This window comes from Oncorhynchus masou, chromosome 31, assembly GCF_036934945.1.
Source record: "Oncorhynchus masou masou isolate Uvic2021 chromosome 31, UVic_Omas_1.1, whole genome shotgun sequence".
NCBI classification, from domain to species: Eukaryota; Metazoa; Chordata; class Actinopteri; order Salmoniformes; family Salmonidae; genus Oncorhynchus; species Oncorhynchus masou.
In genome coordinates this window covers 24,721,559-24,865,737 of record NC_088242.1, presented here as the reverse complement: position 1 = coordinate 24,865,737, position 144,179 = coordinate 24,721,559, and the positions used below count along the sequence as shown (strand labels likewise).

The following is a 144,179-nucleotide window of genomic DNA, read 5'->3' as shown; positions in this document are numbered from 1 at the left end:
AGGGGAGTGTGTTCCTGACGTGAAACAGAGGGGTGATATTTCATAGATTGGGCTTATGGGCCTCCAGGAACATTGAGTTATATGGGACAGAGAGCAAGTGCACTAGAAGACGAGGTGGTAGGAGGAATAAGCAGAAACACACACACATACACAGATGAACGGTCAGAACACACACCCACACAGAGGAACGTTTAGAACACACACACCCACACATAGAGGAACGGTCAGAACACACGTCCTCTGAACAACCTTACTTGAGTTAAATTTTTGTGTTGCAGTTATGCCTTGTCCTAGGGTAATGGTACTGAACCCCCCTACTACTACTACCCCCACCGAACCCCCATATGGTCCCCTACTGGCTACCTACCCCCTACGCTCCCCCACAGGTTCCCCTTACCCCCTTAACCCCTACTGCTCTGTACCCCTGACCCCATCCTTTCACTGTTCCTGCTGGCTTTCCATTGTACAATAGACTGAATATGCAGCAGTGTGTGTGTGTGTGTTTTGTGAGAATGTGCCCCAAATTAAAGACTTGGTTCATTCCACAATACCCACTGAGGTTTAAGAGTAAGGAGAAGCATTTTATCATAGAACATTGCACATTTATAGATCTGCCTCCACAACAGCAACAACTGTTTATGAAAACGTTAATCCTGCTGCTATCTTCCTCTGACATTTATAGGGTGGCCGGTAGCCTAATGGTTAAGAGCGTTAGGAAAGTAACTGAAAGGTCTCTGGATCAAATCCCTGAACAGACTAGGTTAAATATCTGTTGATGTGCCCTTGAGCAAGGCACTTAGCCCCAATTACTCCTGTAAGCAATTGCTCTGGATAAGAGTGTCTGCTAAATTACTAAAATGTAAACATACACCAAAATGCCATCTAAATCCTCAGCAGTGATGTGACTGTCAGTGAGTTTACTCTATATTATACATGTGAGTGGATTAGTGGCAGGCTAGCATCACATTGTTACCTCCTTCTAGAGAGTTATCCATTAATTCAGGGTTAAAGTCCATTTGCATCCAGACAAAAGGGACATGGGGAAAAGGGGAGGGGGGAGTGTGTGTATGGGGATGATGAGTGTGTTTGTGGGGGGAGGGGGTGTCACAGTGTGTGTGAGTGATATGGGGAGGGGGAAATGTGTTGTATGTGTGAGTGTGTATGGGGAGGGGGAAATGTGTTGTATGTGTGAGTGTGTATGGGGAGGGGGAAATGTGTTGTATGTGTGAGTGTGTATGGGGAGGGGGAAATGTGTTGTATGTGTGAGTGTGTATGGGGAGGGGGAAATGTGTTGTATGTGTGAGTGTGTATGGGGAGGGGGAAATGTGTTGTATGTGTGAGTGTGTACGGGGACGGTGTGTGGGCTGGTGAGGTTGGATAGTCCTCTTGCAGATGAATCTGTTGCCCTCAGGGGTGTGTTTACATAGGTGAGGACTGACTGTTCAGCAACCCTAGAGTGATTTATCTGAAATACCATCACCTACCCCCGACCCCCAGCCCCGTCCCCCGACCACCTACCCCCGACCTCCAGCTCCGTCCCCCGACCACCTACCCCCGGCCTCCAGCCCCATCCCCTGACCAGAGAGAGAGAGAATGTGTGTATAAACTCTCACCCAGGTAGGCACATTCCATATAAGTGAGCACACACAGACAGCAAATTACCCAGTGCTATAGTGGCACTGAAAGTGTTGGCCCATATAGAAACTGAACAGTGTTGAATTAACACTGTTTAGTGTAAAGCTTTATTTGCATATTCCACAGAATGCTTTGCCTTTTGAGTTTCCACCCATGAATAAAAAATGTTTGTGACAGAGACATGCTTGTTGCATACATCCATTTTCAGTCCCATGGACTTCACCATGTGACATCCTAGGTGAATATTTTTACAATACAATATGTATTTCATAAGGACTTATTTTGAGGGTTTACACAAAAAAAATACTGGGTTGTTTGGATTGGGCCACTTAGTTGGGTTGTTTTAAAAAGAGCAAGGTTGGTTTGTTGACGCTGGGTTATTGAGATATGACCCAGCAGATCAACTACAATGGGTGGGCATTTGAATAATTGTTCAGCAGTCTTATTATTTTAATGTTACCTTTATTTAACGAGGCAAATCAGTTAAGAACAAATTCTTATTTACAATGATGGACTAAACCAAACCTTGACGACATCCTATTGGACTCCCAATTACAGCTGGATGTGATACAGCCTGGATTTGCACCAGCCTTTTGGTCCTAGACTTGGTACTCCGGTACCGCTTGCAGTGTGGTAGCAGAGAGAACAGTCTATGACTTGGGTAACTGAAGTCTTCAACATTTATTTTTTTATAGAAACACAACTGATGGTCAAATGAACCCATGTTTGGGTAATCTGAACAACATAACATGTTGGGTGATTAACACAACCTGTTACATTACGCAGGCCAGGGTGGGGATATCGAACTTTGTGAATTTTTTATCACCCGCATCCAGCATTCAGAACGACTACCAGGGTTTGAAAGACTGAAATATGAGACTACCTAAAGAATCTAAACTGGAATAACCATTTCAGTAACGGGTGCAATAAATCCAAGTAACATGTTGGATTATACTGAAAAAATATATAAACGCATTGTATTGTGTGATAAAACTGAACATTTGACCTTTTATTGTCCCCAGCACAAGGTGCATCTGTGTAATGATACTGCCGTTTCATCAGCTTCTTGATATGCCAAACCTGTCAGGTTGATGGGTTATATTGGCAAAGGAGAAATGCTCACTAACAGGGATGTAAACAAATGTGTGCACCAAATTTGAGTGAAATAAGCTTTTTGTGCGTATGGAAAATTTCAGCTCATGAAACATGGGACCAATACATTACATGTTGCATTTATATTTTTGTTCAGTGTAGTTTCGAAATATTTGAGAAGCATAACATGCATTAATAAATCAATGTACATGCTAAAACATAGATATTGAAACAAACAATTCTTAAAATTAACATGCAATAGAGCATGCTGGGAAATAAGATAATAATGGCCATTGTTTTGGTTCAACTCTGGTTATTAACAACAACATTGGGGTTAGTTTACACCCATGAGTGTTAATTCAACACTTACATTTACATTTACATTTAAGTCATTTAGCAGACGCTCTTATCCAGAGCGACTTACAGAGTTTAATGTTATGTTTAGAGTGTAGGCCCTCAAAATAAGGTCTTATGAAATATGTATTGTATTGTGTTTAATAATAATTTACATTTGTACATTCGCTCAATATCTCAGTAGGTGATGTCCTAAGGACTGAAAATGTCAAATGAATTTTCACAAAAAAAAAGAGTCATGGGTGGTAACTCTACAATTCACTTGAAAAGGCAAGGCACTCTGGGAAATAAGGCTTTACACCAAGCAGTGTGTTAATTTAACACTTTCCAGTGTCTACATGAGTCCACACTTTCAGAGTTAATTTAACACTCAGTGTTGATTTAACACTGGAGAATTTGCTGTGCAGACACAGACGAGACACACAGATGTCAACTAATCACCTCCACACTGAGTGTACAAAACATTAAGAACACCTTCCTAATATTGAGTTGCAACCCCTTTTGCCCTCAGAACAGTCTCAATTTGTCGGGCATGGACTACAAAGTGTTAAAAAAGCTTTCCACATGGATGCTGGCCCATGTTGACTCCAATGCTTCCCACAGTTGTGTCAAGTTGGTTGGATGTCCTTTGGGTGGTGGACCATTCTTGATACACACGGGAAACTGTTGAGCGTGAAAAACCCAGCAGCGTAACAGTTCTTGACACACTCAAACCGATGCGCCTGGCACCTACTACCATATCCCGTTCAAGGACACTTCCATCTTTTGTCTTGCCCATTCACCCCCTGAATGGCACACACACAATTCATGTCTCAATTGTCTCAAGGCTTAAAAAATATTATTTAACCTGCCTCCTCCCCTCTATTTACACTGATTGAAGTGGATTTAACAGGTGACATAAATAAGGGATCATAGCTTTCACCTGGATTCACCTGGTGCGTGTATGTCATGGGAAGAGCAGGTGTTCCTAATGTCTTGTACACCCAGCGTATATCCACTACTTCAAGAGAGCAAGACTTAGCTGGTGATACAATTATAGCTCCAGTCATGTTGTAAAGCATTGCACAATAAATGTCAAAGATTCTGTTCACGTCCACAACAACTCTGTCTAACTGAAAGCTGCAGCAGAACACAGAACAGCCGCTAATGCTCTGACAGCACGGGAGTGTGAAGAGGGGGGAGCTATACTTTGACCGAGGATAAATGTTGTAAATTCTGTGACTCCATACATTTGTATGGGTATGTATTAGCTATGGTAATGTATGGTTTTTGACTGATCCACTTCACCCAATAATAGCTAGAGGGATTGTCTGACCTAAAGGCAGATGCTGAATCATGAGGAAAACATCTGAATTCATAATGGTTCATGGATTTTCAATTAGATGTAATATTTATACTATAATCTATAGATGGATAATAACAACAACACAGTAGAATTTCCCCCATCAAACCAGCTGCCAATCCAACTCTTCATCTCCTCTCCTCGCGTGAATATGCAGATCCCACTTTAACCCACGTGCCCTCATGCGGGATTTCGAGGCAACGATTACAGAACGCTACACAGCTCAGCGCACCGGGGCTCCCTCCAACTACCCCCCCCCCCCACCCCACCCCGCTCGGCTGAGAGAAGAGAAGGGGAGGGGGGGATCGCTTCTTCGCGTCTCTCCCCTGGCAGCCCAGCTGCCGTGCAGTCTGCAAGAACACTTGAACAGAGGTAATGGCGTTGTTTGGATATGGATAGGGCTACACGGCAATGAGAGAGGTAAAGCGCACGACTGGACCAGGACTGGATGGACCAGGGCAACGCGGGAGGATATTTATCTGAAGAGGGCATCTAGGTCTTCGATATGGGAGAATTTTGGGCAAAGGAAAGTCGTCTTGCGGAAAAACTGTTCGCTTTTCAGAGAGGGGGGATGGGGACATTGGACACGGCACCATCTATACCCAAAATCAATCCCTTTTCACTTAGAAAAACGCAAGAATGCCAAAACAATTAGTCTGGAAAGGTGTGTTTTCGTAAGGAACATGCTCGACTACCGGCAAATACCAGGGATTGGTTTCATATTCGAATTCTACAACAACATAGGAACGCAGCCTATGCGCGCGACACAACGCCGTTTGGAACGCCCCCCCATGACAAGGAGGTGTCAGCTCCAGGGCGCGAGATTCAAATTTTTGCATAATGTGGTATATTTTGTATTCTTGAGCTAAACTGCATCCGTGCTCACTTCTCATGTTACATGCAATCTGCCAGCTCTTGAATGAGTTTAAATCCTGGAAAATCGAACAATTGCGTTTTCATCCACTTTACGTTAACATATATAGAGGAGTTCCAAATCAATTGCAACGCTTTATGGAAAATATTTTGTAAAATAGTAATCGGAGCTGCAAAGGATTTATTTTTAACAAGAAAAGGTGGGCAATGTACTAAATGTGTTTCCCCTCTATTATATTATTCATTCATAGTTGTGATGCAGATTGCAGAGCTAATTTATTTTGTATTCGATCATTTGGATAGTCTTTGCGGAACATAAAATGCATAAAATTATCTGCAACAATTTAATGTAGCATTATGAAAAAGCTAATATAACTTCTATAGTTAGTTTGAAAATGTAGGCTATAGTAGGCTATTACTATAAAATGGACAATTTGAGAAAGATTATTATCCAGCATTTGTAAATTGTGTGCATGTTAGTAATAACATTATTTACCATACACATAACAAAGTATGTTGTTTAGGACGCGTTTCTATTCAATTTGAAATAATTAGATTTATTTCACTATGTACATTTAATTATCATTTGTTTTAAATATCAAACGTAGTAGAAAACTAACCAGATATACGAATAATATATATATCTACAGAATTGTTGTGAAAGTGCCCTTTCACTCCTGTAGGAGCCATTGGTGCATTGAAGGCATCAAATCCACAGCAATAAAACCTTAAAATCGATCAAACGGGCGGGGTGAGCGCGCCTCTTTCGCCATGTTGAAATCCTTTGTGTAGCCTATATAGATAAAGACTGTTGTTAACCATAATTTTTTTTACATTTATTTTTTACTTCAATACAATCAACTATATCTGGTTAAACATTAAGCATGGTGTGACCCTGAATTATTTTTGAGGATAATAGGTTTAGAAGATTTGATTTCAAAATCAACTCATTTGACTTGATTTTACAATGTGTTTATAGATAAGACTACTTCAATTCCACTTTAAACTCCTTTCTGATCATTTATTTTCAATGTGTGAGTGTGATACAGTATAATTAAAAACCATGACTAAGTTTGCCAATTTTGTGTGCACATTAGTATGTTAATTGATTAATATCTAGTCGTTGACACTGCATTATTTGATAATGCCACAATTTATTTTGCATTACAATTAAGCCTGTATATGATCTAAGAATAATCCATTTTAGTAATATTATTTCTTCATTTTTAAATGTGTTTAAAAATAAGTTATTGTTGTCAAGGCCACTGGAAAAATTCATCCTAAAATAGAGTCTGCAAAATAAAAGTTAGCTACAAAAGGTTAGTGTTGAATGATAGTTTGTTTTTAAATAAAATCCTAAATGACCATGTTAGTGTTTATCAACATGACTTAATGTGAACACATTTAGCAAAAACAAAGAAACCTTAATGAGTTAGAGTTTAAAGAGACGTCTCAAAATGTATACAACTCCTTATTATACAAGTATTATAATTATAATGATTATAATAATAATAAGGCTATAACAAAAAAAAACGTTATTTTGGAACGTCTTGCTTCACTATCTTCTCCCATATCGTGTTCCCACATACAGGCCTTTAACACAGTTTGACTGCTTGGTTTAATCTTGGCCTAAACATAATTCCACCATGCACACTACCATTCACATAGAATAAAAGACGTGTTTATTTATTGTCGATTATGAACGACATATAGGGCCTACACACACAAGTCTGCATTATGTGGTGTGCTTTTGATTAACAACAAGTGGGCATTGAGACAAATTAGAAATAACTCTAGCTCTTTTTTTGTCAGAACGTTTGAACGTAACGTTTTTGAGGAATGGAATGGAGCCTATGGAGGCTCAAGCAGGGACCTGTGCACGGCTGTAGTGAAGTTAATTCGAAGTGACTGCGGCGGGAGGGAGAGCTTTTGACTATGAACATGATGACGGCGATAATAGCAATAATAATAACACCGCCAGTCTGAACACAGGGCCTAACCTTAAATATATTAGGAAGAGAATATCAACATTTTCACGACATTGATCTCTTTTGAATTAACGTTGTCCCGTGTGGCTCAGTTGGTGGAGCATGGTACTTGCAACGCCAGGGATGTGGGTTCGATTCCCACAGGGGACCAGCACGAAAATGTATGCACTTACTACTGTAATTCGCCCTGGATAACAGCGTCTGCTAAATTACGTAAATGAATAAAACAAATCACTTGAAGAAGAGATAACTACAAGGCAATGTCTTCAGAATTTCAATATAGGCTATAGGACAAACCCTGAGTATCTTAAAACATATATTGTTGTTAGATGGTTATTGGATGACTCTTTAGGAGCATAAATGCACAGAAGAAAACTGGGGGCAGCATACGGGTGTTTCGATGTCGCATGTTTTACTTTTGGATGGGGGAACTTTCCGTAGTGTTTAGCTAGCCAAACAAACAATTCAGTCCCCTTAGATAAGATTGTCAGTAACAATGGCTTATTTGTTGAAAAAAAAAAAAAAATCCAGTAGGCCCACATTCAGTGTAATATTAATAATAAATACAAATAAAAATAAATATTTATATAAAACGTAGGCCTACAGTAAATATAGTATATCACACATTTAGATATGGCTGCAAGAACACCTCCCAGTTTGGAGAAATGTAGCCTACAATGTCCTTATTTGTATTTCGAGTATTCAAATACTTCCAAAATGTTACACTGAACATATGTTGTTGTGCGTAAAGATAAAACATTATCTCGAATTCGTTGTAGAATTTAAAAAATACATACATCTAATATGTGAGTGGAAGGGGCAATTATAGCGTTGAGACCTGCAGAATCATGTAATGAGGTAGGGCTACTGATCAACAACTTGGACATGGGCAGGAAGCTATAGCCTATAAGCCCCTGCATTTAACTTGCAATCATTTACTACAAAGGCAAATAGAATATGTTTCTAAACAACTGCATTTGTTTCACGAGAAGCACCGGTGTGAAGAAAACACTTCAAATCAGAAAGCAAAGGACTATTCAGACTACGTAGATGTAGGCTGTCCTTTGATGGCTTGCGTTCCAAACCCCCATTTTGTACTCTGGCCCTTTACGCACGATGTTTTGTAAGCGGAACGCGTCTTAAATATTAAAGAAACCCACCAGCCTCCTGAAACATTATTTGTTCATCAGGGGATAGGCCAAGAGAGCCTTATTTTACACAGCTTGGGGATTTCTCCACAAATAGGCCTATGAGCTGCTTATATGGGCGTTATACCAGCTGGCTACCATCTCGCCTCATACAACTGCACCATGTTTTGTATCACGCACAAACTTTTGACTAGAGGTTATGTGATTTTAAACAATAGTGGAGATGTGGTCCATAGTAGAGGATAGCAGCAGCCACGTCGAAGTAGTCAACCGATTTGAGTTCAGATCATTAAGTTGCCTTATTTGCATAGATAAATCATTAGGCTACTGTCTCTGATAGTCTACAATACTTCCAGTAGGCCTACTTAGCCTTGGGGACTTGGCTGCATCAGAATTGATTTCTTATTTTTCTCGACGTAGATGATAGGCCTGTACAGTTTTCTTAGGCAAGACAGGCCAGAACTACCCGTGGTCAAAGATACAAGATGCCTTCCTTCGCTACCAGTTGATTGTTTGGTGGCCAGCAAGGCAGAGTAGCTGCCTGCCTGCAGCGGGGGAAGGGGCCTCCATCGCGACGGGGGCTTCTCTCGCCTCCCCGCTGAGTTGGGACGAGCAGAGAGCGAATCCTCACCCTAGGCATACTGCGCCCAGCTAAGAAATACAATACAACGTCAATTAAATGCAGTCTCCGCTGCGATTTACTGCAATGAATTATAAATTGGTAGTCTTTCTCACATACTAGGATCTTTCAAATTGCAATAATAGGCAAAATCGTTATGTAAAATATGCATACATTTTACCACATTTAGTCTCGCTGGTAAACCATCTCTCGCTTTTGTTGCAAATTCCAGTCTAAATAACCAGGTTTGTTTCAAGGCGTCAGTGTTTAAGGTCAAATTGTTTTATTGCTAGATTGCTAGTTATCCTTTTTTACCAGACGTTGGAAAATAAAAATGTACACATTTGCGAATAACAAAATAATTTCGTTGCTGTCGACCGTGAAATGAGAACAGGGAAAATATGGTTTAGCGGTAAACAGTGTAAACAATAATTACAAGCAGAAGGGGGAGGACGTGGCCTGACAGACAGACGACACGCAGGGCTTCAATCCCAGGTCTGCAGGCCCATAGGGCTGAAAGAGAAGCAAGCGGGGTCTACCTTCTAGACCTCAGGTATTTTAGAAGTAGACCTACATACGATATAAACTCGTACTTATTTAATGAAATAACTTCGATAATGGAACAGAATGACATGGTTTCATCATTCTGTTTTCAATCTAGTAAACTATGGATTTCACAAGCTGTTGTTGCAAGTAGGCTTCCATGGATCCAACCATGCACATTCAATAGCCGTTTCTTCTATGTGCGTATACATACTAGACAACTATAAGGCTTTTTATTTGCAGATGTACCATGATATGTTCACGTACAAGCCTTACCCAATTACCTCGTCGGTGTAGAAAAACGTGATAAAACAACAACATCGATTCAATGTTTCCCTCCTTCAGCCTTTCATTTCGCAGACACATTCATGTTAACAGGGCGAGACGAGGCGTGTTGGGAACTGTGAAGAAATATTATCAAGGTACATTTATTGAGCTAGAATATAGGACAATTGCGCACGTGCTTCAGAAGCATATCTCCTTCGTGGATCTTGGCACGTGAAGTCCATGCCTGGTCAAGTGATTTTACCTTCTATTTTAAAAGTAGGACTGTTTTATGATTCAATTTCAATGGGTCAAATGTCTGTTTTAATCGTGTATTTGGAGATAAAAATGTCGATATATAGTTCAAGATTTTTTTAAGTGAGTTTAGATTAAACAATCTAAACTCACAGCAATAGCCTGCCACCTTTTCTATAATTTACACTCCTTAAATTAACAATGTTGATGTTGGTATGTACAAATTGATTCCCCTGTCAGTGTCAATGCCTTTCATGTTTGTTTTTTTGTATGATTTTTTAATCTGTAATATATGAATAAATATGAAATATTAATTCTTGATTTTATGATGTTTTCAATTCACATAATACAATTCATCAAATCTTTTACTAAAATATGATGGGGACAGAAAGTAATTTAATGATAGTCTGGACATTTATATAGTAGCTAAATCATTTCAGGATTTCCTATGTAAACTGTAAATGGGATTGAATTTATTTAGGCTATGACAAATGTTTTGTAAGACTTGTACCTATGGACATGCCTCTTCTTCCCGATCTCTTCCTTTGCATTCCCTCTTTCTTTCTCTCAATCTCCTCCTCAGCGGCATGGGCCATGGATGAGAGGCGTTTTATACCGCTCCTCTCCTCCACCCTCCATCCTGTATTAAATCCCACTACAAATGTTTTGACAGCAATAAAAATCATTTTTAAAAGATCAGCACACGCAAATCCTCTGTTGCTGAACCTTTAGCTCCCTGTCTCTATCCTGCTCTCCCGTCTCTCTCTCCCCTCCTCCCTCCCTCTCTCTTTCTCCGGGGTGTAGGAGAGTCGGGTGTGGGGTTGTAGGGAGAAGAACAGTGGTGCTTATTTAATTAGTTGTAGACCTCCCAGAGTTTCAGTATTTACAATAAATGATCCAATGATCAACTATTCTATGCTGATCTATTATAATGTATGGTTTGCATTGAAATGTGCCAAAGTCTCATGTCATTTTATGTTGTTGTGTTACAATGTAATGTACAATGTTATCATAATATCCAATAATAAAGAGATGAACTCACATTTTTTGCACTGACACATACACACACAAACAGACAGAAGCAGACACAAACATGTTCTATCCTAGTGGGGACCTACAATTTTCCCTAACCTTAACCCTAAACCTAACCCAAAACCTAATTTTATCCCTAATCCCTAAACTTAAAAAAGTCTATGTCCTCATGGGGTTGTGGGAAAAGTCCACACAAGCGAGACATTTCCTTGTCTTACTATCCTTGTGGGGACTTTTGCAGATTTCAGGTCCGCAGGAGGATAGAAGAACAAGACCACACACGCACACACACACACACACACACACACACACACACACACACACACACACACACACACACACACACACACACACACACACACACACACACACACACACACACACACACACACACACACCACCAGGGGGCAGTGTCAGATGTTAAGGTCATGGGGGAGTCCAGTGGAATCACACACATCTACCTATCCCAGGCACCAGACCCCAGGCAGGGATAACCAGACCCCAGCCAGCAGCAATGCAAGCCAGGGCCCATGGCTGAGACTGACAGGCCAGAGGACCACTGGGGCAGACGAAGGGGGCAGGTGTTCTGCTTTCAGAGGAAGGAAGGAGACAGGGGAGGTCAGCAGGGTGAGCAGAGGAAGAGATGAGGGAGATGGCTGGGGAAGAATAAACGAGGGGAGAGAGAAGAGGTGAAGAGAACAGGGAGAGAGAGGGAGAGAAAATAAGAAAAAGATAGGAGAGAGTGAGGGAATGGTAGGGGGTCTTTCCTAACGTGTGTATCTGGTGTGGGATAGTCCATTTATTACCCTCACGTGCTGGGGGTTTACTTTGCCAATGATCGAGAGTGGAGAGACCAGAACACTACGGGAAGAATTAATGTGTGTGTGTATGTAAAGGGGGGAGGGGTATGGTCTGGGCCCCCTCGAACAGAGACACAGACATTCAAGTTCGAGTTGCGTCTTCTTTTGTACAGGGGTGCAGTCAGTGTTGCTAGCTCTCTTGGACCACATCGCTCCCTCCCTACCAAAACGACCCCCCCCCCTCCCCCTTGCCTGCCTAACGGCTAGGCGCACAACTGCATTGTCGGGGTGGAAACAGGGTGCTTGTTGCTAGCCTTCTGTCTCTGTATGCTGAGTGCTTGACCATGGGATGTTTTTTTAATACGCAGACAATGACAAGAAATACAAATTCCTCCCTCCTGTCTGTTGTCACTTTTTTAAAAAGCTCTGCCCTTCTACATTTCCCTCTTTTTTCTTCAGACTTTTCTCAGCTTTATTCAGGTCGTTTGAATCTTATGGCACAGCTGAAAACATTTCATGGCATTTGGCATTGAAAACGTTAGCACTGAAAAGTTTCGTGTTGAAATTTGGGCATTGGTTATTATCTCTTTATCCAGTATTTTTCCCTAGTTTGACATCAACCAAAATTATTGTGTAAAGGTTAAGTTTGTCATTATACTTGAACGTTTTTTTCTAATGACTAGCTTAAATAGCTGATGCAACAGTTTATGTATCATTCATGGCTTCATTATAACCTATACAGCAAGACTTCTAATTCTCTAATAGAAACAGTGCTGCCAATCTGCCTTCAATTGTTTAACAGTGTTCTTTTACGTCCAACAATGTGTGCAGTTTGCGGTCGTGGGGGGTTTAAGATGGATCTTCCCTATGAAACCGGACACTTAATAAGTCCTATTTAGTATTAATATTTGTAACTTCACAGTTAGTGTTTGTGAGGGGTTAGGAGAAAGGGATTAGGAGAAAGGGGGTGGGGGTACATCAGTGAGAGGGAACAGTTGCCAAACCAGATGTTTAAGGGGGGGGGGGCTTGTGTGTCTTTCCCCCTCCCCTTCCCTACCTGCAGATGAAATTAATGACAATAAAATACTGTCACACACGTAGTTGTTTGCGGAACCTATGTACAGCAACCTCAACCCAACCATTACTTCTCTCTCTCTTTCAAACACACACACACACACACACACACACACACACACACACACACACACACACACACACACACACACACACACACACACACACACACACACACACACACACACACACACACACACACACACACACACACACACACACACACACACACACACACACACACACACACACACACACACACACACACACACACACACACACACACACACACACACACACACACACACATCAATATGACATCATGGCAGAAGATCACACTGTTGCAGTCACAGCCCTCTCCAGGAACTGACTCTGTGTTTGCAATGACATCAGCCTGAAAGAGTGTGTGTATGTGTCTGTGTGTCAGAGAGAGTTCAGGGTGAGATCAGGTGACATAACAGATGACTTGGTTGGAATCTCAAACAATTCAGCGTTGCCATGACAAACAGAAGATTATGCAACAGGCTGGAATGGGATGAGAAACAGAAATGGAGGGAGGAGTAGGTAGATGAAGGTGCCTCTAGATACTGATCTTAGGTCAGTTTCCCCCACAGCTTCCCCCTCCCCCAATCCTAAACTTAAACATTAATTAACGTGAAAGCACAAAACTGACCTTAGAACAGGATCTATGAGCAACCTCATTCTATACTTCTGGATGTGAGACTGAAAGGATGCTTTGGAGCCCCCCCTACTGGTAAATTCACAAAACTACATGTTGATGCAGGAAGGAGGCAGCAGAGGAGTATGAATAGTGTGTGAACAATATAATGTTCTAATGGTGGCAAACAGATATTTGTAAAATATTTAATGACTATCATTGGTCTACCAGCTGATCAACATACAGATCTACTACAATTACTACCAAAACTGTTGATCAATCTGCATGGAGGTCTGTGAGTCTGCATTGGGATGTCTGGCAGCCAGCTGTAGAATAACAGGACTGTTTCTCTTCAGTTTGTGGAGGAGGGAAATGGGGGAGGTTCATATTAGTAAACTGTAACACCTGTAGGATATACAGCATATGATTGGTCATAACACAGACATGTGCACACACTCAGAAAGAGGCACGTACACCCACACGCGCAAAGAGGCACACGTGCAAGCACATGTGGCATGCACACACACATACATGGGCGCACACACACACACAAACAGACACAGGGACACACATACAGGCATGCACACACACAGGCATGCACAGGAGGCAAACATCTGTAAGGGATTTGTACAGTGAGATGACACCCAATAATAAATAATGCCAACATTTGAAACTCATTTTGGTCCCCCTCTGTGTGACCTCAAACAGGGTCAGAGGTGTGTGTGTGCGTGTGTGTCAGTGAGTGACTTCAAGAGAAATGAAGGATGATCTTTATGTGGTAGTTTACTTGTTTTTGAATGCAGGTAACTCTGAGGCCCAGGGGAGAGGGCTCCAAATACAGCATGTTACTACCAGAGGGAAGGGCAGCCAGGCATAGAGAACTAAATAGGGCTACATAACGTTACAGAGAGTTGTATAGAATAACACATAGCTACATAATATTATGTATGGGATAGACACACGCACACACGCACACACACACACACACAGACACGCACACACGCACGCACGCACGCACGCACGCACGCACACACACACACACACACACACACACACACACACACACACACACACACACACACACACACACACACACACACACACACACACACACACAGCAGGATTGGCAAAAAAAACCTGCATGGACTAACTACGTGGCCTCTGGACAGGAGGGGACACTGCTCAGCGGCTGGATAGCAGCTAAGGATTTAGGGAGAGGGTCAAATCAAATCAAATTGTATTAGTCACATGCTTCAAAAACAACCGTGAAATGCTTACAATACAGGCCCTTCCTAACAACACAGAGAGAAAAATATAGAAACAAATAATACCACACTGAATAAATACACGAGTAACAATAACTTGGCTATATACACGTGGTACCAGTACTGAGTCGATGTGCAGGGGCACGAAGTAATTGAGGTAGATATGTATATATAGGTAGGGTTAAAGTGACTAGGCAACAGGATAGATAATAAACAGTAGCAGCAATACGTGATGAGTCAAAAGAGTTTGTGCAAAGAGGGTCAATGGAGATAGTTTGGGTAGCTATTTGGTTAACTATTTAGTAGCATTATTGCTTAGCGGTAGAAGCTGTTCAGGGTCCTGTTAGATCCAGACTTGGTGCATCAGTACCGCTTGCTGTGCGGTAGCAGAGAGAACAGTCTGTGACTTGGGTGGCAGGAGTCTCTATAGGCGGTCTCATCGTTGTTGGTGACCAGGCCTACCACCATCCTGTCGTCAGCAAACCTAATGATGGTGTTGGAGTCGTGCACGGCCACGCAGTCATGGGTAAACAGAGAATACAATAGGGGACTAAGAATGCACCCCTGAGGGACCCCCGTGTTGAGGGTCAGTGTGGCGGATGTGTTGTTGATTACCCTCACCACCTGTGGGTGGCTCGTCAGGAAGTCCAGGATCCAGTTGCAGAAGGAGGTGTTCAGTTCCAGGGTCCTGAGCTTAGTGATGAGCTTGGAGGTCATTATGGCGTTGAACGCTGAGCTGTAGTCAATGAACCGCGTTCTCACAGGTTTTCCTCTTGTCCAGGTGGAAGGGCAGTGTGGAGTGCAATAGAGATTGTGTAATATGTGGATCTGTTGGGGTGGTATGCAAATTGGAGTGGGGCCAGGTGTCTGGGATGATGGTGTTTAAGTGAGCCATGACCAGCCTTTCAAAGCATTTAATGGCTACAGATGTGAGTGCTACGGGGTGAAAGTCAATTAGACAGGTTCCCTTCATGGTCTTGGACACAGGCACTATGGTGGTCTGCTTGAAACATGTAGGCATTACAGACTGGGTCAGGGAGAGGTTGAAAATGTCAGTGAAGACACCCGCCAGATGGTCAGCGCATGCTCAGAGTACGCATCCTGGTAATCCGTCTGTCCCCACGGCCTTGTGAATGTTAACCTGTTTAAAGGTTTTACTCACATCGGCTACGGAGAGCGTGATCACACAGTTGTCTGGAACAGCTGGTTCTCTCATGCATGTTCAGAGTTGCTTGCCTCGAAGCAAGCATAGAAGGTATTTAGCTTGTTTGATAGGCTGTCACTGGGCAGCTCGCAGCTGGTTTTCCCTTTGTAATCTGTGATAGTTTGCAAGCCCTGCCACATCTGACGAGCGCCAGAGCACCGGCGTAGTAGGATCTGAACTTAGTCCTGTATTGCCGTTTTTCCTGTTTTCTCCTGTTTGATATCTCGTCGGAGGTCGTAGCGGGATTTCTTATAAGTGTCCAGATTAGTGTCCTGCTCCTTGGAAGCTCTAGCCTTTAGCTCAGTGTGGATGTTGCCTGTAATCCATGGCTTTTGGTTGGGATATGTATTTATGGTCACTGTGGGGATGATGTTGTCAATGCACTTTATTCATGAAGGTGGTGACTGATGTGGTAAACTCCTCAATGTTATTGGATGAGTCCCGGAACATATTCCAGTCTGTGCTAGCGAAGCACTCCTGTAGCTTAGCATCCGCTTCATCGGACCATTTCCGTATTGAGCGCATTACTGGTACTTCCTGTTTGAATTTTTGCTTGTCATCAGGATTGAGGAGGATAGAGCTTTGGTCAGATTTGCCAAAGGGAGGGCAAGGGAGAGCCCTGTATGCGTTTCTGTGTGGAGTAAAGGTGATCTAGGTGTGTGTGTTTGTTTCCCGGGCAAAAGGGGACGGAGGAGGTACAGGTCATATATAAATGCACCCACATGTTGCAGGGGGATACACATCTCTCTCCCCTATGGGGTTTTTCCTTGTGGGTGGGTGATTGGGGGGTTGAATATCAGAGGCATGCATGTACGCATGACTCCATACTCCAACACAGAGGGATCCGACAAAGAGTCTGTGAAAGAGAAAGAGAGAGACGGACGTAGAGATAGAGACAGAGAGAGAGAGAGACACAGGGAGACAAGAGTCCCTGGCAGAGGCTGCATTCAGGAAAGTAAATAAAAGTCCCCATTATGTGGGCCTACAATAGCTAGCTGCTCCCTTGTTTCTCTTCTATTCAAAAAGAGGGGCAGAACATGTAATCACAAAGGGAACCCGTGTCTTTTCTTCTTAAACCACAGCGGTACTGCTCTCCTCTTCTCCCCCTCTCGCTCCCTTTCTCCTCTTTCTCATTTCTCTCTCTGATCTAAAATAACCCTTTAAGTTGATGTTTTTCAAATATGTAGGAAGCAGATCAATCAGGTCCACCGACAGTGAATTAAACAGCCGAATTTTGATGAGAGAAGAAGAAAGGAAGGAGACTAGAACTAAGTATGGGAGAAGAGGGGAGGGGGTGATGCGTGTGGGTCATCTGGACTGTAAAGTGTTTAGTGTGGTCAGGGTTGTAGGCGACAAATATTTATGGAGTGCGGAGTACACAGACAAAACACAAATAGGATCTGGGCAGGAACCAGGAACACACATTCAGTGTTAAGTGTACACATCACAAGTTATGATTCAGCCCTTAATGATTTAGACCCCATTGCACAATTTCTAATACATTACACATTCCCTTATAATGAAGATCCACAGTCTCCATCATGATCTGTTTACATTGCTGTACATAATGTTCACTGCTGCTTCACATTTTTGTCATGAAGTAGGACAAGCAGCCATGTTATGAGGTCAGGGTTCGCCTGGGATAATGAATGGCTGCGTCTGTGTTCTATTTACTGGTATTAAAGAGATATTTCCTGTTTATGAGAACCTTAATGTTTTTTTCTTCCCAGAAGCAACTGCTTCTCAGCCACCAGCTGCTGTGGGGCCATCCACATGCATTGTTGAGTGACAGAGGAAAGGGGGAAGAGGAAGGAGAGAGCGAGAGTTTGGAGAATGAGAGAGCAAGAAGGAAGACATATAGAGGAGAGAGAGAGAGAAAGAAAGAAAGTATGAGGGGTTGCGGGATGATGCAGAATAGTGAGACAGAGGAGGGAGAAAAAGGAGAGAAAGGAGGATAGGTGTGTGAGTTAAACTAACCAATGGATCCAGTTAATCGACCGGTAACTCATAGTTGATGAATATCGTCTATACAGTCAATGGGCTTTACTTGAAACCAGCGGAGGTGAGGGTTCAACAACAGGACCAAGATGGCATCGACTTCTCTTAGTTCAGTAAGAGTTGAGATCCACTTCAACCCAGTAAAGGCAGTAAAGTCTAATCACAAAGTGTTGGTAGACCCAGTTATGAAAGAGAGAAATGGAAGGATGGAGTGAAGGATGGAAGAAGGGATGAAGGGAGGGAGTAGAGGTGGTGTCAATTAAGGAGAAATATGGCAGGGTTCATTTCCGCCAATGATTTCAGTTTTACCCCGGCCAGTCAGTGTGAAAGTGAAAAGCCTGTGTAAATGATCATCCCTAGATTCCTGATTTTCTACATTTCGAACTCCACCAAAGAGACTTATATCTCCATTTAAATGTGAAGGAATTTCCTCCCTACACTGAACTACACTCATCACCACACGCACACACTGACACACACGGGCTGTAGATCATAGGTGTGGGCAGGAGTGTCAGCACTCAAACACACACTGTACCTTATAGCCTGGTTTAATAGAGGAGACCCAGCATGAATCCACACAGACGCTCTGTTCCATTCACTCACACAGGTAACAGTCTCCGCCATTCACACTGCATGCTGTCCCCGGAGGGTAATATACCTTCTGTGCGTGTGTGTGTGTGTGTATATACATCGTTCTGTGTGTGTGACTGTGTGTATGTATCTGTACGTGTGTGCATCCCTATATGTGTGTCCCCATAAGTGTGTATCTGTGTGTGTCTGTGTGTGTGTGTGTGTGTGTGTGTGTGTGTGTGTGTGTGTGTGTGTGTGTGTGTGTGTGTGTGTGTGTGTGTGTGTGTGTGTGTATCCGTGTGTGTGTGTGTGTGTGTTTGAGCTGATGTAGACAGTGTAGAGGGGCCATCAGTGCAGCGTTTCCCCTCTCCTCTTTATGAGTCTGGCCTTTTAAAAACACACTGGATTTATGGTCAGTTTAGGCGGTATTTCATAGAAAGAGGGTGTGTGTGTGTGTGTGTGTCCAGGCCTAAAATAGGTGACGGTTAGAAACAGGCACCATTCGTATAGGAGAAGAGTGTTAAAGGGAGGATTGAGCTGTCCTCCTTACCAAAAATGTTACACTGACACTTTTACTGTCCCAAGCTCCCGCTCCACACACTGGAAATAGATGTTATTTAGACAGGACCATAACGGAACTTCATTAAGACATTATAAGAGTGTCTGTATATATTTGACATAATAACTGCATCATAATGCATTAAACCTGCCAACATTAAGAAAAGGATTAAGGATTCCACGGTAACGGAATTATGCTTTCAGTCAGTTTTGTCCCACTTTAAAATACATGCCAAACAAAAACCATTGACTTCAAAGTTTAACAAACCATATAACTCTATGCACAAGGACTATTTTTAACAATTTCAATTGAAAAATTACAAAAACTCATTTAGTGGAAGAACTGTGCAATGCTAACTTTTTTTACAGTAAAATTATCTTATTCTACTGTACTGTACACTACCTTTCTTTACTGTACTGTACGGCTGTATTGGACTGTACTTTACCGTGCTCTACTCACTGTACTGGTACTGTATTGTACTCTACTGTGCTCTACTCACTGTACTGCTCCTGTATTGTACTTTACCATGCTCTACTCACTGTACTGGTACTGTATTGTACTCTACTGTGCTCTACTCACTGTACTGGTACTGTATTGTACTTTACTGTGCTCTACTCACTGTACTGGTACTGTATTGTACTCTACTGTGCTCTACTCACTGTACTGGTACTGTATTGTACTCTACTGTGCTCTACTCACTGTACTGGTACTGTATTGTACTCTACTGTGCTCTACTCACTGTACTGGTACTGTATTGTACTTTACTGTGCTCTACTCACTGTACTGGTACTGTATTGTACTCTACTGTGCTCTACTCACTGTACTGGTACTGTATTGTACTCTACTGTGCTCTACTCACTGTACTGGTACTGTATTGTACTTTACTGTGCTCTACTCACTGTACTGGTACTGTATTGTACTCTACTGTGCTCTACTCACTGTACTGGTACTGTATTGTACTCTACTGTGCTCTACTCACTGTACTGGTACTGTATTGTACTCTACTGTGCTCTACTCACTGTACTGGTACTGTATTGTACTTTACTGTGCTCTACTCACTGTACTGGTACTGTATTGTACTCTACTGTGCTCTACTCACTGTACTGGTACTGTATTGTACTCTACTGTGCTCTACTCACTGTACTGGTACTGTATTGTACTCTACTGTGCTCTACTCACTGTACTGGTACTGTATTGTACTCTACTGTGCTCTACTCACTGTACTGGTACTGTATTGTACTCTACTGTGCTTTACTCACTGTACTGGTACTGTATTGTACTCTACTGTGCTTTACTCACTGTACTGGTACTGTATTGTACTCTACTGTGCTTTACTCACTGTACTGATACTGTATTGTACTCTACTGTGCTTTACTCACTGTACTGGTACTGTATTGTACTCTACTGTGCTTTACTCACTGTACTGGTACTGTATTGTACTCTACTGTGCTCTACTCACTGTACTGGTACTGTATTGTACTTTACCATGCTCTACTCACTGTACTGGTACTGTATTGTACTCTACTGTGCTCTACTCACTGTACTGGTACTGTATTGTACTCTACTGTGCTCTACTCACTGTACTGGTACTGTATTGTACTCTACTGTGCTCTACTCACTGTACTGGTACTGTATTGTACTTTACTGTGCTCTACTCACTGTACTGGTACTGTATTGTACTCTACTGTGCTTTACTCACTGTACTGGTACTGTATTGTTCTCTACTGTGCTCTACTCACTGTACTGATACTGTATTGTACTCTACTGTGCTCTACTCACTGTATTGGTACTGTATTGTACTCTACTGTGCTCTACTCACTATACTATCCAAACATATGAAACATACATCTATGATTGATGTGATTTGACCAAATCTAAACCTATCAAATTAAATGAAAGTCTGTGGGCGTTAACATCAAGGCCAGGGTGGACTGACCGAATGTCAACTACTTTCCAATGTCCATGACGTCCGGTGTCGATAGGTGCTCAGTTGGTTCTGGTTACAGTACATGGGAAAAGAGGGAGCCCATCGGTAGGTGTCAGTAAGAGCTGGGAGAGGTTACATTAACTGGAGAGTGAGAGGCAGAGAGGGAGAGAGAGTAGGAGGGGTTGTCCAGACTCACACTTGGTTTGACCACCAGAAAACAGAAAGACAAAGAAAACAGTTATGAGCTTAACATAACAGTATGTCAGTAGATGGGAGGACAATGGCAGGTGGCCAAACTGTGATTTGTGAATATTATGATTTCCCATTGTAGCCAATTCAGTTGCAGTAACTCCATTATTGATTTTGGGGTAATTCTGTTAATTTCGTAACGGAGTTACTCTTCTGAATAAGTTAACAATTCTTAACCAAAATAAATATAAAAAATAATCACTATAACTAATTGGTATGTCTACCATTACTTGTTACTTCTGTGAACTTTCATTACCCTCCCTCATCTTGAGGGAGAAAAAAATCGAAAATATCTTCAAGATATGTGGGGTTTGGTAACGGAATTACAAGGCAATATTTCTTAAACTTACAGAAGGTAAAACATTTCTCCAAAACTAAATATAAGTGTTGATATTACACTGAACAAAAATATAAAAGTAACATGTAAAGTGTTGGTCCCATGTTTCATTTAGCTAAAATAAAAGTTTCCAGAAATGTACAATACGCTTATTTCTCTCAAATCTTGTGCACAAATGTGTAACATCTCTGTTAGTGAGGATTTCTCCTTTACCAAGATAATCCATCCACCTGACAGGTGGGGCATATCAAGAAGCTGATTCAACAGCACAATCATTACACAGGTGCACCTTGTGGGGACAATAAAAGGCCACACTAAAATGTGCAGTTTTGTCACACAACAATGCCACAGATGTCTCAAGTTTTAAGGGAGCGTGCAATTGGCATGCTGACTGCAGGAACGTCCACCAGAGCTGTTGCCAGATATTTTAATGTTCATTATGCCGGGCCTCATGTTGCAAGGATATGTACACTTTTCCTGGATGCTGCAAATGTCCCAGTTCTTCCATGGCCTGCATACTCACCAGACATGTCACCAATTGAGAATGTTTGCGATGCTCTGGATCGACGTGTATGACAGTGTGTTCCAGTTTCTGCCAATATCCAGCAACTTCGCACAGCCATTGAAGAGGAGTGGGACAACATTCCAAAGGCCACAATCAACAGCCTGGTCAACTCTACGTGAAGGAGATATGTCGCGCTGCATGAAGCAAATGGTGGTCACACCAGACACTGGCTGGTTTTCATATCCATATCCACACCCATACCTTTTTTTAAAGGAATCTGTGAACGACAGACGCCTATCTGTATTCCCAGTCGTGTGAAATCTATAGATTTGGGCCTAAGGAATTAATTTCTATTGACTAATTTCCTTATATGATCTGTGGCTCTGTAAAATCTTTGAAATTGATGCATGTCACGTTTATATATTTGTTCAGTATAGTTGGCAGGGGTCTTCACGTCAACATTATTGTATTTTGATGTATTTCTGATAACTTTTAAGACTTTTTCTGCTATATGTTTTCCATGCCAACATCTGTTTATCCAAAAATCAAAGCACTTACAGTACTACCTAATTATTAAGCTGAAAAATGGTTGAGAATGTATTCTATGCCTTAATTGAAAAAAAGATGGACTCTTATTTGACACCCAATTTCATATGCTCCTATTAACTTCACATGTTGGTGCTCATGGATCCTTTTAGATGGAAATGCCCATAACTAGCTTTCTCATGACCCAAATACTTAGAACATAACCCTCCATTTTTCAAAGACAGAATCAACTAAAATGAACTGAAGTTGCATTTTAAAGCTTCATTCCGAATCTACATGGCCTCCCCATTTAACAACAACAACACCAGACCTAACCATCCAGCCCAGAAGACATCTTTTGTCCATTCCTTCATTCTATCTGTAGTCTAGTAGCCTATTAGCAGAGTGGTCATTAGAGCTTCTAGCCCCCAGTGTATTACTGATGGTCAAATGACAGGGGGTTAATAGAATGTTGAGGGGCCAGAGGCACAAAGGTAGGCAATGTTCAGTTGGATAGGCAGGGCCATGCAGTCTCTCTCTCTGTATAGGAGGCTGGTTGAAAACCCCATTCATGGCCAGGGCTAATGCTGCGTTGTAATTAACTGTGATTACTGGAGCAGAGGGCTCTCTCTCCCTCTCCCTCGCTCCCTCCCTCCCTCCCTCCACTGGTTTCCTGGGCAGACCTAGGACCTCAAGCCCCGGTGCTCATGGGAAATCGTGTGCATGCCTGGCCCCAGAAAGGCCTCCATTCAGCGGTCTGCATGCTTGACCTCTTAGGGGTCAGCACTCTGCTTTGTGTCCCGCGACCCCACCGCGACCTAGGGTCACCTACAGAGGTCAGTAGGTCAAATCCAGATGCCTGTGTCTAATTTCACCCCGACTGGATTATCCTCCCGAATCTGCCCTGAAATGTGTCCCCAGAAAAATGCCCCTAACTACAACTGCTGGCCATGTACCTGGTCCTGCCCCCGCCAGTCTTAGCAAGGTAACTGCCTTCCATACCTTCATGTACCCATCTCCTGCCGGCCTCATTGCATGCAAGCACACACACACACACTCCCTCAGACCCCAGCCGTATCCCAACCGAGGCCTTGGGCCTACCTTGAGGGATTAGGTGTGGACAGCCAGGACCCTCCAGCCAATCAACCAGTCTGTCACATTGATTTTAAGGGGTCACTGGAGCACAATGGCCAGGCTTTTCGTGTCTTAACCTCCCCATACCTCCGTGACGCACATACACTTGCGCATGCACCCACACACACACTCTTTCTCCTTCCCTCTCCCACCACCGAAAGCTCTATCGGATCCCTGCCTTTCAAATCCCCCTTCAACAGAGCTCTTACTGGGGTAAAGTGCTCGGGTCATCCCCCTCCTCTGGTCCCACACCTGCCTGGTCAGATGACACAATAACCACTCGGGCTCAGGGAAGTTACCCTAACCACAGATCTAGCCTATAGGATCGTCTTCCTTTCGCCCAGTCATAACTGTAACATTTGGAAGGAATACACAAAACTGAAGCAAAGAATCTGAAGCAAAAGAGCATCTATTCTTCTTTAAAGTTTTATGTCATACTACACCTATTGGCCTACTGTATGGGTTCTTCTTCTTTGATATTACTGTGGTCTGCAAACAAATGCTATAGGTTCATGCCTCCGTCTACTGTTTTGGCTGTATATCAGCAAAAAATAATTAACATAAAAGTAAACTAAACTAAACTCAATGTAGTCCTTTATTCAGATTCAACTGCCAACACCCATCTGGTGCCTGAGAAGGAAGAGCATCTTCAAATCAAATCCCTTTGTCACATGCACCGAATACAACACCTTACAGTGAAATGCTTACTTACAAGCCCTTAACCAACAATGCAGTTTTAAAAAATTGACTTGGCGCTATATCTTTGGACAGTAATCTTTGCAATGTTTTGGCAGTGAAGTCCTGGAAACCTCAAAACCTCTCAGCCGCAGATACTATTAAGGCCAGTTTGTTGGACTTTTTGTTTGTGTGTGCAGTACAATTAATCACATGCATAATAAACACCATAAAATAAGATTGTCTATTCTCTGCCTGAAGGTTTTTCATATGGTCGCGGCTGCGCCAACACAGTTCATTGGTTGGATCGAGGGACGCTAATTTTCCGAAATGCTGTAACACGCCTGGCCGCTAGAGAACGCCCAAGCGTATCATGAACAGTCTTGTCACGATTCAACGACAAAAAGAGATAGGAATCCCAACTGCAATGAATAAGACAGTATAACACCCCACCCAGCAGACTATAGTCATGCTCCGTCACGCAATCCTTTCTCAAAAGTCAGGAGTCGAGAAACTTCACTATTTTCCACGAAAGTACGTAATGTCACGATTCCAAAGCTATACGATATTACAGGGAATAAGATAGTTATCTTACATCTCGGAAAAGATGTGTAATGTTGTACTCCTTGTTCCCGAATTTCATGCTAATGTTGGGTTTCTAAGCAAGCGCCAAATTGACTCCCAATTGCCTCTTTGAAGGAGAACTCGCCTTGTCCCAAAATAGCCCAGAATGCATCGTGCGACGTATGGACAATTTACACATTGGGCGTTAATACGATTTCAAAGAACTTTCCCATGCACTCAAAAGTATCTCTGGGTATAATATGAGCCAGATGCATTGGTAATAAACTGCACAGCTCTAACAAAGAAAAAATCAGAGAAAATATGCATCGTTGTGAGTGCGGGACTCCGCGAATGTACAGCAGAGGCATTACAAGGAATCCTGTCGATGAATGTTCCTTCCACACAGGCACCTGGAGTGGGGTTGGGGATTTATTTTGTTTGTATTGTATATGACGTTGGTATTTTCCCGCAATGGATATTTATTATTCATCGTTCAGAATCCATACAGTAGGTGGCGGCAATACACCAATAGGTGTAGTCTGTCATTAAACCTTAAAGACGAAGAAGAGTAAGAGCCAGATTCATACTTCCTGTGTACACGTTCAGGAAATAGTGATTTCCGTAGCTTTTGTAGTTGTTTACCTCATGGTAAATATGAAAATAAAACTTTATAGCGTTATGTGATGGATATAAATTGATAACAGTCTATTTTAACCAAGTGGACGAGTCATCGATGACAACATAAGCTTCAACATCAAGGGAATCGAAAACTGTTAAGGTTAGGGTATGTGTTGAACAAAGTTTTTGCAACAACAAAAGCTCGATTTCCTTTCAGCTGTCAATTTTTAATTTTGAACGTACATGCACGATGCAGATAAATGTATTTTATTTCGTGAAATGAAATATAACTACATGTATTTTAGCTGAATGATCTAGTTTGCCTGTTCGGAATGTTTTGGTTTCTCTAGCTATCCTACTAGCGCCACGTCACATAGCTCTTGAAAAGGATACGCTTTGGAAAAAGTAAAGCAGAATCGGACGGATTCAACTACTGTCATCATCGTTACTTGGACCAAATAACGGCCGCAACTTTACAGTGGTCATTTCTCTACGTAGTATTGAACGTTTTTTTGTGTGGTGAAGAAAACCTACACATTCAAAATGACGGCGGCGGCTTCAAACTGGGGTTTGATCATGAACGTGGTCAACAGCATCGTTGGAGTGAGCGTTCTGACCATGCCGTTCTGTTTCAAACAGGTACGTTTTCCGCTATCTTACACCGGTCACACGATTATTCCATTGCAGATGTAGTTTATCTTATCGTGTGTAGCGACTTTGAACTCACGATAAGCTACTAGTGTGACGGCAGGTAATGAGTGAACATTTGTTCCGTGTTTACCTTTCCACGCGCCTTAACAGGTGCATTGTACAGGCTGTGCACCTCATGCTTTATGCTGATCTTGACATCTTTGTACCGAATTGCAGTTTTAGGCCCCCATCATGCCCCCCTGTCAAACTGAAATGTGTATGACAGAGTTGCCATATTTGCAGTTTTGAAATTAACCCTCTCTGTCTCTGCTTCTCTCGCCCTAGTGTGGGATAGTGCTGGGGACTTTGTTGCTGTTCTTCTGTTCGTGGATGACCCACCAGTCGTGTATGTTTCTGGTCCACACGGCTAACAGCACCAAACGCAGGACCTATGCTGGCCTAGCTTTCCATGCCTACGGCAAACCAGGCAAAACACTGGTGGAGACCAGGTATGTGTCCTTTCCTTTGAGAGCCAATACTGTTTTGATGTATGTTTTGTGTCTTTAGAGCCTTGATCAAATGCTAATATCTGAATTTCTCTCCCTCTTCCTCCCACTTCCTCTTGGTCTCTCCCGCTCTTCCTCTACAGTATGATAGGTCTGATGTTGGGGACCTGTATTGCCTTCTATGTCGTCATCGCTGACCTGGGCTCTAATTTCTTCGCCCAATTGTTGGGCCTACCGGTAGGAGTCAAGAGTTTTGAATTACAGAAGCAATCAGAGAATACAATAGGGCTGCATGATTTGGACAAAATACCCAAGTGCACATGTTTTGGGCCAGATATTGCGATTATGAATTGCTATTTTTAAAAGCTTGGTAATTCCATCAGCCATGGTTAATACAATTGTCTGGGTAGAGGACAGCACTTCTAAAATGAGATCATATGAATTAATACATACCGTGCTAACTGAATAAAAAACAAATTAAATAAATATGTTATACATATGATAGCAGATAGGATTATTTCACCTACATATTAACCAATGGAATATAAAGCTTATGATTGTGTAATTATGTATAAGTAGGCCCAATCATTGTTATAATTTAAATGAAGTCAAATTGCTTTAAAAACATCTTAACACGTAGCCTACTTATTGCAAGGTGCAGCCTGTGACCAAAACATTGGAGTCTGGTCCAGTTACTCAACGCGATGGCCTTTACCACGTTTGGTCCAGTCAACAACGCGATGGCCTTTACCACGTTTGGTCCAGTCAACAACGCGATGGCCTTTACCACGTTTGGTCCAGTCAACAACGCGATGGCCTTTACCGCGTTTGGTCCAGTCAACAACACGATGGCCTTTACCACGTTTGGTCCAGTCAACAACGCGATGGCCTTTACCGCGTTTGGTCCAGTCAACAACACGATGGCCTTTACCACGTTTGGTCCAGTCAACAACGCGATGGCCTTTACCGCGTTTGGTCCAGTCAACAACGCGATGGCCTTTACCGCGTTTGGTCCAGTCAACAACGCGATGGCCTTTACCGCGTTTGGTCCAGTCAACAACGCGATGGCCTTTACCGCGTTTGGTCCAGTCAACAACGCGATGGCCTTTACCGCGTTTGGTCCAGTCAACAACGCGATGGCCTTTACCGCGTTTGGTCCAGTCAACAACGCGATGGCCTTTACCGCGTTTGGTCCAGTCAACAACGCGATGGCCTTTACCGCGTTTGGTCCAGTCAACAACGCGATGGCCTTTACCGCGTTTGGTCCAGTCAACAACGCGATGGCCTTTACCGCGTTTGGTCCAGTCAACAACGCGATGGCCTTTACCGCGTTTGGTCCAGTCAACAACGCGATGGCCTTTACCGCGTTTGGTCCAGTCAACAACGCGATGGCCTTTACCGCGTTTGGTCCAGTCAACAAGGCGATGGCCTTTACCGCGTTTGGTCCAGTCAACAACGCGATGGCCTTTACCGCGTTTGGTCCAGTCAACAACGCGATGGCCTTTACCGCGTTTGGTCCAGTCAACAACGCGATGGCCTTTACCGCGTTTGGTCCAGTCAACAACGCGATGGCCTTTACCGCGTTTGGTCCAGTCAACAACGCGATGGCCTTTACCGCGTTTGGTCCAGTCAACAACGCGATGGCCTTTACCGCGTTTGGTCCAGTCAACAACGCGATGGCCTTTACCGCGTTTGGTCCAGTCAACAACGCGATGGCCTTTACCGCGTTTGGTCCAGTCAACAACGCGATGGCCTTTACCGTTTGGTCCAGTCAACAACGCGATGGCCTTTACCGCGTTTGGTCCAGTCAACAACGCGATGGCCTTTACCGCGTTTGGTCCAGTCAACAACGCGATGGCCTTTACCGCGTTTGGTCCAGTCAACAACGCGATGGCCTTTACCGCGTTTGGTCCAGTCAACAACGCGATGGCCTTTACCGCGTTTGGTCCAGTCAACAACGCGATGGCCTTTACCGCGTTTGGTCCAGTCAACAACGCGATGGCCTTTACCGCGTTTGGTCCAGTCAACAACGCGATGGCCTTTACCGCGTTTGGTCCAGTCAACAAGGCGATGGCCTTTACCGCGTTTGGTCCAGTCAACAAGGCGATGGCCTTTACCGCGTTTGGTCCAGTCAACAAGGCGATGGCCTTTACCGCGTTTGGTCCAGTCAACAACGCGATGGCCTTTACCGCGTTTGGTCCAGTTTAACAACGCGATGGCCTTTACCGCGTTTGGTCCAGTTTAACAACGCGATGGCCTTTACCGCGTTTGGTCCAGTTTAACAACGCGATGGCCTTTACCGCGTTTGGTCCAGTTTAACAACGCGATGGCCTTTACCGCGTTTGGTCCAGTCAACAACGCGATGGCCTTTACCGCGTTTGGTCCAGTCAACAACCCGATGGCCTTTACCGCGTTTGGTCCAGTCAACAACGCGATGGCCTTTACCGCGTTTGGTCCAGTCAACAACGCGATGGCCTTTACCGCGTTTGGTCCAGTCAACAACGCGATGGCCTTTACCGCGTTTGGTCCAGTCAACAACGCGATGGCCTTTACCGCGTTTGGTCCAGTTTAACAACGCGATGGCCTTTACCGCGTTTGGTCCAGTCAACAACGCGATGGCCTATGATGTTTGCAAGCACCGACCTTTCAGTTGAAACTACTCAAGTGTAGTTTCAAAGGAATGTAGGGCTCGGTGGTAAACAACATGTGTGAACTCTGTTTCAACTTCTCCATTTTGTTATATAGTGTTGGCATGGCGACTTGGGAGAAATGCAGTCTTTTATCTCCTGTCCAGCTTCTTATTTTTTTTTTTTTTTTTTTATCTTCTTGAAGCTGTCTACAGTTACATGCACACTATGATTATTGTGAATAATCAGATTTAAACATTTACATTATTTGCAAGAATACTGATTTCCCTAATGATTCTGTTTACATGGATACATCTGAAGTCAGGGTAGCCTATTTGATTCTGAGTTTGGACATATAAAGTTTCTATTTAAAAAACATTTCTAAGATTAATGCATTCAGTTTACTGAACTCACTTCATTCTTGGTTTTAATGTTCATGTGTCACATGCACAAAAGAAGAAGGAAGCTTGTGCTTTTAATTGGTGTACACTTACTTTGATTATGATTTAGGCAGATTAAGATAAGCAGAGTAAGGTGTTTACGTGTCTAATGCCATACTCGGCCTAGTGCCATAATCCGTTTAATATAGAATTACTAGTGTGCATGTAAACGTAAGTGTAGACATGAGTCATCTCTTTGGCTATATGATAGATGGGTGACAGCCTCTGTGATTTCTGTGTGTCTGCGGGTTGTGTTTTCATAGGGTGTTACACTTGAAAACGCATTAGCAATCAATGCCTGCTTAATGTACAGTGCATTCGGAAAGTATTCAGATCCCTTGACTTTTTCCACATGTTGTTACATTAGTCTTATTCTAAAATTGATTCAATATTGTTTTCCTCATCATTTTTTGCACAATACCCCATAATGACAGTGAAAACAGGTTTTTTGACATTATTGCTTATATATATATTTAAAACATATAGCTTATTAACATAAGTATTCAGACCCTTTGCTATGAGACTCAAAATTGAGATCAGGTGCATCCTTTTTCCATTGATCAACCTTGAGATGTTTCTACAACATGATTGGAGTAAATTCTGTTTATTGGATATGATTTGGAAAGGCACACACCTGTCTATATAGCCATGAGGTCGAAGGAATTGTGGGGAGAGCTCTGAGACACTGTTGTGTCGAGGCACAGATCTGGGGGAAGTGTACATTTCTGCAGCATTGAAGGTCCCCAAGAACACAGTGGCCTCCAACATTCTTAAATGGAAGAACTTTGTAACCACCGAGACTCTTCCTAGAACTGGCCGCCCGGCCAAACTGAGCAATCGGGGTAGAAGGGCCTTGGTTAGGGAGGTGACCAAGAACCCGATGGTCTCTGATAGAGCTCCAGTTTCTCTGTGGAGATGGGAGAACCTTCCAGAAGGACAACCATCTCTGCAGCACTCCACCAATCAGGCCTTTATGGTAGAGTGGCCAGACAGTAGCCACTCCTCAGTAAAAGGCACATGACAGCCCACTTGGAGTTTGCCAAAAGGCACCTAAAGGACTCTCAGAACATGAGTAACAAGATTCTCTGGTCTGATGAAACCTAGATTGAACTCTTTGGCCTGAATGCTAAGCATCATGTTTGGAGGAAAACTGGCACCATCCCTACAGTGAAGCATGGTGGTGGCAGCATCATGCTGTCAATGTTTTTCAGCGGCAGGGACTGGAAGACTAGTCAGGATCAAGAGAAAGATGAACGGAGTAAAGTACGGAGAGATCCTTGATGAAAACCTGCTCCAGAGCACTCAGGACCTCAGACTGGGGTGAAGGTTCACACAGCCAAGCCAATGCAGGAGTGGCCTTTCGGACAAGTATCTGAATGTCCTTGAGTGGCCCAGCCAGAACCCAGACTTGAACCCGATCGAACATCTCTGGAGAGACATGAACATAGCTGTGTAGCAACACTCCCCATCCAACCTGTCAGCTTGAGAGGATCTGCAGAGAAGAATGGGAGAAACTTCTTTAAATACAGTTGTGCCAAGTTTGTAGCGTTATACCCAAGAAGATTGGAGGCTGCAATCGCTGCCAAAGATGCTTCAACAAAGTACTGTGTAAAGGGTCTGAATACTTGTGTAAATATGATATTTAAATGTTGTATTTTTTTTAATACGTTTGGTAACATTTCTAAAAACCTGTTTTTGCTTTGTCTATATGGGGTATTGTGTGTAGATTGATGAGGGGAGGGGGGGGAACAATTTGATCCATTTTAGAATAAGGCTGTAATGTAACAAAATGTGGAAAAAGTCAAGGGGTCTGAATACTTTCAGAATGCACTGTAGGTGGCTGGCTATGGCTCAATCTTCATAAAATAGGGGATGGTTCTTCTTCAAATGATTGAATAAATGTGTCGCGTTGCCTCTTGTCTCCACAACTCAAATGGTACTTTTTGCACAACACTTGGTTTCCTTGTACTGTTGCTGATTTGTTCGAACCGATTGATTGCGTGGTATGATTGGTTAGAGATTGTGTCCTTTCTCGCCCTCCGCAGGTGTCATTTGGTTTCCGTGTGCTGCTGCTGATCACGGTGTCTCTGTTCATCGTGCTGCCTCTCAGTCTGCAGAGGAACCTGATGTCATCCATCCAGTCCTTCTCTGCCATGGCCCTCATGTTTTACACGTTCTTCATGTTCACGGTGAGATCAAAACCACACGGGTAGGGGAAGGGGTACAGGGCTGCCTGCAGCAGGTGTAAGAGGGCCATACTCAGATGGGTAAAATGTTAAGAGTTTTGCTAATATACATTTTACTCGATAGGTTTTTACAAAGAATTATGGCTCCTCTATCATGATGATATGTGTTTCTAATTCCTGTTTCACACTGATAGAATAATGACTGTTGACATTGTGACTCCCTTGCCTTTTCTTTGACACTATTGCGAAACTGTATTGATGTTGATGTTATTGTCAATGGCTCTGTGAATTTCTGTAGTATTTGCACTGCTTACACAGTTAGCCTTTAGTACTGCTACTGTAGTATAGTGTAGCCTCTTTGGCTATCCTGTGCTCTGCCCCAACCTCCTGTAGTAAAACCATGACATCTCTACTGAACACAACTGTGAGTTGGAGTACTGTTGTGTCTGGGATTAGAACCAGTCCTGGCCCTGACCTCCACCCACCTTGTTCCAGACCACTAACCCTCTAACTGATGTATCTCCCTTCCTCTCCTACTTCTTTCTCTATCACTGCCGTTCCTGACCCCCCCTTCCTTTCTGACACCTCCTTTACGATTCTCTCTACCTTCCTCTCCCTTGTGACTGTTTCTCTCCTCTCCTGTGTTGCTGCTGACTGCTGTCTGGCTGGCTGCTGTAGATAGTCATGTCTTCTCTGCGTTACGGCCTGATCTCAGGCTCCTGGTTCGAGCGCGTACACCTGTGGCGGGTCAGGGGCGTCATACAGTGCCTGCCCATTATCGCCACCACCTTCTGCTGTCACCCGTAAGTAACCATGGAAACAATCCTTGAACTCCGACCTGGGGGAAGGTATCAACTCCGACGCTAAGGGGACAAAATTCAATCCCCAACCCACCTACCACCTCCTAAAAGTAATAGCATCCTCCCTCTCAATCTCCAATCCAATCCTCGCATTTCCATTTCCTCTCCCCTCTTCAAATTCATTTTTGTTTGTCTTTAGGTTGTTTGTGTGTCTATGGTTTGGAGGAAAGGGGGTGCACAATTATTGATTGTTCAACCCCTGTCCCCCCAAACTGCCATCCTCTGATGTGGAGGATGCTCATGGAGCTCTCTTTCTCTGGTCCTCTGGAGCTGGATATGGGAATCAACTACAGACAGTAAATGCCGTACCGATCAAAACATCTGCCCCTCTGAAATATTTATTTATTTTCTTGATCAGTCTTTAAATTCTGCATTTTAGTTGGTTGGGCTGCACGAAATGAGTAAAAATCAAGTTGCTATTTTTGCACCAAATATTGCTATTTTACTTGCGATTATTGATCAAAACACTTGGTTAAACTGTTGGAATCATAGAAATTGAATAATGATTTTATGGTTGGAAAACAGTGGGCACTTGGAATGCAGTTCCGTTTCGCATGACAACAAATGAAAAGTAAGGGAGGAGATGGTTGTGACAGAGCAGGAACCAAAGTGTTGGTCAGTCTTTCCCATGGGAACCTAATTAGATTTAAATGGATAGGTGCATTCATACAAAACATTTAGAATCTTCTTCACCTTTTCCTCTTTGATTAAGAACAAGCTGTCTCTCATTAAGAACAAGTGGGTTAGCATTAGGAGCTAACAGATAACCTTTAGGCATATTTGCAGTTTCCTAAGGCCAACTAAGAGCAAGTTACACTTACAAATAGTATAATATAGAAAATATGTGGATTTATATTAAGAAGTAAGATGGAAAGTTGTGTTCTTGTTTGGGAAAAATCTGTTGACTGCATGCTGTTTGGTCAATGCATGCAGAGTGAATCTCGAGCTCGAGAAACTGCCTGGCTGAGTGACGGGGCGGAGAGAACTCTGTCAACTTAAGCAATAAATCCAAAGTAAAAATACGGGCCTTACAGATGGCTGTTTCAAAATAATGCAGCCTCTTGTCAGATGGATATTGCGCATGTCAATATCACAATTTAGATTACCATTCGATTAAATGTGCAGCCCTACAAGTTGGGCATTGGGCATGTGTAAATGTCTAACAGGTTTGAGAGGATGATTTCTGATATCGTCACAGCCTTATTTGGGCAGGAGGAGACTTTTTTTATCAACATGGCATATTCTGTCTCGTTTTTTAAATGTTGTGTTCAAATTCATTTTCTCCGGTTCCTCCCTTCTTCATTCTTTCACTCATGATCAGTCAGGCCTTCAGAATGGGCTTTTCTCCTCCTCTTCAATCCTCCTGTTCTTCTTTTGGTTCAAGCCATAACTCCCCCCTGCTCTCCCCCCTCCCTCCCTCCCTCAGATGGTGCTGTCCTCATTCAAACACGGGCTACTCAGTGGCTTTTGGCTGGGGCGGGTCAGTTTGGTGCGCTGGGACGGTGTCTTTCGCTGCCTCCCTATCTGTGGCATGGCCTTCGCCTGTCAGTCGTAAGTACCTCCCAGTCCCTTCCCGCCCCTCCTGCGCAGTCCCTGAAAGGGTGATAGGATATGGCTTGTGTTCATTAGGCACAAAAAGAAGTCCGAGACACTTTATAAAATACAAAACATAATAATAATGGAGGGGTACATACCTAAACTTGTCCAATAAGTTTTCAAAAGTTTCCTGTTTCATGCCTATTGAAAATTACCAGGATGTACAGTCTAGAGACAGATATTGAATGGGTAGAATGGACATGATAGTCATGTGGTCTTTCTTTCATGCTGCTCCTAATATTTTGTAAATGTGCTATTGTTGCATGTAGAACACTGATAAATGTACTGAATGGAGCATGACTACCTGCATTCATAAAGACAACACAAAGGCTATAGGGTTAGTCTGCAAGGTGACAGAGACAGAGTTAGGGGTGGGGGATTTTTGTTGGGGGAGTTTGCTGTTTCACTTTCACGGCTTCACACTTAACCAATCGGCTACTTCATTCCCTGTTCTATTGCCAGGTACTTCTACTTCTAGACGCAGTCGCCTGCTGTAGTTGTATCTGTCTAACAAAAGTGCATCATGTTGTTTCGGTGTGGGTTTTATAATGGGTTGCCAGGAACTGCATTCTAGTCCTGGGAAAATATGTTAATTATCACAACAGCACTGCTTGCATACCGGCTGTTGAAGCCTGGAGACGAGATGTTGATTGGAGATCTTGAGGAGTAAAGAGTAGGATCTACAATGTAACTAGCGAGAGATGGACCAAGAGAGCATTTTCTTCCTCTACATTTGACATTTGAGTCATTTAGGAGACGCTCTGACTTACAGTTTGTGCATTCATCATCATAAAATGGCTAGATCGGACAACCGAAAGGCAATAAATTGTTGTATTATTTTGGGGGGTAGGGGTGGTGCGAGGCACCCCACATGACAATGATTTTAAGATACGAATATGTTATTATAAACGAAAGGAAACTGTCCTACGAAAATGTTCTATGAAAACCATAACTGGCACACAGATCGGTAGAAATGGTAAGATAAATTGGCATTACACATGAGAAAGGTTGCCAACTCCTTGTTTAGCCTGTTACCAACAACTTCAGGAGAGTAACGGCAAAATCGGCGAAAGCCAGTAGGAGCGGGAAGAGGATGGTTGGGACAGGTTTAGTTTTATTTTCTTCTTGTTATCTTGATCTCTGACTCCCTCTTGAGTCATTTGTGTCTTATTTCATCAAACAGTGAGCTTAAAGCATCAGGCATGCTCAATGCATATATAGTTGACCATTCGCAATGCCAAGCGTCGGCTGGAGTGGTGTAAAGCTATTGGACTGTGGAGCAGTGGAAATGCGTTCTCTGGAGTGATGAATCACGCTTCACCATCTGGCAAGTCCGATGGACGAATCTGGGTTTGGCGGATGCCAGGAGAACGCTACCTGCCTTAATGCATAGTGCCATCTGTAAAGTTTGGTGGAGGAGAATTAATGTTCTGGGGCTGTTTTTCATTCTAGACGATTCAGTTTTAGCAACAGTTTGGGGAAGGCCCTTTCCTGTTTCAGCATGACAATGGCTCTGTGCACAAAGCAAGAGCCATACAGAAATGCTTTGTCAAGATCGGTGTAGAAAAACTTGACTGGCCTGCACAGATCTCTGACCTCAACCCCATCAAACACCTTTGGGATGATTTGGAATACCGACTGCGAGCTAGGCCTAATTGCCCAACATCAGTGCCTCACCGCACTAATGCTTGTGTGGCTGAGCGGAAGTAAGTCCCTGCAGCAATGTTCCAACATCTAGTGGAAAGCCTTCCCAGAAGAGTTTGGGTTGTTATAGCAGCAAAGGGGAGACCAAGTCATATTAATGCTCATGATTTTGGAATGAGATGTTCAATGAGCAGGTGTCTACATACTTTTGGTCATGCAGTGTACATGTCGATGTGCAGGGGTATGATGTAATTGAGGTAGATATGTACATATAACCTATGAATAAAGTGACTATGCAACGTGATAGGTATTAAACAGTAGCAGCAGTGTATGTGATGAGTCCAAAAAAAAGACTTGCAAAAAGGGTCCATTCAGATAGTTTGGGTAGCTCTTTGGTGAACTATTTAACTAACAGTTTACCAGTTTTATTTCTTGAGCGTAGATGCTGTTCAGGGTCCTATTGGTTCCAGACTTGGTACATCGGTTCCGCTTGCCATGCGGTAGCAGAGAGAAGAGCCTATGACAATATTTTTGGGCCTTCCTCTGACGCCACCTGGTATTGAGGTTCTTGATGGCAGGGAGCTCGGCCCCAGTGATGTACTGGGCCGTACGCAGTACCTTCTTTAGCCCCTTGCGGACCGATGCCAAGCAGTTGCCATAGCATGTGTTGATGCAGCCAGTTAAGATGCTCTCAATGGTGCAGCTGTAGAACTTTTTGAGGATCTGACAGCCCATGCCAAACCTTTTCAGCTTCTTGAGAGGAAAGAGGCATTGTCATTCCCTTTTCACGTCTTTGTTTTGGTGTGTGTTTGGACCATGATAGATCCTTAGAAAGTGGATACTGAGGAACTTGAGGCTCTCGACCCGCTCCACTACGGCCCCATCGACGTGCTCGGCCCGCCAGTGGTCAGGGATGGGGGAAGTGAGGAATGGAAGGAGGTCTCCGGAGATGGTCTAGAGAAGGGAGGGGGAATGGGGTCAAGCAGGCAGGTTGTCGGGTGGCCGGATCTCACCAGTTGCAGGATTAGAGGGGAGAAAGAGGTCAAGGTGTAGGGTAGTTCTGTGTGAGTGGGATCAGTGGAATCAATAGGCTGAGTGAATGAGGAGCGTATATCGTCAACCTTCTTTTCAAAGTGGTTGGCAAAGTCGTTCACAGAGGGGGATGGGTGGAGGATTAAGGAGGGAGGAGAAAGTGTAAGAGTTTCCTAGGGGTAGAGGTAGAAGCTTGAAATTTAGAGTGATAGAAAGTGGCTTTAGCAGTGGATACAGTGGGAGGGGACTGGGGAAGAGCGGTCAAAAGAGGCAAGGAGGGGAAAGAAAGAGGTGGAAATAAATTATTTAAGGCAGACATTGGGAGGTTGAAGTCACCCAGTATGAAGAGCTGTGAGCCATGTTCAGGAAATTAGCTTATCAAGGTGTCAAGTTCATTGAGGAACTCTAAAGGCACCTGGTGGACCATTGATGACAACAATGTTAAGCTTGAGTGGACAAGTGACAGTAACAGTATGGAATTCAACAGCATAATCCACCCACCCACCCACCCATCCATCCCTCCCTCCCTCCATCTTCACCTCCATCTGCATGTTCTGTCACTGCCTCCTCTCTTCTGTCATTGCCATGGTGCCTGGGATGAAAGGGGAAGGGTTTTGGGTGGGTGGGGGGGTTAGGGGTGTGTTTGGGGTTGGACTGGGTTGTGTGTTCAGATTTTGGGGTTGACTGGTACATAGGCTTACGGTTTGCATGTATGAAGTGTCTTAAGGGAGTTTTATGTGAGTTTTTTGGAGGTGATTGGGTAAGGTTTATTGGGCAAGTCTTTTTGGGGGGAGTGGGAGAGGCTGACTGGTGCTGAGACTGGAACAAGAATAATTATCCCACTGAGGTAACAATACTCTCGTGTGTGTGTGTGTGTGTATGCACGCACACACGGGCATGTCCTAGTGTGTGTGTGTGTGTCACACTCTAGCGGTGATGAATGTTATTTGGCAGGGCCCTCTGTTGGCCAGTGGTCAGACAGCGAGCAGAGCGCTGCTCGACTCCATGCTGCTTCAGCCAAACCGCTAATCAGACCAATGGACGGCTGCCATCTAATGTATTCACACACTGATTAAACAGCTTTCAACACATACGCTTTTTATGACCTTTTATTAAAGCTGTTTACGTTCATTTATAACATGACTTAATATCACCATTAACCAGGCCAAGACTATAGAGTTATGAAACTGTGCAGTCATAGAATAGACAAACACTAATGAAAATGTCCCTCTGTGATACTGCTGTGGAGTCAAACAAACTAGATAAGCAATATGAAGACCATGTCTGTCCCTCTACCCACACATGCTGGAGTGTTAGTTTCAGTTTGACTGTTGTACGCTGTTTTACAGACCGTATAAACCGAAATAAGAAAACATACATTGGACTATTTTACAGATGGTTGTAAACTATAAATAGAATGAAAACAACATTGGAATGAGGTATATTGAGAGAATGTACAGTACTCTACAGGTTTGAGGTCTGGTTCCAGTAAGCTGTTTTATTTGAGCTCAGCTACAAGTTGGAATAGTTCCTGAGTTTAAACAGGCGTCAAGGAAAAGCACCGTGGGACAGTGCTGTACACCCATAAAAACCAGAAAGAGGGAGAGAATGCGGTAGAGAGACATGGTAACTGTATGCTCTCTTTCTCTCTCTCTCTTTCCCACACACAGACACACGCACAAAAGTGAGTGCAAAAAAGACGGCCAAGAAAGGTTATAATGCTCTAACCCTAGTCGAACACTAGCTGTTATATAGAAGGCCTGTAGATTCCCCTTTAATGTGCTGCTGGCCTGTTCTTTTACAGCGCTGCTTGATGACAGACAGCCCGTTCTGTCGCTTCTTTGTTTCTCAGAGATAATAACCAGCACTTTACTGCACCCCTCCCTGACTGACAGCCTCACCCACTCTCATTCTCACACACACACTTGTGCATGGCATCGCACGAACACGCACATGCACACTCGGTGTTGCACACACTGTGCGGAAACCACAACTGCCTTTTTGTGAAATGAGCTGTTTTTCTCTCCCTGTGTGTATCTAATATGATACCAATGCTGGTCCTCGCTGTTCAATCTCAACATCTATAATGAGTAGAGTTCTAAACCGACAGAGAAACCTTTTTACCCTCATGACCAATTTGCCTCGACCAATATCTTATTCTTTGATTCAAATATACAAATTTGATTTTGATTATGATCTTTAAAAACCCCAAAACATTGAATTATCCCCAGTTGATTTTGACGGCTGTTGTGTCTTTAGAGAGGAGACCAGACTACAAAGTTTGTACTAAAACTTTAGCTTTTTCTAGTAGAGCACAAAGTTTGCCCTGAAATTTGACCTGTCTAGTCCTGTCTGATGTGGCAGCTGTAGTTTGTGCTGGTTGTTTGTTTACAGGCAGGTGTTGCCTACCTACGACAGTCTGGACGAGCCCTCCATCAAACGCATGAGCACCATCTTCACCACCTCCCTCAATGTCGTCACCACCTTCTACATCACGGTGAGAGGTGCACGCTGATGTCACTTCCCGTCTCGATGTCTTCACCGCATAGTACATCGTTCTATACGATGGTTTAGGTGTGTGTGTGTGTGTGTGCGTGGCTTTTGAATTTATCACTGTGATTTTCCCCTCTTCCCTCCTTCCTTCCTCTATTCCTCCTCTCCTCCTCTCTCTAGGTTGGCTTCTTTGGTTACGTCAGTTTCACGGACGACATAGCCGGTAACGTTCTGATGAACTTCCCTTCTAACCTGGTGACAGAGATGATCCGGGTGGGCTTCATGATGTCAGTGGCTGTGGGCTTCCCCATGATGATACTGCCCTGTAGACAGGCCATCAACACCATGCTGTTCGAACAACAGGTGAATCTATACACAAATGAAGGTTAACACACACAGTAAACAGTGATAAGAAATGATCGAGCTTTACTGTAGAATACTGTTATAATGAGTCTTTTTGTCCCCCAGCAGAAGGACGGGACGTTTGCTGCAGGGGGGTACATGCCTCCACTTCGTTTTAAGATGATCACCCTTGCCATCGTCTTCGGAACCATGCTGGGAGGCATCCTCATCCCCAATGGTGTGTGTTTGTATGTGCGTGTGGTGCAGGCGGGCATTCACGTGTGTGTGTGTTCACGTGTGTGTGGGCGACTGTTCGTGTGTTCTTATGTTTGTATGTCCGCAGGCCTTTATGATGCATGTGTTGTTTTATGTGTGTGTTGTAACTCAAGCTTTTTACGACGTGTTTGAATATGAGTTTATGACTCAGTGACCGTCACACTCTTAACACACTCCTTAAATCACACCTCTACTTTTATCTCCTCTGGACGAACAGACAGGAAGATAGCGCTATTATTCTCCCTTCCTCACACACAGCCACACACACACACACCCTCTGGCTCATAGACACCCACAGCACACATTTGTTCTTTAGTGGTCTCAGTTAGTTGTCTGTGTGCTGTAATAATGATCTAGATGTGAAGGTTGGGGTGAGTTTGAATGTTTTATTCATCTTGTTTGGTAAGGCTATTTGTTAGGGCTGTGTTTGGGTAGGGACACACACACACTGCTGTGTTTTGGCTGGGGTGTGTGTATCTAATCAGGCTAATAGAGAGGAAGGGGGAGGAGGGACTCCAGGGGGAACAGACACTAAATCTGAGGGACACAATATAGCCTGGGTTCCCAGGATGAGAGATGGGGCCTGGGCCCAGCGCCCAGACAGACCTGCCCAGGGGAGGGAGGGGTTGGGTCGGAAGGAGGATGGCACTGGTACTGGCTTGAAACACAGGTTCTGTAAGTGAAGCTTGTACTAGATTAGATCAGGGGGGTGTATGTTTGTGCTTCATTTGGGACAGGGCCATGGGCAAGATGGGTTGAAAGATGGTATGGAGATACTGACTTCTGATTGAACAGGAAGGCTAAGCCCTGTCCCTGTACTGCATGTATGGTGTGGAGGTGCAGGAAGAGGTGGAGACAAAGATGAGAGCGGATGAGGACTGTTAGCCTGGCTGACGCACAGACCCACGTGGTACACTGTCAGCTAGAGTATGTCGCTTTAGCCAACCAAGGGATTGTGTGTGTGTGTGTGTGTGTGTGTGTGTGTAACTAAATGTTTCTCTATGCTCTTATGTCTGTAGTGGAGACCATCCTGGGACTGACTGGAGCCACCATGGGCTCCCTCATCTGCTTCATCTGCCCCGCACTCATCTACAGAAAGATACAGAAGAATGGACTCACTGCACAGGTACCACACACACACACACACACTATCCCTACTAACCCCATCACTGACCAACATCCCTCTCTCGCTCTCTCTTTCATTCTCTCTCTCTGTCTCTCTCTCTCTGGTGGTCTTCTGTAACTCAGTTGATAGACCATGGCGCTTGCAACAACATGATTGTGTGTTTTATTCCTGGGACCCCACATATGTAAAATGTATACACACACCTTTGGATAAGCGTCTGCTAAATGGTATATTTTATTATTATATAATCTCTCTCTCTCTCCCTCTATAGCTGGTGTTATGGGTGGGGTTAGGCATCCTGCTGGTCAGCACCCTTACCACGTTGTCAATCTCAGCCAGTGACTCCACCCCCAAGCAGGCCCCTCCTCCCCCTGCATCGGTCAAGAGTGCCATCTTTGGGGTCCTTCCTGATGTTCCTGATTTACGGAACGGTACAGTCCACATATGACTATTATAGCCACAGGCCATGCTCCATCGCCGAGTCAACTTTCCATTCTAGTCTGTCCTTTGTTATTCTAATCAGTTCCAAATCTGCAATGTTCAAAACTCCAAAGTTCACGTTTTGATGTCATTGTTGGAGAGAGGTGCATAAAAGTGAGAGTATAGAGAGCAAGAGCCGAAAGGTGAAAGCAATCTTAAAACAAAGAAATATGGAACCGCAGATAAATGGGGGAATATATTGGGTTTTTGACTGACAGACAGCTAGACAGACTGACAGACGGGGGTAGAGGATAACCACTTGATAATATCGAAGAGAAGCAGCGTTTGACATTGATGGAGCCAGAATGATGCCCTTCAAACTCCAGTGGTTTCTCATCTTCCCCTTATCCCCCCACTCTCTCCCACTGTCCTTCTCCCTCTTTCCCCCTCACCTACTCACTCTCCTCTTCCCCCTTTCCTGGGCAGTTGAAATGCCTGCTAGCTCTTTCCTGTAACAGTGGTATCAGATGGAGGTGGCATGGAGGGAGGGGTTGAGAGGTACAGACAGAGGAAATGAGGGGAGTGATGAGTGAGACAGGAGGGCTGGGGTTCGGGGCTTGAGGGGTTTAGGTAAGAGGAGAAGAGGGGATCGTAAAAATTAGAAAGAGCTCCACACACAGGAGCGAGGTCAGTTCACACAGCCCCATCCTCTGCCTTCCATTTTCCTCTTTCTATCACTCTTTATCTCGCTCTCTCCCTCCCTCTGACTGATAGTCGCCCACTTCCTTCCACACCTGTTTCCTGTTTATTGCAGATTAGTGAAGCCAGTAGAACAGAAGCATGGGTCTCTCTCTCTCTGTACCCTCTCGTCACTTTCTCTCCATTCTCTCCTGATTCTCTCTTAGACTGTACTGTAGCAGGTATGTCAACATTAGTGTTGCATCTCTTTATAGTTTAGGTCTCTGCTGCCATCTAGTGGATCTCACTCACACATATTGGTGTATACAGTGCGTTCAGGAAAGTATTCAGACCCCTTGACTTTTTCCACATTTTGGTACGTTACAGCATTATCCTAAAATGGATTAAATAAAAATGTTCCTCATCAATCTACACACAATACCCCATATTTACTAAGCGAAAACAGGTTTTTAGACATTTTTGCAAATTGATTAAAAAAAATACCTTATTTACATACAGTACCAGTCAAGTTTGGACACCTACTCATTGAAGGTTTAAAAAAAAAATATATATTTTCTACATTGTAGTGAAGACATCAAAACTATGGCATAACACACATGGAATCATGTAGTAACCAAAAAAGTGTTAATCAAATCCAAATATATTTTAGATTCTTCAAAGTAGCCACCCGTTGCGTTGATGACAGCTTTGCACACTCTTGGCATTCACTCAACCAGCTTCATGAGGAATGTTTTTCCAACAGTCTTGAAGGAGTTCCCACACAAATTCAATTGATTGGTCATGATTTGGAAAGTCCCACAGTTGACAGTGCATGTCAGAGCAAAAACCAAGACATGAGGTTAAAGGAATTGTCCGCAGAGCTCCGTGACAGGATTGTGTCGAGGCACAGATCTGGGGAAGGGTACCAAAAAACATCTGTAGCATTGAAGGTCCCCAAGAACACAGTGGCCTCCATCATTCTTAAATGGAAGAAGTTTGGAACCACCAAGAATCTATCTTCCTCGAGCTGGCTACCCGGCAAAACTGAGCAATTGGGGGAGAAGGGCCTTGGTCAGGGAGGTAACCAAGAATCCGATGGTCATTCTGACAGGGCTCCAGAGTTCCTCTGTGAAGATATGAAAACCTTCCAGAAGGACAACCATCTCTGCAGCACTCCACTAATCAGACCTGTATGGTAGAGTGGCCAGACGGAAGCCACTCCTCAGTAAAAGGTACATGACAGCCCACCAAAAAGCACCTAAAGGACTCTTAGACCATGATAAACAAGATTCTCTGGTCAGATGAAACCAAGGTTGAACTCTTTGGCCTGAATGCCAAGTGTCACATCTGGAGGAAACCTGTCACCATCCCTACGGTGAAGCATGGTTGTGGCAGTATCATGCTGTGGGGATGTTTTTCAACAGCAGGGTTAGGAGACTAGTAAGGGAAAGTTGAACGGAGCACAGTACAGAGAGATCCTTGATGAAAACCTGCTCCAGAGCGCTCAGGGACCTCAGAATGGGGCGAATGTTCACCTTCCAACAGGACAACGACCCTCCACACACAGCCAAAACAATGCAGGCGTGGCTTCGGGACAAGTCTCTGAATGTCCTTGAGTGGCCCAGCCAGAGCCCGGACTTGAACCCAATCTAACATCTCTAGAGAGACGTGACAATAGCTATGCATCGACTTTCCCCATCCAACCTGACAGAGCTTGAGAGGTTCTGACATATTCAATCAATCCTTATCCCAGTCTGCTGTTCCCACGTGATTCAAGAGGGCCACCATTGTTCCTGTTCCCAAGAAAGCTATGGTAACTGAGCTAAACGACTACCGCCCCGTAGCACTCACTTCTGTCATCATGAAGTGCTTTGAGAGACGAGTCAAGGACCATATCACCTCCACCCTACCTGACACCCTAGACCCACTCCAATATGCTTACCGCCCCAATAGGTCCACAGACGACGCAATCTCAACCACACTGCACAAACCCATCTGGACAAGAGGAATAACTATGTGAGAATGCTGTTCATCGACTACAGCTCAGCATTTAACACCATAGAACCCTCCAAACTCGTCATCAAGCTCGAGACCCTGGGTCTTGACCCCGCCCTGTGCAACTGGGTACTGGACGGGCCGCCCCTAGGTGGTGAGGGTAGGTAACAACATCTCCCCCCGCTGATCCTCAACACTGGGGCCCCACGGGTGCGTTCTGAGCCCTCTCCTGTACTCCCTGTTCACCCACGATTGCATGGCCATGCACGCCTCCAACTCAATCATCAAGTTTGCAGACGACACTACAGTGGTAGGCTTGATTACCAACAACAACGAGACGGCCTACAGGGAGGAGGGGAGGGCCCTTGGAGTGTGGTGTCAAGAAAATAACCTCTCACTCAACGTCAACAAAACAGAGGAGATGATCGTGGACTTCAGGAAACAGCAGAGGGAGCACCCCCCTATCCACATCGACGGGACAGTAGTGGAGAGGATAGAAAGTTAAGTTCCTCGGCGTACACATCACGGACAAACTGAAATGGTCCACCCACACAGACAGTGTGTGGAAGAAGGCGCAACCTCAGGGTGCTGAAGAAATTTGGCTTGTCACCAAAAGCACTCACAAACTTTTACAGATGCACAATCGAGAGCATCCTGTCGAGCTGTATCACCGCCTGGTACGACAACTGCTCCGCCCACAACCGGAAGGCTCTCCAGAGGGTAGTGAGGTCTGCACAACGCATCACTGGGGGCAAACTACCTGCCCTCCAGGACCCCTACACCACCCGATGTCACAGGAAGGCCATAAAGATCATCAAGGACAACAACCACCCGAGCCACTGCCTGTTCACCCCGCTATCATCCAGAAGGCGAGGTCAGTACAGGTGCATCAAAGCAGGGGCCGAGAGACTGGAAAAACAGCTTCTATCTCAAGGCCATCAGACTGTGAAACAGCCATCACTAACATAGAGAGGCTGCTGCCATACATGTAAAAAATGTATCACTAGCCACTTTAAACAAGCCACTTATTATAATCTCATATGTATATACTGTACTCAATACCATCTACTGCATCTTGCCTATGCCGTTCTGTACCATCACTCATTCATATATCTTTATGTACATATTCTTCATCCCTTTACACTTGTGTATAAGGTAGCTTTGGTGAAATTTTTAGGTTAGATTACTCGTTGGTTATTACTGCATTGTCGGAACTAGAAGCACAAGCATTTCGCTACACTCGCATTAACATCTGCTAACCATGTGTATGTGACAAATAAAATATGATTTGATCTGCAGAGAAGAATGGGAGAAACTCCCCAAATACAGGTGTCCCAAACTTGTAGCATTATACCCAAGAAGACTTGAGGCTGTAATTGCTGCCAAATGTGTTTATGCTTTGTCTTTTATGGGATATTGTGAGTAGATTGATGAGTGGGAAAAACGATTTTATCCATTTTAGAATCAAATTTATAAAATAACGTAACAATAACGTAACAAAATGTGGAAAAAGTCAAGGGGTCTGAATACTTTCCGAATGCACTGCATTCTCTCTCTTGTCTCTATCTCTCATTTCTCTCCCTCCCAGCAGTAGAGAAGCCAGTGGCAGTGAAACAGCCTGAGGTGAAGCCTGTGTTGGCGGAGAGGCCTAATGCCCCAGCTGCAGTAGAGCCAGACCGTCCAGTGGAGAGACAGCAGGAACAGGCTGAGCCCCCCCAGATCAAAGGACCTGAACAAGCAGTAGCAGACATGAAAAAGAAGGAGGAGGTACAGCTGGACCGCCCCGACGCAGGTATGGGAACTAGGGAGAACGTTTCAGAACCTAGGAGAACCTGTTTGAACCAAGCAAAATCCACTAGACTGCAACATACAAGAAAACCAGTAATCTATAAGTGCTAGGTTTAAAAAATAAAAAAAAGTCAGGAATACTATTTACAGCAACACCTGAAAACCCATGTGTTATACCTGTGTGTGTGTGTGTGTCCCTTCTCCCTCCCTTCAGGTGTGGCAGTACCTGATGGGGAGGCCCATCGGCACGAGCCGCCCATCCCTCACGATGAGGTCCAGATAGAGAAGAGGAAGAACGACGCCGAGCTGGAGGAGGAGAAGAACCAACCTGCAGCGGGAGGAGAAGAGGGGCAGTCTGAGGGAGGAGAGAAGAAGGAAGTGGTGGTGAAAAAGGAGGAAGTGGAAGAGGCCGAGGCTCAGTTCAATGAGGTGCTGGAGAAGCCTGACCCGGGGGTGGGGAAGAAACAAGAAGTCCTGCCCCTAAAGGAAGTGGAGAAACTTGACCCAGTGAAAGAGGTGCTTGCTGTGAAGGATATGGTGGCTGAGCAGGCGCTGGTTGAGGATTCGGCCAAAGCCCCAGATGCTGCTGGGAAACGTGCGTATGACTGTTCTTTATCCAGAACATTCAATCAACTCAGATGCTCAGGGATTTGATTGGCAGTAGATGTTTGACGTCACCCGACCTTTGACACTGTGGTTTAGGTGAGCCGGCGGCCCCAGTTCCTGTAGCAGTGGTTCCTGGGGCAGCGGAGGTGGCTGCTGCTCCAGAAGCAAAGGAAGAGAGGGAGGGAGGAGCAGAGGACAAAATGGATGGTAAGTGGAAGAGTAAGGCGTAAAGAATTGAAGTACAGACCAAGGACCAGGGTTAGCAGCTCATAGACTGGCAGAATGGATGGAATTTTTTATAAATTCTTGTTATAGTGGATATACAGTGAAGTCGGAAGTTTACATACACCTTAACCAAATACATTTAAACTCAGTTTTTCACAATTCCTGACATTTAATCCTAAAAATGCCCTGTTTTAGGTCAGTGAGAATCACCACTTTATTTTAAGAATGTGAAATAATAGTAAGAGAGTGATTTATTTCAGCTTTTATTTCTTTCATCATATTTCCAGTGGGTCAGAGGTTTACATACACTCAATTAGTATTTGGTAGCATTGCCTTTCAATTGTTTAACTTGGGACAAAATTTTGGGTAACCTTCCACAAGCCCCCCACAATAGGTTGGGTGAATTTTGGCCCATTCCTCCTGACAGAGCTGGTGTAACTGAGTCAGGTTTGTAGGCCTCCTTGCTCGGCAAGGCTTTTTCAGTTCTGCCCACAAATTCTCTATGGGATTGAGGTCCGGGCTTTCTGATGGCCCCTCCAATACCTTGACTTTGTTGTCATGAAGCCATTTTACCACAACTTTGAAAGTATGCTTGGGGTCATTGTCCATTTGGAAGACCCATTTGCGACCAAGCTTTAAACTTCCTGACTGATGTCTTCATATGTTGCTTCAATATATCCACATAATTTTCCTTGCTCATGATGCCATCTATTTTGTGAAGTGCACAAGTCCCTCCTGCAGCAAAGCACCCCCACAACATGATGCTGCCACGGTTGGGATGGTGTTCTTTGGCTTGCAAGCCTCCCCCTTTTTCCTCCAAAAATAACAATGGTCATTATGGCCAAACAGTTCTATTTTTGTTTCATCAGACCAGAGGACATTTCTCCAAAAAGTACAATCTTTGTCCCCATGCGCAGTTTCAAACTGTAGTCTGGATTTTTTTATGCAGATTTTGGAGCAGTGGCTTCTTCCTTGCTGAGCGGCTTTTCAGCTTATGTCGATATAGAATGAATTTTACTGTGGATATAGATACTTTTATACCTGTTTCCTCCAGCATCTTCACAAGGTCCTTTGCTGCTGTTCTGGGATTGATTTGCACTTTTCGCACCAAAGTATGTTCATCAGAACACATCTCCTTCCTGAGCGGTATGACGGCTGTGTGGTGCCATGGTGTTTATACTTGCGTACAATTGTTTGTACAGATGAACGTGGCACCTTCAGGCGTTTGGAAATCACTCCCAAGGATGAACCAGACTTGTGGAGGTCTACCACTTTTTTTCTTAGGTCTTGGCTGATTTCTTTTGATTTCCCCATGATGTCAAGCAAAGAGGTCCTGAGTTTGAAGGTAGGCCTTGAAATACATCCACAGGTACACCTCCAATTGACTCAAATTATGCCAATTAGCCTATCAGAAGCTTCTAAAGCCATGACATTTTCTGGAATTTTCCAAGCTGTTTGAAGGCACAGTCAACTTAGTGTATGTAATCTTCTGACCCACTGGAATTGTGATACAGTGAATTATAAGTGAAATAATCTGTTGGAAAAATGACTCCTGTCATGCACAAAGTGGATGTCTTAACCGACTTGCCAAAACTAGTTTGTTAACAAAAAATGTGTGGAGTGGTTAAAAAACGAGTTGTAATGACTCCAACCTTAGTGTATGTAAACTTCCCACTTCCCAGTTGTACCATTCCAGTCTGTATTCTTTCTCTCTCTGACTTGTACCACCTCTTTGTCTGTCTGCTTTTCTCTCTATCTCTGTCTATCTATCTCTATTCTTGCTTTCCATCTCAAGTGTGTCTTTGGCAACAAGCTTTTGCCTGGTTGTTTTTGAAGTGGGATTCTCTCGTTACTTTCTCGCTCTTTGGCTTGATTCACTCAGGACACTCCGCAGCACATTTTTGGTTTCTCTCTGCTGACTCACTCTTTCTTTTCTCTCTTTCTCGCTCCTTTTCTTTTCCTCTGCCGGGCTCCTGTCACAGTGATAAAAAAGATGGTTGCAGGTATGAACTCCTCTCTCTCCTACTGTATTCACATCTAGTCATTCAATCAACTAATGAAGTCTGGAGATGAGAGCGTAGTACCCAGTTTAGTAATATTTTCTAGTTCTGCCCCCCCCAACCCACATGGCCATAGTCCCCAAGTCCTAACCCACCCCACACCCTCTCACACAGTACCCCCCCACCTTGCATAAACTGCTCACATCATGTTTGTAGCAACCACACCCTACATTAGTTTGACTGAGTTATCCCTCCTCCAGCCTCCCACCCATAAACACATCCCTATGCTGTTTGTTTGGATAAATCGAATGCTCCTTCTCCCGCCGATGTAGATACCAATACTGCTCAATATACAGGGCATTCGGAAAGTATTCAGACCCCTTGACTGTTTGCACATTTTTTGTTACAGCCTTCTAAAATGTATTCAATTGTTTATTTTTCTTCATTTATCTACACACAGTACCCCATAATAAGAAAGCAAAAACAGGTTTGTCAACATTTTTGCCAAAAAAAAAAAAAAAAACAGATCACATTTACATAAGTATTCAGACCCTTTACTCTGTACTTTGTTGACGCACCTTTGGCAGCGATTACAGTCTTGAGTCTTCTTGGGTATGATGCTACAAGCTTGGCACACTTGTATTTGGGGAATTTCTCCCATTCTTCTCTGCAGATCCTCTCAAGCTCTCAGGTTGGATGGGGAGCGTTGCTGTACATCTATTTCTATCTATTTCCTGGGCCCAGAGACTTGTCCCGAAGCCACTCCTGCGTTGTCTTGGCTGTGTGCTTAGGGTTGTTGTCCTGTTAGAAGGTGAACCTTCGCCCCAGTCTGAGGTGCTGAGCGCTCTGGAGCAGGTTTTCATCAAGGATCTCTCTGTACTTTGCTCATTTCATCTTTCCCTCAATCTTGACTAGTCTCCCAGTCCCTGCTGTTGAAAAACATCCCACAGCATGATGCTGCTACCACCATGTTTCACTGTAGGGATGGTGCCAGGTTTCCTCCAGACGTGACGCTTTGCATTCATGCCAAAGAATTCAATCTTGGTTTCATCAGACCAGAGAATATTGTTTCTCATGGTCTGAGTCTTTAGGTGCCTTCTGTCAAACTTCAAGTGGGCGCCTTCTGTCAAACTTCAAGTGGGCTGTCATGTGCCTTTTACTGAGTGGCTTCCGTCTGGCCACTCAACCATAAAGGCCTGATTAGTGGAGTGCTGCAGAGATGGTTGTCCTTCTGGAAGGTTCTCCCATCTCCCCAGAGGAACTCCAGGAGTTCTGTCAGAGTGACCATCGGGTTCTTGGTCACCTCCCTGACCAAGGCCCCCCGATTGCTCAGTTTGGCTTGGCGGCTAGCTCTAGGAAGAATTTTGGTGGTTCCAAACTTCCTCCATTTTTAAGAATGATGGAGGCCACTGTGTTCTTGGGGACCTTCAATGCTGCAGACATTTTTTTCGTCGCCTTCCCCAGATGTGTGCCTCGACACAATCCGGTCACGGAGCTCTACGGACAATTCCTTCAACATAATGGCTTGGTTTTTGCTCTGACATGCACTGTCAACTGGGACTTTCCAAATCATGTCCAATCAATTGAATTTATCACAGGTTGACTCCAATTAAATTATAGAAACATCTCAAGGATGATCAATGGAAACCGGATGCATCTGAGCTCAATTTTGAGTCTCATAGCAAAGGGTCTGAATAGTTTATTTTTAATACATTTGAAAAAAAATGTATTAAAGATATTCGCTTTGTCATTGTATGTACATTTTTTTTATTTTTTTTATTTCACCTTTATTTAACCAGGTAGGCAAGTTGAGAACAAGTTCTCATTTACAATTGCGACCTGGCCAAGATAAAGCAAAGCAGTTCGACACATACAACGACACAGTTACACATGGAGTAAAACAAACACACAGTCAATAATACAGTAGAAACAAGTCTATATACGATGTGAGCAAATGAGGTGAGATAAGGGAGGTAAAGGCAACAAAAAAAAGGCCATGGTGGCAAAGTAAATACAATATAACAAGTAAAACACTGGAATGGTAGATTTGCAGTGGAGGAATGTGCAAAGTAGAAATAAAAATAATGGGGTGCAAAGGAGCAAAATAAATAAACAAAATAAATACAGTAGGGAAAGAGGTAGTTGTTTGGGCTAAATTATACTGTAGATGGGCTATGTACAATGCAGTAATCTGCTCTGACAGCTGGTGCTTAAAGCTAGTGAGGGAGATGAGTGTTTCCAGTTTCAGAGATTTTTGTAGTTCGTTCCAGTCATTGGCAGCAGAGAACTGGAAGGAGAGGCGGCCAAAGAAAGAATTGGTTTTGGGGTGACCAGAGAGATATACCTGCTGGAGCGTGTGCTACAGGTGGGTGATGCTATGGTGACCAGCGAGCTAAGGGGGGACTTTACCTAGCAGGGTCTTGTAGATGATATGGAGCCTGTGGGTTTGGCGACGAGTATGAAGCGAGGGCCAGCCAATGAGAGCGTACAGGTCGCAATGGTGGGTAGTATATGGGGCTTTGGTGACAAAACGGATGGCACTGTGATAGACTGCATCCAATTTGTTGAGTAGGGTATTGGAAGCTATTTTGTAAATGACATTGCCGAAGTCGAGGATTGGTAGGATGGTCAGTTTTACAAGGGTATGTTTGTCAGCATGAGTGAATAATGCTTTGTTGCGAAATAGGAAGCCAATTCTAGATTTAACTTTGGATTGGATATGTTTGTTGGTCTGGAAGGGGAGTTTACAGTCTAACCAGACAGACACCTAGGTATTTGTAGTTGTCCATGTATTCTAAGTCAGAGCCGTCCAGAGTAGTGATGTTGGACAGGCGAGCAGGTGCAGTCAGCGATCGGTTGAAGAGCATGCATTTAGCTTTACTTGTATTTAAGAGCAATTGGAGGCCACGAAAGGAGAAGTTGTATGGCATTGAAGCTTGCCTGGAGGGTTGTTAACAGTGTCCAAAGAAGGGCCAGAAGTATACAGAATGGTGTCGTCTGCGTAGAAGTGGATCAGAGACTCACCAGCAGCAAGAGCGACATCATTGATGTATACAGAGAAGATAGTTGGTCCAAGAATTGAACCCTGTGGCACCCCCATATAGACTGCCAGAGGCCCGGACAACAGGCCCTCCGATTTGACACACTGAACTCTATCTGAGAAGTAGTTGGTGAACCAGGCGAGGCAATCATTTGAGAAACCAAGGCTGTCGAGTCTGCCGATGAGGATGATTGATGATTTAATACATTTTATAATATGGCTGTAACATCACAAAATATGGAAAAATGGAAGTTGTTTGAATACTTTCTGAATGCATTGTATGATTTATGAACTTCACCCCATCGCTGTGCCATTTAATTTGGTACATTCCAACCCCTCTCACTTGTAATCGACTCCCCCTGTGTGTGTTTTGGTATGTTCTAACCCTGTCTCCTCCCATGTAGAGGGTCAGTTGGACCATGCTGTTCTGCTGCAGGTTATAAAGGAGCAGCAGGAGCAGCAGAAGAGACTGTTGGACCAGCAGGAGAAACTACTGGCTGTCATACAGGAACAACACCAGGAGATGCACCCCAAAAAGACAGGTGTGTGTGTGTGTACACACACATACTCAGTGTGTGCACTCTCGTACATGCTCTAAGTTTATATTCTGATGCATGTCTAAGTGCTGAGTATGAGTAATTGAAATGTTAGGTCAGTTAAAGGGAAAGTAAATAATGATCTTTGTATCTTGTGTTACATCAGATGGAGCTCCAGAGGCTGATGCAGAGAAGGGAGTACAGGAGGAGGGGGGAGCATCCAAGCCCAAAGACCCAGATCAAGATGGCCCTGCCCTGGCCTCAGATGCCAAGGAGCCCAAAGGAGCAGGAGCTCTACAGGCCGGAGGGGCCGAGCCTCACGTCCAGCCCCAGAATGAGGTCCTCCCTGTGGAGAAGAGTGCAGAAGAGCAGGTTGTCAAAGTGGTTCTCCCCGTGATCCCCAAGGAAGTAGTCCAGGAAGTCCCTAAACAGACGATTGTGGCAGGGGCAGCGTTGGAGGCCCCTAAGGAGAGGGAGCTGGGAGCTAGAGGGGTACCGCTGCGTCAGAAGGTGGCAGAGGGGGTGAAGGTAGAACCAGACCAGCCCAAACACAGAAAGGAGCAACCACCACCTGCTAAAGCTGAGGACGGGCCAGGGAAAGGATCGGTAGAGGCAGTAGTAGACAAGGACAAGGAGAGGATGGAGAAAGAGACACTGGAGGAGGAAAGGATCAATAGAGAGGTGCAGGCGAGAGTGGAGAAGGAACGGTTAGAGAGGGAGAGGAGAGGGAAACTGGTGAGAGAGCAGGAGATGGAAAAAGACCAAGTAAAGGAGAGAGCGGAGAAAGAGAGGCTGGGAAAGGAGCGAGCAGAGAGGGAGAAGGTGGATAAGGAGAAAGCAGAGCAAGAGAGGATCCAGTGGGAGAAGGAAAAGACTGAGAGAGAGGTGATGGAGAGAGCGAAGAGGGGAGGAAGAGGGGAGGAACCGGCTCTGGCTGTAGCTGGGCCAGGACCTGTCGAACCAGGAGAACTAGGGGCTGTGAAGAAGAGTGGACGGGACCTGAAGGAGAGGGCAGCCGTCCAGTCAGACTCCAGGGACTTTGTGGAAGCCCAGCCCCAGGTGATCCACGAGAAGGAGAAGGCCAGGGACCAAGGAGACATGGACCTGAGGAGGAGGAGGAGAGCCCTGGGGGTAGGAGGTGCTGAAGGGGCAGGAGAGTACAGGGAGGGTGGGCTGGAGCCCTTCTTGGACATGGGGGGGTCAGATCTCCATGCAGCCTTGGGGGGAGCACTGGTACACACACGCCAGATTAAACAGACCTCTGAGCTTGAGAGAGACGAGTAACAGGGACTGGGTAACGGCATACACGCACATGAATACGGTATAACATACACTCATGGACCGTTGGGTTGGACTGTGTGAATCCCTATATTTAAACCAACACACTCTCACATAGTGGGTCAGACTGTGCACACACACACACTGGGTCAGACTGCGCTAACCTTGTACACATGTTCATACTAATCACAATGCATACACACACTCTTTCTCTCCCCCACACAGTCATGTACCGTGGATCACTCTATTGCCTTACCACCTGCCTTCACAATACCTGACAAGTACAGGAGGAGTGTGAGTGTGTGAGATGCATTGATGTGATAGGGAACATTCTGGCTGCATTTACACAGGCAACCCAATTCTGATCTTTTTCACAATTATTGGCAAAAGATCTGATCTGAATTGGGCTGCATCTTCATGTGACCTTAGTCTGTGGGCATCTATTACCAAATACTAGTGCTTTCTTTAGTGCTCCTTCCATGATTCCAGAAGATACAAGATAATAGTGATGATAAAGGGCGGCAGGGTAGCCTAGTGGTTAGAGTGTTGGACTAGTAACCGGAAGGTTGCAAGTTCAAATCCCCGAGCTGACAAGGTACAAATGTCGTTCTGCCCCTGAACAGGCAGTTAACCCACTGTTCCTAGGCAGTCTTTGAAAATAAGAATTTGTTCTTAACTGACTTGCTTAGTTAAATAAAGGTTAAATAAAAACAAAGATATTGTAGCAATGATCACATATTATTCTATAATAGATCTAGTCTTTATTAAAAATATATTTGTATGTAAATGTTAACTTATTTTTAGTTTTCTCTGGGGTGAGATTTGGATGCAATGCAATACCACATACAGATGTTCCTTTTTTCCTGTGTTTTGAGAGAGCAATGTACCATCTATCCAATGACTTGTATTTTACTCATTTTAAATCCCTTGATACTTCTAAGTGATTTGGCGTTTTCATTTTGGCTCTGGAAAGATTACGTGCTGGTGTTTTTGTTACTGTAGTGGTTTTGTTAAGCCCAATGTATGTTGGTTATCGTGTGCTGTAAATAGCGTCTATATGTTCTCTGAACTGTCGCTAAATGTCCTCGTGCTGGTTTTTACATATTTTCGGAAAGCGTTCAAAGAACATTTAAATAGGGATCAATTGGTGAGATTCAGTGCTTCTTCCAGATAATTTGACTCTTGATTTTGAAAACAGAATCATATTTTTGATCAATAAAAATAAGAATGTAGTGCTGGAGAAATGTGTATCCTTGTCACACACATACGGTACAATTCCAATATGATTTTATTTTTTGTGTGAGTTCTGAATCCATAATTCTGATTCTACATTCCACGTTCTTGTGCCTTACATGTGCTACAGCAGTGTTTCTTCTGTGACTTAAAAGGAATATGGTTCTTTTGTTTTGTCACATCCTGTGTGTGAGGGCTCCACTGTTTTGTGCCTTTATCCTAACTAGGGGTGAAATGAACGGGTCGAAGTGAATATCTTTATGCCTGTATTGAGATGGAAATGCATCATTTCCAGAACAGAAGTGCAATTAGTCGTCATCTCTCGCTCTCTATTCTTGTAGCATTTGAAACAGTGTCTTGGACTTCTACAATGGTGCCCTGAGCTGTGGCTACCATAAGGAACAGTGAATGAAATGGACTTCATAAAGGGAGGACATCAATCAGTGGCCTCATGACTTCTTTAGAATTACAGTTATTTAATTCTGGGTCGACTCATATTTCTGAAAATGTCACAATATGAAATGTTGGTTGTCAATGTGTGTTGTGTACATTAACCAAAGATATCCCCCATACACCAATTTGCATATTTCTACATGACAAATACACAGTCCTGCAAGTCTTCGGTGGTGGGTTACATGTTATTACATAGTCAAACGGTATGACCGTGACGCACTATTGAAGACTAGTTGAAACACCATGCTTGCATTACCTCTGGGACCAACAACAGGTCAAACATTATGCTTGTGGGACTCGTCAAGATATCTTTCAGCACCTGCCATCGCATTACTGAAACAGTACTACCTGATGTTCATGGAACAATGGGGACATTAGGTCCACTGCCTGGGGTGTAGTCATTAGTGCAGACTGCAAACAGATGCAAATGTTTTACAATGTAATTGAGCGTTTCTATTGAACAAATTCAGGTAGGTCCCTCCTCGTTTCCGTCCGTTTAGTACCGAGTGAATACACCCCTGTTTATGTTGACAATAAAGCCTATGTCCAGCAGAGATGTGTTGGGCGGAATGGTCTACTTCACTCCCTTCTTGGCCTGCAAGACAATAAGATGATCAAGTCAGTTGAATTCATACAAAGACAGACAAAATGTCATAGAAAATGTTGGAACACCTGTAATATGCCACTCACTGCTGTAACAATGCAAGTCTTCAGAGCATCAAACTCTTTAACACACAGGTCCTTTCTCAGCTCCTGTCTGCCTGTGGTAGTAGCTGTCACACACTTCCCATAAGCTGCAGCCTGAGGACATGATATTCAAAAGTCAGTATTTAGATCAAACTTCTGTTGGAGGATGATTGCGGAAACACAATAGATATATTATTGTTTTAAGGCAGTGTTTCCCCCTTTTATTTTATGAGCTTCCTCCCCAAAAGCATCATCCAGGGCCACAAGCCAAATTCCTTGGTGGGCCGCCCCAGTTATACAATGGTAGGAGAAACACTGGGACAAGTTCTCACATTGGCAGAATGACAACTTAACTTGGCTTTATGCTTTTGGATATTGTATGGCAAACAGTGGCCATCTATACTGAACAAAAATATAAACATGTAAAGTGTTGGTCCCATGTTTTATGAGCTGAAATAAAAGATCACAGAAATGTTTCATATGCACAAAAAGCTTACTTCAATTTTTGACAAATTTGCTTACATCACGCTTAGTGAGCATTTCCCCTTTTCCAAGATAACCCATCCATTTGACAGGTGTGGCATATCAAGAAGCTGATTAAAGCGGCATTATTACATAGGTGTACCTTGTGCTGGGGACAAAAAGTCAGCAGTTTTGTCACACAACACAATGCCACAGATGTCTCATGTTTTGAGGGAGCGTGCAATTGCCATGCTGACTACAGGAATGTCCACCAGAGCTGTTGCTAGAGAATGTGATGTTAATTTCTCTACCATAAGCCAACTCCAATGTCGTTTTAGAGAATTTGGCAGTATGTCAACCGGGCCCACAACCGCAGACCACGTTTTACCACGCCAGCCCAGGATCTCCACATCCGGCTTCTTCAACTGCGGGATCGTCTGAGACGAGCGAACTGATGAAACTGAGGGGCATTTATGTCTCTAATAAAGGCCTTTTGTGGGGAAAAACGAATTCTGATTGGCTGGACCAGGCTCCCAGTGGGTGGGCTTATGCCCTCCCAGGCCCACCCATGGTTGCACCCCTGCCCTGTCATGTGAAATCCATAGATTAGGGCCTAATTTATTTATTTCAATTGACTGCTCTCCTTATATGAACTGTAACTCAGTAAAATCGTAGAAATGTTGCATATTGCATTTCTATATTTTTTCAGTATGAATTTGTTTGGTGGCTACGCACCTCACCAGAACACTGGGCAAACAGCTCTGGGAACCGTCTCATCCTCTCCCGACTGCGAGTCCACACATTTGTTCCCGACATGATCAGTTGTGTGAGCAGCAGCAGAGATGGACACTTGTTCAATACTCTTTGACAGTGGAAAAACAACGAATAACAATCTAATGCCCCAGCATTAGCTCTTGTACAATATTAGCGAAGTATCATACAAATAAAAGGCATTCGTAGGAAAATATCCACTCAAATCATTGGCTCGCCCAGACCACGGACGGCACCATGTTGTTGACCCTAAATCAGGAAATGACACGCATGTAAATCTACAAACGTGATTTGTTAATTTCCACGTCCATCTTCTTCTGTGGGGTTTATCAGCGATTGGCAACCAACGTTATGGTGCATTACCGCCACCTACTGTACTGGAATGTGGGTCGGAGACCTGCCACCCCCGTTAAAAAACAAACATTTAATACTGTATCGAATGACGTTCTACTCAGTATACTATTTAAACACATTTCCTGTATACCCTTCTCCCTCATACTGAATCTCAGCCTCTCTCTTCCCGCTCATACTGCCCACACTGTATCAGTACATGCTCCACTGTCTCTGGTTTCCTGGCAAGAATCACACTTTCCTGCTGGATGCTTTTCTATCACATTTATAGTCTTATTCAACTGGCTGCTACATGAGCTAAAGGACTGCAGACTCATCAATACTGCACATGAATAAGAGCAAATAACTTCTCTGTCTGCCTTGACTTCCTCCACCCACTGCAAGGCCAACAGTACGGCCATCAGCTCCGCCGTCTATACTGCCAGATGATCTGTAATACGTTTCCTGTCTGCCACCCCACATTCCCGCACTACAAATGATGACCCAGTATGTCCTTGGAAGTCCTTGGTCCTTGGCTGCCAAACCATACGCTATACTGCCATAGTCTATTACAGATTGGAACAATACAACATACAGTAAATGTTCCTCAATGAGGATCGGCCAGCCCCCCACTCAATCAGCGTCAGACAGCACATCACATCTAGCACCTTCTTACAGTTTCCCACCACTCTCTCAATGTGTTCTGCCCTGGTCAGCCTAGTGTCAAAGTACACTCCAAGGAACCTGAAGGCCCCCACCCTCTCCAAGTTTCTCCTATATAACCTCAAGCGTACCTCATCTACCACCTTCCTCCTGGTGAAGAACACTTTACTTTACTGACTTTATTGTCCCCCTATGCGGAAATGTTGTTGCAGTGTCATGTACACGTTTAAAGTGGCGTTTAAATAACAAAACAAATTGACAATAAAACTTTCATAACAGTACAGAACAATAAAAAGAGACGAGCCTCACTGGGTCGATAGGAACATTAGCCCGAGCTATTTAGGAGGGATTTCATAACCTGGCACAAATGATTGTCTATTTCTGTTTTTCCTGCTGAGGGGTGCCCTAAACCTGCACCCAGGGGGGGGGTAGTTCTCAAAGTCCAGGTACAGGGAGTGGCTTGGGTCTAAAATGATTTTGTGAGCCTTGCGGAGGGCCCTGAACTTAAAGACCTCATCCAGGCCTGTATGTTTGACTCCAAGTACCTTGCTTGCTGTGGTGACAATCCTTCTCAGCATATTTCTCTGGCTGACAGTGAAATTGCCAAACCAACAAACAATACAAAAGTTAAAATACTCTAAATGAAAGATTTGTAAAACAGAGTCAGTATGGGACAATTGACATTAAAAGAGCTCAGCTTTTTGAGAAAGTACAGTCTCTGTTGACTCTTTTTGTGGATCAGGTCTGTACATTTACTCCACTGAAGCTTATTGTCCAAGAGGACACCCACATATTTGCATTCCTCTACAATCTCTATGTTCTGACCTCTGATAGATGTTGCAGAGGTAAGTGTTGTACGCTTCCTGAAGTCTACGCACATCTCTTTGGTCTTACTGGTATTGAGGACCAAGTGTGATTGGTCACACCACTCTACAAAGTCATCTAGGACCGGGCCATGATGTTCCTCATCATGCAACAGGCTGATCAAGGCAGTGTCATCAGCGAACTTAACGAGGTGTCTGTCAGGATGGAAACTAGTACAACTATTAGTGTACAAGATGTACAGGAGTGGGGACAAAACACATCCCTGAGGAGAGCCTGTGTGGGTGTTGCGTATGTCTGACACGTGGGGACCTATTTTGACCCAGGCTGTGACCGTTGGCTCAGGAAGTCCAACAGCCACAAAACCAGCCCCCCATCTAAGGGGAAGTCCCGAATGAGTCTGTGCCAGAATGTAAGGCTGGATTGTGTTGAAGGCAGAAGAAAAGTCAACAAACAAAAACCTGACATGGGATTTGGCCCCTTCTAGATGTCTGTAAACCATGTTGAGGAGATTAAGAATGGCATCATCAACTCCTCTGCTGGGCTTCACAATTTTCTCAAGGCATTTAATTTCTAAGGATGTCAAGGCGAAAGGGCGGTAGTCATTCAGCACAGATGGATGAGATGTGATTAGACACTGTCTGAGTTCTCTACAGAGAACCTGAATCCCGACATTAATGCCCATCGCTCAACCTCATCAATTGCTTCCTGTACCTTCCTGACTATGTATGGCACATTTCTTCTCCTCTTCTGTAAGGCGCCTTCATCTGCAAATGATTTTAAAAAATGATTTGATTTATTTAACCTTTATTTAACCAGGTAGGCAAGTTGAGAACAAGTTCTCATTTACAATTGCGACCTGGCCAAGATAAAGGAAAGCACATACAACGACACAGAGTTACACATGGAGTAAAACAAACACACAGTCAATAATACAGTAGAAACAAGCAACATTTATTGGATGCCAACCGCAGTTAAACCTCACGAAGAAGAAGAACAGGATGGAAAAATCATAGCAATATTCAAGGAATGACTGGCTTTCCTTCAAAACGTTGGTGCTATTTACAAATATAAACACCATGAAAAATAATATTTTGATATCTGTATGTCACATTTTGCGGGAACAGTAAATCGTTTTGTATGTTCCATTACGCCCACTGTTTACTGTACCACTACAGCAGCCTAACTAACGTTAGAATGCTAGCACATCATATGACATCACAGTCTCTGAACAGAAATCGTATGTCATCGTCAGACTAGACTTGAGCTTTACAGTCCGTTGATATGATTTCTTCCCACACTGTTTCACCGCGGACCCACCCTGTGTGTCCTGTTTGTGCTAAAGACAAAATTGATGCTTTGGCCTCCCGAGTGGTGCAGTGGTCTAAAGAACTGCTTGAGGTGTCACTACAGACCTGGTGTTTGATCCCAGGCTGTCACAGCCAGCCGTAAACAGGAGACCCATGAGGCGGAGCACAATCGGAGTACAGTGTTGTCCGGGTTAGGGGAGGGTTTGGCTGGCCGGGATTTCCTTTTCCCATTGCGCTCTAGCTACTCCTTGTGGCGGGCCGGGGGCCTGCAAGCTGAATGGTGTTTCCTCCGACCCGTTGGTGCGGTTCGCTTCCGGGTTAAGCGAGCAGTGTGTCAAGAAGCTGTGTGGCTTGGAAGGGTCGTGTTTCAGAGGATGCATGGCTCTCGACCTTCACCTCTCCCGAGTCCGTAGGGGAGTTGCAGCGATGGGACAAGACTGTAACTACCAATTGGGGAGAATTATTATTATTTTGTAATAATTGAGGCTGACATGACAGCAATCCTTGCTAAATGTTCTATTCTGGGCTTCACCTGGCCATGCCTGATGATATCTCTCTCTCTCAGGTTCCCACTCTGATGAATGCAACAGCAGATGATGAATTGCCTTGTCCTGGCTACCTCTTTGAAGAAATCGGAAGTATACTTTTAACCCCTTCACCTCCCACTGTATGATGATACAGCACTGTGTTCTGATATGAAAAATCATTTAGTAAGATTCACCTCTTTTCAAAGTCAACTCAAAGACAGTAAAGTTTGCGTCCTTTACCCTCCTGGCAGTGTAGAAATCTCCCAGGAGTCCACTGGGTGTGGTCAGTTCCTGTTGGAGTACCTGTTGAAGAGGCTGGAGGTAGAATCCTGCTATGTCAAAATAAAGGCGAGCTCAGCTAGCCAGGTTAGCAGGATTTCACCTGCATTAAGAAACCCCAAACACTGAATTTTACCATAGTTTGTTAACTGAGGCTGAAGAGGAATCATGTAGAAGAATGAAGCTAATCTTCACCATATATAATATAATCTATTAATCTGTTCCTCCTGAGCTTTATCCCTCTTCCCTTTCCATCGTTTCTGTCCTTCCAGGTTCTGAAGATGTTCGTCCATCTCTGTGGCCACGGATTGCCTCACTTTCTGACAGAACTTGGACGGAAATCCACCTTCATCCAGCAGGCCTCAGGTGAGATGATGGACATGACGATGATGATATGACCAGTAACTCACCTCACCGTCTCCATTTCATCTTTCTATTTACGACAGTAGCATTTCAGAGAGCTATGAGTGTTATACTGAATATGTGTTTTTCCCTTCAAATTAGTGGTTCCCCTCCATGGCATTGCTCTGTATCAGAAAGTGAGGGCCACAGCACATGTGGCCAAGAGAATGAGAGACAATATCCAAGCCAATCACTATCCCTCTATGTATCTCACACACACAATGCTAATCCTGTCATTATCTGTCTCCAGGACATAGACAGGTTACTTTTTACAGACACAGCCTCTCCCCAGAGGAGGAAACTAGCCATGCCCAACATGGGTGAGTACATTATATTGTTGTTATTCCATGTTCTGTATGTCTACCTTACATTTACATGTTAGTCATTTAGCAGGTGCTCTTATCCAGCACTACTAACAATTAGTGCATTCATCTTAAAATAGCTAGGTGGGACAACCACACATCTCAGTCATAGTATGTAAGATTTTCCTCAATAAAAGTAGCTATCAGCAAGGTCAAAGTTAGTAAGGGGGGAGCTGTGCGATTATTTAAGATAAAATCAAATCAAATTTTATTGGTCGCATACACGTGTTTAACAGATGTTACTACGGGTGTAGCGAAATGCTTGTGTTTCTAGCTCTGACAGTGCAGTAATATCTAACAATTTCCCAACATATACCTAATGCACACAAATATAAGTAAGGAATGGAATTAAGAATATAAACATATATGGATGAGCAATGTCAGAGAGACTAAGATACAGTAGAATAGTATAGAATACTACAGTGGGGCAAAAAAGTATTTAGTCAGTCACCAATTGTGCAAGTTCTCCCACTTAAAAAGATGAGAGAGGCCTGTACTTTTCATCATAGGTCCACTTCAACTATGACAGACAAAATGAAAAAAAAAAATATCCAGAAAATCACATTTGTAGGATTTTTTATGAATTTATTTGCAAATTATGGTGGAAAATAAGTATTTGGTCAATAACAAAAGTTTCACAATACTTTGTTATATACCCTTTGTTGGCAATGATTGACCTCTAACGTTTTCTGTAAGTCTTCACAAGGTAGTCCCCAAAGGCTGTATTTCCAAGAAGACCCGAAAACACAACCCCATTATTGACTGGACCACGAGTTCAATCCTGGGTTGGAGTCCATTCTGCCATTCCCATTGCCTCAAAGCAACGCAGCCTTCCCCGAGACGGCATCCTCAGGGCTTAAGTCAAGCCTCAGATTTCTCTGCAGTCCCGCAGAGTACCATGACCTCCTGGAGGTCTTCAGCAAGGCACGGGCTACTTCTCTTACCCAGCATCGTCCCTACAATTGTGCCATTGACCTTCTCCCAGGCACCACACCGCCTCATGGTTGACTATATTCCCTATCCGGCCCGGAGACCAAGGCCATGGAGGACTATCTGGCTGCTGGAGGAATCCATCCTTCTGCATCCCCTGCCGGCACAGGGTTTTTCTTTGTGGAAAAGAAGGACAAAACTCTGTGTCTGTGCATTGACTACCGGGGCCTTAATGACATAACGATCAAAAATCGTTACCCTCTTACACTCCTCTCCTCAGCTTCCAAACCTACCATCCATGCTGGACCTTTGGAATGCCTACCACCTGGTTCGGATACGCAAAGGGGATGAGTGGAAGACAGCCTTCAACACTGCCAGTGGACATTATGAGTACCTGGTCATGCAGTTTGGACTCACCAATGCCCCCACAGTTTTCCAGGACCTGGTAAAGTATGTGCTCTGGGACATGTTACTGCCTGCTAATACTGCCTGCCCTGACCTCGAGCCTGCCTGCCACTCTGTACCTCCTGGACTCTAACCTTGTTATGACATTTTGCCTGTTCACGACCATTCTCTTGCCTGCCCCATGGATACTAATAAACATTAGGAATCTGCCTCCTGTGACTGCATCTGGGTCTCACCCTGTGCCCTTATAGTCTATGTATATAGGCAGCAGCCTCTAACTGCTATTTAAGTCTTGAGACTGAAAAACATCTGTCTCTTGGTCCCGGCTTTGATGCACCTGTACTGACCTTGCCTTCTGGATGATAGTGGGGTGAACAGGCTGTGGCTTGGGTGGTTGTTGTCCTTGATTTTTTGACCTTCCTGTGACATTGGGTGGTGTCCTGGAGGGCAGGTAGTTTGCCCCCGGTGATGCTTTGGGCAGATCGCACCACCCTCTGGAGAGCCCTGCAGTTACGGGAAGTGCAGTTGCCGTTAGTGATACAGCCCGACAGGATGCTCTCAATTGTAAAGGTTTGTGAGGGTTTTAGGTGCCAAGCCAAATTTCTTCAGAGGTTGAAGAGGCTCTGGTGCACCTTCTTCTCTACACTGTATGTGTGGGTGGACCATTTCAGTTTGTCAGTGATCTGTACGCATAGGAACTTGAAGCTTTCCACCTTCTCCACTGCAGTCCCGTCGATGCTGTTTCCTTAGGTCCACGATCATCTCCTTTCTTTTGTTGATGTTGAGTGCGAGGTTATTTTCCTGGCACCCAGAGCCCTCACCTCCTCCCTGTAGGTTGTCTCATCATTGTTGGTAATCAAGCCTACTACTGTTGTGTCATCTGCAAACTTGATAATTGAGTTGGAGGCGTGCTTGGCCACCCAGTCATGGGTGAACAGGGAGTACAGGAGGGGGTCGCGAACGAGTCGGCTCTAAGAGCCGGCTCTTGTAGGTGAACGTTGGGAGCCGGCTCGCATATCAGAAGAGCCTAATCTATTTATAAAAAAATTAAGATATGAATAATCAAAATATTTAAATGAATAGAATTAACTAATGCAAAGAGCAACATTTTTTGAAATAATTATATAGGCCTAAATGTTTAAGCGCGCACACACATTCTTTCTGACTGTCTGCTCAGACTAACAGCCTCACCTGTTGTTCCTGTCAATCAGACACGCAGTGTCAACCAATGAACCAAAGATGCTGAGGAAGGGCCGAGCCAATTCACTCAGTCACACACTTAGCAGCCGATGAGAGAAAGGAAGGACAGCTGTGAAAACAACAGCTAGAAAATGAGTCAGAAGCACAGTAGCATTTGGATGCATTTTAATAATGTAGACAATATTAGAGCACAGTGTTGAATTTGCCAGAACAAAATCTCATATAAAGCCGGTTCTACGCACAACCTACACCGGCATATGCGAACCCAACTGTGAACCTAGCCATAGCTCGTGATAGTGGTGGAGCCAGCACCTCCACACGTGGAGATGTATCCACTCAGTCAAGTAGGCCTACTCTGTGAAACACAGCAATGCAGTCTTCTATGGACTAGTTTATGCCAAAGTCTATGTCTGTAGAAAAACAAGGCCAAATTGCTATTGCATTGGCTAAAATGATTGCCACCGATTTCCAGCAATTTTCGATCGTGGAGGACTGAGGTATTAGAAATTATAGCAATAGTCTAAATCCAATATACACAATTACAAGCAGGAAAACCCTTTCAAAATCACGTATTCCACAACTGTATGGGAGGACACAGGCATCAGTGCGGGAAAGAGTCCAAAAAGCTACTGCAGTTTGCCTTACCACTGACTGCTGGACATCAGGGGTAACCACTTCTTACATGTCAGTTACATGTCACTTCATTGAAGATTTTTCAATGTCTATCTGTCTTCTGGACTGCTTTGAGTTCACAGACAGACACACCTCAGAGAACGTGGCAGAGGAACTGTTGAGTGGCCAGAGAATGGCAAGTAGATGGAAAAGTGGTATGTTGTGTTAGCAACAATGCAACTAACATAACCAAAGTCATGAACATTTTTAAATGGACCCAATCATCCATGTCAATCAACCTGATTGTAAGAGATGCTCTGAAGGTGATGAAGCCCACTGTGGACAAAGTGAAAGCAGCTGTGGAATACTTCCACAGGAGCACAGTAGGTGCTGAAAAACTAAAGTCTACACAACGCCAGATGGGGATGCCTGAGCTGAGGCCTAAACAAGACTGCACTACAAGGTGGAATTCAACATTTTATATGTTGAAGCGGTTTCTGGAGTCAAAGGATGTCATAATCTCTTCCCTGGCCATGGTCAATGCACCTGTTGATGCTCTGACCCAAGAGGAATGGGAGGTGGTGGAGGAAGTGTGCAGGGTCCTGGAACCCTTTGAGCAGGTTACTGTGGAGATCAGTGGAGAGGTACAGTAAGCAGTTATTAATACATCATTATTTTATCCAGTATTATATATGTATATGAGCAGTAGATGCGAATGTAGTATCAGTAGACAACATGAATCTGAACTAATAAGTTACTGTTCTCTCTCTTCAGCCTCAAAAATGTCCTGTGTAAGGGTCTGCAGCGAATCACAGCCAGCCGCCAGAGGGAAGCAAATGTAACCACAGGACATGTGACAGAGTTAATGCACACCCTATGTTCATCAATGGACAGAAAGTTCCACAGAATGGAATATAATCGAGTGCTATCAGAAACCGCTGCACTTGACCCCAGGTTTAAGAAGTTAGCCTTCAGTGTTGCCAGAGCGATTAAGGCTCTTCAAAGAATAACCTCAGCAGCAGGGAGGGACAGCCCCAGCAGTCAGCTGGCTCAGGCACCAGGGCAACGGGAAGAAGAGGGATCAGATGGAGCAGAAGCACCTGCAGATTTGCCACACACATCTGCTGTTTGGATGCTGTTTGACGAGAGAGCAACTGGGGATGCAGCACGAAGGAATCACTCAGCAGATGCAATAATGGAGGTCCGATCATATTTGGAGGAGCTCCAACTCCAAAGATCTGCAGATCCTCTGAGCTGGTGGAAGAACAAGGCCTCTGTCTAGCCACGGCTTACTGAAGTCATGACAGGGAGACTCTGCATAGTGGCCACATCCGTTCCCTCTGAGAGGGTCTTCTCAAAAACGGGACAAATAATTACTGAGAGAAGAAACCGCATCAGCTCCTCGAAAGTGAGGCAGCTTGCATTTCTGAATTCAAATCTCTCATAAAAGCACAATATGGTCAGCATTGCTGTCTGCTGCTGGTTATAACATGGCAATAAAGAAGAGGAAAAAGAGGGACCAGTGGAATATTTTAAGTGGGATGCTGCAGTTTTGCACATTGCGATTTATTTTTCTTTGATATGGTGCAATATTCTATTATGTTGTTCAGATTGTATTCATTTTGAATGGTTAGATTTATATGCTCTTTGTTTATATACTGTCACGACTCCCACCGGTCTACGGCGGTGCTCGGCGGTCGTCGTCACCGGGCTACTAGCTGCCACCGATCCCCTTTTCCTTTACTGTTAGTTTTGTCTTATTGGTTACACCCGTTTCTTGTTTAGGTTCTGGTTAGGGCTATTGAAGCCGGTTATGCTCGCCTGCTTTTGTGCGGGCTTGTTCCTCTGTTCATTTTGGTGGTTGTGCTATTTTCTTGTTTTCTCCGGTCTGTTTTGGTCCTGTTTTTGGCCCGGGTCATTTGTATGCGCCTGGTGTTTTGGCATGACTGTTTTCTGTGCCGGAATAAACACATTGTCCTTTACCCTCTGCGCCTGACTTCGCACCCACTACTCCTAGAAGTTCATAACATATACATAAAAAAAGTTACTTTAAATGCAAATGTTTAATACCATTATTTTTCATAACAAACCAATGCGTTTTTAAATACATTGTGGTTGAGGTAGAGTATGATTTCATTTAATTATAATTGTTTTAACACCAATCATAGTCAAACTGTTTGACTTGAAAAAATATTAAAAACCTTTTTTTTGGTGAACTGAGCCGAACAAGCCGTCTCACTGAAAAGAGTCAGAATGCCCATCACTAGTGGGGACAGCTGACTGGAATAGGGAGAGATTGAATATGTCCATAAACACACAGCCAGCTGGTCTGCACATGCTCTGAGGACGTGGCCAGGGATGCCGTCTGGGCCTGCAGCCTTGTGAGGGTTAACGCGCTTAAATCAAATCAAATTTTATTTGTCACATACACATGGTTAGCAGATGTTAATGCGAGTGTAGCGAAATGTCAGTGTCAGTGTGTTGGCAGCAGCCACTCAATGTTAGTGGTGGCTGTTTAACAGTCTGATGGCCTTGAGATAGAAGCTGTTTTTCAGTCTCTCGGTCCCAGCTTTGATGCACCTGTACTGACCTCGCCTTCTGGATGATAGCGGGGTGAACAGGCAGTGGCTCGGGTGGTTGATGTCCTTGATGATCTTTATGGCCTTCCTGTAACATCGGGTGGTGCAGGTGTCCTGGAGGGCAGGTAGTTTGCCCCCGGTGATGCGTTGTGCAGACCTCACTACCCTCTGGAGAGCCTTACGGTTGAGGGCGGAGGAGTTGCCGTACCAGGCGGTGATACAGCCCGCCAGGATGCTCTCGATTGTGCATCTGTAGAAGTTTGTGAGTGCTTTTGGTGACAAGCCAAATTTCTTCAGCCTCCTGAGGTTGAAGAGGCGCTGCTGCGCCTTCTTCACGATGCTGTCTGTGTGAGTGGACCAATTCAGTTTGTCTGTGATGTGTATGCCGAGGAACTTAAAACTTGCTACCCTCTCCACTACTGTTCCATCGATGTGGATAGGGGGGTGTTCCCTCTGCTGTTTCCTGAAGTCCACAATCATCTCCTTAGTTTTGTTGACGTTGAGTGTGAGGTTATTTTCCTGACACCACACTCCGAGGGCCCTCACCTCCTCCCTGTAGGCCGTCTCATCGTTGTTGGTAATCAAGCCTACCACTGTTAAATGTCTTACTCACGTCGGCCATGGAGAAGTAGAGCCCATAGTCCTTGGTAGCGAGCCACGTCAGTGGCACCGTTTTATCCTCAAAGCGGGTGAAGAAGGTGTTTAGCTTGTCCGGAAGAAAGACATTGGTGTCCACAACATGGCTGGTTTTCCTTTAGCAGTCTGTGATTGTCTGTAGATCCTGCCACATACGTCTCGTGTCTGAGTCGTTGAATTGCGACTCCGCTTTGTCTCTATTGTCTCTATATTGGCGTTTTGCCTGTTTGCCTTGCGGAGGAAATAACTGCACTATATTCTGCCATATTCCCAGTCACCTTGCCATGGTTAAATGCAGTGGTTCGTGCTTTCAGTATTGCCCAAATAATATCCACGGTTTCTGTTTAGGGTAGGTTTCAATAGTCACAGTGGGTACAATATCTCCATTACACTTCCTGATAATCTCAGTCACCATATCAGTATATTTGTCGATATTATTCTTAGAAGCTACCCGGAACATATCCCAGTCCACATGATCAAAACAATCTTGAAGCGTGGATTTCGATTGGTCAGACCAGCATTGAATAGTCCTTAGCACGGGTACTTCCTGTTTGAGTTTCTGCCTATAGGAAGTGAGGAGCAAAATGGAGTCGTGGTCAGATTTGCAGAAAGGAGGCCGAGGGCCTTGTAGGCATCCCGGAAGTTGGTCGAGTGACAGTGGTCGAGTGTTTTAGCAGCGCAAGTACTACAGTCGATATGTTGATAGAACTTCGGCAGCCTTTTTCTCGAATTTGCTTTGTTAAAATCCCCAGGGACAATGAATTCAGCCTCAGGATATGTAGTTTCCAATTTGCATAAAGTTCAGTGAAGTTCTTTGAGGGCCGTCCTGGTATGGGCTTGAGGGCGGATATAAATTCAGCAAAAAAAGAAACGGCCCCTTTTCAGGACCCTGCCTTTGAAAGATAATTAGTAAAAATCCAAATAATTTCACAGATCTTCATTGAAAAGAGTTTAAACTGTTTCCCATGCTTGTTCAATGAACCATAAACAATTAATGAACATGCACCTGTGGAACGGTCGCTAAGACACTAACAGCTTACAGACTGAAGGCAATTAAGGTCACAGTTATGAAAACGTAGGACACTAAAGAGGCCTTTCTATGGACTCTGAAAAACACCAAAAGAAAGAAGCCCAGGGTCCCTGCTCATCTGCGTAAAAGTGCCTTAGGCATGCTGCAAGGAGGCATGAGGACTGCAGATGTGGCCAGGGCAATGAATTGCAATGTCCGTACTGTGAGACGCCTAAGACAGCGCTACAGGGAGACAGGACGGACAGCTTATCATCCTTTCAGTGGCAGACCCCATAGAACAACACCTGCACAGGATCGGTACATCCGAACAACACCTGCGGAACAGTTACAGGATGGCAACAACAACTGCCCGAGTTACACCAGGAACGCACAGTCCCTCCATCAGTGCTTAGACTGTCCGCAATAGGCTGGACTGAGAGCTTGTAAAATGTTGTAAGGCAGGTCCTCACCAGACATCACCGGCAACAACGTCGCCTATGGGCACAAACTCACTGTCGCTGGACCAGACAGGACTGGCAAAAGTGCTCTTCACTGATGTGTCGCGGTTTTGTCTCACCAGGGGTGATGGTCGGATTTGCGTTTATCGTTCAAGGAATGAGCGTACTCTGGAGCGGGATTGATTTGGAGGTGGAGGGTCCGTCATGGTCTGGGGCGGTGTGTCACAGCATCAGGTTGTCATTGCAGGCAATCTCAACTCTATGCGTTACAGGGAAGACATCCTCCTCCTTCATGTGGTACCCTTCCTGCAGGCTCGTCCTGACCTAACCCTCCAGCATGACAATGCCACCAGTCATACTGCTCGTTCTGTACGTGATTTCCTGAAACACAGTGTTACGAATCCCTTTTGGCCCGACAGTCTAGGGGGGATGGTAATGAGACCCGTAACATAACTCATGCAAATTCCTTTGCGAGAGCACAAGCTTGGTGTAGGCGCTCACGAAAGCGACTAACGTAGTCCAACACATTCTCATCTCTGGTACACAACTCTTGGGACAAGAACTGTTCTTTAAGGACTTTCATTGGTCCTCTCACTGTGTGACCAAACACCAGTTCAGCCGGGCTGAAACCTAGGGACTCATGCACAGTTTCACGAGCAGCAAACAAAACTAGAGGAACTCCCTCATCCCAATCTTTCTCAGATTCCAAACAATATTTACGTAGCATAGACTTCAGTGTCTGATGCCATCTTTCAAGTGCACCCTGAGACTCTGGGTGATAGGCGCTTGACACACGGTGCGTAATTGACAAGGATTTTAACACCTGCCTGAAGAGCTTGGATAGGAAATTGGTACCTTGATCGCTTTGTACCACCCTAGGTAACCCGAATGTCGTGAAGAATTTTATTAAGGCTTTACTCACTACCGGGGCTGTAATCCTTCTCAGAGGAATGGCCTCGGGGTATCTTGTAGCCATACACATTATCGTTAACCCGATTTTGCCTTCGGTAACGGTCCGACACAATCAACCACCACATGCTCGAATGGTTCACCTATGACAGGTATGGGACAAAGAGGAGCGGGAGGAATAACCTGATTTGGTTTTCCTATTATCTGACATGTGTGGCATGTCCGACAGAACTGAGCCACATTTTGTTTTAAACCCGGCCAAAAGAAATGACGAAGGATCCGATCATAAGTTTTTGTGATTCCTAAATGACCAGACCACTGGTGATCATGAGCAAGGGATAACACATTTTGTCGAAAGGCTGTAGGAATCACTATTTGGTAAACAGCATTTCAATCTCCATCTGCGTCAACATGGGATTTCCATTTACGCATGAGGAGATTACCATCAATGAAGTAAGCCACGTTCTTCTTCTTCACATCTTCCAATGAGACAACACTAGAAAAACATTTAGCAAGCTTGTTGTCAACCTTTTGGTTAGCAATCAGCTGCTCACGAGTGATTGGTAACTGTATTGCATCAGCAATAAGTTCAATGTTCTTTGATTCTTTCCTGGGCTGTTTGTCAGAGGTGATCAGCTTCTCAGAGGTATCACACAATCCATCCTCTTGATCAACCTCTTTGAACAGAACAGTGTTCGACAAATCTATCTCATCACCTTCTTGTCGTGCCTGAGCACGAGTGACAGCACAAGCGGGGAACACATGTGGATAATTCTGTGCCAGATCATTCGAGAGAGAGTGGTCACTTTTATCCAATACTTCCAATACGGGTACTACCTTTCCTCCGGCAATATCGTTACCCATTATAAAGGTCACACCTTTCACTGGCAACATAGGGCGTACCCCCACTCTGAATATTCCACTGATTAACTCAGTGTACTTTCACAAAGTGCAATGGCACTGGGACAAAACCCATTTCAATACCCTGCACTAACACACTGGAACCACAGTATGTATCGTCAGATAAGGGCAACACATCAGACAATATAAACGACTGCGCCGCACCAGTATCTCTAAGGATTTTAACCGGACGCTGAGACGCTTCGTCATTCGTTAGGGACACAAACCCCTCGAAAATGAATGGTTCATAACTGCTGTCGGGGACTGAGACTTTCAAACTACAGTTACCCTGAGGCACCTGACCTCACAACCGTACGAATTAGAGCAACACCTGTTGGTGGCTTGGCACGAAGAGGCATCCCTTGTTTGCATTTAAGCAGGAAGCAATCATTAACCATATGTCCTACTTTATGACAATAGAAACATGGACGCTCATTCTTCTGGCGTGCTTGACATACTACTGCTGGCCGACTAGGACTAAAGGTAGGAAACTCAGTGGCTCTACTCTCAGTTTGAGCCGAAAACACACTCTTGTGCGTCAACACAAACTCGTCTGCCAACACAGACGCTTCTGCCAGGGAGGATACTTTCTGTTCGTTTAGGTAAACTACAATGCGTTCGGGTAAGCAATTTTTAAACTCTTCCAACAAGATTAACTCCCGGAGAGAGTTGAAATCAGTTACCTTACTAGCAGCATGCCATTTATCAAACAGATTTCCCTTGTCTCTAGCAAATTCCACATAAGTCTTAGTAGAAGACTTTCTATGAGACCTAAATCTCTGTCGGTATGCCTCAGGCACAAGCTCATAGGCACGAAGAACAGTAGCTTTGACCACTTCATAATTCAAACTGTCCTCCAGAGGTAGCGCTGACAAAACCTCTTGGGCTTTACCAGTTAATTTACACTGAAGTAATAGGCACCATACATCTTCAGGCCATTTCAATGCTACGGCTATACGCTCAAATACACAAAAATAGGAGTCAACCTCTGACTCTCTGAACAAAGGTACTAAAGCAATCTGCCTACTAATGTCAAACGTGTTTGAGGACACAGCAGGTGAGGATGGCTCACAAACAGGCACAGTAGGACCGGAGGCTAGCCTCGCTGTCTCTGCCTCAAGTTCCATCTGGCGCATTTTGAACTCCAACTGCCTTTGTTCTCTGTCGGCCTCAATTTTACACATCTCCAAATGCCGTTGTTCTCGTTCTTTTTCTGCCTCTATTTTACACATCTCCAACTGGAGAGTCTCTCGCCTAATTTGGGCTCTCTCTTCCACCTCCAGTTGGAACTGTGCTAAACGGACATCCCTCCTGGCATCACCATTTGACAGTGGGGAGAGTGGATCAAAACAGGACAATGTGGCTGGTGTTTTAGCCTCTCCCTCATTATCAGACACCAATGGTCTTACAGGAGCAGCAACATCCGCTACAGGGGTAGTAGGCTCAGGCAGCGGTAACACAAGCACCTGCTCTTCCAACAATACATTTAATACTAGCCGTTTCACCTCCGCCTTAACTAAACTCTGCGGAATCGATACTGAATAATGGTCAGCCAAGGTCATTAAATCAACGCTACGACATTTGTCAAAAACCTCCCACGAAGGGTTATCCAAAAAAGATTTCAAATCAAAAGTAGTCATTTTACACTACTTCACAAGTGCCAAAGAAAATAGCAAACACTAATGCTACTTCAGCTATGACGCTCAACACTGAACTATACCACTACAACAATCTACATGAGCGGCATGGGTGTCAGTTATGACAGATCCCGGATGAGGCTCCACTTATGTTACGAATCCCTTTTGGCCCGACAGTCCAGGGGGGATGGTAATGAGACCCGTAACATAACTCATGCAAATTATTATTGTGACAAAGTAAAAGTGTGAATGAAATAACCACGACAACAGAAATCTACCGTCAAACTCCAGGTTTATTTATAAACACACGGTAATGGGGGGAGCAGGAAAAGGGGCTGAGCTGGACCCAAGGAATGAAACAATAAGTATACAAAAACACCCCTAAGCTAGACTAGCCTACTTTAACAACAGCTAACTAACTAACCAAAAATACAGTGGGTGGTCCGCCCAGTTCTAACTAGTGTATTTAACAAAGTTCACCTACGGGTAGTGTATGCCCATGGGCGACTTGTCTTGGTTTCCCACTTTTCCCACCAGCAACAAACAAACACCATAACCAAAAACAATACTCACAGGTGATGACAAAGTGCTATGAGGTGCTTAAACAAAAGAGATGTTACGACACAAAGCGAGAGTGAAACACAGAGACCTACAGACATGGCATTTACAGAGAGATTGAGCTCTAGAACAAACAAATGATGGGATTTTAAAACCATGGAGAAGGAACTGTGATAGGTTAGGAAATAGGAGGAGGTGTGTCTTCTGATTGATGATTGATTGTTGAATGATTGGGGAGTGATGATTTTCACCTGTGAGGGGAGAAGGACAGAAAAGAAACACACACACAGGATAACTATATCCGTAACACACAGGAATGTCAGTGTTCTGCAATGACCAGAGAAGAGCCCGGATCTCAGGGACACATTATTCCATTTATGTTAGTCACATGTCTGTGGAACTTGTTCAGTTCATGTCAGTTGTTGAATCTTATTATGTCCATACAAATATTTACACATGTTAAGTCAGCTGAAAATAAATGCAGTTGACAGTGAGAGGACGTTTCTTTTTTTGCTGAGTTTACATGGCATGACTATAACCAAAGAAAATGATCTTGGGAGATAATACGGTCGGCATTTGAATGTGAGGTATTCTCGGGTGAACAAAAGGACTTGAGTTCCTGTATGTTATCACAATAACACCATCAATTACATGTATTTATAAAGTCATTTTCACATCAGCCGATGTCAGTATGTGATATACAGAAACCCAGCCTAAAACCCCAAACAGCAAGCACGTAGAAGCACGGTGGCTAGGGAAAAACTCCCTAGAAAGGCAGGAACCTAGGAAGAAACCTACAGGGGAACCAGGCTCTGTGGGGTGGCCAGTCCTCTTCTGGCTGTGTCGGCTGGAGATTATAACAGTACATGGCCAATATGTTCAAATGTTCATAGGTGACCAGCAGGGTCAAATAATAATAATCACAGTGGTTGTAAGGGTGCAACAGGAGTAAATGTCAATTGGCTTTTCATAGCCAATCATTCAGAGTCAAAAACAACAGGTCCGGGACAAGGTAGCACCTCCAGTGAATAGGTCAGGGTTCTATAGCCGCAGGCAGAACAGTTGAAACTGGAGCAGCAGCTCGAAAAGGTGGCCTGGGGACAGCAAGGAGTCATCAGGCCAGGTAGTCCTGAGGCATGGGCCTAGGGCTCAGGTCCTCCGAGAGGAGAAAGAGAATTAGAGGAAGCATACTTAAATTCACACAGGACACCAGATAACACAGGAGAAATACTCCAGATATAACAGAGTGACACTAGCCCCCCAGCACAAACTATTGCAGCATAAATATTGGAGGCTGAGACAGGGGTGCGTCCGGAGACAGCGATGTTACCCCCGGACAGGGCCAACCATGCAGGATATAACCCCACCCACTTTACCAAAGCAAAGCCCCCACACCACTAGAGGGATATCTTTAAACCACCAAGTATAGCCCACGAAGATCTCCCCTACGGCACGAAACCGAGGGGGAGGCACCAACCCTGTACAGGAAGATCACGCCAATGACTCAACCCACTCAAGTGACACACACTAGAAATTGTAGGGACAATAAGGAGGCCTGCGTCTTGTGACCGTATCATGAGTCGTTAATCATGAAACATACCCTTCTTCTTCCCAGGGAGATACTTATTCCTGTCTGAGCAATGAACTGGGAATCCTGCTGGCTGGACCGACTCAGACAGTACATGCCGAGAGAGCCATGTTTCCATGAAACAGAGAATGTTACAATCCCTGATGTCTCTCTGCAAAGAAACCCTCGCCCTGAGTTTGTCAACATTATTATCCAGAGACTGAACATTAGTGTCAAGGTTTACCAGAATTGGACCCAGAAGCAGACCAGGGCAAGGTGAGTATAAAGATGGTGAGTATTTATTAATCAATGAGAATGTGGAGGTAGATAGTTCCGGGTGGCGGAGCGGGCAGCGGAGGTGGGTTGATGGGAGTGAATAGGCAGATCCAATGGATAACAACACACTGGCGATAAGCAGACAAGGATGGGGTATGGGTTCCGGGTGAATGGCTGTAGACAAAACAAATGGCGGTAAGTTAAAGGCAAGCAAGACGTACAAAACAATAAAACAAAACAAACTCTATAAACTGGAGGCTGGTTCGTGGGCACAACATACTGTTCATGGCTAACGATCCGGCAGGGAATGGATGTCAGGTCAGAGCTTTTGAAGGGGAGAGGTGATGATCAGGACAGGTGTGCAGATTACTGATGGGATACAGGTGCGGGTGAACATCGATCTCCCAACAAGCTAATTCGCCCGGCAACCAGACAGGGTGGGTTCCAGGACACCGGAAACACACTCCAGGACAGGAACACAGGCAAACACAGACTCAGGAAGCGGGATTCGTGACAATTAGAGAGTAATATACTCAGAAGCGGTGGGTGGCATGTGCGCCTTGCCTAGAAAACCACTCTGAGTACCTCGCCTCCGTCGGCATTGTTTTGGGTCGGCCTCTGGAATCAGTTCAATTGCCCTGGGGGGTGCGAACAAAGGATCCACTTTGGGAAAGTCGTATCCCTGGTCGTAATGCTGGTAGTGCTGGTGAGTTACCGTCGCTCTGATATCCAATAGTTCTTCCCTGCTGTATGTGATAACACAAAACATTTTCTGGGCTAACAATATAAGAAATAATACATTAAAAAACTAAATACTGTTAAGTTTCCGAAGAGCTAGAAGTGAGGCAGCCCTCTCTGTCGGTGCCATTTCCACTCTACTCTTGGAAGAGGTAGGGTTTCAGATGTTTTCGGAAGATAGGCAGGGACTCTACTGTCCTAGCCTCAGGGGGAAGCTGGTTCCACCATTGAGGTGCCACTGCATTGATGTTTGCAGAGAACGACAGGGTGTTGTACTTTGCGCTCTGGGAGGGGGACACCGTGGAGTTGTCAACCTGATGGAGAGGTCATGGAGCGGGCAGGCCTTACCCGGAATGAAGAGTAGCTCCGCCTTGCTGAGCTTGAGTTGGTGGGCCAACATCCAATCTGAGATATCTGCCAGGAATGCAGAGAATCATGCTGCCACTTGGTGTCAGAAGAGGGGAAGGAGAAAAGTAGGTGTGTCATCCACATGACAATGAGAGGAGAGTGTTGTTGTTTTATGTGTGTGTTGTAACTCAAGCTTTTTACAACGTGTGTGAATATGAGTTTATGACTCAGTGACCGTCACACTCTTAACACACTCCTTAAATCACACCTCTACTTTTATCTCCTCTGGACGAACAGACAGGAAGATAGCGCTATTATTCTCCCTTCCTCACACACAGCCAGACACACACACACACACACACACACACACACACCCCCTCTGGCTCATAGACACCCACAGCACACATTTGTTCTTTAACGGTATCCGTTAGTCTGTGTGCTGTAATAATGCCCTAGATGTGAAGGTTGGGGTTAGTTTGAATGATTTTTCATCTTGCGTGGTAAGGCTAGGGGAGGGAGGGGTTGGGTCGGGAGGAGGATGGCACTGGTACAGGCTTGAAACACAGGTTCTGTAAGTGAACCTTGTACTAGATTAGATCAGGGGGGTGTATGTTTGTGCTTCATTTGGGACAGGGCCATGGGCAAGATGGGTTGAAAGATGGTGTGGAGATACTGACTTCTGATTGAACAGGAAGGCTAAGCCCTGTCCCTGTACTGCATGTATGGTGTGGAGGTGCAGGAAGAGGTGGAGAGAAAGATGAGAGCGGATGAGGACTGTTAGCCTGGCTGACGCACAGACCCACGTGGTACACTGTCAGCTAGAGTATGTCGCTTTAGCCAACCAAGGAATTGTGTGTGTGTGTGTAACTAACTGTTTCTCTATGATCTTATGTCTGTAGTAGAGACCATCCATGGGCTCCCTCATCTGCTTCATCTGCCCTGCACTCATCTACAGAAAGATACAGAAGAATGGACTCACTGCACAGGCACCACACACATGCTATATTGTAATTACTTCACCACCATGGCCTATTTATTGCCTTACCTCCCTTATTTGCACACACTGTATATAGACTTCTTCTACTGTATTATTGACTGTGTTTGTTTATTTACATGTGTAACTCTGTGTTGTTGTATTGTCGAACTGCTTTGCTTTATCTTGGCCAGGTCGCAGTTGTAAATGAGAACTTGTTCTCAACTAGTCTACCTGGTTAAATAAAGGTTTAATTTTTTTTTTAAACTCTCTCTCTCTCTCAGGATAGTGTGTTTTATTCCTGGGACCCCACATATGTAAAATGTATACACACACCTTTGGATAAGCGTCTGCTAAATGGTATATTTTATTATTATATAATCTTTCTCTCTCTCCCTCTATAGCTGGTGTTATGGGTGGGGTTAGGCATCCTGCTGGTCAGCACCCTTACCACGTTGTCAATCTCAGCCAGTGACTCCACCCCCAAGCAGGCCCCTCCTCCCCCTGCATCGGTCAAGAGTGCCATCTTTGGGGTCCTTCCTGATGTTCCTGATTTACGGAACGGTACAGTCCACATATGACTATTATAGCCACAGGCCATGCTCCATCGCCGAGTCAACTTTCCATTCTAGTCTGTCCTTTGTTATTCTATTCTAATCAGTTCCAAATCTACAATGTTCAAAGCTCCAAAGTTCACATTTTGATGTCATTGTTGAAGAGAGAGGTGCATAAAAGTGAGAGTATAGAGAGCAAGAGCCGAAAGGTGAAAGCAATCTTAAAACAAAGAAATATGGAGCCGCAGATAAATGGGGTTTTTGACTGACAGACAGCTAGACAGACTGACAGACGGGGGTAGAGGATAACCACTTGATAATATCGAAGAGAAGCAGCGTTTGACATTGATGGAGCCAGAATGATGCCCTTCAAACTCCAGTGGTTTCTCATCTTCCCCTTATCCCCCCACTCTCTCCCCCTGTCCTTCTCCCTCTTTCCCCCTCACCTACTCACTCTCCTCTTCCCCCTTTCCTGGGCAGTTGAAATGCCTGCTAGCTCTTTCCTGTAACAGTGGTATCAGATGGAGGTGGCATGGAGGGAGGGGTTGAGAGGTACAGACAGAGGAAATGAGGGGAGAGATGAGTGAGACAGGAGGGCTGGGGTTCGGGGCTTGAGGGGTTTTGGTAAGAGGAGAAGCGGGGGATCGTAAAAATTAGAAAGAGCTCCACACATAGGAGCGAGGACAGTTCACACAGCCCCATCCTCTGCCTTCTGTTTTCCTCTTTCTACCTCTATCACTCTCTTCCTATCTTTATCTCTCTCTCACTCCCTCTGACTGATAGTCACACACTACCTTCCAAACCTGGTTCCTGTTTGTTGAAGATAAGTGAGGCCAGTGGAACAGTTTCTCCCTCTCTCTCGCTGTACCCTCTCGTAATTTTCTCTCCATTCTCTCCTAAATCTCTTAGACTGTACTGTAGCAGGTATTGTATTTATTGCATTAGTGTTGCATCTCTTTATAGTTTAGATCTCTGCTACCATCTAGTGGATCTCACACTCACAAATATTAGTATATAGATAAAAATTATGTTCTGCATTCACTCTCTCTTTTGTCTCTATCTCTCATTTCTCTCCCTCCCAGCAGTAGAGAAGCCAGTGGCAGTGAAACAGCCTGAGGTGAAGCCTGTGTTGGCGGAGAGGCCTAATGCCCCAGCTGCAGTAGAGCCAGACCGTCCAGTGGAGAGACAGCAGGAACAGGCTGAGCCCCCCCAGATCAAAGGACCTGAACAAGCAGTAACAGACGTTAAAAAGAAGGAGGAGGAGGGACAGCTGGACAGCCCAAAGCAGGTATGGAACCAGGGAGAACCCGTTGGAACCATGGATATTCTGTTAGAACCCTATGGAACCAGGCAGAATCCACTAGACTAGAACATACAAGAAAACCAGTAATCTATAAGTGTTTTTTTCAGTTTATTCCGGAAGACCGGAAATCTATTTACATCAACATCTGAAGACCCATGTGTTATACCTGTTTGTGAATTCCCCCTCCTCCCTCCCTTAAGGTGTGGTGGTACCTGAGGTGGAGACTCATCGGCACGAGCTGCCCATCCACCACGACGAGGTCCAGATAGAGAAGAGGAAGAACGTTGCTGAGTTGGAGGAAGCTGCACAGCTATTTTCAGTTCTCTCCAGAGATTTTCGATTGGGCTCAAGCCCGGGCTCTGGCTGTGTCACTCAAGGACATTGAGTCTTGTCCCGAAGCAATTTCTGCATCGTCTTGGCTGTGTACTTAGGGTCGTTGTCTTGTTGGAATGTGAACCTTCGCCCGCAGTCTGAGGTCCTGAGCGCTCTGGAGCAGGTTTTCATTAAGGATCTCTGTACTTCGGTCCGTTAATCTTTCCCTCGATCTTGACTAGCCTCCCAGTCCCTGCCGCTAAAAAACATCCACACAGCATGATGCTGCCACAACCATGCTTCACCGTAGGGATGGTGCCAGGTTTCCTCCAGACTTGCTGCTTGGCATTCAGGTCAAAGAGATCAATCTTGGTTTCAGAAGACCAGAGAATCTTGTTTCTCATGGTCTGAGAGTCCTTTAGGTGCCCTTTGGCCAACTCCAAGCGAGCTGTCATGTGCCTTTTACTGAGGAGTGGCTTCCGTCTGGCCACTCTACCATAAAGGCCTGATTGGTGGAGTGCTGCAGAGATGGTTGGGGTTCTGGAAGGTTCTCCCATCTCCACAGAGGATCTTTGGAGCTCTGTCAGAGTTACCATCGCGTTCTTGGTCACCTCCCTGACCAAGACCTTTCTCCACCGATTGCTCAGTTTGGCCGGGCGGTCAGCTTTAGGAAGAGTCTTGGTGGTTCCAAACTTCTTCCATTTAAGAATGATGGGAGGCCACTTTGTTCTTGGGGACCTTCGATGCTGCTGGACTTTTTTGGTACCCTTCCCCAGATCTGTGCCTTGACACAGTCCTGTCTCAGAGCTCTACGGACAATTGCCCCAACCTCATGGCTTGGTTTTTGTCCTTAAATGCACTGTCAACTATGGGACCAACTGCACTGGTCGGAACTGTGGGAAGTTTTTACTGTCATTATGGGGTATTGTGTGTAGATTGATGAGGGGGATAAAATGGTTAATCCATTTTAGAATAAGGCTGTAATGTAACAAAATGTGGAAAAAGTCAAGGGGTCTGAATACTTTCCAAATGCACTGTATAGACAGGTGTAGGCCTTTCCAAATCATGTCCAATCAATTGAATTTACCACAGGTGGAGTCAATCAAGTTGTAGAAACATTTCAAGGATGATCAATGGAAACAGGATGCATTGGAGCTCATTTTCAAGTCTCATAGAAAATGGTTTGAATACTTCTGTAATTAAGGTATTAATTTTTTTGTTGTTGTATACATTTTCAAACATTTGGGCCTCCCACGTGGCGCACTGCATCACAGTGCTCGAGGTGTCTCTACAGACCCGGGATAGATCCCAGGCTGTGTCATAATCTGCCGTGATCACGAGTCCCAAGGGGCGGCGCACAATTGATCCAGCGATTTAAGAGGGCGAGGAATGCCCTGTTTGGCGGGTCATGTTTCAGAGGACGCGTGACTCGACCTTCGCCTCCCGAGCCTGTTGGGGAGTTGCAGCGATGCGACAAGATCGAAATTGGAGAGAAAAAGGGGGTAAAATACGTTATGGGGTATTGTGTGTAGATTGATGAGGGGAAAAAAACATTTAATCAATTTTAGAATAAGCCTGTAACGTAACAACAATGTGGAAAATGGGAGGGGCCTGAATACTTTGCGAATGCACTATATGTCCAGCAGAATGCACTATATGTCCAGCAGAATGCACTATATGTCCAGCAGAATGCACTATATGTCCAGCAGAATGCACTATATGTCCAGCAGAATGCACTATATGTCCAGCAGAATGCACTATATGTCCAGCAGAATGCACTATATGTCCAGCAGAATGCACTATACGTCCAGCAGAATGCACTATACGAGCAGAATGCAAATGTCCAGCAGAATGCACTATATGTCCAGCAGAATGCACTATATGTCCAGCAGAATGCACTATACGTCCAGCAGAATGCACTATATGTCCAGCAGAATGCACACCCAGAATGCACTATATGTCCAGCAGAATTATGTCCAGCAGAAAAGTCCAGCAGAATATGTCCAGCAGAATGCACTATATGTCCAGCAGAATGCTGTATGTCCAGCAGAATGCACTATATGTCCAGCAGAATGCACTATATGTCCAGCAGAATGCACTATACGTCCAGCAGAATGCACTATACGTCCAGCAGAATGCACTATATGTCCAGCAGAATGCACTATATGTCCAGCAGAATGCACTATATGTCCAGCAGAATGCACTATATGTCCGGCAGAATGCACTATATGTCCAGCAGAATGCACTATATGTCCAGCAGAATGCACTATACGTCCAGCAGAATGCTGTTTCTATTGAACAAATTCAGGTAGGTCCCTCCTCGTTTCCGTCCGTTTAGTACCGAGTGAATACACCCCTGTTTATGTTGACGATAAAGCCTATGTCCAGCAGAATGCACTATATGTCCAGCAGAGATGTGTTGGGCGGAATGGTCTACTTCACTCCCTTCTTGGCCTGCAAGACAATAAGATGATCAAGTCAGTTGAATTCATACATCAAAGACAGACAAAATGCCATAGAAAATGATGGAACACCTGTAATATGCCACTCACTGCTGTAACAATGCAAGTCTTCAGAGCATCAAACTCTTTAACACACAGGGCCTTTCTCAGCTCCTGTCTGCCTGTGGTAGTAGCTGTCACACACTTCCCATAAGCTGCAGCCTGAGGACATGATATTCAAAAGTCAGTATTTAGATCAAACTTCTGTTGGAGGATGATTGCGCTGATTAGACTATATGCATTCTTGTTCAAGGCAGTGTTTCCTCTTGATTGTTTTTCTTAGTGAGGCACAAAGGTCCCCAAAGCATCATCCAGGGCCACAAGACAAATTCATTTGCGGGCCACCCCGGTTAAACAATGGTAGGGGAAACCCCGGGACATCTCATCCTCTCCTGACTTCAAGTCCACACATTCCTTCCAGACATGATCAGTTGAGTGAGCAGCAGCAGAGATGGACACTTGATGAATACTTTTTGACAGAGGAAAAATAAGGAAAATAATTGAATAACAATAATGCTGTAGCATTAGCTCTTGTACAAGAATAGCATAGTATCATAGAAATAAAATGCAGTCGTAGAAAAATATTTACTCAAACCATTGGATTATCCAGACCATGGACAGCGATATGTTTGTTGTTGACTGAATCAGGAAATGACACGCAAGTAATCTACAAACGTGATTTGTTAATTTGCAAATTAATCTATGGAGAAAAGGGATTATGATATTTTTCATTCGCCAATGGGTACCTTAACTCAAAAGTATTGGACCTATGGTATCGTATAAGTCCTACCCATGGTTGTTTGATTGGCTTGTAATTGTGGTAGGAGTCACGTTCCTGAGTTCCCTGTAAGGATGAAGAATGAAGGATGTCGCGGTAGCTAGGATCAGAGCTATCCAACATGTCTCATATGTGGAGGCAGTGGAAATAGCTGAAGTGAGTAGAGATGAGATGGTAGTGTGTCCCACAGTCTGTAGTGAATGCCATGCAGGAGAAGGATCAAATAAAATCTAATTTATTTATATAGCCCTTCTTACATCAGCTGATATCTCAAAGTGCTGTACAGAAACCCAGCCTAAAACCCCAAAACAGCAAGCAATGCAGGTGTAGAAGCACGGTGGCTAGGAAAAACTCCCTAGAAAGGCCAAAACCTAGGAAGAAACAGTTCCTCTTGCTGTTCCGTAGGTAAGCACCATGGTCTTGTAGTGGATGCGAGCTTTGACTGGAAGCCAGTGGAGTGTGCAGAGGAGCGGGGTGACATGAGAGACCTTGGAAAGGTTCAACACAAGGTGGGTTGCAGTGTTCCGGATAAGTTGCAGGGGTTTGATGGCACAAGCGGAGAACCCAGCCAACAGCGAGTTACAGGAGAGGACAAGTGCCTCGATAAGGACCTGCGCCACTTCCTGTGTGAGGTAGGGTCGTACTCTACGGATGTTGTAGAGCATGAACCTGCAGGAGTGAGTCACTGCTTTGATGTTTGCAGAGAATGACATGGTGTCCAGGGTCATGCCAAGGTTCTTTGCACTCTGGGAGGGGGACACGTGGAGTTGTCAACCGTGATGAGGTCTTTGAATGGGCAGGCCTTCCCCGGTAGGAAGAGCAGCTCCTTGTTGAGCTTGAAGTGGTGGGCCAACATCCAAGCTGAGATATCTGCCAGGCATGCAGAGGATCATGCTTCCACCTGGTGTCAGAAGAGGGGAAGGAGAAAAGTAGTTGGGTAGCAATGATAGGAGAGACCATGTGAGGATATGACAGAGCCGAGTGACTTGGTACAGTATATAGAGAGAAGAGACGGCCTAGAACCGAGCCCTGGGGGGACACTATCTCTGCCCTAATACTGCTACTAATGACAGACCTCTGGCTACTGAATTGATTACAATCAAGTTAACCCAATCCTCCTGACAGAGTTTGATGAAGAAAAAGAGAGGGAGGGTAGAAGAGATGGAGTAGGGAGAGGAAGAGACGGGGGGAAAGGGGAAGTGGATCGGAAGAGAGTGGAGAAAGGTAGAGAGACAATGGTTGTCTTTGATTGCTGAGGTCTGGGTTCTATCTTTCCTGCCAGGCATCGGGTCGGAGTCTGCCCATGGATCCAGAATGCAGGGGTTTGGATACAGTTTAGGGAAGATGATAACAAGTAGCCCTTTTCAAATGCATCCAGTCAAATCCATGTGCTGTTTGTCTCTTATATTGCTTTCTATTTCCGGCAGGTGGGGAGACCCTGATGGACAAGATCCATAAGGCTACTGAGTTTGTGGCCAGTGCAGTCCTGCCCCCAACGGAACTACAGGGTATCAGTCTCCATGACAACCACTACCTGGCGGTGGTGGTATCCTCAGGCCCTGTAGAGGTGGCAGTGCCAGCATATGCCTACACTGTGCCTCACAGACCCAAAGGTGGGAGAGGTTTGTTGGTGTTTTTAAATCGACTGTTATATTGCACATACTTCATTAGGCTGTTACAAATGGCCAGTTCCTTCTCTCTCATCCACCTCTCAGTTTTCCAGGGGTGTCCAGAGCAGGTGGGATTGGGCTGGGAGGAGATTAAGTGACCATAGCTCCTCCCACAACTCATCTCAGGGTAATGCAGAACACAGCCAGGCCTCGGGGGAGGGGGGGGGGGGCATCAAGTAGTATGGCACCGGGAGCCAGTTGGGACAACTTTGGGGATCAATCAGAACGGTGAGTCCCAAAAAATAGTAAATGATAATGTCTTCACCGTCAAAATACTAAATGAGTCAAAAATTCGGAGTCTCCCTTTCTCTCCATCTTTCTCTGTCAGGGTGGAGGTCATGCAGTTAGGGGACTGTGGCCAGGAGATGGCGCTAATCAGCAGAATGACTGATGGCTCCAAGGTCTTCCTGTCCAGAAAGGAGAGCCAGCACTTCATCAAGGAGTTAATACCGACCAACATTCAACCCTTATTCCTCTTTAACTTCACCTTGATTTCTGTCCAGTGTCATTTGGATATGGTTTAATTCCCTCCCCTTCGTCTGCAGGTGTTCCACTCTAAACTGAGGTGGTGGTGGAGCTGCTCTCTCGCAGACTGCAGGACCCACCACAGACTGTCCAGATGGTACAGTCAAATTGACTGTTGGAATGTGCTGCTATTTTTGACTAGATTTTTATTGAAAAAGAAACATGATTTCAAACATCAAACATGAGCCCTTACCTGGGGGGCGAACTCACCCCCATACCGGACCTGGGCTTGCCCCAAAGGGGTACATCTGAGAGGTTACTAAATTAGAACCATGAGGAGGAGGATAGGTCTGCTACTCTGGATGAAGAGTTTGTGGAAAGTCAGACTGGGTTCAGGACTAGACCCAGCTCACCTTAGATCTTAAAGTTAAAGATCCAGAGCTCCATACAGAGAGGGACCCCATCCGACTCAAGGACCCCAAGATTGAGCAGACTGACTTTGTTCAGTGGCATGGAGCTGGTGACCAGAGGGAAGTCTGTGTGCCCATCAACCCTTAGAGAGGAATGGAGACATGCAGTCTGAGGTAGAAAAGAGAGATGGGACGGAACGTCTGAGAGTTGAAATGGAGAGCATTACCCTTACAAACACACCGCTACTCTGTCTCAATGACAACCGTGACCTCACGCCCACCAGCAGCCAATCAACCTCAGCCTTTTCTTTCCTTAACCTCTGACGGTAAATGCTTAGGATAATGTCACCATAAGTATGTCTGCTCTAAAACAATGACTATACGGTTTGTCACAGGAGCCAAGTCCACAGTATGTTCAGTTTGCATAGTTATGTTTTGCAAAAGTGGAGGTAATTTTCATGAGCTAGTTCAGGTTATTAAGAACAGTTGTTAGAGTATGTATTCTGTTCTTCTCTGGCACTTGGTGCACTTATTACTACTGTAAATATAAACATTGTATGGGTTGTTTCACGAGTGTTTTATTTCTGTTGGTTCACATTCAATAGGAATGGGACTGGTTGTAGAGTGTGGAGTGAAGTAATATTTGATATGCATATACACACCTCACATGTGACTCACATCTGACTTAGTAATTCCCCTATTAAAATGTTTCTGACTCCATAAAGATAATTGTAGTATGCTTAAAGGCTTCTTAGAGTTACAACTCATGAGACTTTAGTACAGTTTAGTATTTAATTTGAACTTAGAATTACATTCTTTGATGCACCTGGCTTAAACTACCTGAAGCTTTCTTAATCACTTACATAGGCAGACATAGGAAATAGCTACGGATAGCAGAAAGCAAACCCCCGTCTTGAGTCAATACTGCCATCTATTGGTAAACATAAATATAGGTTACTACAATAATGAAAATATACAAGCAAGCAGTAGGCAATGAGTTGACAAGCAGGAATTGGTTTGAGTATTGTCTATATCAAAGGCAGATAATTCATTAACATTGTACAATGAATGGAGTCACATACAAGGCATAAAGCTGAAGTTGAAAGCATTACAAAGCATTATTCCAACCATATAGAGTCCAAGGTTAACTTACAAGACAAAGCATGAACAAAAAGAGGCCGAGGTAATGAGAATTGATCTTACAACCTTCTTCCATGGATTGGATACAGGATAAGAGGGAAGAGACATATAATTACATTTATAACATTGAAGGTGTAACTCTTTCAACCCAAAAACCGACCACTATTGACAATTCAAACAATACCAAGTTTACAATAACCTGACCAAGGCCCAATCTCCACAGAACCTCACAGCATCTAAAAGCTTGTGTGGGGGATGAGATCAATGTCAATAAAATAATTCCTGAGAGGACAATAAAAAACCTTTTGCATCGAGTAATTTAGAGTTCACCCTGTACAGATATACAGGTTGCCACAGAGATCACACATACATATATCGTGCCTTTGGAAAATATTCAGACACCTTGACTTATTCCACATTTTGTGACTTACAGCCTAATTCTGGGGCTGCAGGTAGCGTAGTGGTAAGAGCATTGGGCCGGTAACCAAAAGGTTGCTAGATCAAATTCCAGAGCTGACAAGGTAAAAATCTGTCCTTCTGAACAAGGCAGTTAGCCTACCGGGGAACAGTGGGTTGTCATTGCAAATAAGAATTTGTTCTTAACTTGCCAAGTTAAATAAAGGTTACATTATAGAAATTCTCAAATTTATGAAATATTTTCTCAGCAATCTACACCCCGTAATGACAGTGAAAACAGGTTTAGACATTTTTGCAAATGTATATAAAAAAAATACAAAATTTTACATAAGTTTTCAGATCCTTTGCTATAAGACTCGAAATTGAGCTCAGGTACATCCTGTTCCCATTGATCATCCCTGAGCTGTTTCTACAACTTGATTGGAGTCCACCTGTGGTAAAGTAAATTGATTGGACATGATTTGGAAAGGCACACACCTGTCTATAAAAGGTCCCACAGTTGACAGTGCATGTCAGACCAAAAACCAAGCCATAACGTCGAAGGAATTGTCCGTAGAAGTCCGAGACAGGATAGTGTCGACGCACAGATCTGGAGAAGGGTACAAAAAAATGGCTGCAGCATTGAAGGTCCCCAAGAGCACAGTGGCCTTCATTCTTAAATGGAAGAAGTTTGGAACCACCAAGACCTCCTAGAGCTGGCCGCCCGGCCAAACTGAGCAATCAGGGGAGAAGGAACTTTGTCAGGGAGTTGACCAAGAACCCGATGATCACTGTCAGAGCTGCAGAGTTCCTCTGTGGAGATGGGGTAAGCACCATCTCTGCAGCACTCCACCAATCAGGCCTTTATGGTAGAGTGGCCAGACAGAAGCCACTCCTCAGTAAAAGGCACCTAAAGGATTCAGAACATGAGCCAAGTGTCACGTCTGGAGGAAACCTGGCACCATCCCTACGGTGAAGCATGGTGGTGGCAGCATCAAGCTGTGGGGATGTTTTTCAGCGACAGGGACTAGGAGACTAGTCAGGATTAAGGGAAAGATGAATGGAAAAAATAGTAGATCTTTGATGAAAACCTGCTCCAGAGCATTCAGGACCTCAGACTGGTGTGAAGGTTCACCTTCCAATAGGAAAATGACCCTAAGCACACAGCCAAGACAGTGCAAGAGTGGCCTTTGGACAAGTATCAATGTCCTTGAGTGACCCAGCCAGAGCCCGGACATAAACCTGATCGAACATCTCTGGAGAGAGCTGGAAATAGCTGTGCTTTGACGCTCCCCATCCAACCTGATGAAGCTTGAGAGGATCTGCAGACAACAATGGGAGAAACTCCCCAAATAGAGGTGTGCCAAGCTTGTAGCGTCATACCCAAGAAGACTCACGGCTATAATCGCTGACAAAAAATCTTGGTGTTATTTTAGATTTGGAACAAAATTTGAAATCATATGTTAGGAATGTGACCAAAATAGCTTTTAATCACCTGAGGAACATTGCCAAGTTGCGTCCGTTTCTCTCTCAGGCTGATACAGAAAGACTCACCCATGCTTTTATTTCAAGCAGGCTTGACTACTGTACTGCTCTCCTGTCTGGCCTACCCAAGAATGCCATTGGTCAACTGCAAAACATACAGAATGCTGCAGCACGGGTACTGACCAAGACCAGACGTAGAGCACACATCACATCGGGTTTAAGGTCTCTGCTCTGGCTGTCTGCGAGTTTTAGAATTCATTTTAAGATTCTTCTATTGTTTTTTAAATCAATCCACAATTATGAACACCAATACATGTCACACATGCTTTTAAGTTAAGTTTTGTACCCAGTAGGTCCCTCAGGTCCTCTGGCACTGGCCTTTTAACTATTCCAAAGCGTAGAACCAAGAGGCATGTGTAACGACGCTCCTCTTCGTCTGATGATGAGGAATAGGAATCATTGGACCAGCGCGCAGCGTGGTAGGTGTTCATTGCAAATTTAATTAAATAAACTGAACACTGAATGACAAAAAACCAACAAAGAGATTGAATGACACGAAACAGTCCTGTAAGGTGAAAAAACAGGAAACAACTACCCACAAACACAGGTGGGAACAGGCTACCTAAGTATGGTTCTCAATCAGAGACAACGATTGACAGCTGCCTCTGATTGGGAACCATACCAGGCCAAACACATAGAAATACAACACACAGAACAAAACATAGAATGCCCACCCCAACTCATGCCCTGACCAAACCAAAATAGAGACATAAAAAGGGAACTAAGGTCAGGACGTGACAGCATGGAGAGGCAGCCTTTAGTTATTATATACCCAGTCTTTGGATTAGCCTGCCAGAGAAACTGAGTGGAGCCGAAACTGTGGACATAATTAAAAGAGATCTTAAAATACATCTGTATAGCTTTGCTTTTAGGGTGCTTTTTAGTTCCGTTTGTGTCATTATTTGTGTCTGTGTCATTATTTTTTTTTTTATCTTATGTTTGTTGTATAGTAAATATTTCAGCTTTTATTTAAATTTTTAAATTTGTTTTTCCTGTAAAGCATATTGCATTTCATTCCATGTCTGACATTTGCTGTATAAATAAAGCTTGATTTGATTTGCTTCATACATGTTTCTGTGAACACATACACACATAGTCACTGTTCTATTACCAATGGCAGTTCGGATAGGTAATTTCTGACACACAAACAGGTACAATGTTGAAGTTTAAATAGGTCAGATAAAACCTACCCAATTATGGTCCCTCCATCAAACAACTGAGGCTGCAGTCTGGCAACTACACTCTATCTGTATAAATAGGCAGAGTTGAGGCAGAGTTCATCAGTGACACATGGAATGAAAAGAGTGTTGCAAATACTGGATATTTCTGCTGTACTGTATTGTTAGTAATCACCTTCAGTCCCACATTGTGGATGTGTTGAGTGCCAGGTCTCTCTCCACTCAGAGACGTCAGTATCAAGCCTGTCTGTTTGTCAGAACTCCATCACATCCTCTTGCAAGTCTCCAAGTGCTGGCTCCATAGATTCTATTTTTTTATGTTTTTTTGTAACCTTTATTTAACTAGACAAGTCAGTTAAGAACAAATTCTTATTTACAATGACGGCCAACCAAAAGCGAAAGGCCTCATGTGGGGATGGGCTCTGGGATTAAATAAAAATAAATACAATATAAATATAGACACACATTGCAACAAGAGAGACTGGTAAAATGTTAAACACAGCAATCAGACTGGTTCCACTAGGCTAGGTTATGAAGGTGAATTGGGATAAAACTCCAGGTCAAATGTCACCAACCCGACTCAAGTGTCCTCACACTTCCATTTATAGGAATGCTCACAGCGAGGCCATGTCTGCGTGATGCTGAGGGGCCCCTTACTGGTCTTCTCTATGTTGCAAACAATAGACAGCCAAGTGGTAAATTGCATTTTGTTATTAAGAAAGGCAAATGCTTTTTGATACCGCACTTCACAACCAAAATTACTCTACTACTTGTATCTGCTTGTTTGGGTAATTACCCTACTAATTTATCAAACCGTGTATTTTTTATGCAACGTTTCACATAACAGACATTACCATTGTTGATGAAGCCATCTGTGTCTTCATGGCAGTAACTCAGGTCAAGCTAATTCTAGGTCGTCACTAATTACCACAGCCACAAAGTCATACATGTGATTTTAAATGTAACCGTTGCCCACCAAGCTAGCGTTAATGTTGCAGAGTTGGGGACCGACGAACTACCACCACCACCCTAATCACGCCCTGACCTTAGAGAGCCTTTTTATTTCTCTATTTTGTTAGGTCAGGGTGTGATTAGGGTGGGCATTCTAGGTTTTCTGTTTCTATGTTGGTGTGTTTGATTCCCAATCGGAGGCAGCTGTCTATCATTGTCTCTGATTGGGAATCAGATATAAGTTGTCAGTTTCCTTTTGGGTTTTGAGGGATCTTGTCTTTGTTTGTTGCTTTATGCACGACTAGCTTTACGTTCGGTTTGTGTTCATTGGTTTTTCCCGGTGTTACGTTTTCAAATAAAGAGAGAATGTACGCCTACCACGCTGCACCTTCGTCCGGTCATTTATCACCCGACGACAAGCGTAACAGCATTCTAGGTCCTTCAGCAGGGCTTGCAAGCCATATAACTTTGTCTGTGGAGGCATGCTCAATCCGTATAGGGCTTTTCAGTCTTAAACGGCTATGATCCTTTGAACGCATTGGGGCAATGAAACAACAGAGCCCCATTCAATAAAGGAAAGCGAAGTGGGCAGAGACAATTTGCACATGGACCTTGGCCAAAACGAGTACAATTTGTTGACATAATTGTAATCCATAATTGTAATCCAAACCCAACCTTCAACCTTCCCCGCTCTGCCCTTTCATCACCATTTACCCGCTCTCCTGATCAACACCTGTGATTGCTTTATGCCTCTCTCTCATGTCAATGTGCCTCGTCTTCTTCTGTCTTGGCTAGTTTTTATTTCTTTATTTCACTGTAGAGCCCTAAGTACCGCTCAAAATGCCTAAAATAGCTCTTTCGTCCCACGCCACACACATGCAGAAACCTCACCTATGTTAATTGATGCCTCCAGAAACGAAAGCTCTCTCATCGTTACGTAACGCGTAGGTTTACCTCCACTGTACTCACATCCTACCACACCCTTGTCTGTACATTATGCCTTGAATCTATTCCACGCCCAGAAATCTGCTCATTTTATTCTCTGTCCCCAACGCACTAGACGACCAGTTCTTATAGCCTTTAGCCGTACCCTTATCCTACTCCTCCTCCATTCCTCTGGTGATGTAGAGGTTAACCCAGACCCTGTAGCCTCCAGTAGCACTCCTATTCCCCAGGCGCTATCATTTGTTAACTTCTGTCAATGCATGTTAACATCAGAAGCCTCCTCCGTAAGGTGGTTTTATTCACTGCTTTAGCACATTCCGCCAACCCTGATGTCCTAGCCGTGTCTGAATCCTGGCTTAGAAAGGCCACCAAGAATTCTGAAATTTCCATCCCCAACTATAACATTTTACGTCAAGATAGAACTGCCAAAGGAGATGGAGTTGCATTCTACTGCAGAAACAGCCTGCAGAGTTCTGTCATGCTATCCAGGTCTGTGCCCAAACAGTTCAAGCTTCTACTTTAAAAATCCACCTTTCCAGAAATAAGTCCCTCACTGTTGCCACTTGTTACAGACCCCCTCAGCACCCAGCTGTACCCTGGACACTATGTGAATTAATGGCCAGCCCATTAATCTTCAGAGTTTTACTGATAGGTGACCTAAACTGGGATATGCTTAACACCCCGGCCGTCCTACAATCTAAGCTAGATGCCCTCAATCTCACCCAAATGATCATGGAACCTACCAGGTACAACCTGTAAACTTGGGCACCCTCAAAGATATCATCCTGCCCAACCTGCCCTCTAAATACACCTCTGCTGTCTTCAACCAGGATCTCAGCAATCACTGCCTCATTGCCTGCATCCGTAATGGGTCCACAATGGGTCCGCGGTCAAACGACCACCCTTCATCACAGTCAAACGCTCCCTAAAACACTTCAGCGAGCTTGCCTTTCTAATCGACATGGCCCGGGTATCCTGGAACTGGTCATGGGTGCACCTCAGCGATGCTCAAGGTCCTAAACGATATCATAACCGCCATCGACAAAAGACAATACTGTGCAGCCATATTCATCAACCTGACCAAGGCTTTCAACTCTGTCAATTACAGCATTCTTATCGGCAGACTCAACAGCCTTGGTTTCTCAATTGACTGCCTTGCCTGGTTCACCAACTACTTCTCAGACAGAGTTCAGTGTGTCAAATCGGAGGACCTGTTGTCTGGACCTCTGGCAGCCTCTATGGGGGTGCCACAGGGTTCAAGCCTTGGGCCAACTCTTTTCTCTGTATACATCAATGATGTCGCTCTTGCGGCTGATGATTCTCGGATCCACCTCTACGCAGACGACACCATTCTGTATGTCCATTCTTTGGACACTGTGTTAACTAACTTCCAGATGAGCTTCAATGCCATACAGCACTCCTTCCATGGCCTCCAACTGCTCTTCAATGCAAATAAAACTAAATGCATGCTCTTCAACCGATCGCTGCCCGCACCTGCCCGCTCGACTAGCATCACTACTCTGGACGGTTCTGACTTAGAATACATGGACAACTACAAATACCCAGGTGTCTGGTTAGACTGTAAACTCTCCTTCCAGACTCATACTAAGCATCTCCAATACAAAATGAAATCTAGAATCGGCTTCCTATTTCGCAACAAAGCATCCTTCACCCATGCTGCCAAACATACCCTCGTAAAACTGACTATCCTACCGATCCTTGACTTCGGCAATGTAATTTACAAAATAGCCTCCAACACTCTACTCAGCAAATGGGATGCAGTCTATCACAGTGCCATCCATTTCGTCACCAAAGCCCCATATGCTACCCACCACTGAGACCTGTATGCTCTCGTTGGCTGGCCCTCGCTTAATATTTGTCACCAAACCCACTGGTTCCAGTTCATCTATAAGTCTTTGCTAGGTAAAGCCCCGCCTTATCTCAGCTCACTGGTCACCATAGCAGCACCCACCCATAGCACACGCTCCAGCTGGTATATCTCACTGGTCACCTCCAAAGTCAATTCCCCCTTTGGCTGCCTTTCCTTCCAGTTCTCTGCTGCCAATAACTGGAATGAATTGCAAAAATCACTGAACAGGAGATTCATAGCTCCCTCACTAGCATTAATCATCAGCTATCAGAGCAGCTTACAGATCATTGCACCTGTACATAGCCCATCTGTAAATAGCCCATCAAACTACCTCATCCCCATATAGTTTTTTTCTTCTACTTTGCACCCCAGTATCTATACTTGCACATTCATCTTCTGCACATCTATCACTCCAGTGTTTATTTGCTGAAGTGTAATTACTTCGCCACTACGGCCTTTTTATTGCCTTACCTCCCTAATCTTACTTCATTTGCACACACTGTATATAGACTTTTCTATTGTGTTATTGACTGTACGTTTCTTTATTCCATGTGTAACTCTGTGTTGTTGTTTGTGTCACACTGCTTTGCTTTAACTTGGCCAGGTCACAGTTGTAAATGAGAACTTGTTCTCAACTGGCCTACCTGGTTAAATAAAGGTGCATTTTTTTAAATTGATTTTTATTATTTGTGACTCACTGAGGTTCCAAAATCCCGAGAAATCCCGAGATTTCAAATAAAATCTAATTTACTTACATTTGACATACTTATTTCTTACATCAGCTGATATATCAAAGTGCTGTCCAGCCTAAAACCCCAAACAGCAAGCAATGCAGGTGTAGAAGTATGGTGGCTAGAAAAAACTCCCTAGAAAGGCCAAAACCTAGGAAGAAACCTAGAGAGGAACCAAGCTATGAGGGGTGGCCAGTACTCTTCTGGCTGTGCGGATGGAGATTATAACAGAACATGGCCGAGATGTTCAAATGTTCATAAATGACCAGCATGGTCAAATAATAATAATCAGTAGTTGTCGAGGGTGCAACAAGTCAGCACCTCAGGAGTGAATGTCAGTTGGCTTTTCATAGCCGATCATTAAGAGTATCTCTACCGCTCCTGCTGTCTCTAGAGACAAGCATCATTCCCCAATCAGTCACCATGCAGTCATCAATAAGAAGACACACCTCCTCCTGTTTCCATTACACAATCACATCCCACTTCCCTTGGTTTAAAAACCCATTCAGTTTTTTCCTCTGAAGCTTGATATCTTTGTGTTTCAATCTCTCTGTTTCTCTCTCTCAATCTCTCGCTATATCTCGCTATATCTCACTCTCTACAGTGGGGCAAAAAAGTATTTAGTCAGCAACCAATTGTGCAAGTTCTCCCACTTAAAAAGATGAGACAGGCCTGTAATTTTCATCATAGGTACACTTCAACTATGACAGACAAAATGAGAAAAAAAATCCAGAAAATCACATTGTAGGATTTTTCATTAATTTATTTGCAAATTATGGTGGATAATAAGTATTTGGTCACCTACAAACAAGCAAGATTTCTGGCTCTCACAGACCTGTAACCTCTTCTTTAAGAGGCTCCTCTGTCCTCCACTCGTTACCTGTATTAATGGCACCTGTTTGAACTTGTTATCAGTATAAAAGACACCTGTCCACAACCTCAAACAGTCACACTCCAAACTTCACTAAGGCCAAGACCAAAGAGCTGTCAAAGGACACCAGAAACAAAATTGTTTCTAAAAAAATTGTCTCTAGAGAGTTGAAAGGAGTCATCATGCCAGGTAGTCCTAAGGCATGGTCCTCGGGCTCAGGTCCTCTGAGAGAGAGAAAGAAAAAAAGAAAGAGAGAGAGAATTAGAGAGAGCATACTTAACTTTACACATGACACCGGATAAGACAGGACAAAGACTCCAGATATAACAGACTGACCCTAGCTCCCCGACACAAACTACTGCAGCATAAATACTGGAGGCTGAGACAGGAGGGGTCAGGAGACACTGTGGCCCCATCCGATGATAGCCCCAGACAGGGCCAAACAGGCAGGATATAACCCCACCCACTTTTCCAAAGCAAAGCCCCCACACCACTAGAGGGATATCTTCAACCACCAACTTACCATCCGGAGACAAGGCCGAGTATAGCCCACAAAGATCTCTGCCATGGCACAACCTTTCCGTTCACCTTCATACTCCTGGGCCAGACTACACTCAATCATATGACCTACTGCAGAGATGAGTCTTCAGTAAAGACTTAAAGGTTGAGACCGAGGCTGCGTCTGTCACATTGGTAGGCAGACCATTCCATAAAAATGGAGCTCTATAGGAGAAAGCCCTGCCTCCAGCTGTTTGCTTCGAAATTCTAGGTACAGTAAGGAGACCTGCATCTTGTGACCGTAGCGTACGTGTAGGTATGTACGGCAGGACCAAATCAGAAAGATAGGTAGGAGCAAGCCCATGTAATGCTTTGTAGGTTAGCAGTAAAACCTTGAAATCAGCCCTTGCCTTAACAGGAAGCCAGTGTAGGGAGGCTAGCACTGGAGTAATATGATCAAATGTTTTGGTTGTAGTCAGGATTCTAGCAGCCGTATTTAGCACTAACTGAAGTTGATTTAGTGCTTTATCCGGGTAGCCGGAAAGTAGAGCATTGTAGTAGTCTAACCTAGAAGTAACAAAAGCATGGATTAATTTTTTTGCGTCATTTTTGGACAGAAAGTTTCTGATTTTTGCAATGTTACTTAGATGGAAAAAACTGTCCTTGAAACAGTCTTGATATGTTCGTCAAAAGAAAGATTAGGGTCCAGAGTAACGCCGAGGTCCTTCACAGTTTTATTTGAGACAACTGTACAACCATCAAGATTAATTGTCAGATTCAACAGAAGATATCTTTGTTTCTTGGGACCTAGAACAGGCATCTCTGTTTTGTCCGAGTTTAAAAGTAGAACGTTTGCAGCCATCCACTTCCTTATGTCTGAAACACAGGCTTTTAGCGGGGGCAATTTTGGGGCTTCACCATGTTCCATTGAAATGTACAGCTGTGCGTCATCTGCATAGCAGTGACAGTTAACATTGTGCTTTCGAATAACATCCCCAAGAGGTAAAATATAGAGTGAAAACAATAGTGGTCCTAAAACGGAACCTTGAGGAACACTGACATTTACAGTTGATTTATCAGAGGACAAACCATTCACAAAGACAAATTTAAACCTTGCAGTCAATTTTGACACTAGAAGAAGTATTTCTGACTCATATCAATGCCACATGTAGGCCATTTAAAATGGATTATTGGCTTTTTAGGGGCACTTGCTCTTGAAGTATTTTTTCTCCAATTTATGCTTTGGCCACAAATACGAGCATTATTTGGGTATGAGTTAACAGAATATGAACTTTTAAAAGTGTGATTTTCCCTTGACAGTTACTGTACTTTAAAATCAATGAACCCTTTAATTATTTGAAATAGCCTACAAACAGTCATTTCAAGGCTTAGGCCTACACCAATAACCTGGTTGTTACATACAGTGGTGTAAAGTGCTTAAGTAAAAATACTTTAAAGTACTACTTAAGTAGTGTTTTGGGGTATCTGTACTTTACTTCACCATTTATATTTTTGACTACTTTTACTTTTACTCCACTACATTCATAAAGAAAATTATGTACTTTTTACTCCATACATTTTCCCTAACACCCAAAAGTACTAGTTACAATTTGAATACTTAGCAGTACAGGAAAAAGGCCACACACTCATCAAGAGAATGTCCCTGGTCATCTCTACGACCTCTGATCTGGTGGACTCACTAAACAGAAATGCTTACTTTGTAAATGATGTATGTGTTGGAGTTGGCCCTAGCTGTCAAAAAAAGGAATACTGAAAGGAAATTGTGCCGTCTAGTTTGCTAAATATAAGGAATTTGATGTGTAGCATTTACTTTTACTTTGTACTTTTACTCAAGTATGACAATTTAGTACTTTTTCCACCACCATACTTAAGTACATTTAAAATGTGATACTTTTAGACTTTTACTCAAGTAGTATTTTACTGGGTTACTTTCACTTTTACTTGAGTCATTTTATATTAAGGTCTCTTTAATTTTAGCATGACAATTGAGTACTTTTTCCACCTTTGGTTAGATATTCATATTAGCCATTATCCACCATCAAGCCATTGATGTGTGCTACAGTATCTACCAGTAATTCATAGATTTTTGAAAGGGGATTATCTTTGTCTTGAGCATGGTTCCACTGCATGTGCCTTTGCTAAATGGTTTTTGTATCTGGCTTTGTGAATGGCTTTTTAATTAGTCTGAATGTACAATCGCATCTGTTTTAGTGCAGCGGAGGAGGCCCCGGACTCAGCGCACAGGCTTCAAATGGATTTTAGTTCAGGATCCATTCAGCACTTTTCCAGGCGTGGATGGGCTGTCGGTGCACAGAGAAAAAACAAGGTTGGGGGGGGGAGTCCTATGAATGAATATGAACCATAGGGCCTAATATGGTTTTATATAACATTGACTAACTTTAACAGTGATGTCGACCTGTAAAGATCTTTGACTGAAGCTCATTGTGGTGTTGTGCTCAGCTCATCTCATCTCATAATGAGACTTGTTGTGAAGGCTCTAACCTACCTGGAGTGGGTGATTCAATAGCTCGCTATCCATCTGCTCTCAAAAAACACTCATCACTCCATTACATTAGTGCACCTTTTCAGTGTGCAATAGCCTATATACTCTCTGGTGAGTAGGCCTATGGTATAACCTTGTAGCTGTCTCTCTTGTTGAGAGACTCTGCTCAGCTTCGATCCCCTGAGTGATGTCATCCTGAAAGGCTTCTTGTGTGCTCAATCATTCATGTGCACTGTGCATATCTCATACAGATATGGCAGTGTCTACACTAGAGTTCTTATGTGTGGTTTTTCTGAACAACTTTTTCCTAGCGGCTTTTCTTTTCTCTCCATCTCTGAGGTGTTATTTTTCCATCCATAAATGATTGGCAGAAGGCAGCTCTGACCGATCCTGATGCCCCCCTCACCCCATAAGTAACTGTTGGGTGTCGACTCTGTGCAGTGACTAGGTGTTGAGGACAGAGGAGAGACTCAAAACAGGAGTAATAATTGGTCAGCAGCCAATCCCCAGTTGCTAGAACTAGGCCTATACCTACCTGATTGTCTCTTCCTCACCTTGTGAAGCCAAGGTGTTGATGGCGGACCACTGTAGCTATAGCAAGGTCCTCCTGTACTTGCTCTGCCAATCACTTCACTGTGTCATTTTCTTGATATTTTCTCTGTGCTTTTTGGCAGATAAGATATTTTACCAAATATATACAGTGGGGCAAAAAAAGTATTTAGTCAGCCACCAATTGTGCAAGTTATCCCACTTAAAAGATGAGTGAGGCCTGTAATTTTCATCATAGGTACACTTCAACTACGACAGACAAAATGAGACAGACAAAACCCATTGTAGGATTTTTAATTAATTTATTTGCAAATTATGCTGTTCAACAACGTTCCCCATCCAACCTGACAGAGCTTGAGAGGATCTGCAGAGAAGAATGGGAGAAATTTTCAAAATACAGGTGAGCCAAGCTTATGACGTCATACCTAAGAAGACTCAAGGCTGTAATCGCTGCCAAATGTGCTTCAACAAAGTACAGAGTAAAGGGTCTGAATACTTATGTAAATGTGATATTTCAGTTTTTTTTACATATAAATAAGCAAACACGTCTAAAAACCTGGTTTGCTTTGATATTATATTATTATTATATATTATGTTTGCAGATGGATGAGGGGGAAAAAATAATTGAACAAATTTTAGAATACGATTGTAACCTAACAAAGTGTGGAAAAAGTCAAGGTACTAATATATATATCAAATCAAATCCAACTATTTGTCACATGCGCCACAAGTGTCGACCTTACTGGGAAATGCTTACTTACAAGCACTTAACCAACAGTGCAGTTCAAGAAGAGTTAAGAAAATATTGGGTGCTGGTCAGTCAAAAATAATGACGATATTTTTTATTTATTTCACCTTTATTTAACCAGGTAGGCTAGTTGAGAACAAGTTCTCATTTCCAACTGCGACCTGGCCAAGATAAAGCGTAGCAATTCGACACATACAACAACACAGTTACACATGGAATAAACAAAACATACAGTCAATAATACAGTAGAACAAAAGAAAACAAATAGTATATATACAGTGAGTGCAAATGAGGTAAGGAAATAAATAGGCCATGTTGGCGAAGTAATTACAATATAGCAATTAAACACTGGAATGGTAGATTGGCAGAAGATGAATGTGCAGGGAGAGATACTGGGGTGCAAAGGAGCAAAATAAATAAATACCAGTATGGGGATGAGGTAGGTAGATAGATGGGCTGTTTACAGATGGGCTATGTACAGGTGCAGTGATCTGTAAGCTGCTCTGACAGCTGGTGCTTAAAGCTAGTGAGGGAGATGTGAGTCTCCAGCTTCAGAGATTTTTGCAATTCGTTCCAGTCATGGGCAGCAGAGAACTGGAAGGAAAGACGACCAAAGGAGGAATTGGCTTTGGGGGTGACCAGTGAGATATATCTGCTGGAGTGCGTGCTACGAGTGGGTGCTGCTATGGTGACCAGTGAGCTGAGATAAGACGGGGCTTTACCTAGCAGAGACTTGTCGATAACCTGTAGCCAGTGGATTTGGCGACGAGTATGAAGCGAGGGCCAAACAACGAGAGCGTACAGGTCGCAATGGTGGGTAGTGTATGGGACTTTGGTGACAAAATGGATGGCACTGTGATAGACTGCATCCAGTTTGTTGAGTAGAGTGTTGGAGGCTATTTTATAGATGACATCGCCAAAGTCGAGGATCGGTAGGATGGTCAGTTTTACGAGGGTATGTTTGGCAGCATGAGTGAAGGATGTTTGTTGTAATATAGGAAGCCGATTCTAGATATAATTTTGGATTGGAGATGCTTAATGTGAGTCTGGAAGGAGAGTTTACAGTCTATCCAGACACCCAGGTATTTGTAGTTGTCCACGTATTCTAAGTCAGAGCCGTCCAGAGTAGTGATGCAGAACGGGCGGGCAGGTGCGGGCAGTGATCGATTGAATACCATGCATTTTGTTTTATTTGCGTTTAAGGGCAGTTGGAGGCCATGGAATGAGAGTTGTATGGCATTGAAGCTTATCTGGAGGTTAGTTAACACAGTGTCCAAGGAGGGGCCAGAAGTATACAGAATGGTGTCGTCTGCATAGAGGTGGATCAGAGAATCACCAGCAGCAAGAGCATCATTGATGTATACAGAAAAGAGAGTCTGCCCGAGAATTGAACCCTGTGGCACACCCATAGAGACTGTCAGAGGACCGGACAACAGTTCCTCCGATTTGACACACTGAACTCTATCAGAGAAGTAGTTGGTAAACCAGGCGAGGCAAAATCATTTGAGAAACCAATAAGAATGTTTGCCAATAAGAATGTTGTGAGTGACAGAGTCAAAAGCCTTGGCCATGTCGATGAATACGGCTGCACAGTAATGTCTCTTATCGATGACGGTTATGATGTCGTTTAGAACCTTGAGCGTGGCTGAGGTGCACCCATGACCAGCTCTGAAACCAGATTGCATAGCGGAGAAGGTATGGTGGGATTCGAAATGGCTGGAACTGGAACACGCGGTCGTACACGTCAATGTTCAATGGGTAGCATGTCTGTTGAGAATGCAGAGCATGGAACTGGGACATGTTCAGGTTTCAGGAATTGTGTACAGATCCTGAAACATGGGGCCGTACATTATCATGCTGAAACATGAGGTGATGGATGAACGGCACAACAATGGGCTTCAGGATCTCGTCACTGTATCTCTTTGCATTAAATTGCATTGATAAAATGCAATTGTGTTCGTAGGCCGTAGCTTATACCTGCCCATACCATAACCCCACCACCACCATGGGGCACTCTGTTTACAATATTGACATCAGCAAACCGCTGTCCCACACAACGTCTGCCATCTGCCCGGTACAGTTGAAACAGGGTTTATACCACGAAGAGCACATTTCTCCAGTGCGCCAGTGTCCATCGAAGGTGAGCATGTTCCACTGAAGTCAGTTACGATGCTGAACTGCAGTCAGGTCAAACCCTGGTGTAACGATCATCTGTGGTGGAAGAAGGTGAGGACCAAAGCGCAGCATAGTAAGTGTTTATATTTTTTATAAAATAACTGAACACTGAACAAAACAATAAACGACAAACGACCGGTCCCGTAAGGTGAATGGAAAAAAAACACTAAACAGGAAATAATCACCCACAAAACACAGGTGGAAAAAGGCTACCTAAGTATGATTCTCAATCAGAGACAACGAACGACACCTGCCTCTGATTGAGAACCATACCAGGACAATCACAAAACCACAACATAGAAAAAAGAACATAGACTACCCACCCCAACTCACGCCCTGACCAAACTAAAACAAAGACATAACAAAGGAACTAAGGTCAGAACGTGACGACGAGGATGACGAGCACGCAGATGAGCTTCCCTGAGACGGTTTCTGACAGTTTGAGCAGGACTTTTTTGGTTGTGCAAACCCAGAGTTTTATCAGCTGTCCGGGTGGCTGGTCTCAGATGATCCCGCAGGTGAATAAGTCGGATGTGGAGGTCCTGGGCTGGATTAAAGTGGCCTTTTATTGTCCTCAGCATTTGAAATAAATAATATTTTTGTGTGTATGGAACATTTTTGGGTTCTTTTATTTCAGTTATGAAACATGGGACCAACACTTCACATGTTGCGCTTATATTTTTGTTCAGTAAAGATACAAAGATATTCTATCTTCACCAGCTGAGCTCTGAGCCCTAATGTCAGTATGCCACACTGTGTCATAGATTACTAATTGGCTGGTTCGTGACTGTTTTGGATGCCACATCCAAAGCCAATCCCACCCGTGGTACATAGCTTCCTGTCTTCCTGTCCGTGCTCCTCTCTTGCTGTTAAGGTTCTATTGCCTTTCAGATTTCCCAGTCAGACGATGCAGGTGATTCTGCTAATTGTAGTCCTGTGTAGCACAGTTGGTAGAGCATGGTGCCAGGGTTGAGGGTTCGAGTCCCACAGGGGACCAGTACGGAAAAAATATTAAAATCAATGCAGGCGCTCTGGGTAATCGCGTTTGCTAAATGATGTAAATGTAATGGTTTACCCGCACATCCTTTGTCATGAACATTGGTAGAACACCAGTGTTCTTAAAGCAGGCTGACATAATCAGGGTGGATGGTGGCAATGCTAAACGAGCAACAGTGTATATCCTTATATAGTCCGGTTAGACATCTGTTCCCTTGTCAACTCTACTCACCTCATTTTCCATCATTCCATTGACTTTCCTATCCTCCTTTCCATCATCTTTCCGGCAGTGTCTAGTTTTATCACACCAGGCGGTTCTCGGTTTGTCCATGGGTGGTATCAAGATTATTCATAACCCTCTCGCTGTGCCTGTCTGTATAACAAACTACCTATTCTTTCACCCGTGGCCCCAGCAGCATGTAAGTCAAAAACTTTCCTCCAATCAGGAACTGGAGGAAGTAACCGTCTAAGCGCAGGGTTATTAGGTTATTGGATAAAGAGCCTGCCAGTACAGGTTTGATGGAACTGAACCATATGTGTGAAGCCTTTTCCTAATTTATTTAATACCATTGTTTTTCTAAGGATATAGAATTTTGGACTAGTGGACATTGTTTAGCTCATCTATTTCAATTGATTGGTCAATGATAATCTAGTACCAGGTAAACACACAACTCAAAATGACCTGTCCATCACACAGACCCTACCTTTATGGACTGTAGTTACGTCAACATGCTACAACCAATCCAATCGCGCCATACGTCTGAAGGTATTCTTCTTAACACACGGTCGCTGTCCTTTCAGCACTAACGTGCGTAAAGCCAGGGATACTTAATGTAAACCCAGACTTCAGGTGGTTTTACCATTTCCTAAAACTTTTGAAACTAAATATATCGATTAATTCGAGATTGACTATGGTATTCCTAGTAGATTCTAGTAGACACCGCTTTCTCGGTGTGCTTTACGCACCGGATTTGAAACGCTTAATCATCGGTTAGGTTTCCCCGCGATTACCCAATAACCTTATTTCACTAAAGCTTAACGACCAAAATACTGCCGCGGGTATGTTATTTCTTTTGAGAATATTGTGTTTTTACGCACTGGGACTGGGCTATGGGAAGCTTGTACGTGGACAGGATGACACCCCGGGCACGGGAACCCGGCTCCTATGCCGAGTCATCCCCGTCGGCGCCGACACTTGTTTGGTCCCCGTAGGTTCCGAACCTAACGCAGCGGCACAGGAGGAAGAGTTGAGGAACACAGTCATGCAGCTCCGGGAAACGATTCTCCAACAGAAAGAGAATATAGTCAACCAACTTGGGACCATAAACGAGCTGACCGCAAAGCTCTCCCTTTGTGAGTCTGCCTCAGGTGGAGGGAAGTATGATAACGGTGGATCTTGGAGTAAAAGCAAAGATAATCAGAACACAATGGGAGATTTACCCAGAGATCCCAATGATACAATCGACAACCTCGGGAAGACCATGCAGACTCTGAAGGACCGACTAGAAAACCTAGAGGTAAGGCGCATGAGTGGATAGTAACCACATGACTCTGGTTCCTAAATAATGGAAAGGGAATGCTGAAAATGATCGGTGTGAATTAAATACATCTGAAATAGGCCTAATGTTCGTTTTACATTGTTGGCCCTTGCTTGATTGTCTGCTTATTAAGTCATTGAATCTAAAGTGAACACCGGTTCCTGTGGTCAGCGTTGAGTAGCCATTAACTTTGCTCCTATTTTGACCTGTAGCCTATCCATCTATTTTTGCCACCATGTGGAGGCGTACCCTAAATGGATTAGCCTTCTATCTCATTTACCCTCCAGTGATTAAGTTCCCTATGTCACCTTAATCAACAAATGTTGTATTTCCTCTTAATGGCACAGTAACAACTACAGTGAACAAAATATGTAAACACAACATATAAAGTGTTGGTCCCATGTTTGATGAGCTAAAAACAAAGATGGAAAATAGAAAGGAAAACACCCTGGTGATATTTATTTATAACAATGTTTCAAACATTAGGTCTTCATCAGGCATCCATATCCCAGGTTGGGGTGGAAGGTCCTATATATAGGGGCAGTACTCAATGACATCACTTCCTGAAACAGGAGGTAAAAAATATATAACATAGGTTCCCAATATTAACATTCAATCTATCAAATTATATGATCATACACAAGGAATGTGATCAATATTTACAGTAATATACATATATATATATACACATACAATTAGGATAAAAAAAGACAATAATTTGGACATTTTGAAACTATAAAAACGATTTTAAGTTTAACTCCTCGTTAAGGCCAAGAGGAGTGTGTTGAGCCTGTAGATCCAAAAAGATTCCCTTTGAAGAAGTTTCCTCTCATTGTCCCCTCCAGTTTTCCCTTGTCAGTTCATGTGGCCCTTCTGAAGACATACTGGTCTACACACAGTGCACTCGATTTCCACTCAGCCAATGATCTTTGAAAATTACACTCTTTGCATAAACCTCTACTGATTGTCTTTGACCAACTTGCGTTTCCTCCACTTATTTAATTGTTTTGTGACATCTTCATCTTCCCCCACAGCAACAGCAGCAGAGAGCCAACACATCAGGAACGTCGTTCCCCAGCGAACTCAGAGACCTGCTGCAGAGCAGGCTGGGAGATCTGGAGAAACAGCTTCTCAGTAAGGTCAACAACCTGGAGGAAGAGAAGTCTCTGCTCTACAACGAGACCGCAGCCCACAGGCAGAAGACTGAGAGCACCCTCAACTCCCTGCTGACCAGGATTAACGAACTGGAGAAAGGTAAATAACTGGAAATATATGACAGACCCACTCACACATGCCTGGCAGCATACCACCCTGCATGTCTTGCCTCTGAAGCTAAGCAGGGTTGGTCCCGGTTGGTCCCTGGATGGGAGACCAGATGCTGATGGAAATGGTATTGGATGGCAGGTAGGGGATAATGCCCTGAAGAGGGTGCCATCTTTTGGATGGGATGTTAAATGGGTATCCTGACTCTATGTGGTCATTAATCTTCTTTGGGATCAGTGTCCCTTCCACGAGATGGTTGAGCTAACATATGCTAATGTGATTAGCATGAGGTTGTAAGTAACAAGAACATTTCCCAGGACATAGACATATCTGATATTTGCAGAAAGCTTAAATTCATGTTCATCTAACTGCACTGTCCAATGTACAGTAGCTATTACAGTGAAAGAATACCATGCTACTGTTTGAGGAGAGTGCACTATTTTGAACATGAAAAGTTATTAATAAACATATTAGGCACATTTGGGCAGTCTTGATGAAAATTTTGAACAGAATGCAATGGTTCTTTGGATCAGTCTAAAACGTATTACATGCAATGCTGCCATTTAGTGGCCAAAATATAAATTGCACCTGGGCTGGAATAATACATTATGGCCTATCTCTTGCATTTCAAATATGATGTTACAAAAAAAGGCAAAAAACTGTTTTTTCTTCTTCTTTGTATTATCTTTTACCAGATCTATTATGTTGTATTCTCCTACATTCCTTTCACATTTCCACATATTTCAAAGTGTTTCCTTTCAAATGGTACCAAGAACATGCATATCATTGCTTCAGGACCTGAGCTACAGACAGTTAGATTTGGGTATGTCATTTCAGGCAAAAATTGAAAAAAAGGAGCGGATCCTTAATGATCCCATGGCACTTTTTGTAAGAGTAGGGGTCTTAACCCCGGTGTCCTGGCTAAATTCCCCATCTGACCATCATGGGCACTGAATCATCCCCAGCTTTCAATTGGCTCATTCATCCCTCCTCTCCCATGTAACTATTCCCCAGGTTGTTGCTGTAAAAGAGAATGTGTTTTCAGTCACCTTACCGGGTAGAAATAAAACGCACAAACATCTGTGTACACAATCAGATGACAGGAGTACACACACATGCAGCGGAAACAGGGAGACTCACATATTGTAAACTCAACGAGTCATTCAATCTACTTTCAATTTACCTGCTTACTAACTGTCATACACGTACTAGTAGAAGTAGTAGAAGACTGACAAACATTGGCTTATCATTTTGTTCTCTTATACCAGCATTTCCCAAACTTAGTCTTCGGGACCCCAAGGGGTGCAAGTTTAGGTTTTTGCCCAAACTACACAGCTGAATTAAATGATCAAAGCTTGATGACTAGTTGACAGGTTGAATCAGCTGTAGTGCTAGGGGAAAAAACTAAATGTGCAGCCCTTGTGGTCCCGAGGCCCGAGTTTGGGAAACCCTGTCTTATACTGTCTTACTACATGCATACTGCGTATACAGTATAGAGTTGACTTCATAGACAGCTTTCCCATTGCTTTCTCTGTAGGTGGCGGTGGTTTCAAGTCCCCTGAGCAGTTTAAGTTGGTCCTCCCCCTGCGTACTAACTACTTGTACGGCCGCATGACCAAGAGCCTTCCTGAGATGTACGCCTTCACGCTCTGCATGTGGCTCCGGTCCAGCGCCGGCCCTGGCATAGGCACCCCATTCTCCTACGGGGTGCCAGGACAGGCCAATGAGATTGTGCTCATCGAGTGGGGCAACAACCCCATAGAACTGCTCATCAATGACAAGGTAAGGGCACTCTAAAAGACACAATAACTCTCTGAGTTTCTCAGTAGTGCTGATATTTGAGGGGGAGCTTACCTTGCATGACAGGAGTCTTAGTTCTTACCTTTAAACTAGATCTGGCTTTAATGAGGTTGCAGATGTTTTGTTTTTGCATGCACAGTCTAAAACAGTGTCTGGTGTTTTATACGACCTTTACCAAACACTAACCTTTCTCCCTCTAAAATGCACTTCTTCTTTCTGTTTGTAAGCATCCTGCCTTACACTTCTCTACTATTTTGTTACCTGTCCAGGTGGCTCAGCTGCCTCTGTCGGTGCGTGACGGTAGGTGGCACCACATCTGTATCACCTGGACCACCAGGGATGGTCTGTGGGAAGCCTACCAGGATGGTCAGAGGCTGGGGGCAGGGGACAACCTGGCCCCCTGGCACCCCATCAAGCCTGGAGGAGCCATCATACTGGGGCAGGAACAGGTGAATCTGCTGGCTAGTGCCTCCTATCTGTAGTATATATTATTTGTATGTGAAATATTTTTTACCTATTTTACTCTTGGTTTACTAAACTGCATCCTCAGGTTTTCACAGATTTTAATTGTACAGTAGCTTAGCCATGACCATGAGTCCTGAGCTATAGGTTCTAGTGCAGTGGGTACCAACCGGTCGATCTCCAAGGCATTCGTAGTCGATCACCGAATGTTTCTGTAAAAGACAATGATAAAGCCTATAGTTCTATTTAAAAAAAATGATGTTGCACTGTTGGTGTTAGGTGCACTTGATTCAGCAGCCCTGTCGCTGGGAAGTCAAAGTGTTCCTAGTTTGAACCATTTCCTTAGTCTGAAGGTAGAAGACTCCAGTCACCCAAGTCAGACTGTTCACTCTGATATCACACTGCAAGCGGTACCGAGGCTCCTTAACAGCTTCTACCCCCAAGCCATACGACTGCTGAACCATTAATCAAATGGCCACCTGGACTATTTACCCCCCCCCCCCTCACCTCAACTAACTGTAACCCCACACATTGACTCACATTTTCTTAATTCTATTTCTTGAACGGCATTGTTGGTTAATTAAGGGCTTGTAAGTAAGCATTTCACAATAAGGTCAACACCTGTTGTATTTGGCGCATGTGACAGATACGATTTAATTTGAGAACTCCGCATACCCAGCAGGCTCAGAGAGCAAAACAAGTGCACCTATAGGTCTACCGCTGGCCAATGAGATTGCTCAGACCAAAGTGTCTGCACAGTTTCCTCGAGCCATAGGTTGTAAAAAGAAACTTGGAGTGCACAGAAATGTTAATACTGTGAGATTTCAAAACGTTTAAAACCAGAGAGAGACTCAACGAATACAGCAAAGAGCTGCTGTTTTTATAAGTTCATGTGTAAGTTGTTATTCAGCACTGTCAACACTTTTTCAACACTTTTATAAGCCATAATTGAGGAATATTTCACTTTTTCTGGTTATAAGAGTAACAACATGAATTGGTGCATGATGCAGAGATAATGCAGTGCGACTTGTGTTTTGCCATCAGCCAGAAGACTGTGTCCCCTTTTCTCAGCAGAGGGAGGGAGAGCAGAGGGACGGTGAGTCGGGTGAGAGGCAGCCTCACCGCTGCTCTCTCCCCTCAGACTGACCATCAGATGCAGGCCATCAGTCCAGTAAAATTAAAAAAGCAAATGATGATGTACACTCAGCTGTGCCTCACAAATAATACGACAAATGATCTATTACTTGAGTTACCTAACATGTTGAAATATAATTTCAAAATGGTCTGAGAAGAACAACATTGGCAGGGCAATTCAAGCATTGCCAATATGTAGTGATAATAATTGGGCCTATAGCCTACTGCACAAACTTCATTGCTACAGAACTGTTTTGAATATGTTAATGTTGCATAGGCTTATGTTTTTAAGTCCTGTTTAAAAAAAAAAAATCTGAGTGGTAGATATCGGCTTGCTTTTGGACTCAGAAAGTTACCGTGCTGTAACCAATAGGCTACCTATTGGGAAACCGTGCTGTAGAGTGTAGTCCAAATATGAATAGCCCAAACGCTAATAAAATTCTAACCATCAGTGACTTGAAAGCAAAACATTGTCTAGAGAGTACAGCATCCTTGAGTGTGACAGGTTGAGCCTGGTGGTACACAGCAAATAGGAGGATGATGTTATTATTGTTATTTTTAACGAGGCCTGTCGTTTCTGGCCTCAACAGGACATAGTGGGCGGGCGCTTTGACGCCACGCAGGCCTTTGTGGGTGAGCTGAGCCAGGTTAACATCTGGGACAATGTCCTGAAGCCATCCGACATCCTCACCATGGCCAACTGCTCCTCCTACACCCCCGGGAACGTGGTGTCCTGGCTGGACAGTGACGTGGAGGTGTTTGGCGGTGGAGCAGCCAAACTGCCTCTAGAGCTATGCCAGGACCGGCTGTCTGAGACTGAGTCTTAGGATGGGCGTCTCAGTCTGTCTGTGACTTGTTCAGATTCATGTTCTTGATTTGACACATACTGTACATGTTACGTGTAATGCTTGTTATGTTTTGTTTGGCTGTTCGGGTAAGGAAAGGCTTTGATTGACCTAATTTGAGATGATTCTACTACACCGAGACAGTTATACTCACACACGTGTTGACACTCACATACAGACTTACACACCGGCAGACACAGACTTAATTACACTGGATTTGACATGTGAGGCTGGCTAAGGCTTGTGTGTGGCGTGGGCGGTGTAAGGCACAGATTAGCCGTCCCAGGACTCACATACAGTACAGTAGCCTAAGTCTCCTGGTCTCCTGATAGAGGTCAATATAGCCTCTCCACCTTGACTGGAGACAGCCGAAGCAGATCTAGGCAAATATCAAATCACTTGGAAGCCAGGTTTCCATGGTACAACCTATAGCAGAGATGATCAGTGACTAGCTATGATCTTTGAGTTAGTACTGGTAAACATTTCATAGTTCTGTGTGGAAGTTGGTGTTCTTGTAGTTGTGGCATGTCTGTTGTACTATAATGTTAATAAGGTTTTCTTTTCCATTATTACCCATACTGTTTTCAAAACCCCAAGTCCACCTCAATGCCTGCAGCAGGATATGCTGTTGTCTCACAAAACTATTCCATAATTATCATATTGTTGTTTGGGACACGTTGGTTTGTTTTGGTCTACAATGTGTGCAGTGCATAGTTTAAGAACAAACAAAGACTAATTTATATGGGAGCATTGTTACTGTTAAATGTGTACATGTAATTTTTTAAGCAGATAAGAACAATTTATGTATGATATGAACAATACATTAATATGTACAAGTGTTTCTTTCCATGAAAACAATGTTGGGTGTGTAATGTGTGTAAAGCTATTACACTGCTGACTTTTCATGTGGCCTTCTTTTAAGGATTTTGTGCCAGATGTGCTTTACAAACCTAACCTTTGCTTTGCCAATGAAAATTAACAAGAATGTGAAAAATGTAGGAAAAATAAAACACTATTGAAAAGCAGTCTACTGTTTATATAGCAGTTACATTTCATAGACCAGTAGCCTTAACCAACAAGTGACCAAAGCCTAGGTGGCATTAGTAATGCTTAATTAAGACATGACAGCAGCTCAAAGATCAACGGTGACATCACAGTCATTTAGGTACACTCCTACACACCAACTCCTACCGACTCATACAAACTAATGTGAAAACATCTCCCTGACTCTTCAGCAAAATAAATGGAATATGGTTGTGAATAGAAGTGGGACAGGGTCAGCGTCCACACAGTCTTTACTGTATCCACATGTTCATGCAATGCAGTCATGTATTACATATCAAAATCATTCACTTTTTATTCTATTCTACCAGAGACTATTTAGTTGAAGGCCAGTTTCTGTCTGGAATTCAAAGTCAGGGTAAGTAGCATTACTGAAGTACAAATCAAGTTACTTGATGGCATTGTAAGATACAATTCAAATACACGTGTTTTGGTACAGTCGTGAGCAGCAAGTACAATTGTAAGTAACAAGATACATATAAAGAAATAACAGCCACAGAGGTCTACTGCCTAACAAATACATACATTTTGGGGAACATAAGCATGTAAATATAACAAGTTAAATTGCTAACAAAGAATTGATTTGTATAGATGTTCTGCTCCATAAAAACATTTGTTATTGTGTTGGTGAGTCACACCCAACCCCAAATTCGAATTCAGTTGCTGCAATAAAATGTTACATCTCAATCAAGTCCATGTCTTTCAGCTCGAGGTCATTAGTCATGTGACTGATGAATTCATCTCTGGTGCTCTGTAGCCCAGACAGAGAGGTGGCTGGCTGCTGTGCTGGTGGGGCCTTTAGGTAACAGCCACTAGGACCGTTCCCTACAGTGTTTCTGGCAGCTCTCATCTATCATCATAGGTGGATCCAATCCTCTAAAATACCCTGGATGGATACTTTGTTTTAGGGGTCAGACTTCTGGCTGGGTCTTGGGATCATTAAGGCAAATAGTAAATTGTAAAATGCACACAGAGGAAATGTAAACTGCAGTGGTATCAAGTTATAATGAATGAATCAATAGTTCAATGTTTCATTATTCACCCTGAACTATCCATTTCTAACAAATGATCAATATTTGACTTGAATCAGACAAGCAAAGCCCAAATAAAAAGTGTGTAAATGAAGACTGGTTGCAGTATGAGTAGGCGTCAGCTCTGGTCCCGTGCTGTAACAGAAGGGTTTGGACCTCTCCTTTCTCTGCCCTGGACACATACAGTTGAAGTGGGAAGTTTACATACATCTTAGCCAAATATATTTAAACTCAGTTTTTCACAATTCCTGACATTTAATCCTAGTAAAAATTCCCTGTCTTAGATCAGTTAGAATCACCACTTTATTTTAAGAATGTGAAATGTCAGAATAATAGTAGAGGGAATGATTTATTTCAGTTTTCATCACATTCCCAGTGGGTCAGAAGTTTACATACACTCAATTAGTATTTAGTAGCATTGCCTCTAAACTGTTTAACTTGGGTCAAATGTTTCGGGTAGCCTTCCACAAGATTCCCACAATAAGTTAGGTGAATTTTAGCCCATTCCTCCTGACAGTGCTGGTGTAACTGAGTCAGGTTTGTAGGCCTCCTTGCTCGCACATGCTTTTTCAGTTCTGCCCACAAATTTTCTATAGGATTGAGGTCGGGGCTTTGTGATGGCCTTTCCAATACCTTGACTTTGTTGTCTTGAAGCCATTTTGCCACAACTTTGGAAGTATGCTTGGGGTCATTGTCCATTTGGAAGACCCATTTGCGACCAAGCTTTAACATCCTGACTGATGTCTTGAGATGTTGCTTCAATATATCCTCATGATGCTATCTATTTTGTGAAGTACACCAGTCCCTCCCACAGCAAAGCACCCCCACAACATGATGCTGCCACCCCCATGCTTCACGGTTGGGATGGTGTTCTTCAGCTTGCAAGCCTCCCCCTTTTCCTCCAAACATAGCGATGATCATTATGGCCAAACAGTTCTATTTCTGTTTCATGAGACCAGAGGGCATTTCTCCAGAAAGTACGATCTTTGTCCCCATGTGCAGTTGCAAACCGTAGTCTGGCTTTTTTATGGTGATTTTGGAGCAATGACTTCTTCCTTGCTGAGCGGCCTTTCAGGTTATGTCGATATAGGACTTGTTTTACTGTGGATTTAGATACTTTTGTACCTGTTCCCTCCAGCATCTTCACAAGGTCCTTTGCTGTTGTCTGGGATTGATTTGCACTTTTCACACCAAAGCAGGTTCATCTCTAGGAGACAGAACGCATCTGCTTCCTGAGCGGTAAGACGGCTGCGTGGTCCCATGGTGTTTATATTTGTGTACTATTGTTTGTACGGGTGAACATGGTACCTTCAGGCGTTTGGAAACTGAGTTATAAGTGAAATAATCTGTCTGTAAACAATTATTGGGAAAATTAATTTTGTCGTGCACAAAGTAGATGTCCTAACCGACTTGCCAAAACTATAGTTTGTTAACAAGAAATTTGTTGAGAGGTTGAAAAACAACTTTCAATGACTCCAACCTAAGTGTATGTAAACTTCCCACTTAAACTGTTCAGATCAGTACTGATATCAGGGATGTCCTGATGGGGCTGCAGTTCCATCTTAATGCTGGAGTAAGTGGCGTTACTGTACCCAGACATCTGTAACATAATAAATTGTGTCATAGCAATTTCAAACTGAACAAGTACATACACTGCAAAATTGTCACTTGACAGGGCTGCTGACTGCAGCCATCTTTAAGTCTAGGTATAGATCGCCCCCTTGTGGATAGTGTAGAACAGACTCCTAAGTAATCAAGCAGTGACTTTACTTGAAGAGAGGAAGAATGAAAACTTTGAAAAAAGCATGCTAACAGGGCCAAACATTTTTCAACATGACAAGAGATGTCAGTCTCCCACCTGTGTTTTGTTGTTTACTTTCCTAGGGGTACTGGCTATAACAGTGATGAAGGTAAGCATTGCCAAGATGATCCCAGCACAGGGAAGCATAAAGAAAAGGTTATTGGAGGCTGTATGAAAACAAACTCAAAGGCCCCGGCAACTCAATGTTTGTGATGGTATCTGGAAAATAGCAGAGGTGTGGCAAAATGTAGATTTTGTCTCGTTATAGTGAACCCACTGACCTTCCCACACCCCTGGGTCTGAGGCGTATACTATTGAGTGGTGTGTGTTCCGTTAAACAATGTGGTAGAGAGAAACAAAAAAATACCATTTCCATTGGAACATTCTGTAATGTTCAATTCACTCCCCTGAACAATGGAGAACGTGGCCTGTTATTGTCATAGAGAAATGTATTCTGTGCAAGTGAGTGTACTCATGGTTCCCTCTACTTTTTTCGTGGTGGAAGGACGAGCAGTTCATGGTTAGTGCAGCTGCTGGAAATGCCAGTTCCACAGAAACCTTCCGACATGTGTCCACAAGGACAAACCCAAACTTCAGCCTTTATTCTGCAAAGAACCTCACCTTATCAGTACAAGAAGCTTGGCAGTGTGGCTTGAAATTCTCTTCCTGGATTTCCTCAAGGGCAATGTGATGATTTGGGGCAGCAGGGTAGCCTAGTGGTTAGAGCGTTGGGCTAGTAATCGAAAGAACGACAATTGTCGCTCTGCCCACCTGTGCCCCTGAACAAGGCAGTTAACCCACTGTTCCTGGGCCGTCATTGAAAATAAAAATTTGTTCTTAACTGACTTGCCTAGTTAAATAAAGGTTAAAAATATATATAAAAATAGAAAGTAACCACAGAGACTAATCAACATCAAATCACACTCAGCTATGCATAGAAACAGCATGATGAGTACTAGGCTCGACAAGAAAATATAACAGGCAGGATAAAGTGCTTCACTTTATTAATTAGGCTACAGCAAGCACTTAGACACTCATATGTCTGTCTGTAGTAGATAGCACCAGTGGCGATGATAATGTCCAACAACTCACTCATGTAAGGAGACCACCACAGAATAGTAGACCCCTCAGTAAAGTGCTGGAGTACATACATACTGCATATAGTAGTACCACAGTGGGTGGGCCATTGGATATGTAGGTGTGCTTTATGTATGGCACATTTCAAGGTTTACAGCACAGGGACAATGATATGGATTGGGTCCAGAGCCCAAAGGATATTTTGCCACATCCTGAATCCAGGTAGGATGAAGTTGCTCCTGGACACAAATCTGGGGTAAGTTTATTCTAGATTTGAGCCTATGGGCAACTTCTTCCTGGATCCTACCCAGGGGCTTGTTCCAGTGGGGTAACAAGGGTCTGGGGTGGGGTGATGTCACGTAGATCCTGGTTGACCTCTGGTTTGCAGACTGCTGAAGTGGGCCTCCCTCAGGACACTGTTGATGTGGTCATAGGGGGTGTCGTTGCCATAAAGACTCAACAAGGAAATGGAAGGGTCTTCTGGCAAGGGTCTGAGGAGACCCTGGGATGTGCGGTTCTTCGTGTATGTGCTACCTCCTCCCGTTGCCCTCTCAGGACTACTGATACCACTGCTGTCACTGCTGGACGACTGGAGGACAGAAAGAGAAGGACAGGTATGACTTACAGAAAATACTTGTTGCCCAAACCATCACAAGTATGTGTGTGTGTTCTGTCACCTCAGAGTCCCAAACGTCTTGGCCCAGCTTGGACACCATGACGTGACCCTCCTGCCCCCCTCCTGACCTTTTGGCCTGGGGGTTCAGCTGATCCCCCTCATTGTCTCCACCACGCCGCCTCTTCCTGTACACAGTGAGAGAGTGAGAGTGGCCAGGGAGTAAAAAGTGAGAGAGTGATTATCTTAGAGTGAAAGAGAGGAAGTCTGTGGTCTGTGTGGCTCAGTCGGAAGATCACGGAGCTTGCAATAAAGGCCATGGGTTTGATTCCCACTGGGCCACCCACACTTCAAATGTATACTGTAAGTCCCTTTGGACAAAAGCGTCTACTAAATGGCATATATTATTAGGACCATTTTGAGAGAGCAGGTGTATGTGTGAGAGAACACCAAGTACCCAAAATAGAGAAATAGGCGATCTCAGGCACAGCCTAGTTACAGGAGCAGACGTGCTCAAATTATCAGCCATGGGTATGACAACTTATTGATCAGTACACACAGGGAAGAAAACCACCAAGTGAGATATTAAACTGATACGGTGAGATCAGTTAGCTGTATTTGTCTCTCTTGTAGGCTAACAGTCACTGAGGTCGATAGTAATTCAATAAGGCGTTATTCTAAGAAAGAAACTCACCTGTTTTCTGTCAACATTTGGGAGACGATTGTCTATGGCTTCTTTTTAGTGAGAAAGACGTTCGTTAAGGCCCCTGCCCTGGACACGTCTGAATGAAAACTCTTCTCCCTGGAAGAAAATCTATTATCGTACGCACAGCAGCTCTCCCCAAACTTACCGCACAAGCTCAGTCAGGGCATTCTGATCTATCTAAATGCTAACGTTATATTGTTGAATAGCCTCCCTGCCCTGTTAGCAAGGTAACAACTCTTGACTGGTTGAGAATTGATCATTCACTGTCCCAGAATATGGATGCTAATTATGTCAGTAAACTAGCTTCTCTCTGTTAACCTTATGCAATGAAGTCTATTTCCAGTCTCTCTCTGCTAGAGTTGGCTACCGTTCACCGTTGTTAGCTAGCTAACGTATAGCCTACGCTACTTTGCTAACAAACGAGCATAGGAAACTGGCTAAACTATAACGAAACGAGAGATTCTTTCAAACCGTCAATTTAACTTGAGTGTTGAATTTGACTGATCTCAAATAAGACTATCATTCCGTCTTGGTGAAATGACAGATCCGAAAGAAGTACAGTACCAGGAATCCAAGCTAGCGAGTGAGCTGCTGCTGCTAGGAAAAAGACCCAGCTGATAGTATTTACATGACGTTCGATGACGTTCGATCCACTTGAAGCAGAAATCGACCGAATGCCATCTGCAACATCTTCAGTACCTTTTGCAAATCACACGTAATACCAAATATATTTTTTAGAACTAACCCTCATTGTTCTAGCTACCTGGGTCACCGACGAAAAACAATGACTGTGTCATTTTGTGTTGTATGTGTTACTGGTGGTTGCAAAAGTTGACATTTAGAAGTTACTTTTATTCCTCCACCAGTTCTAGAATTATAGGGGCCATAATTCGATTTTTGCATATCTGAACTATATGATTTCTGCATAGTGCAGCTTTAAAAACAAAAAAGTCAGGAGGCGTTCCCAGCTAGCACATTTGGTTCCTTGGAAGTTGTGGGAACCTCATGTTTTTTGCTTCGCGTTGGTTGTGGGAACGACGTCATGCATTTCCTGACTAAAAAATATATAGGTTTTACCAAACATTCTGAGAACAGAAGTGAACATTTTGTCTGGGACTTATTTTTTTCAGTTGCAGGAATGTTTTACTCTGGTTCCTTGAAATTTTTCCTTGGAGGTTTTACTAGCGCTCTGAGAACAGGTATTATAGGTTCTTTGGAGATTTATAACTTCCCTAAACATTTTATTGAATGTTTCAATAAGCCTTTTAATAACACTGCTATCTTATTTTGGGCTAACGCCAAGCATAGATAGGACCAATGGAAATGAATTTCCTTATGCATGAATAATGCAAACAAATTTATTGCGACCCTGCATCAATCTTTGTCCACTTAAAAAGGTCATACAAGAAGTGTTGTGGTGCTTCCTATTTTGTTGATGTAAAGAATATTTCTTGGTCCGTGGTGTGTAATGAGGAGCAAACCGATACTGCGCTTCACACATTTATGAAATAGCTTATTCCAGTTACTAATAAGCATGCACTCATTAAGAAAAGTACTAAAAACAGTTAAATCCCTGTGGATTGATGAGGAATTGAAAAATTGTATAGTTGAGAAGTATGAGGCAAAATTAAATAAGTCTGGCTGCACAACCGATTGGCAAACATATTTCAAATTTAGAAATCCTGTGACTAAACAGAATAAAAAGAAGAAACTACACAAACAAAGATAAATTACATAAAGAATGATAGTAAAACAACTTGAGCAACTTAAATGACATTGTTGGAAAAAAGTCAAACTCCGCTCCATCATTCATTGAATCAGATGGCTCATTCATCACAAAACCAACGGATATGACCAACTACTTTAATTTAAAATTTCTCATTGTCAAGATTAGTAAACTTAGGCATGACATGCCAGCAACAAACATTGTCTCTACGCACTCCCCTCAGGAGACAGAAAAGATTCGGCATTGGTCCTCAGATCCTCAAAAAGTTCAACAGCTGCACCATCGAGAGCATCCTGACTGATTGCATCACCAGGCGGTGTCAGAGGAAGGCCCTAAAAAAATTGCCAAAGACTCCAGCCACCTTAGTCATAGACTGTTCTCTCTGCTACTGCATGGCAAGCACCAAGTCTAGTTCCTAAAGGCTTCTTGACAGCTTCTACCCCCATTTTTATGCTGCTGTTACTCTGTTTATTATCTATGCATAGTCACTTTACCTCTACCTATATGTACATATTACCTCGACTAACCTGTGCCCCTGCACATTGACTCTGTACTGGTACCCAAAATATTTTTCTTAAAACTGCATTGTTGGTTAAGGGCTTGTAAGTAAGCATTTCACTGTAACGTCTACACCTGTTGTATTCGGCGCATGTGACAAATACAATTTGATTGTAATTTTGAATTCCATAAAGTGAGCATGGAAGAGGGGAAAAAATTGTTATTGTCTATAGACAATGACAAGCCACTGGGGACTGACAGCTTTGATAGAAAATTACTGAGGATAATAGCAGATGACCCTGAATGCACATACCAAGGAATAGACATAAAAGTGAAAGAAGCAAGTAGCCTAGCGGTTAGAGCATTGGGCCAGTAACCGAATGGTCACCAGTTCAAATCCATAAGCTGACAAAGTGAAAAACCTGTCAATGCTCCAGGATCTGTAATTTCTCCACCTCGAAGAAGTGGAGTGACATGAGTACAAAATATACTGAAATAAATTAACCTTTGTCATGGCCTCTCCTATCATTGCTATGCGGAAGACACTCACCTACTCTACTCCTTCCCCCCTTCATACACCCAGGTGGCAACACACATCTCTGTGTGCCAGTCAGACATCTCAGCTTGGATGTCAGCCCACAACCTTAACCTCGACAAAATGGAGCTGCTCTTCCTCCCGGGAAAGGCCTGCCCACTCCAAGACCTTTCCACCACGGTTGATAACTCCACAGTGATGGGGAAACAAAGCTTCCTGAATGAAGCATTGAGGTTTTCCAGCCAAGTGTATCGAAAAGGTTCATTACTCAAGGCTTTAATCAATCAACACAGTGTACACTAGTGGCACCTGCTGGTCAAAAGAATTCAGAGTAGCCAAATTATTATAGATGACTTACCACCACGTAGCGTGTGCGCAGCATAGTCTTTTTGTCTTACATTTACATTTACATTTAAGTCATTTAGCAGACGCTCTTATCCAGAGCGACTTACAAATTGGACTTCTACCAAACCAATATCAATCCAATCAGTTGGCCGTTAGCCTAAACAAAGCTCTGGATGTCATTGATCACGTGCTTCTGATAAAGTGATACAGGCATCGGAACACTGCTTCTAAGTACACTGCTTTGCGTGCCTAGGAGCTCCAGCATAAGAGGTAACATCGCTAAATCCATGGTGTCCCCCTTCCAGAGTGCAAAAAAACTTGGCATGACCCTGGACAACATCCTTTCGTTCTCTGCAAACATCAAAGCAGTGAGTCGCTCTTGCTGGTTTCATGGATCAATATGGTTGCTACAACAGGTATATTCGACTCTTACCTTACAAGGTCCTGCTCGTTTTCTTTTCTACCTGATACTAAATTGCACCCACCTGTTGTCCCAGGTAAAAATAAGTCCATGATTAGGTGGGAACATCAAAACCCTGCAGCTTATCCAAAATGCCACAGCCTGCCTGGTGTTCAACCTTCTTAAGTTCTTTCATGTCACTCCACTTCTTCGAGGTGGAGAAATTACAGATCCTGGAGCATTGACAGGTTTTTGACTTTGTCAGCTTATGGATTTGAACTGGTGACCATTCGGTTAATGGCCCAATGCTCTAACCGCTAGGCTACTTGCTTCTTTCACTTTTATGTCTATTCCTACCCTATGTTTGCCTCCAGACGGTCACCCATGAGATAGGGCAAATCTTTGGGGTGAAGCAATGCCAGTGGCTGCAGTGTGTCATGCAGGGCTCCAACCACCTGGAGGAGTCAGACACCCAGCCCATGGACCCCTGCCCACTCTGCCTCCGCAAGGTAAGCACATAATTTGCATAAACTTTGATACACTACTAATATTCTGTAGCCTAGTAAAATAAAATAAAATTATGCTGGCAGTCATTCTGAATGCAGGTTGCAGGTGATTAAAAGTTCCAGTTGTTTGCTATCGTTTGCAAGTCAGCATAATGTGAATTGCAGATGTAGCCTGTAAACCAAAAGTTTCAAACCACTGCTTTAGTGTGTAGTTAGGCCCTCAAAGAAAGGCGTTGTGATTCATGTATTGTCATATTTTCTAGTGTAAAATTAAACTATGCGAATAGGGTAGAATACATTCTCAAGTTGAATTGTATCCTGAACAAAAATATAAACTCAACATGGAATGATTTAAAATGTTTTATTGAGTTACAGTTCATATAAGGAAATCAGTCAATTGAAATAAATTAATTAGGCCCTATTCTATGGACTTCACATGACTGGGAATACCGATATGCATCTGTTGGTCACAGATACTTTAAAAAAAATGGGGTGCTTGGATCAGAAAACCAGTCATTATCTTGTGTGACCACCATTTGTCTCATGCAGTGCGACAGATCTCCTTCGCATAGAATTGATCAGGCTGTTGATTGTGGCCTGTGGAATGTTGTCCCACTCCTCTTCAATGGCTGTGCAAAGTTATATTTGATATTGTCTAGAACTGGAACACGCTGTCGTACACGTCAATCCAGAGCATCCCAAACCTGCTCAATGGGTGACATGTCTGGTGAGTATGCAGGCCATGGAAGAACTGGGACATTTTCAGCTTCCAGGAATTGTACACAGATCCTTGCGACATGGGGCCGTGCATTATCACGTTGAAACATGAGGTGATGACGGCAGATTAATTGCACGACAATGGGCCTCAGGATCTCGTCACGGTATCTCTGTGCATTCAAATTGCCATCAATAAAATGCAATTGTGTTTTGTTTTCTGTAGCTTGTGCCTGCCACAACCATGGGGCACTCTGTTTACAACGTTGACATCAGAAAACTGCTTGCCCACACAACGCCATAAACATGGTCTGCGGTTGTGAGGCCCGGTTGGACGTACTGCCAAATTCTCTAAAACAATGTTGGAGGTGGCTTATGGTGGAGAAATAACATGACATTCTCTGGCAACAGCTCTGGTGGACATACCTGCAGGCAGCATGCCAATTGCACGCTCCCTCAACTTGAGACATCTGTGGCATTGTGTTGTGTGGCCTTTTATTGTCCCCAGGGTGCACCTGTGTAATGATCATGATGTTTTCTCAGCTTCTTGTTATGCCACACCTGTCAGGTGGATGGATTATCTTGGCAAAGGAGAAATTCTCACTAATAGGAATGTAAACATTTGTGCACAACATTTTAGAGAAATAAGCTTTTTGTGCGTATGGACAATTTAGGAGATCTTTTATTTCAGCTCATGAAACACTGGCTTTACACTTTACATGTTGCGTTTATATTTTTGTTCAGCGTATGTTCACTCAACCTAAAATTAAAAGTTGAGTGAGCATACAATTCAACTTGAGAATGTCTGTTTGTTCAGCTTTACTCCCAAATGAGATACAATTGTAAGTTGAATCAACTTTAATGTTATTTTGGGGAGGAAACTCAAAATCCTATTGCAGCTAGTTGCCTTACAATTGACATTTGAAATCAAGTGTGAGCGTAATAAGGTTTCCCAGCTGACTTCACAAATCTAATAACTGGCCTCTACATATTGTTTGCATATCCTCTCTAACAGTACCATGAGCTAAAACACAGTGTTTTGATATTCAGGGAAGCAATAATAACATTGTTGTCTCAGTTTATAACAAGGTTTGTAGTGCTAATTTCACCCCTTACATCCAGGATGTGCAGTATGCCCTTTCCTTTGTTCAGTGTGAGTGACTAGAGATATGAAACCTCTCCAGACTCCCGAAACCAGATCTGAAATCACACGATAGAGATTCCTTATCTGTCCATGGCATTCTTTATTCACATATTTGTCTGATTTGTCTCAATCAGCACTAGCTTAGCCAAAACTTCAGTTCAGACTCTTATGGGGTTTCCTTCTGAGCTGTGTGATGTCTTTTCAAGTAGAGATTGTCATCAGTTGGCCTTTTTCAGTAATGATTTCCTGTTTCTGGTCCAAATCAAGGTCAACTTCTAGAAAGTCCTGAAGACTGTCTCTGTCCTGGGCCTCCTTCCCCTCTCGCTGAGGTACAGGGTTCCCTGGCCCCACCTGCAAGGGTTCTGGGCAATTTTGAGGCCCCCTCTTGCTGCAGTAGGGCAAGCCTCTCTTGGCTGGTCGTACCAGTCCCAGGAACACAGCTCCCAAACCCATACCCACCGCACAGGAGTAGAAAGCTGAGCCGTAGTTCTGAGTCAGGTCCACCAGAACACCTGAGAGAATAACAATTTTAAAAGTTAAACGAATTCATAAAAATGATGCACAAATTATTCAAGTTATTTCATTTGATGATAATGAAAATAAAACCAATGGTAAATCTATCATTAGTGAGAGAGAGAGAGAGAGAGAGAGAGAGAGAGAGAGAGAGAGAGAGAGAGAGAGAGAGAGAGAGAGAGAAAAGAGACATGCCATGACAGAGAGCTGTGAATAAATATGAGACCTGAATGCATCTCTTACCTCCTAGAGGTGGTCCGGCCAGCCCAGCGAAGCTCTGTATAAACACATAGACTCCCGCAGCCGACGCCATCCTCTCTATGCCCACCACATCTTTCTCTGCCAGCATGGGTATATGCGTTGATGACACAGTGCCCATAAAAAAACCATAGAACCCACAACACACCGCCAGGCCCCAGAACTCCCACACCAGGGTAAAGGCCACCAGCACCAGGCACAGCAGGATTACACATCCTAGCAGCACCAAGGGCTTCCTGCCTCTAAACAGTTTCCTACCTAGCACCCAACCAATGGAGAGGCGACCAAAGATCTCTGCAACCGCCATGGCGGAGAGCATGTAGGTTGCACGGTCACGCTCCACGCCACGGCTCACGCTCAGCTCAATGATGTAGAGCTGAGGGGCAAAGAAACCCAATGTGGCGAAGAGGCCGAAGAGAGCATAGCAAATGAAGCTGCCTTCTCTCAGCACGGAGAAGTCAAGGAGTTTGGGCTTTTGGGCGGATACTGTCCATGTCTGCTCCTCGTCCTTCTCCATCTCCTTCTTGCTTCCTAAGCACAGCTGTGAAGACACCTCCTTCTCTCTTCTCTCTTTTCCCTCCTTTTCTCCCTTCTCCTCTTTCCCATTCAGAGGAATATCCATCCCTGCCTTGCTACCATCATCCAGGACCTGGTGATGGAGGGACTGGACCCCAGAGTCCTCAGACTCAGAGCTCAGGGAGCAACAATGAGTCAGCTTGTTCTCCTGAGAGTAGGAACTCTGTGGTGTGTAATAGCTATCCTTAGCATATGAAATGTCCTTAGTGTACAGTCTCTCCTTAGTGTAGGACTCCTCCTGTGTGTTCAGAGCCTTCAGCTCTTGGTCAGCCAGTCCACCTGTCTCTGTCTCTGTGGCTGGTCCAGGTCTGATGAAGATTGGTCTTAGCAAAACTCCACAGATGATGATGATGCCCTGCAGAGCTCCGATCACCACCAGAGTGTAACGCCAGCCGATACAGTCCCTCAGAGCAGAGAATGCTGAGGAGCAGATGGGGGAGAACAAAGAGGAGAGTGCTTGAAATACAAGACTATAGTGGTCAGGGTTTGCAATCCAACCTCAAATTAAATGTGGGTTAATTTTAAAAGAAAAAGCAATTGAGAAAAGTGAGATTAAGGTAATGGGAAGGTTGGTAAAACTGAAACATTGTATTTTTTAAAGAGAAACTTTGCTAGTAAGCATAGGCTTTTAGTCCCACTGTGACCTCTTACCTGGGGCGAGGGCGAACACGGAGAAGGACTCTCCCGTGGAGGCGACAGCTGTGACCAGGGAACGTCGCTGGGAAAAGTACTGAGACAGTAGGGTGACGGTGGGCAGGAAGGTCAGACAGTACCCCAGGCCTGTGGAGGGGAGAGGACACACATGCACACCCACTGGTGACAACACTGGTGCCACTTTGACAGTTATGATGGTCAATATCCTGTGTGTATTTGTTTGTCTTACCTGCAACGAGTCCGATGGTGATGTACATCTCGTTGATGGAGTTGGTGAAGCCACTGGCGATGGTTCCTATGGAGATAAGGAGTCCACCAATCATAACAACTGGCCGGAACCCAAATCGGTTGGTCATTATAGAAGCAAGAGGAGCTGTGAGGAGAGAGGGGATAGGTATCTCTTGTTAGCACTAAGATATGACACACTATAGAGCATCTGACCTTTTTCAGTTAATATCACCCTAAAAAAATGATTATGAGATCAAGCAGTCTGGCACAGTAACACAAGCCTTCACACTCAATTTCTTAAATTATGGGTCTGGACCCAAAGTGGGCCCTGGGCATGTGAGAGGTGGGTCATAAGTTATGAGAATACATCTATAATCATGCACTATGTCTTCTTAATTTGGAGAACCATTTGGCTCACGAGAGGACAGTCAATTTCTCATTTGGGTCTTGATCTGAAAAAGCTTAAGAACCCCTGCCTTAGACCCTCTCATCCCCAATCCCCAGTCTCACCGGTGAAACTCATAGTGAAGACGCAGATGGAGATGATCCAAGAGACTCGGCTGTTGCTCTCCCCAAACTCCCCCATCAGGTCCTGGAGGAAGATACCCAAGCTCTTGATGACTCCGTAGGTGAACACTTCCACCAGGAAGAAGGAGACCGCCACCACCCAGCCCCAGCCACCATCTGGGGGAGCCGTGTAGACGTTAGGCCCCATGTAGCGCTTCACTCTGGACCCCCACACTGTCATAGTTGGAGTAGAAGATGCTGTAGGGAAGGGGGCAATAGAGAACTTTTAGAAAAGGTAACAAGTAAACACGCTTGTGTTTGGGAAAAAAATAAATACATAGTTAATAATGTCAATGTTATTGGTATGGTATAAGGTTAATATATTAACATTAACATTGTGTGTGTGTGTGCGTGTGCGTGTGTGTGTGTGTGTGTGTGTGTGTGTGTGTGTGTGTGTGTGTGTGTGTGTGTGTGTGTGTGTGTGTGTGTGTGTGTGTGTGTGTGTGTGTGTGTGTGTGTGTGTGTGTGTGTATATATATAAGGCTAGGATTAGCTGATTTATGAAGAGAAAATATTTTTTTTTGCAGTTTACATGTGACTTTCTGAGTCAGTCCCTCCCAACTGTAACGAACCCTCTGGTAACTGTGGGTATGTGTGAACGCGCATTGTTGGCGTGAACGTGCACGTTCTTCGAGTCTGCAATAACTGCAAGCAAGACGTCACTATAAAGCGGTAATACAATCACTGTTACCTGTGGATTACATGGAAAAATTTAAATAAAACGTATCCTTTATCAATTTCATATGTTAGGTACATAGTTGCAGCTTGCAAACTATATTCGCTTTAGGTAATGTTATGGTGAAAGTTGTTGCTGCTTACATCCGGAACAATGTAGCTTTTCAGGACACGTTGCTTGCTATATCAACGCAACTGTTACTTTGTATCAAGGATCCTAATCGGTCCTGCAGCATAATTAGCACATCTTCAATTACGCAACAATAACCACAATTCACACACACATAAACCTGTTTCACTCACTGCCTTTTTATTGTCGTTCCACATATCCAGTTTGCCTTTTCTCAACGAATGAATGAGCAATGCCATCGCTTGATGTCATTGGTGAATAGCCTATGGCATTGGTAACTCATCCATTCCAACGGGCATTACCTATGCTGCACTTGTCTTCTCTGACTTGTCTGTCTTATAACCAAAAGTGTGTGTATAGATCTGTGGGTCGACCCACACCAATGTTTAATGTGCCAACATGTTATCTCATTCAGCCAGAGGTGGCCAAAGGAAAGACAAACAGCAAATAAAGTTAGGCCCTCTATAGACTTGACTCAGCCTAAAGTACAACACCAATACTACTTTACTTGTCTTATCCCATGGCATCATGTTCTCTTACATTCTAGGGCCTTCTAGATATTTTGTATCTAACCGATTTGGCTATAAGCTGTAAGCTATAAGCTGCCCAAGTATTTTAATCAGTAATTAATGTTAGACCACAATTACAATTATTATAACTAGGCTGCTACAGAGGTGATTATTGGGCCTCTTGAAAAACCTGTATTTACAGAAGGAAAACGGGGGAGGGTCATGCTTTTTCAATTTCAGTCAAGGGGAGGGGTTAGTATTATTTAAATCTAGTCCAGGGGAAGGAAGGGTCATGTCATTAATTACATTTCAATATTTCGGAGTGTTTTATAATGAGTTGATTATTAGGCTACATATAGATGTGTGCCGGATGCCGCCCCTCATCTCTGATTCTCTACTGGGCACTCAATATCATATTATTTTTAGATTATTCTTTTTTTGTCCACCTTTATTTAACCAGGTAGGCCAGTTGAGAACAAGTTCTCATTTACAACTGCGAACTGGCTATTTAGTGTGGTCTCAATCAAATGATCTAGCTAGGAAGTGCATGCTCGAAGATGCACAGAACAAAGTTTAATTATTAAGATAGCTGATGGGATGGTGTAAATAAAACAATGCTGCATTACACACATCAATGGATATTCAAACCCTGAGTGCTGCTTAACCAATAGCTGCACTGTGTAATGCTACGTGGCAGTTTACGAGGAGAGTCAAAGGTTTCTTCTGAAATAATTTTTGATTAGGTCTAGTCCAAAAAATGTGCACGGACTAGCCTATAGCCCAGGGATAATCAACTAGATTCAACTGCGGACCGATTTTTTTTTTTGAGATGATGGTCAGGGCCAGAACATAATTATAAATCATTTGTAGACTGCAAATTGACTGCAAGAAGCCAAAACATATAAACAGTTGAAGTTGGAAGTTTACATAGACTTAGGTTGGAGTCATTAAAACTCGTTTTTCAACCACTCCACAAATTTCTTGTAAACAAACTATAGTTTTGGCAAGTCAGTTAGGACATCTACTTTGTGCATGACACAAGTCATTTTTCCAACAATTGTTTACAGACAGATTATTTCACTTATAAATCACTGTATCACAATTCCAGTGGGTCAGAACTTTACAATCACTAAGTTGACCGTGCCTTTAAACAGCTTGGAAAATTCCAGAAAATGATGTCATGGCTTTAGAAGCTTCTGTTAGGCTAATTTACATAATTTGAGTCAATTGGAGGTGTACCTGTGGATGTATTTCAAGGCCTACCTTCAAATTCAGTGCCTCTTTGCTTGACATCATGGGGAAATCAGCAAAGACCTCAGAAAAAAATGGTAGACCTCCACAAGTCTGGTTCATCCTTGGGAGCAATTTCCAAACGCCTGAAAGTACCATGTTCAGCTGTACAAAACAATAGTACGCAAGTATAAACACCATGGGACCACGCAGCCGTCATACCGCTCAGGAAGGATACGCATTCTGTATCCTAGAGATGAACATACTTCAATCCCAGAACAACAGGAAAGGACCATGTGAAGATGCTGGAGGAAACAGGTGCAGAAGTATCTATATCCGCAGTAAAACGAGTCCTATATCGGGAGGGTAGAAAGGCCGCTCAGCAAGGAAGAAGCCACTGCTCCAAAACCGCCATAAAAAATCCAGAATACGGTTTGCAACTGCACATGGGGACAAAGATCATACTTTTTGGACAAATGTCCTCTGGTCTGATGAAACAAAAATAGAACTGTTTGGCCATAATGACCATCGTTATGTTTGGAGGAAAAAGGGGGAGGCTTGCAAGCCGAAGAATACCATCCCAACCGTGAAGCATGGGGGTGGCAGCATCATGTTGTGGGGGTGCTTTGCTGCAGGAGGGACTGGTGCACTTCACAAAAAAGATGAGGAAGGACAATTATGTGGATATATTGAAGCAACATCTCAAAATATCAGTCAGGAAGTTATAGCTTGGTCGCAAATGGGTCTTCCAAATGGACAATGACCCCAAGCATACTTCCAAAGTTGTGGCAGAATGGCTTAAGGACAGCAAAGTCAAGGTATTAGAGTGGCCATCACAAAGCTCTGACCTCAATCCTATAGATAATTTGTGGGCAGAACTGAAAAAGCATGTGCGAGCAAGGAGGCCTACAAACCTGACTCAGTTACACCAACTCTGTCAGGAGGAATGGGCCAAAATTCACCCAACTTATTGTGGAAAGCTTGTGGAAGGCTACCTGAGACATTTGACCCAACTTAAACAATTTAGAGGCAATGCTACCGAATGCTAATTGAGTGTATGTAAACTTCTGACCCAGTTGGAACGTGATGAAAGAAATGACTGCTATTCTGACATTTTCACATTCTTAAAATAAAGTGGTGTTCCTAACTTACTTTAAGACAGGGAATTTTTACGAGGATTAAATGTCAGGAATTGTGAAAAACTGAGTTTTTAAATACATTGGAAATGTACAATTGTACACTGTCCGAATTGGACATGCTCTAATATACTTCAGAAATGCCCAATTGAATGGCTTGTTGAACTCAGGATGGCCGAGCAGTGATAGACGTTCCTGAGTTTCAAGTCTTTACGTTAAGAACTGACTGATTTATAGAGGGTTGAATGCAGTGTTTTTCACTAACTACAGGTTGTGAAATCAAAACCACTTTTAGGGTGAATTTAACCACTCCTCCAGGAAGCTTAGAATCAACACAGGTAATCCTCATAGTGGCCTGATGGATTGTCATTGATGACAGTTTGATTTGGCAATCATAACCCATGTAAACAACAGGTTGAATTTAGGGAAGGAGGCAATGTATTCCTATGGGGAGAGATGTCATTGCAAACTGTCAGAAGAAAACACCCTGTTTTCTCTGTTAAGGGTTAATACTACATGGCCAATGTTATGTTTGCGCAGATCGGGAGGACCTTAGGAACGTTCCTGTGGTTGAATTGTGTTTCTAGCCTCAACGGTTCTGCCGCTGTCACCCAAAAGCACCTCAAATTTAGGTCAGGCTTAATTTTGGGCCTACTTTTTGCACGGTCACTGCAGTCAGACCGAGTGAGCTACGGTCAAGTGGGGCATCTCATTGAACTCGGCATGGCCTAGAGACTATGGTGATGCCATTTGTTTTCCTTTTTGTGATGATTTAAGCCTCCCCATTTGATGGTAAAGTTCACATTTCCCCTTTAGGATATGAAGGGGACTATTCAATTCAATCTTTTTATGTTTATCTATAGACTTAGACTTAGAGGTACAGGTGACCCTGAACACGTGGCAAAATACATTTTGAAAATGGCCTGCACTGAAGAAAAGTTAAGAGCATAACCTGTAAACCCATGTTGTCCTTAGGGAGCAACTCGAATGTGTTAGACTACATGAACCAGCGAGCGCAGCTAGAATAACTCTGTGGCTTATCCATCCCAACCTCCCCCTGAAGAGCCCATCAAAAATGGCGTGTCTCAGTATGACCAGGAGGCCGCAATATGTCCAAAGCATGTTGAAATCACTACGAGTCAGGCGTCCTTCCAGGCCTACTTTCTGCAACGTCGCTGTGGTCAGGTTGAGCGAGCTACGGGCAAGTGGCGCATCTCCTTGAACTCGGCACGGCCTAGAGACTACGGTGATGCATTTTTGCCAACACTTTAAGTGTTGATTTCAGTCTGTCCATTTGGTGATGGTTCATCACTGTTTAAACTTATTGGAAACAGACAAAAGTCAGCCATCAAGTCAGCGTCCATCAGTCAATAAGATATCATTCTGACACCAAACTGATACATACTGACAACAAACCCACTTTGTCCAACTTGTTTAGAAGCCAACAATCACATATTTCAGAGCCTGCTCAAAATTCACAGTGCCTTCTGTTAAAACCATTTAAAAAAAAAAATTTAACACATAGTTACGTTTTAGCTGCGGGTTCAGTTCTGACAGAGCATAAATGCAATGGAAAATTTAAAAGAAGGGGAGGATCTTTAAGAGGTTATTAATGAGGGATTTAACATCACCAAATGGATAGGCTGAAATCAAAACCAATGAGCAGTGTGAAAATGCTCTTCTGCAAGTTGACAGTGTCCATTGCCAATGTATATCCATAAGGACTTTCCATTACGAAATGGACATGCTGAATCAACATCAATGAGAAATTCTTACTTCCTATGATCAAACATGTCAACTAAACCTTCTAGGTTGATTCAGGGCTTAACATAGTGATATATATAATTTGGTCAGTATATATGCCATTTGGACATTTCTTATGCCATTTGGACATGGTACACTGACTTTTTGGTTCGGAAGCCGACTTCCTATGATCATATATTGCAAATGGACAAAACATAGGCCTTATGGACAAACTCAATAAAATAAGACAAATGTGTGGCCGTACGGTTACTACATATGTATAATTGACCATAAAATATGTATAATTTGCACAAAAAAACACTTTTTATGAGGTTTTAACATTTTCAAAAAATTGAGATTTCACCCTTGGGACCTGACTTTGTGACCATTTCCTATATATCTATGGTGGAGCACGCTCACCCCCTATGGGAATTTTGGTTTATCACACTTGGCATTTTCAATGTTCCCGGTTGCAGTATGGTTTTGATGAACTGCCGTCCATTTGAGTGGTATTTGTAATTGTGTATATGGTTCTCCCAATGCCAATAAGTTGCCATTCATTTTTTTCCATTTCATGGGGGTCTTACTAACAACGAGTGTTTTGTGTTGGAGCCTATTCCTTCCTATTTTAAGAAATACTAGGTGTGCCTTCATGTTTAGGCTATAGGCTGCTATATCCATAGATTTGTTGGTCAATTCCCCCACCCACCATAAAACTAAGACTCAAATTGAGGAGGTATGATGAGAGGATATGCCATAAGCATACCTTTTTATTACTGAAAATGGCAAATGATTTTGAAGATTATAAAATGTATCCGATTATATAAAGTGATCTATAACAGCGCTTTGGTCTGCGATGCTTTATGTTAGAAACAAGCTGTAAAATACCCAGGAAAGACGTGACTCCGTTGCAAATGGGGCTATCATTGTTTTGTTTCGTTGACCAGAGGCTGACTTTGCTTGGGAAGTAATCTAATCCTTCCACTATCAATTGATTAAGCTATTAACTTTCTGTACAGTAGAAGATGTTTAAACCCAGACAGCTTTTAGGGAAACACTTGTGACCTTCTCTCGTTGGGTTAAGCCACGGAAGAAGAGTAGCCAGCAGTTAAAGCTTACACTTTTCTGTGTCAGTGGGTCTACTCTGTCTGGGTTAGAAATGTAGGCCAAACTTTTGAAAGTACAATGCTCAGATTCCTAATGACGTCTTGGATGTAATTATTTGCAAACGGACAGTTTCGTTGCAAACAAGACAGACTGATTTGGCATGGGAGAAATGTGATAAAATGAACACATAGGCCTATTTCTCTGTCCATTCTTAGGCTATAATTTCGGTCATTTGTGTGTTATAAAAAAAGATTCCTCTAATATGTCAAATTAATTAGAAAATGCAATTTTTTATACATATGATGATAGATTAATGCAATGCTTTTACTATAAAGGAGATCTTTGCATCCCTACTCATGTCCACGGCGGTCTGCGTACCCACAACCTCCTGACCCGCAGCCCTGAGCACTATCAAAATTCCACATTGCCATGTAGGCTACTGGACGAAGAACAGTTTCTCATATCTGAGGCTCTGCCTGGTCTGTCCAAGAAGTGCGGCTAAACGCCGTCCACTTTTGTGTTAATTATTAATTTAGCTGTAGGGGAGGGTCTTCTTATTTTTTTAAACTATATTTTGCTGAAGAGAGGACCATCCATTTTCTACAGGTAAACCTTATTATAAATAACATTCACTTTCTAACTGAAAAATCTCACTAATTTGGAACTGTCCGAATAATTATTATAATGAGAACAGAACTTTAGGCTCCTAACCTTATTCCTCACCTTTAGTGGACCGAATAACCACCGGTGAAAGCAAATACCCCGGGTGGGCCTCTGCCATATTGCTGCCACTTCTCTAATATTTTGAAGAATTAAGGAGAGGAGAGCTGAGGAGAAGAAAGCCCACGTCTTGAATTTAAAGGTAGCACGAGTTTGTGAAGGACAGCGTTGAACTACCCATTGTATAGGCCTCATGCTGTTGGCAACGTGGATTGTAGATAACTGTAGGTTTACTCTTTGCCAGCTCACTTGTTGCTCCTTTTCAATCAATACTTCTCAGTCAGATACCGAATATTTACTTCAAGATAGTAAAATTACTATTGCATAAATCTTACCTGTTTTTCAGTTTTAGAGATAAAAGATCTGTCTCTATCCCAAATGTTTTTCACATTGTGCTGTGTGGTAATCCTGTGTGCTGTTCAGTTTATGACCGGTGAAACCAGTGACAACCTTACTGTGGCACTCACTTTCTCTCTCTCTCTCTCTTTCTCTCTCTCTGTTCTCTCTCTCTCTTCTCTCTCTCTCTTCTCTCTCTCTCGCTCTCTCTCACATTCTCTCACTTTCTCTCGCTCTCACTCTCTCTCTTGCTCTCTCTCACATACTCTCTCTCTCACTCACACACACACACACACACACACACACACACACACTCATGAGGAAACACAGGGGTTAAGGGGATTGGGTTACAATCAGTCAGCTCGGTCCTATATCAGTCTACTGCAGCCCCCTGCACCTAATAACTGTCAGAGTGCTGTCTGTGTGCAGTTGACCATGATTGTTATAATTGTTATAATAATGAATAATACATTGTTCAACCCAAAGCTGCTATAAAAGTGTCTCTTGGGACCTTAGTTTTGATCAGTTCTTTGCCTTGTCTTACTCTGTCACTCTCCCAGGTCTTGAACCAGAATGGCAGGGAGTGTCTTCCTGCTCCTATTAGCTGGGACCCTGCTCTGTGGGCTACTGTTTCACACAGTGAGCCATAATGAAGCTGGGGACAGAACCCGCACCAGGAGACCCAACTTCATCATCATTCTGGCAGATGATATTGGATGGGGAGACCTAGGTGCCAACCAGCAGGCGGGTCAGAGTTCAAGCCAAACCCCTCATCTGGATCTGATGGCCCAGCAAGGAATGAGGTACAGCTCTTGTTAGCCTGTTCACTAACCAACTAGCCTAACTTAAAAGTAGGCCTTTTCTCACAGGATAGAACTGTCATGGATAACTGCAACAGGAGGTGGAGGCTTTAGTTCCAGTCCTGGTGTCAAATACCTTTATTGAATCATGAGCTACACATTTCTTACTTGTGTATTGTAACAAGTATTTGCACACCCTGTAACTGTCTAGTCTAGAACCAGTGTTGGTCACCACCTCTTTATTTGTTCAAAACACCATTTTGTCCTCCATAACCTGTATCCTCCAGGTTGACAGACTTCCACTCCCCAGCCTCCACCTGCTCCCCGTCCCGTGCTGCTCTCCTCACAGGCCGACACGGCCTGCGGAACGGGGTCACACACAACTTCGCTGTGGGGTCCGTGGGGGGGCTACCCCTCTCTGAGACCACCCTGGCCGAGATACTGCACCAGGGTGGATACTACACAGCCATGATTGGTGAGAGACAAAGAGACCTCTTCTATTTTATTCTATTCCATATTTGATTATGTTTTGTTCTATTCTATCCTGCTCTATTCTATTTTATTCTGTTCTAACCCGTTGTGTTTTGTTTTCTCTGTTGTAAGTGTAGGTAAATGGCATCTAGGGCACAATGGTCCATACAGTCCCACCAACAGAGGTAAGAGGCATTGAGTTCTTGAGTTAAATGGTTGACATATTATATCTACTATATCTATCTGCATGAAGCCACAGTAGTGCAGGTGTTACAGTGAATGTGAGGTCTAAATCAATGAGTGTCTTATTGCTTTCTGTGGGGAGGTTTTGACTACTACCTGGGGATCCCATACAGTAATGATATGGGCTGTACAGACCTGCCTGGTTACGACCTGCCCTCCTGCCCTCCCTGTTACCCTGGACCACAGATACTACACAACAGGTGGGGGTCGTATGCTCATGGTTAACACAGGTACACAAACATACACAGGGGTCTTTGCTTGCTCTCATAGAGAGATGAGTTTATACAGACTGAGCCAGATTCTAATTTGAGATCCAGAAATATTATTTTTCCTGCATGAATCATACATTTCCTTGCCAGAACTAGGGCTGTGGTGGCCACAAAATCTTGTCTTCCACACATAGCCTACAAGCTGCTGATGCAGACCTTTGGAGCATCTACATTTTAACAAGTCTAATAAATCCAGGTAATATAGCCTACACCTTCACAATAAAGCCATTATATTGTAGGCTATTAAGATGGCGCTGGAGAAGAAGGCAGACGTTTTACGTGCCCCCGACCGATTGTGTTTTTTTGTTCGTTTACTTGTGTTGTTTGTAACTTATTTTGTAACTTATTTTGTAGATAATGTTGCCGCTACCGGCCCTTATGACCGAAAATAACTTCTGGACATCAGGACTGCGATTACTCACCACGTACTGGCAGAATCCTTTTTTTCCTTTAACGAGTCTGACAAGGCCAACGCGAACAATATACTGCTTTCTCGGGAACAGGCCCAGATCCCAGTTATTTGCATGAAGAGGAGGTAGGGAAAAGGAGAACTGGCTGGCCGCTGAGAATTCATAGGCGATTGAATAAACCCCCACTTCCTTCCATTCTGCTAGCAATCGTGCAGTCTTTGGACAATAAAATAGATGACCTACACGGAAGATTAGACTACCAACAGGACATTCAAAACTGTAATATCTTATGTTTCACGGAGACGTGGCTGAACGACGACACTATCAACATACTGGTTATACGCTGCACCGGCAGGATAGAAAAGAGGCATCTGGTAAGACAAGGGGCGGCGGACTATGTTTTTGTAAATAACAGCTGGTGCACGATATCTAAGGCAGTCTCAAACTATTGCTCGCCTGAGGTAGAATATCTCATGATCAGCTGTAGACAACACTACCTATCTAGAGAGTTTTCATCTGTATTTTTCGTAGCTGTTTAAGAATACCACCACAGTCAGAGGCTGGCACTAAGACTGCATTGAATGAGCTGTATTCCGCCATACACAAACAAGAAAAAGCTCACCAGAGGCGGCGCTCCTAGTACCTGGGGACTTTAACTTCTCTAGGGTAGGGGGCAGCATTTGGAATTTTGGATGAAAACCGTGCCCAAATTAAACTGCCTTCTACTCAGGCTCAGAAGATAGCATATATAATTGGTAGATTTGGATAGGAAACACTCTAAAGTTTCCAAAACTGTTACAATGGTGTCTATGAGTATAACAGAACGGATTTGGCAGGTGAAAACCTGAGAAAAATCCATTCAGGAAGTAGGATTTTTTGTGTGCAGTTTTCTATTCAATGCCATTGCAGTATCCATTGACTGAGGACTCAAATTGCAGTTCCTATGCCTTCCACTAGATGTCAACAGTCTTTAGAAATTGTTTCAGGCTTGTATTCTGAAAAATGAGGGAGTAAGAGCAGTCTGAATGAGTGGACCCTGCCGTGTCACAGAGCTTTTTCATGTGCACGACCGAGAGAGTGCCTTTCTTGTTTACCTTTTATTTTGACGACTTTATTGTCCGGTTGAAATATTATCGATTATTTAGGCTAAAAACAACCTGAGGATTGAATATTAACATCGTTTGAAATGTTTCTACGAACTTTACAGATACTATTTGGATTTTTTGTCTGCCTGTTGTGACTGCGTTTGAGCCTGTGGATTACTGAAGAAAACGCTTGAACAAAACGGAGGTTTTTGAATATCAAGAGACTTTATCAAACAAAATGAACATTTATTGAATAAATGAATGTCTTCTGAGTGCAACCATATGAAGATCATCAAAGGTAAGTGATTCATTTTATCTCTATTTCTGACTTGTATAACTCTTCTACTCGACTGGTTACTGTTTGTAATGATTTGTCTGCTGGGCGATGTTCTCAAATAATCGTAAGGTATGCTTTCGCCGTAAAGCATTTTAAAAATCTGACACCGTGGTTGGATTCACAAGAAGTTAATCTTTAAACCTATGTTTAAAAAAAATAGTTGTATCTTTTCTGAATTATTATAATGAGTATTTCTGTATTTGAATTTGGCTGGATCTCACTGGATGTTGGCCAGGTGGGACGCTAGGGTCCCACATACCCTAGAGAGGTTAATGCAGGGGAACTTAAATCCATTTTACAAAATTTCTATCAGCATGTTAAATGTGCAACCAGAGGAAAAAAACTCTGGGCCACCTTTACTCCACACACAGAGACACATACAAAGCTCTCCCTCGCCCTCAATTTGGTAAATCTGACCATAATTCTATCCTCCTGATTCCTGCTTACAAGCTAAAATTAAAGCAGGGAGCACCAGTGACTAGATCAATAACAAAGTGGTCAGATGAAGCAGATGCTAAGCTACAGGACTGTTCTGCTAGCACAGCCTGGAATATGTTCCGGGATTCCCCCGATGGCATTGAGGAGTACACCACATCAGTCATTGGCTTCATCAATAAGTGCATCGATATCTTTGTCCCCACAGTGACCATACGTACATACCCCAACCAGAAGCCATGGATTACAGGCAACATCCCTACTTAGCTAAAGGCTAGTGCTGCCGCTTTCAAGGAGCGGGACTCTAACCCGGAAGCTTATAAGAAATCACGCTATGCCCTCCGACGAACCATCAAACAGGCAAAGCGTTAATACAGGACTAAGATATAATCGTACTCTCGTACGACACTGGCTCTGACGCTAATCGGATGTGACAGGGCTTGCAAACCATTACAAACTACAAAGGGAAGCACAGCCAAGAGCTGCCCAAACTATGCTCGCTTTGGGGCAAATATCACTGAAACATGCATGACAGCACCAGTTGTTCTCGACTACTGTGTGATCACACTCTCTGCGGCTGATGTGAGTAAGACATTTAAACAGGTCAACATTCACAAGGCTGCAGAGCCAGACGGATTACCAGGACGTGTACTGCGAGCATGCGCTGACCAACTGGCAAGTGTCTTCACTGACATTTTCAACCTCTCCCTGTCTGAGTCTGTAATACCTACATGTTTTAAGCAGACCACCATAGTGTCTGTGCCCAAGAACACTAAGGTAACCTGCCTAAATGACTACCGACCCGTAGCTCTCACGTCTTTAGCCATGAAGTGCTTTGAAAGGCTGGTCATGGCTCACATCAACACCATTATCCCAAAAACCCTAGACCCACTCCAATTTGCATACCGCCCCAACAGATCCAAGGATGATGCAATCTCTATTGCACTCCACACTGCCGTTTCCCACCCTTTCCCACCTTTCCCACAAAAGGAACACCTATGTGAGAATGCTATTCATTGACTACATCTCAGCTAGTGCCTCAGCTAGTCCCTCAAAGCTCATCAATAAGCTTAGGACCCTGGGACTGAACATCTCCCTCTGCAACTGGATCCTGGACTTCCTGACCAGGTGGTAAGGGTAGGTAACAACACATCCGCCACGCTGATCCTCAACACAGGGGTCCCTCAGGGGTGCGTGCGCAGTCCTCTCCTGTTCACTCATGACTGCACAGCCAGGCACGACTCCAACACCATCCTTAAGTTTGGTGATGACACAACAGTGGTAGGCCTGATCGCCGACAACGACGAGGCAGACTATAGGGAGGAGTTCAGAGACCTGGCCGTGTGGTGCCAGGACAACAACCTCTCCCTCAACGTGATCAAGACAAAGGAGATGATTATGGACTACAGGAAAAAGAGGACCGGACACGCCCCCATTCTCATCGACAGGGATGCAGTGGAGCAGGTTGAGAGCTTTAAATACCTTGGTGTCCACATCACCAACTTACTAACATGGTCCAAACACACCAAGGCAGTCGTGAAGAGGGCATGACAAAACCTATTCCCCCTCAGGAGACTGAAAAGATTTGGCATGGGTCCTCAGATCCTCAAAAGGTTCTACAGCTCCACCATCGAGAGTATCCTGACTGGTTGCATCACTGCCTGGTATGGTAACTGCTCGGCCTCCGACCGCAAGGCACTACAGAGGGTAGTGCGAACAGCCCAGTACATCACCGTGGCCAAGCTTCCTGCCATCCAGGACCTCTATACCAAGGCCCTAAACATTGTCAAAGACTCCAGCCACCCTTGTCATAGGCTGCTCTCTCTGCTACCGCATGGCAAGTGGTACCGGAGTGCCAAGTCTATGTCCAAGAGGCTTCTAAACATGTTCTACCCCCAAGCCATCAGAGTCCTGAACACCTAATCAAATGGCTACCCAGACTATTTGCATTGCCCCCCCCCTCTTTTACACCGCTGCTACTCTCTCTTGTTTTACATCTACGCATAGTCACTTTAATAACTCTACCTACATGTACATATTACCTCAACTAACTGGTGCCCCCACACATTGACTCTGTACCCGGTACCCCTCTGTATATAGTCTCGCCATTGTTATTTTACTGCTGCTCTTTAATTACTTTTATTTCTTATTCTTATCTGTATTTTTTTAAACTGCGTTGTTGGTTAAGTAAGCATTTCACTATAAGGTTGTATTTGGCGCATGTGACTAATACAATTTGATTTGATTATTTATTTTAGACAGGTCTAAGGCTCTATCACAACCGGCCGTGACTGGGGGCAGCGCACAATTGGCTCAGCGTCGTCCGGCTTTGGCCGGTGTAGACCATCATTGTAAATAAGAATTTGTTCTTAACTGACTTGCCTAGTTAAATAAAGGTTACATTTACAAAAAGAAAGATAAAAAAGAAACGTTATATGAAGAAAATGTAGTCTATTTCAGACAAATATTTGCTAGGAATTCCATGGCATTATTTTATAGTATTTTATAGCATGAAGAATAAAATTGAACAAAGCTGAATAAAATAGGAAGGATATTTTCTCCAAATGATCTGAGGTAGTGAGCACATGCAGCTATTCTGTGTTGAGGGGTTAACAAAGAAACAGCTACTCCTATATGCTTCATTTAGAGTTATTAATGTAACTTTAGTTGTGATACAAACATTGGGCTATATGTTTATACATTCTAAGGCTGAATGATGTTTATACATTCTAAGGCTGCATGATGCGACTCCAGTGATGTTTGGAAAAAAGTAGCATGAAAGGCATGAGCTCTGCTTAAGTTTTTTTGCGCAGGCTGTACACACTTCATCAGTCTCTCATTCACAATTTGACAAACATTTTATAATGCCTCGAATTTCCCGGCGGCATCCCCTTTGACTCTAATGTCCGCCCCAAAATCTATGCATTTTGTGGCCAGTGGCCATTGTGCCCTTGGGCTGGATATAATCATTTTAATTCCCTTCTCCCTATGTGCTGCTTGCTCCGAATCACCGCTCACTCACATGGCTCATCACGTGATCGGGTCTTTCTCACAGGCTACAAGTGATGACAGACACATCGGGGACTCAACTGGAACAGCTGTCCACATTTAATTGTTGTCAGCCAACAAGATGAGTAGGCCTAACGAACAGCAAAAGCACTAGCCTATGTCAATCTACTATCCCCCATAGTACAAGAGTTGAACTATTCTATTCTGTGCGAGAAATAAATATTACAAACATAGTCTGGGACAGTTGTGGGATGTGACATATCCCAAATGAATACAACCACTAGCATAAAAAATGTAAAAATTGAGGCTGATGCAACAGATCAGAACTTTTAGCTTAAATGTTGATAAACTATAAGGCTATTTCTTCACATTATAAGCGCAGCAATGAGCACATGGCAGTAGGCTATTAGCGGGAATGTTCCACTAAACGGTCACGTGGAATTTGACTGCCTTCATGACTCTTGACCGCTGGTGTGGAGGTAATACGGTCACCGTAACAGCCCTAGTCAAAACTCTGTATTCTCCTAATACTGAATATTTGTGTTGTCTACTTAACCAGATTGAAGAGGAGTGGTTACAGCAGCTGTTACACCAAAGTGGCTCTGCCTCTGTTTGAGAACAGGACCATTGTAGAGCAGCCTCTGGACCTGTGGAGGCTAACGCAGCGATACACATCCACTGCACTCAATGTCATACACACAGCCAGGTAAAATATGCCCATAAAAACATTTATGTGACAGGAAAAAATCATCCAGCTATTTAATAGAACAAAACCTTCATATGCAGTACTGTAACTTGGGTTGCTGCCGTTGATATAGCCTACATACTTAGTGAGACCGTTGTATGTTGGTCATGGCGTGATATGTTTACAGTTTAGTGCAAAGGGAACATAGTTCTGAACGAATGTAGCCCAGATTGTTAGAACAACATGTTTTTGTCAGTGCGCGTGCTGTTTATTTTCAGAACCCAATTTCACAATCTGTCTGTGCCAACATTCTGATTCAGAAAGCAAAGATGGTGTTCCATTCTCGCATGTCAGAGCACAGCTGCCTAAACAGTAAGAAATGTGTGTTAAGAGGGGGTTATTTGGGCTGAACAATATTCTGTAAGTCTGCCTCTCTCTCGTTTTGCTTCACACCTGTTTGAAGTGCCCATCGCTTACAGTATCAGGTTTCGTGACGGCTTAATGCATTCTCTCTCTGCCAAAGAGAAGAGCTTGCCCTTTCTCTAGCAAGTCAAGTGGCTATCTATAGGCATATACAGTGCCTTGCGAAAGTATTCGGCCCCCTTGAACTTTGCGACCTTTTGCCACATTTCAGGCTTCAAACATAAAGATATAAAACTTTATTTTTTTGTGAAGAATCAACAATAAGTGGGACACAATCATGAAGTGGAACGACAATTATTGGATATTTCAAACCTTTTTAACAAATCAAAAACTGAAAAATTGGGCGTGCAAAATTATTCAGCCCCCTTAAGTTAATACTTTGTAGTGCCACCTTTTGCTGCGATTACAGCTGTAAGTCGCTTGGGGTATGTCTCTATCAGTTTTGCACATCGAAAGACTGACATTTTTTCCCATTCCTCCTTGCAAAACAGCTCGAGCTCAGTGAGGTTGGATGGAGAGCATTTGTGAACAGCAGTTTTCAGTTCTTTCCACAGATTCTCGATTGGATTCAGGTCTGGACTTTGACTTGGCCATTCTAACACCTGGATATGTTTATTTTTGAACCATTCCATTGTAGATTTTGCTTTATGTTTTGGATAATTGTCTTGTTGGAAGACAAATCTCCGTCCCAGTCTCAAGTCTTTTGCAGACTCCATCAGGTTCTCTTCCAGAATGGTCCTGTATTTGGCTCCATCCATCTTCCCATCAATTTTAACCATCTTCCCTGTCCCTGCTGAAGAAAAGCAGGCCCAAACCATGATGCTGCCACCACCATGTTTGACAGTTTGTATGGTGTGTTCAGGGTGATGAGCTGTGTTGCTTTTACGCCAAACATAACGTTTTGCATTGTTGCCAAAAAGTTCAACTTTGGTTTCATCTGACCAGAGCACCTTCTTCCACATGTTTGGTGTGTCTCCCAGGTGGCTTGTGGCAAACTTTAAACGACACTTTTTATGGATATCTTTAAGAAATGGCTTTCTTCTTGCCACTCTTCCATAAAGGCCAGATTTGTGCAATATACGACTGATTGTTGTCCTATGGACAGAGTCTCCCACCTCAGCTGTAGATCTCTGCAGTTCATCCAGAGTGATCATGGGCCTCTTGGCTGCATCTCTGCTCAGTCTTCTCCTTGTATGAGCTGAAAGTTTAGAGGGACGGCCAGGTCTTGGTAGATTTGCAGTGGTCTGATACTCCTTCCATTTCAATATTATCGCTTGCACAGTGCTTCTTGGGATGTTTAAAGCTTGGGAAATCTTTTTGTATCCAAATCCGGCTTTAAACTTCTTCACAACAGTATCTCGGACCTGCCTGGTGTGTTCCTTGTTCTTCATGATGCTCTCTGCACTTTTAACGGACCTCTGAGACTATCACAGTGCAGGTGCATTTATACAGAGACTTGATTAGACACAGGTGGATTGTATTTATCATCATTAGTCATTTAGGTCAACATTGGATCATTCAGAGATCCTCACTGAACTTCTGGAGAGAGTTTGCTGCACTGAAAGTAAAGGGGCTGAATAATTTTGCACGCCCAATTTTTCAGTTTTTGATTTGTTAAAAAAGTTTGAAATTTCCAATAAATGTCGTTCCACTTCATGATTGTGTCCCACTTATTGTTGATTCTTCACAAAAAAAATAAAGTTTTATATCTTTATGTTTGAAGCCTGAAATGTGGCAAAAGGTCGCAAAGTTCAAGGGGGCCGAATACTTTCGCAAGGCACTGTACAGTAGCCTACCATACTCATAGCTCAAATATACCTTTCTTCACAGTGCTCAAAAGTTTAAATGTGGGATCTTTTATGTTATCAATATCATGATATCATGTTTCTTCATAGGGAACGGGGACAACCTTTTCTGCTCTATGTAGCTCTGGCACACATGCACGTCCCCCTGTCCCCCCCTTCCTACGCCCCCCACCCCTCAGAGGGCGGTGTGTACGCTGCCAGTCTGCGGGAGATGGACGGTCTGGTGGGGGCAATAAAGAATGCCTCTGATGCCTCAGACAAGGAGAACACTCTCATCTGGTTCACTGGTGAGTGATCACTAACTACCAGCGATCATGTTTCCATTTGGATCATTGAACATCACTGTATTTTTTTATGTGTTTTTCTTCAGGTGATAATGGCCCCTGGGAGCAAAAGTGCCAGTATGCAGGAAGTGTGGGTCCTTTCCTGGGGAAGTGGCAGACCAGCAGAGGTAAGTTCTTCCTGGGTCAGCACTTGCATTCTAGTGCATCAACTCACTGAACTAAATTACGAACCGTATGGATATTGACATCAATGGTCCATGTATTGGTCTGTTACCTGTCTGTCAGGTGGGGGCTCTGCCAAGCGGACCACTTGGGAGGGGGGGCACAGGGTGCCCACAGTGTCCTACTGGCCTGGCAGAGTACCAGCCAACAGCACCAGCAATGCCCTGCTCAGGTTTGGTCATCATTACAGTAGATATATCTGAAGCTTCCCCCAGCTCAGATACAAAACACAGGTGAATGAATGTTACACTTTTGCGTTATTCATGCAAACTTGACCCCCTCTTTCTCCTGATCTCCCTCCCTCTTCCCTCTCCATTCTCCAAGTGGTCTGGATATCTTCCCCACCCTCCTCTCCCTAGCTGGAGTGAACCCCCCATCAGACAGACGCTATGACGGTATCGACGCCACAGACATCCTCCTACACGGCAAAGAAACAGGAAATGAGGTATGACCCACTGAGCTATCAGAGCTAGTCTGAACACAAATGTAGTGACGTAGAACTACTCTGAAACAGGAATATGATCGGATGGATTTCTGGAACGAGTCTCTCTCATTTGTCTTCCTCTCCCTACCTGCAGTTCCTCTTCCACCCCAACAGTGGCGCTGCAGGGAAGTATGGGGACCTGCAGACTGTCAGACTGGGGCGCCACAAGGCCTTCTACATCACGGGTAATACAGCCGTTAAAGTAACGGCTAAAAGGGATCTGGATAAACTTCATTGGTATGCTTGGTCAGGTGCAGTGAGTGACTGACTGAGATTTGATTGGTCTGCTTTAGTATTGATAGTTTAGTGAAATAGTAGTATTGATAGTTTAGTTTACTGTAGTACATGTTGCCCCTAC

At 43.8% G+C, this 144,179-nt stretch overlaps 6 protein-coding genes and 1 pseudogene across 14 annotated transcripts in view; 4 read left to right on the top strand and 3 right to left on the bottom strand.

Moving 5' to 3' along the window:
• Nucleotides 1-25,754: 25,754 nt before the first annotated feature.
• Nucleotides 25,755-55,363, top strand: LOC135523625 (putative sodium-coupled neutral amino acid transporter 10). Of its 4 annotated transcripts, none has more exons than XM_064950425.1 (16): nt 25,755-25,967; nt 26,158-26,446; nt 26,783-26,946; nt 27,087-27,180; nt 32,056-32,199; nt 34,483-34,607; nt 39,723-39,825; nt 40,002-40,184; nt 40,290-40,401; nt 41,459-41,565; nt 41,837-41,996; nt 46,247-46,450; nt 46,661-47,041; nt 47,149-47,259; nt 52,722-52,859; nt 53,020-55,363. In XM_064950425.1, exons 2-16 carry the CDS (start codon nt 26,351-26,353, stop codon nt 54,135-54,137), a joined length of 3,240 nt encoding a protein of 1,079 aa, XP_064806497.1. In that variant the 5' UTR covers nt 25,755-25,967; nt 26,158-26,350; the 3' UTR covers nt 54,138-55,363. The 4 variants fall into 4 exon arrangements, with proteins under 4 accessions (XP_064806497.1, XP_064806496.1, XP_064806498.1 ...); XM_064950424.1 differs by having other exon boundaries at nt 25,755-25,973; XM_064950426.1 differs by having other exon boundaries at nt 25,755-26,446; nt 46,250-46,450.
• ndufaf8 (NADH:ubiquinone oxidoreductase complex assembly factor 8) lies at nt 54,367-58,003 on the bottom strand. 2 transcript variants are annotated; one of them, XM_064950428.1, is made up of 3 exons: nt 57,702-58,003; nt 56,508-56,618; nt 54,367-56,412 (listed from the first exon to the last, which is right to left on the bottom strand). In XM_064950428.1, exons 1-3 carry the CDS (start codon nt 57,780-57,782, stop codon nt 56,392-56,394), a joined length of 213 nt encoding a protein of 70 aa, XP_064806500.1. In that variant the 5' UTR covers nt 57,783-58,003; the 3' UTR covers nt 54,367-56,391. The 2 variants fall into 2 exon arrangements, with proteins under 2 accessions (XP_064806500.1, XP_064806499.1); XM_064950427.1 differs by having other exon boundaries at nt 54,367-56,618.
• A 1,682-nt stretch (nt 58,004-59,685) lies between these two features.
• On the top strand, nt 59,686-85,922 carry LOC135524921 (AP-4 complex accessory subunit Tepsin-like; annotated as a pseudogene).
• Nucleotides 85,923-104,235: 18,313 nt separating this feature from the next.
• Nucleotides 104,236-111,293, top strand: LOC135525131 (neuronal pentraxin-2-like). Its single transcript, XM_064952871.1, has 5 exons — nt 104,236-104,794; nt 105,850-106,069; nt 107,616-107,860; nt 108,148-108,327; nt 110,065-111,293. The coding sequence occupies exons 1-5, from the start codon at nt 104,339-104,341 to the stop codon at nt 110,299-110,301; spliced, it is 1,338 nt and encodes a 445-aa protein (XP_064808943.1). The 5' UTR covers nt 104,236-104,338; the 3' UTR covers nt 110,302-111,293.
• A 3,909-nt stretch (nt 111,294-115,202) lies between these two features.
• LOC135523624 (protein VCF1-like) lies at nt 115,203-117,389 on the bottom strand. 2 transcript variants are annotated; one of them, XM_064950421.1, is made up of 4 exons: nt 117,373-117,389; nt 116,598-116,705; nt 115,968-116,091; nt 115,203-115,879 (listed from the first exon to the last, which is right to left on the bottom strand). In XM_064950421.1, the coding sequence occupies exons 2-4, from the start codon at nt 116,612-116,614 to the stop codon at nt 115,646-115,648; spliced, it is 375 nt and encodes a 124-aa protein (XP_064806493.1). In that variant the 5' UTR covers nt 116,615-116,705; nt 117,373-117,389; the 3' UTR covers nt 115,203-115,645. The 2 variants fall into 2 exon arrangements, with proteins under 2 accessions (XP_064806493.1, XP_064806492.1); XM_064950420.1 differs by lacking the exon at nt 117,373-117,389 and adding an exon at nt 117,174-117,304.
• A 4,608-nt stretch (nt 117,390-121,997) lies between these two features.
• Nucleotides 121,998-132,996, bottom strand: LOC135523617 (monocarboxylate transporter 7-like). 2 transcript variants are annotated; one of them, XM_064950405.1, is made up of 6 exons: nt 132,859-132,996; nt 125,217-125,471; nt 124,708-124,851; nt 124,476-124,604; nt 123,234-124,244; nt 121,998-122,989 (listed from the first exon to the last, which is right to left on the bottom strand). In XM_064950405.1, exons 2-6 carry the CDS (start codon nt 125,452-125,454, stop codon nt 122,679-122,681), a joined length of 1,833 nt encoding a protein of 610 aa, XP_064806477.1. In that variant the 5' UTR covers nt 125,455-125,471; nt 132,859-132,996; the 3' UTR covers nt 121,998-122,678. The 2 variants fall into 2 exon arrangements, with proteins under 2 accessions (XP_064806477.1, XP_064806476.1); XM_064950404.1 differs by lacking the exon at nt 132,859-132,996 and adding an exon at nt 132,527-132,632.
• Nucleotides 125,895-144,179, top strand: part of LOC135523620 (arylsulfatase G-like) — a 19,283-nt gene continuing 998 nt past the window's right edge. Inside the window, exons 1-11 of one of the 3 annotated variants that reach the window (XM_064950412.1) lie at nt 125,895-125,945; nt 133,420-133,662; nt 133,947-134,134; nt 134,268-134,315; nt 134,456-134,573; nt 140,478-140,624; nt 142,922-143,118; nt 143,202-143,282; nt 143,401-143,509; nt 143,662-143,782; nt 143,916-144,006. In XM_064950412.1, the coding sequence (XP_064806484.1) occupies nt 133,433-133,662; nt 133,947-134,134; nt 134,268-134,315; nt 134,456-134,573; nt 140,478-140,624; nt 142,922-143,118; nt 143,202-143,282; nt 143,401-143,509; nt 143,662-143,782; nt 143,916-144,006 (1,330 nt within the window). In that variant the 5' untranslated portion in view covers nt 125,895-125,945; nt 133,420-133,432. Of the gene's footprint in view, nt 125,946-132,534; nt 132,666-133,419; nt 133,663-133,946; nt 134,135-134,267; nt 134,316-134,455; nt 134,574-140,477; nt 140,625-142,921; nt 143,119-143,201; nt 143,283-143,400; nt 143,510-143,661; nt 143,783-143,915; nt 144,007-144,179 lie in introns of those variants that run through there. The other 2 variants (XM_064950411.1, XM_064950413.1) reach the window with 2 other exon arrangements.

Excerpts from the sequence above, each read along its gene's own strand:
- LOC135523625 (XM_064950425.1), top strand. The coding sequence starts at position 26,351 with ATGACGGCGGCGGCTTCAAACTGGGGTTTGATCATGAACGTGGTCAAC. Across the intron at positions 46,451-46,660 it reads GCTGGACCGCCCCGACGCAG|GTGTGGCAGTACCTGATGGG; the intron begins GTATGGGAACTA and ends CCCTCCCTTCAG. Across the intron at positions 47,042-47,148 it reads CCCAGATGCTGCTGGGAAAC|GTGAGCCGGCGGCCCCAGTT; the intron begins GTGCGTATGACT and ends ACTGTGGTTTAG.
- ndufaf8 (XM_064950427.1), bottom strand. The coding sequence starts at position 57,782 with ATGTCGGGAACAAATGTGTGGACTCGCAGTCGGGAGAGGATGAGACGG. Across the intron at positions 56,619-57,701 it reads TTGCCCAGTGTTCTGGTGAG|GCTGCAGCTTATGGGAAGTG; the intron begins GTGCGTAGCCAC and ends TCATGTCCTCAG.
- LOC135525131 (XM_064952871.1), top strand. The coding sequence starts at position 104,339 with ATGTTATTTCTTTTGAGAATATTGTGTTTTTACGCACTGGGACTGGGC. Across the intron at positions 107,861-108,147 it reads AACTGCTCATCAATGACAAG|GTGGCTCAGCTGCCTCTGTC; the intron begins GTAAGGGCACTC and ends TTACCTGTCCAG. Across the intron at positions 108,328-110,064 it reads TCATACTGGGGCAGGAACAG|GACATAGTGGGCGGGCGCTT; the intron begins GTGAATCTGCTG and ends TGGCCTCAACAG.
- LOC135523624 (XM_064950421.1), bottom strand. Across the intron at positions 115,880-115,967 it reads AAGACGTTTGGGACTCTGAG|TCGTCCAGCAGTGACAGCAG; the intron begins GTGACAGAACAC and ends TCTGTCCTCCAG.
- LOC135523617 (XM_064950404.1), bottom strand. The coding sequence starts at position 132,584 with ATGGCAGAGGCCCACCCGGGGTATTTGCTTTCACCGGTGGTTATTCGG. Across the intron at positions 125,472-132,526 it reads GGTTATTCGGTCCACTAAAG|CATCTTCTACTCCAACTATG; the intron begins GTGAGGAATAAG and ends CCTTCCCTACAG. Across the intron at positions 124,245-124,475 it reads CGTGTTCGCCCTCGCCCCAG|CATTCTCTGCTCTGAGGGAC; the intron begins GTAAGAGGTCAC and ends TCTGCTCCTCAG.